General features: G+C 41.7%; 1 protein-coding gene across 2 annotated transcripts; it reads right to left on the bottom strand.

The window, feature by feature from the left end:
* Positions 1-1,591: 1,591 nt before the first annotated feature.
* Positions 1,592-93,822, bottom strand: ATXN7 (ataxin 7). 2 transcript variants are annotated; one of them, XM_087431283.1, is made up of 13 exons: positions 93,760-93,822; positions 93,074-93,373; positions 92,780-92,848; positions 51,985-52,089; positions 23,762-24,014; positions 21,409-21,668; positions 20,866-20,948; positions 16,369-16,634; positions 14,689-14,887; positions 14,210-14,331; positions 8,560-9,532; positions 7,678-7,744; positions 1,592-5,929 (listed from the first exon to the last, which is right to left on the bottom strand). In XM_087431283.1, exons 2-13 carry the CDS (start codon positions 93,360-93,362, stop codon positions 5,820-5,822), a joined length of 2,796 nt encoding a protein of 931 aa, XP_087287409.1. In that variant the 5' UTR covers positions 93,363-93,373; positions 93,760-93,822; the 3' UTR covers positions 1,592-5,819. The 2 variants fall into 2 exon arrangements, with proteins under 2 accessions (XP_087287409.1, XP_087287408.1); XM_087431282.1 differs by lacking the exon at positions 7,678-7,744 and having other exon boundaries at positions 93,760-93,819.
* Positions 93,823-121,896: the final 28,074 nt, after the last annotated feature.

Here is a 121,896-nt window from a genome sequence, read left to right as displayed (position 1 = left end):
CTGTCCCTTCTGTCCTCCATAGTTACTGGAGGGCCCTATGTGATGGGGATTTAAAAAAAAAAAAAGTATTAAACTATAAGTGTTTGATTTTCCTCTCCCCCTGACAACTCTTTCTTTTGCTGACAGTCTCACCCTCCCCTGGAAGAGATACTCTGCTAGTGCCAGCTTTGGTCCATGGGCTTTGGTGAAAAATGAGGATAACAGGTACCAAGAATCACAGCCTTACAAGGTGAAAGACTAGTTTAACTCGCGTTAGCAACAGAAGCCTGAGTGTCTTACTAGAAAGAGGGTACTGCAAGAGCAGGAAGGGGTAAGAAGAGGGAGGACCTTAGGCTTGATTTAGGGGCGAGTTTTTTGATTAGAATTTGAGAGATGGGTAAAGACAGAGCTTTGAAGCAAAAGAGAGTGAAGATGCAAGAAAAAGGGAAAGAGATTTAAGTGCTTCTTTGATTTTCCAGCCTCCAGTGAAGATGTGAACGCCTTTTACTTGTAATAGCTGCACAGTGCCACGACTGGGCCATGAACATCTCTGGGCTCTGACAGTTACATCTGCTTAAACTGTATGTTCCTGAGGATGAAGGCCCCACCACATTTAAGGTCCTTGACAGTCTGGCACCAACTTCTCCAACCCTATCAGCCCCTTCCTTCCAGCAAGTTTCACCCACAACTATTCTGTTCCGCATTTCTTCATACCTGTGCTTGCCCCTCTGCCTAGAATGACCTTACCCTGCCTTTCTGTTGGTGAATTTCCATTCGCCAAGATCCTAAACTGCCAACCCTGCCCCTTCCTTGAATTGGGATAGTCTCCTCCTGTATCCACGGCCAGGTTACCTGCAAGGGAATGGAAGTAAAAATGGTAAGAGATTGAGCAGTTGAGCCCTTTCCCAGGAAGTCTAAGGAGGACACCAAAGGTGACAGGAGTTATCCTCAGGGAGCTTCTCAGGAATGGATTTGAGTAGTTGGAGGATCTAAGGAGGGAATGGTCATGGGGCAGTGAGGGTTGAAGCCAGCCTGATTCCTTCATGTCATGTATGGACATCTTCTCCAATACACAAATCAGTTGCTTCCCTTATTATTTTAAGCAACAAAAATAATTTGTAACTTATTAGAATAATTCATTTGCAAATGGTAAAAATGGCCAGATTTCTAGAGATAAAAGCTTATGTTGTGCTCTGAATAATATTCAAATGCACTTTGTACTGCCAGTGAGGGAGGTAGGTAAAAGTAAAGAAGAGATTAGACCAGCTCTGGATAAAAAACTCACCTCTAACAAAAAACGACCTCATGCCATCAAATTTACACATAGGCAAGTATAAATAGACCGTGTTTCTTAATCTGTCAACTCCCCCTTGTTGACAAACCTGCACGGCAAGAATGCAGTAATGTTCACTGTTTGCAGTTACTAATTTATCCAAGGCAAAGCTTTGTGCCCAAGAATGGAAACATCCTGAGTCCTCAGAAGAGCTGAGGTTGTACAGAAGGGAAGCTAAAGGAAGGTGCTTCACAAGGGGTCTGATGCCAAAAAAGAATAGTCAGACTGGACTGAAAGGGGTTAGTATCACAACGAGGCGGAAACGTGTGAAACAGTTCATGCAGCCACCTTATTTATTGAGAAGTCCTCATTTTATTGCCCGTTTAGTAACATGTTTGTTCCACAAACTGATTTCTCATAAAGCAAAGCACAACTTTTTCTTATAAATAGTATAAATTATTTTATTTACAGAAACTTGTTACAAAACAAATAGACTATATATTTCTTCTCTTTTAAATATCCAAAGTAATTTTCTATCCCTTGACATTTGTTCATGTTCTATACAGCAGCCAACACAAAGTCCAGCTGAGATGCTCTTGATTATGTGTACAAATTATCAAACTATTCACACATCTTAACACAGGAGATTGCTTTTATAACCAAGCTCAAAAAAAAAAAAAAAAAACAGCAAAATGCTTTCAAGGCCCTACATTCACACTGACAGTATGTAGTGCTCATTTAAATGATCTGAAAATGTAAAATGTTTTGCACAAAATGTAAAAATGATTATTTTCTGCTAAACAATGAAACTTTTAACAATCATTTTCCAAAGTCCAACTTCGACCCCCCCAGGACAGAATGAGAGATATTAAGAAATTCCTTGGCAACAGAACTCTTGCAGGAAGACAGCTGCCTTGATAAGTTACATTTTTCAAATTATACATTTTTTTTCAGTGTCCTCAGAGGTACTTTGTATTATATTTTTGGAATACAAAATATTTTAAATATTCTATTTTAAACTCTGTTTTTCATGAGTGAGTAACAAAACAGACACATCATGTAAGTTGCTGGCTGACAAAAAGATTTGTAACCCTTGGTGCCACCCGGCAATCCATCACTAGTTGAATTACTGGGAACCAAAAGGTCTTAATTTAAAATACCTTATAAAATTACCAGCATTGGTGGTTTTCAACTCCTCCCCTAAAATTTTAGAAACAATATTTAGGTGGAAAAAGCAAACTCCAAAAGTTCAACTGAACATTCAAGTCTTTTTAAAGAGAATCCGTCTAAGCTTAAAACTAGGTTCAGGCACTTTCAGTTTGTTTCCATTAGTTTTAAACCACATCACATACGAACACACATGTGCTCAGAGGGTACACATACACACACACAGGCACACACACACACACACACACAAAACACTAACAAAAGAAAAGCAGTGTGTCACTTAGTTACATGTAGTCTATCAGGAAATCAGGCAACCAGGGAGAAGCAATGCCCACTTCATCTGTCTGAATCCACTCCCGAGACATTACAGGGACAAGAAGACTTTCACAGAACAGAGGCATCCCTTCAACTGTGAAGGAGGCAGGTTCTAGAACTATCGGCTTGGCAGTGAACCACTTCAAATTATAAAAAGGTATTTACTTTTATTAATTAATAAATAAATACTAGATGATCTCAATTGTACCAAAACAGGATATCAGAAAAAAAGACCTGTGCAAAAATACATATTTAAATATGTACAATTCATTTTTAACAAAATATGTCTTCTGAAATAGGGATACTTCCATATTTATAATAGAACAAGAAATTCCAAAATAAAGATACAAAAGTAGGTTTTGTATAATTCTTTGTTCATTGCAGCACTTTTTTTTTTTTTTGTAAGTTAAGAAAACTGCAGGAGTTGTCATGAAATTCTATTGGAAAGAATATAAAAATTATCTTGATTTTAAGTTGATACCAAAGTCTGTCTAGAAACAACCCAACCACTGCAAATTTGGTTTTTGCGAGTTAATTTAATTCAAAAAAATACTTGTACTCCCGTGTTCTAAATGGTCTTAATTGCTCATCATAATAAAAAGTAGTTGTAGGAGAAAATAAAATATTTGAACAACAGTCTAAAATTTAATAGCACTGTTTAGAATAGGTCTGTTTGTGGCAGGCAGAATCCAAAATGGCTAATTTCCTAATCCCGATGCTCTGTGTACTACTGGGAGACACAATGAAATTCAATTAAAACCTCAGTCTAAGAAATCAAATGATCAATACTCGCTAATCTAAATATCTACATTATTCTGAATCAACTTGTTATTGTGGATCCTATTCACATCTTTCGGAACAACATGATCTGTCTATAAATTCCATCGCTAAAAGCAAGTTTATTTATAACCATCAAGTCCCCTTGGCTCTGAAAATAAATTCTACCCAGACCCCATTGCACTTGTCATCAAGGAATCAAACTAAGTACGTTCTGATTCCCTCTTACCTCCTCCCTCTTCCTTCACTGGGATGGAGCAACCAGACTGATTTTTCCTAACTCCATCGAACTGGCCCATCCATGCTCTCCTTCGTAAGCTCTCCTACAGCATCATTTAAAAAACATTTACTGATTGATTGCATAATAAGTGAACAAGATACTGCTCTCCCCTTCCTTAAAAAAAAAAAAAAATCAATATTTTACATCAATTTATAGCTAAAGTATCTGCATAATGTTTTTTTCTTACATAATAAGAATAATTCTGTAGTAATTCACATTATTAGGCTGGTAACCAAGTATTTATTCATTCTACCTGTTGTTGACTTGAAATTCCCTGAAACTGAAGTTTGTAACCCAAGAATTTTAGGGAAAAAAGGATGCACTAGACTGGCTCTGTGCAGGTCCTACCCAGGGTGATGATCAGAGCCTTGGGAATTGACCCTGTGTGCAGCAACTTTGTGTGTTGTTCTAAACAAAAGAGCCCAGTTCTTGTTCCAGGAGCTGTGGTGGTGGGATTACCTATTAAAAAGCCCCAGCTCATCCTCCATATTTAATGACACCTTCTCAAGCAATGATGTTTTAACATATTAAGTTCTTTCTTTTGGGGTGGGGCACTAGAGAAAATATCCCAGAGCATCTCTAAAACTCTCTTAGGAAGACAGCTGGCGTTAATCCCCAGAAAAGAGGGTGTGTTGGGGAAATACTATACACCTATCACATCATCTCTGTATGCGTACACATGGGCCACCTCCCCTCCCTGGGGGCCTGCTCCCCACCCCAATGGCACCCACATAAACACTTGTGGTGGCAGGAAGGGGAGCGCAGACACACACACATGGGGAGCGCTCAGAGCAGAAATTTACACTGAGTCCCAGGACAGTGTCCAAAGAGGAGAGATCAAGGGTAATGCAGAGTGCCTGGAAACATAGAAGTATATTAATGACTTTGTGAATGAAAGTTTCTGCTGCATCCTAATAACCTCACTTTACAAAGGCAATTTTTTGAAAATAGGAGACTAGGGCCGGCCCTATGGCTTGGTGGTTAAGTGCGCGCACTGCGATGCTGGTGGCCCGGGTTCGGATCCCGGGTGCGCATCGAGGCACCACTTCTCCGTTCATCCTGAGGCCGAGTCCCACATACAGCAACTAGAAGGATGTGCAGCTACGACACACAACTATCCACTGGGGCTTTGGGGGGAAAAATAAAATAAATAAAAAAAATCTTTGAAAATAGGAGACTGGGCAGGACAATCAACCCAATCTGCCATACTGTTTAACATGAAAACTTAAAGGATAAAAAAATTCCATTTCTTTGGAAATCTTGGAAAAATGTTTCCCCCTGTAGTGATTTCATCCACCCCCTCCCACCAAAATTTGGCTTTCCATTAACAAAACTAGTTTTCATTTGCATTTTCTTTTTAAAAAAGTCACACAGAATTGCTTTTATACCATGAAAAGTAAGCCTCTAATATGGTATATACTTGCTCTCTGGGCATCAATGGCTTTAAACCAGTTTTTAAGTTAGAAACTTCTGACAGCTTCTTATCCCAAATTACTTGCAAAAAGGCTGGGCAAAATTACAGGCTATTTTGTCATGGTGCCTTGCGCTAACATCCACATTCCACTCCTGGAACGTTGATAAAAACCAAACGACAGATCCCCTTCTCCAGAGGGTTGCTCAGGCCGCAGCTCTGCTCTCCTCTGGAAGGTGTCTCCATTTAAGGTGCCTAACTGCTGGAGAGGGACCTACAGAAGACAGTGGAAAAAGGGAACTGAGGTGGGGAAAGGAGGGAGGGAGAAAAGTCTACAGTAACGCTCTTGCTGAAACATTCTTTCGCCCAGCCAATCTCCTGGAAGAGTGGCTCCGTGATATACTGCAAGTTACAAGACAAAACACAACTTCTCACAGATTGGTAGCAAGGAGTCCAGACCACTGTAACACTGAGAAAAGAAACTCGGTGGCTGAACTTGATCCAGTGTCCTTTATGAGTACTCACTGCTACAGACATAGCTTCAGGGAAATCCTCGTTAAAACAACAGCCCGGCAGATTTCTACCCTTGAGGCCCACAGGAGGTTGGGAAAACAGACTCAAAGGCATCGTGGAGTCCAGAGTGCTGAGTGGAGGTGTAACTTGTCGTCAAAAGTGTCCAGATTATTCCTCCCAGGACTATTTTCAGCTGTCAGGGACGTGCCTTTGGCTTTCAAAAAAGAGGGGTGGGGAGACAATGAAAAGGTAAGTCAGCGGTTGTACACTGCGCTGCGCTGATGCTAACTAAGCAAGAATATTCCAAAGGCCACACACCACTGACGTCTCCACTGACCGGGTAATCCCAGGAGCAGTCAGCTACAGAATTTGCCCTTAGCTTTCCAAAAGCCTTCACTGCCCTTGAGCACAACCATTCTAAAAGCCTGACTTTTAGAAAATTGTCTAGAAGAGATGCAAGGCCAGGTTTCTAGCTTAGAGAAAAGGCTTACGTGTTTGCCTTTTGGTTTTATTTACTGATTTTGTTTCCTTGAAGGCATTCCAGGTTGTCAACTGAGAAGTGAACAAGGTCAAATGGGCTGGCACACACAGGTGTGAGAGCTCACATCCGAGGCAGTGCTCTGCGGGGAGAGGGAGCCTTGGCCCTCACTGTCCCACAGGGAGCTATTTTTAAGTCCTTGGTGGCAGAGGCTACGAACAGACTGGCGGGGGGAAGGGGGGAGGATGTGGCTGCCCAGCCCCATCTCCTAGGCTTCCCAGCATGTCCCACTGCATTCTCTTGTTTAGGGAGCTTCAACCAGCTCAGTTATCTGTTTTAAAATCAGCTCCAGAAGGAACAGCACAGCGAGTTGAGGTCCCTACTTTTCTAAGAGCAGCATTCTTTAAAGCATTTTGGAGTCCTGGGTCCCTTTGAGATTCTGATGAAAGCTATAGGATTCCTCTTCCAGATAAACGAGCACAGACACAAAACTATGCTACGCTTTTTTTGGGGGTTTGCCGATCCTCTGATCTCTAGCCAGGGGTCCCCCCTAGGATTTGTGAAGCATAATAAAAAGTATTCCACTGCACAGAGGAAATCTTTCTCAAATACAAACAAGTTGAAATTAATTTTAAGGAACAGAACCCAAACTTAGGCTGTCGGTCCTAGTGGGATATAGTCCCCCGCAGATGGTGGAAATCAGAGGTGGCAAACTGGTAGCTCATGAGCCCAACTTAGCCAATAGATGTGTGGGCTATACCAGATTAAAATACACAACAAAAAACTACACAGCTTAAAAAAATGGCCGCATTTCTCATGCAAGTCCAGATTTGCAGTTTCCCTTTGAAAGTGGTAACAAGTTTCTGGGAACAGCTGCTCCATGTAGACGGGGCTCCCACTCCCCAATTTTCCACAGACACTGTTCCTCTCAGCTGCGCCCACCCAGCCTCTTCCTCTCCTGTTACTGTGGGCGGTAAGGTCTGCAGCCGCGTCTACACGAAGACAGAGTGCGCTCAGTAATACAAATGTGGGCATCAGAACGCAGTGGAACACCCCTCCTGCGGAGTTCCCGGAGAATCACGAAACTCCATTCAGAAGGGAGTTTTTAAGGGATGGGTCTACCATTTCTTGTGCTGTTTGCATTGCATTTTTATGCTCATCATAAACTATCATGAGTAACTACAAACCAGGAAATAAAAGCACATTTTCACTTGTCCAGGAACCCCCTGCTCAAAGAGCCAAACAGAAAACAGCCCATACGGATGTGAGGCTGCAACAGAAGAATTTGAGCGCTTGCTATTTAAATTCATGGATAATTATTTTCCCCATATCTTTGGCATTGGGTATTAATTCACACAGATATTGGAGGGAAATTATATCACAGTAAGAAACCTCTTGGTATTTTCTGAAAAAGTCCTAACCTGGCATTTGAGTTAAGTTCTGAAGATGAGGAAGGAAAAGAAACAAACAAAAATGGGCTTCACATTTTAAATCAGGGCTCTGGGGTGATGCTGCTGAAATTCCTGCTTGTAAGCAAGGGGAGAAGATATCCTGATGAATGAGATAACAAGATGAGAGAGGAGCTGGAAGTTAGAGCAAAGGAAGCTGGAAGAGACGGCCACAGGAGAGAGGGCTGGGAGAAGACAGGAACCGTGGAACATGGGGGAAAGATAGAGATTCATAGTGAGAGAGAGCCCCACACCTAGTGAGTCACTTCTCTACAAATGGGCTCGCGTTCAGACTTCTCTTTAATCTATTAACCTCAATGAGATTTTAGTCTTCTGCGATGCCTATCCTTAATGCTGTTTTCAGGCTTTCCTGGAAAACTTGGAGAAGAAAATAGTTATAGGGAGAGAGTTAACCAGAAAATCTGAAATTCCTTGATGGGAAAAATATTAAAAGCTCTTGCTTTTTAAAATTTAAATCATCTTTCTCTACATCAGTTTGATTTTAGCCCATCTTTCTTCAGAGGAACATACTAGAAAACTGCTCTCCAGGAAACACAGCCTGCTTCCCTCCTGCACAGCATCACAGGACACACACTGTCCCCCAGGGACTATGCTCGTTGGCTACAGAGAGGGATTGTGCTGTCACGCAGGGTGGTTTCCGCAGCCCTGTCTGCTCAAGTGCACCTCTGTGGTTTCCTCACCCAGGAGCATCTTCCAAGTCATCAGCAATTCGGGCAGAGAGGAGCCTTTGTTACCTTCATATGGCCATGAACTCTTCCTCTTTTTAAAGGACACCATGAGGCTGGACATTTGTTACAGGCAAACCAATCAACCCCAACCACACAGATCTCCCGGCTGGCGACAGACCTTGAGGAGAGGAAATGCGCATCCCCACAGGGCTCACAGTCCATTTCCTACCTGATGAAGGAGGGAACTGTTGGTCAGTCCTTGTGTCCCTGGGCTGGTGCCTGTGTGTTTCACGTGGACATTGTTCATGGCTGGCAATTTGGCAACCTTTGTGGGTTTGCTGCTGTTGTTGTTGACGCTGCTCGAGCCGGGCGAGCACTTTCTTTTCTTTCCTATGAGTTTGTCAAGAGGAGTGTGCGAGTGTGAATAACTGCCGTGGGAGTTGACAGGCAGTTCGCTGGACTGGTGAATGAACGGGCCAAGAGAAAGCGTGGAATCACTGCTGTTCACCATCACACTCATTCTCTTGATGGATTCAGCGGGGCTCCCGCCGGGGGGGCCCCTCCCTGACTGGTCGTGCCGGACACTCACCAAGTTCGCTTTATTTGCCACACAGTTGAGGCCGATGCCATGCGAAGCTGTTACCGTTGAGGGGTAGGGAGGCCCAGAGTGAGCGACACAGTTTTTCCTAAAAGACTCCATGGAATGAGAAGAAGAGGAGGAGAAGGAGGAGGAAGAGTGAACTAACAGTGGGGAACTGTTTTTGCGTTTCTTTCCTGAGCCACCGCTGGTACTGCTACTGGCGTTGTGACAGTTAGTGCTGTTACCAGAAGACTCCTTGGGTCTTAAAGACTTGCTGGATTTCAACTTCTGAGGTTTCCTGGACATGGGGGAGGAGGGCACTGAGGAAAGGCCTGAGGGCGTGGAAGGGGATGAGGATGAAGAGGACACTTGTCTGGATTGCATACTGCACACAGGATCCATTGCCCCGGAAGCGGCAGGCTGTGCATTTAATGTGGTTCCATGAGCTGGTACCGATTTGTTATTTGGGGAGATGTAGGTGGACGAGAGCAGGACTGGGGATGTAGACATGGTGGCTGCTGCCAGATAACTGACCCCACATTGTGATGTCGGCACAGAGTTTGTCCGGTGAGGAACACGTGTGGAGACAGGTGATGTGGTACTGGGCACTGGCGGGATTTTCCTGCAAAAAAGGAGAGGGCAGTGGGTAATATTTACCATAGCCACTCATGGAAACTTTCATATGGACACCCCTTCGCCTCTGCCACTGAGAAGCACACCCGTCAGAGGGATCACTCTGAAATGCAGAGCCAGTTCTGTCTCCTTCAAATTCTTTAATGACTTCCTGGGGCTCGCAGGATATACAGAATAATGGTCTGGCAAGTCCTGTGCACCTCGCCTGCTGCTACTGCTCCAGCTTCATATCGCCCCTCCCATCCACCATTCCCACTTCCCTGATTCCAGCCGCTGCTCTATATCTTAAGTTCGGAGAACAGGCCATGACACAGACTCTGTATATCTTCTGCCTAGAACACTCTTACCCCAGCTTCTCTTCATCCCTTAGTCTTAGCTCATCATCACTTACGTAATCTGTCCTGACCATCCCGACCTGCTCAGTCCCCCACGGACTTGCACTGCCTCCTGTTTCTAGACCTCGGAGGACTCAGGGTGGTTTCCCTCTGTGATTGCTGATCACTGTCTAATTTCTTTGTAGATGGAACAATCCATAGCTTATTTACCATCATGACCCCAGTCCCCAGCACAGAGCCTGGAATATAGAAGGAAGGCACTCAATAAACATTGAAAGAATTCATGAACAAATGAGGAAAAAGGAAGGGCACAGCTAGTTAATAACAATTGCTAGGTCCTAACCACTGGCTTGAATGACTGTGCAAGGGAACGAAGCCCCCAGATCTCAGGGGATTTCCGGTCACAGTGCTGGAACAATGTATTCTGTTTATAATGTCCGGGCAGGGTATCCATCTGGGGTAAGGGAGCCATTCAAATAGTCAAACCAGGAAGGCCCCCCTTTTATTTTGGCTCTGATTTTAAAATGTGACAGCATCAACATTTCAAAAACCCCTACGGCAGGGCCGGCCCCGTGGCTTGGTGGTTAAGTGAGCGCGCTCCACTGCTGGCGACCCGGGTTCGGATCCCGGGCACGCACCGACGCGCTGCTTCTCCGGCCATGCTGAGGCCACGTCCCACATACAGCAACTAGAAGGATGTGCAGCTATGACACACAACTATCTACTGGGGCTTTGGGGAAAAATAAATAAATAAAATCTTTAAACAAAAACCCCTATGGCAGAATTCACACTGAGGTGGCGAAACAGAAAATGGCCTGACTGGAAGGCAGGTGCCAAGACTGCCCTGCTCCTGACTTCCTGGGGAGGCTCTGGCTGATCCGGTCACCACTCCAGCTGGGGCTCCAGTTCCTCATCTTTCACGTGAGAGAGCCCAGACAGCAGGCAAAGTGCTTTCAGAAGCTTTTAAAGAAGAACTACAGGTATTAATAAAAGGAATTAATTACTGCACTTGTTTGCACCAGCTTTAAAACTCCCATTCAAGAGTATAGCTCGGGCCCCAAGTCAGCGCTTCCCAACTGTGGCTGCCCAACTTTGGCTCCACATTAGAATCACCTGTGGAGTTGAGGCCCCACCCAGAGCGACTATACTAGAATCCCTGGGGGGTGGGGCCCAGACAATAGTAATTTCTAAATCTCTCCAGGAGATTCCAACACGAAGCCAAGACTGAGAACCCAGGCTCTAACCCCGTGGTACTCATGGAGGACGAGCAGTGATATTACCGGAGAGGCTTATTAGAAACGCCGAGTCCCTGGGCCCCACCACAGACCTACTTCATCAGAATCTGTATTTCAAGCGAGTCCTGGGCACTGGCACCTTGGAGAAGCCCTGCTCTAAACCAAGTACAGGTGCTCCTGCTCACTGGGTGCAGTGGCTTCTTGTGGCCACCAGGTGGCTTAGGAAGACAGAGCCTAAAGACCAGGCTGCTGGAACCAAATCCTGGGAAAAGGAAAAGGCTTCCATAGGGGAAGGCATGTGATCTCTCTAGACTGTTACTGGTTCCTCTTAAAAACGCTCTTTTAAGTCATTCATCACCTTTTGCATAAAGAGACAAAGAAACAATATGTAGTCATACATTGACCGGTGTTTGCATAAATAAACTCTGTAAAGATATATAAGCAACTTACAAAAATGCTTCCATCTGTGGGGGTTGGGTGGGAAACAGGAGGGTGGGGGACAGAGGGACTAAAACTTTTCACTGTATACCTCTTTATATTCTTTTTTTTTTTTTTGCCAAGTGAATTTATTATCAATCTAAAAAATTACAGAAACACCCCAAAACCAAAAAACCCTTTGATAACCATCCCAGCCCCTCCTTAGAGGATGTGGAATAGTGATCCCAAATCAACAGTGGGCAAGCAGTTGACAGAAATCACAGGAGCTTAGAAACGGCCTTTTGGGTCATGGCCATGCTCCAGAGGAAGGCTGGTCTAATTTCACCACTGTCCGGAGACTCTACACCCTGAAGATGACACATTTCACTGTCATACTCAAATCTCACCTCCACTTACCCCAAGATTAACCACAATAAGCAACAAAAGGGTAAGGGGCCTGGAACAGTGCTGCCGAAACTGGGGCTCTTCCTGGGAGGGAGGACTCTTGGCTGAGCCAGTAGGATGGAACCCGGACCACTTGCAGGGTTTTCTTGGGTGCCTCAAAGATGCTACCTGAGAACAGTTCTCCTCTGGCTGAGAAGTGCTGAGCCACTCCTAGCAAATCTCAGGGGCTACCTGAGTCGGCCTACCTCACTCCTGTGTCAGGGAGCATTTCCTCGAGCACCAGGCCCGGCACCTGTCTCCAAGCTCCTGCCTGCCCCAGGCCTGTGTGCCAGCTCATCACTGAACAACACATCTGTCTCTGCTGTATTGACTTTTTTAAAACCAAAGGTCATGTTAACAGAAAGGAATGGTGTCCTCCTCGCCGGGAGCAGGTGACTGATGAGGCAGTCAGCCTCTGAGAGAATAGAGAGAGACAGTGCCGTCAATCTCACGACCCTGCTTCTTCAAAGTGCACAGCACAGAGAGGAAAACCTCTCCACACAAGCCACTAGGAACCAAAATCATCTTCACCCAAACTGCTGGTCATAAGCCACGTATCAATATAATGGGATAAAATATTCTGAGGACCCTTCTGAACTCTTAGGAGTACACTACACCAATGGTTTAGTGAGCTCTCCAAGTCCCGCCGGGTAGTCTGAAGAAATAAGAAGCTGAGATTTCACGTATCTTAGGGTGTTCTGATGTGGAGAGACCCCGTGAGGCCCAACAAACCACTGCCCTGAGTCTGTCTTTGGAAAGGGACAAAGTTCCTTCATTAAGAAGGAACAGGGGCCTCTTTATCTAGCAAGAACCAGAAAGAAATGTGAAACAGAAAAGCAGAATAACACTGCCCTGGGTCTGGTTTTCCTAGTGAACAAATCCAAGTCCTACTAATGATCATGGAGATGGTTCTTTGGATTGTGGACTATCCAAGGCCTCTGACGTTATTAGGAAACCAAGGCAGGGAGGCAAATGGATGTACTGGCAGAGTCCATTCAAGGAGGCACTAGTAAATGATGCCTAAAACAGAGGATCTGGAATGATCTGTGGATTACTGGCTAGGCCCCTTTAGCAAAGCTCAATGTTTCCCAAAGGAGGTTCCACCAAAAACTAGTTTCCCAAGATGCTCCCCTAAAAAAGGTTCCCAGGTCAAAAGAGCTTGGGAGACATTCTACATTATACATGATACTCCCTGCTTTGAGAGCTACACTGGACAGTGCCCATTAAAGGCTCTGAGAAGTCCTGCAGTAATAAAAACTATTTTACTTCAGAAGAGGCTGAGCTAAACCTTCCTGGCCACGGAACTCGTTTCACTTAAAATCCTGTTTGGGAAACACTAGCATACATAATGCCACACAAGATGATCATCTTATCTTAAACTGTCTATCAGAGTACACGGCTCCTCTACCTAAAACCCTCAACACCTCCCCACTGTACTCAGCACCCATTCCAGTGTCACCTGGCCTCTGCTGTGCTCTCGGATCTCATCTTGTACCATGCTTGCTTTCCTGCTGTTTCTCAAACAAGTCACATTCTTTTCTGACTCAAGACCTTTATAAATGTGGTTCCTTCGGCCTGGAACCCACTCCTCCCCATTACCTGTGTGGCTGCTCTTTCTCATCCATCCATCTCAGTCCAAGGGCAGCCTCTTCAGAGAGGCTTTCCCTGAATCCCTCTGTCCTGTTATTTTCCCATCTCAGCTCTTTGTCTGGAACCAAACCGCTTCTGGGTCCAAATCCTGGCCCTACCACTACCTTGCTGTGCAGTCTTGTTTCTCAGTTTCATTATCTCGAAAATAGGGATAATCCAGGTCACCTGACACAGCGAATTGTGAAAATTAAATACATTTAATAAGCTGCCTGGCATTAAGTAAGCTCTCAGTGTTAGTGATTATCACTGCATCCATTATCTCCCTTATGACAAGCTATAATCTCTATTTTCTATTTATTGGTTTTTGTGTTTCTCCCCCCAACTAGAATGTGAGCTCCCCACATGTGGGAGTTCCTCTGCCTGAACCCCAGCACCCAGAAGAAGACACATTTAATGGCATTTAATGAAAGAGTGAATGAATGAATGAATGATGAAAGGCCTTCTTCTCAGGATGAGTCCAAGGCCATGGTTTCATTTTAGATAAGCTTATCTTCATTCAATCACTCTCATAAGAAATACAGAGGATGCAGCACTGAGGAGTCAGTCCCCTCTGCCCACCCCAGAGGTGGTGGCACAGGCACTCACCTCCACAGCTGCGCGTTCAGATGCTTCTCCACCATGAGGTTGAGGGCGCAGCGAAGCCGGTTCCACCTGGAATCAAACACGTAATAGCCTCTTCCAATCTGCCGGCTCCCGAATGTGCAAAACTGCAAAAGAGAGCACAATCGCATGTGCTTGCTGACTTTGACACGACACACCCGGCGAGGGCTCTCTCCTTCAGGAACGGAGCTAACCGTCAAAGACAGAGCTTACTCTGAGTAACATAGGCTGTGAAGCATGAGCATGACAATGCCTAGACCTGAGTGTCATGAGAAGAAAGGGAAAAGCATGAGACGTCCCCGGACAGGGTGCATGCCGCCTCTGGAACGCCCTGTTCTGAGCTGCTCTCATACCTCGACCACGTCCCACATGTACGGGCATGCCAAGCTCCCTGGCGCGCCCCCCTGCAGTGCCCTGTCCCTGCTGTGTGGGGAGGGTCAACGCGGGGTGGATGTGGAACTTACAGATGCTGGCTGAGGATGATGACCTGAATAATGACAGTCCAGTTTTTCAACAGACTCTTCTTTGTCATCGCCTTCTCCCTCCTCACTGGATAACCGAGAAGCTGGCTCAGTGGCAGGCAGGGGAGGGTGTGGAGATTCATGGACTGGAGGAGGGTCAATGGGGGCACTCCCACCTTGCTGAGCAGGGCAGCCTGGAGGCCTTGGTGAGTAGAAAGTGCAGCACCGATCAGATCACACGTCTGGGAATCAGCCGCCTTAACTCAGATACAACAACGGATCCAAAACCACTTAGGGAGGTCTGAGGTCCACCACCAGCACTGGGCAAACATGCTGCTCCAGGTGGCCCGGGAATGAAGTAACCTCACTCCTGAACTGCACGATGTCAAATGGAGCTGTCTGCCCATTTAACCAAAGGTAGCTCAGACCTAGTTCTCTTTTCTACAGCCACTTGGGTGGCTCAGGTCCTCCTTCTAATCTCCTCCAAGAAAAGGGAAATATATGTGGAACTTAAGAGAATTCTTTCTTTGATTCCTCTTCAAATTGCACTTGGATTTGGGTTACTAAGATAATAATGAGATAACTGGCAAAGTGCTCTAAAATAGCCTAAGAGGGACAGGAGGTGATGCAAGACCACGGCAGCATTACCACTCTGCGTGGATAATCTAGAGCCTGTTACTGAAGGACGGTAATGTGTTTTTCCTACATATACAGAACTAAGCTTACTTTTTTCACAGATGGAAAAACTTCAATGAAAAGACTGCCAAAGAAAAGACTTGCTAAGGAATCGATGGCCGGGCCTGGCCACATTCTGGGGAGCCTCCTCCGAGCACTCCTTCAGCGTGTTGCTCAGAAATCAGAGGGCTTACATTGGGATAGGCTCAAGCACATACTTGAGTTTCCCCCGCTCAGGCGAGCATTTCAAGGATCAGACACGTGAGGGTGGAAGGTTAAAAAGCAGCAACAAAGGGTTGGCACATTCCTGAGCAGAAGCCCTTGATGCCAAAGGCCTTTATTCTCTATGCCTTTCTCTTTCCTTTCCCTCTGGAAATTGGGTACAAAGTCCTTTACTTCAACTTGGTTAAATATACAAGCACAAACATACATATATTCAGTCCACCATCACTGTCTGTGAGGTATGTGTATGCTAAGTTCTTGGTAAAACCCTTTGATCCACTGCTTACTAAATGGCTAAAATGCCTAATCCATGCTTAGGGCAAAGTCCCAAATGAATGAATGAAAAAACATGTTGATAAATGAATGCTGTAAAAACTCAGGCTGAAAGCCTGTCCCCAGCAAGGATTCCCACTGCTGTATTTTGCAAGAAGCAAGAAAAATGAATGGGAAATTGCTGCCAAAGCCAGGTGAAATGTTCCAATCACTAACCTGCAGGCATGACCCAAGTTTTGGCCCTATTCAATGGGTAAGCGACACCTTACGTTGAGCAGGGGTGGGGCAGATAATTCTAGCATTGTTCTGCTGCTTGCATTTGGCCAAGACGAGCCTTGGTTGAAACTTAGTGATGAACTCAACAATTTTTTTCTTATAGTAAGACCCAATTGGAAAATATCTCCATAGTGAGCCTGACGTTCATTCCTCGACATCATGACTGCACTGGGCTTGTACAATGATTGCAAGTCTGTTCTGTGAAGGAGGGAGAAAGAATCGGAGGACTTGGCTTACCTTGGAAGACTGGGGGTGTGAGGTTTAGGTTTACTAGCTACGAAAGGCTTTGATTCGGAAGGAATCACTCCATGCGAGTTTTGGTGTGGCTCCTGTGAAGTTCTAGGAGGGGTGGGATGCGGGTCCCTGAGAGGCTGCGTTGGTTGCTGAGAGTCCGGATGGCGAATCGATTCCTTTTCCCTGGTTTTGTTTTTGTGCTCGGCTAATAACAGATCAAATCGTTTTCTCCTACCCTGGACAGCTCTCCGCTGGGTTAAAGGATGTGTCTACGGATCAAAAAAATACAGAAACTGAGGAATCGTAATATTCTTTTCTCTGTTATATATCCAAAAACACCATTACCAATAAAAAAAGCAGTCATTAGCATAGTCAAAGGCTGCTCAGCATTTGATAAGCTAAAAATCATGAGGAAGATCTCTTTTCTTTAGCTAGAAGCACATATTCCAGGCTCCAAATGTATGAGAACTCGGTGATGTTATTTCCACCAGGAGAAAGAAGGAATGTTAGCTGTGCCACTTGGTTTGTAACGGAGCGGCAAACAGTAGAAACAAACAGGTGACAGGTACTCATGCTCTGAGTCTTCTTTGGGCCATTTGGAGGTTTGAATGTTAAAAGGGAAGAAACACTTATTCCATAAAATATGTATCAGAAAGTCTTTTGTCAGCAACTGCCAGAGAGTAAAAATTAAACACAACTGTTGCTCTCTATTCCAGTGAGGATGCCACGTAACAAGAGAAAGTGGCTCACAGCATCCTGGAGACGGGGACTGCACGGGCGAGGAAGACCTGAGAGAAGGAAAGAACATAAGGTCGAGGGAAGGAGGGCTGTGAACTGGGAGAGACATGAAGCAGAGTGAATTCCTATAAACAGACCCTCGCTCTGGAAATGAAGAAAACGGGACAGACAGAACTCTTGGATCTTAAGACAAGGTCTAATTTCAGAATTTGGAAATGGACACACTGAGAAAAAGAAAGGTCAAATTAGAGCAGTGCTTTCCTTAAAAGGGCAACTAATAGAAACCCGTGGCTGAAGCACATCTTATAAGAAAATGTCCATACTCCCAACGCATTTGATAATTGCTGGTTTGGTGTTTTTAAAGGCTCACTTGGGGCTAATACTATTCCTGGAAGAAGATAAAGTCAAGTTAACCTGACAGGTCCATACTGCTGGGGTCTCAGTCTATACAAAACACAAGGAGACACTAACTACAGTGGCCACCTATCATATCCCAAATACAAGTGAATTCATCTACACAGTTCCTTCTCTCTTTTATGTTACAAAATACTGCAAACAATACTTTCTGTGTGTTCATGCTCCTACACATTATACAAATGTATTGCTCTTCAAGTTTACATGTTTGCTACAATTTAAGGGGTTTAAGAGTAGGCTTCTAATGTCCTTTTGAAATTCAATAACATCACCTATCTCCTTACTAGACATATTGCAAACTATGCTCACCTAAACTCTAACCTGGTGCAGACAGGTAGATAAATGTGCTTAGCTTCTTTTAAAATTTTTACTTAATTTTATTTAATATGTAACATACCCATGAGAAAGTCACCTAAATGAAGACAAAATACTGTTTTGTTCAGTACTGTACCAGCATGCAATAAATGCTTCAAACTGGAAGTATATAAAAAGAATGGCTCTCCAATATGTGTTGAATGATCAAATGAACATATAATGTCACCAGTCCACCTGCCTCTCTTTCCAGATAAATACAGAAGCCTCTCCTCATCTTTGAATGTCTCCTGGTGCTTAGCCCACAAATCCAAGCGAAGAAAGTAGGCAGACTCTCAGTACTTCCCCAGCTCAGTCTGCAGGGTAAACAAGATTTCCACTGAGCTCTGAAGAACGTTCCAAACACAAATCTGACGCCCCCTGCCCCATCAGAACTCTTCAGGGGCTGCCCAAGGCTCACAGGAGAAGGGCTGACTGTGTAACTAGGCTTCTAGCCCAGCACACTCTAACTCCTGTGCTCCCTGCTCCTTTGGTACCAAGTGCCTCCTCCTCCTTCTGTTCTGCCTCCTGGCTGCCTCTCAGCGCCTAAGGTACTTGTTCTGCCCCATCACAGAGCCTTCACACGTTTCCTCTGCCTCCCTCACCCCTCTTTGCCTGGATAAATCATAACGGATTTCAGCCCAGTATTCCTATGGCAAAGGAGGCTTCCCTGGCCCAACGCCCCTGCTGAAGGCTCTCCTAACACAGGCCTCCCTCCTTTTTGTTACTCATCAGTGGTAACTTTATGCTTATTTGAATGATTATCAGATTAATCGCCATCTCTTTCATTAAACTGTAAGCCCCACAAGGGTAGAGATCATGCCTTGACTTTGTAAAGCCTGTGTCCTCTGGGACCTGGAATGAGGCCTGTGCTCACAGATGTATGCAATAATAATTTCTACAATGACTGAATGGACAAGGCTACTGGAGTTCAAAGCCATTTGCATGGCAGGCACAGAGGACATCAAACAGAACACTAGACAGATGAGGCAGTGAGGAGGGGACTGTGAGGGTGGCAGGCAGACAACAAGGAAGGAGTGATAGGAATGGGCAGCAGCAGATCCCCAGAAAGTGAAGAGAACGGATAACGTTCTAAGTCTAAGACAGGAGAGACCTGGGCAGCAACCTGGGGGACATTCGGCAGGGGCACTTGAGGGTATTTAGCCCTCTACAGCTTAAGAGATTCAGGCCACAGCAGAGGCAGGAAAAGGGAGAAGCACAACAACACAGGAGAACAGAAGCACATTTTGTGAGAGGGTAGTCCTGCTGAGATCTGCATTTTCTGCCAGTTCTATGCTGAACTCATGACGCCAGGCCTGAAGATATGTATTAATGGGACGACAGGCTTAACACTGTGCCACAATCATGACACCCTTAATAGAACACATGGAGAGCACACACGATTTGAAAAGGAAGATGGGAGAAAAATGCAGGATCCACGTAAAGTCAGTTCACCCATCAATAAAGGTTCAGGAAGAAGGCTGGTCAAACCACTCCTTGCAGATTCTGGGTTGATAAAAGCTTTTGGTTCACCAGCATGCCTCATACATGATTTAACAAGAGCATCTCGGATAAAGCAAGCATGCTTCATTGACCATAGGTACCGCAATACTGAGAAACCCATGTTACTGAGAGTCAGGTAGGCAGGAAGAGAGCAGAGAGAGGATGGCAAGTTCTGAGCATGCTGTGGAGCACGCCTGAGGCATGCTTTCACAAGTTCCCTTAGGGGCAGCTGACAGGGACACAATTCTACAGAGCTCCAATGGCTATCTTCAAACAATGACACACCACTATATGTGTTCAATTAATACCGTATAAAACAAAACCAACTTTTGTTCTGGGAGAGGAATTTTTAACATAAGAGATTCAAGAGTGGGACTGAGGTGGGAATGTCCATCAACCCGTGAGATAAAATGCAAAATTCAGAATACATATGTGCATATAATATGTTTTTTCCTCTGGGAAGAGGATTATGATTTTTTAAAAAAATTAGATATTTAAAGGTGGTCTTGACCAAACCCTTTCCCCGAAAGATTCAGAACAACTGTTGAAGAAAATCTACACACTAAAACTAAATTAGAAATTTAAATTAAAATAAGATTTCCCATTTCTGAAGATGATAACATGCCTCCACTGCATAGGGGCTAGAGTGCAGCCTGAAGTCCTTTATTCAAACATAATCTTTGGTAAAATTTAAAATAATACACCAACAATTTTATTAATTTTTAGAAGATAACACTAGTTTTTATAATTTTTACCCCCTCCTCCCAAACAAGGGTTTTTAAATTGCATACTTCAAAGCAATGACTCTTAGTAATTCTTGAACCCTTCTGAAGGATAGTGGGGGTCACTGTCCAGAGAAATGCACATAAACATATATGCTCATCTATGTAAAAGGTCCACTGATGCCACCCTGACATCAACAACCTCTATTTTACAGCAAGCATCCCACCTTCTTATTAGCATACTGGCATTTTAAAGGAAATCTCAGGACAGAAAGGAGCATATTACATTTTCTTAGCTTATATATAAATTAGATTGCATATTATCTAGTATTTTTTTCAAACCTAGAAAAATAAGGCTTCAAAGTCAGGCTTAAAATTTCTAAGTCAGCTTTTTTAAAGTGGCTCTTTAAAATTTAAGAACCACAGATTACATAAATATTTTAAGAATATTCATATATATGCAAGGGAAATTTCTGAACTTGTTCTAAGTCAGCACAATTTAAACCACAGTAAAGGGTAGCTTCTCATATTAAATTTCTATGAAATTTTAAAAGTCTTTTGAAAACAACAGATTGATTAGGAAAGAACACTATTTCCTGGATACAACACTGCTCACTGGAAACAAAACCTCTCAAGATTGCAGGTCATAATAACAGACTTCACATTTTCTGAACTTGAGGCTTTCTTCATCAAAACCAAGTTATTCCCTCATTTACAATCCCAGTTCCCTGTGCTTACCAGAACATTCAGCTCTGTCCAGGAGGACACCTACCTTGCATGTCAAAGACCGGGTGCAGGGCTTCTTGGTGTCAAGATCAATGACCCCACAGTGTATGTCAGGATCAAACTCTCTTTCTGTCAAGAGCACAGAGAGATGACAATAGGCTCACCAAACACTCTTTCATTTATTTTGTAAATAAGAAAATGGAAGAAATCTCAAAACAGACTACTTGTAACTTGAATAAAATCTACCACATTATCAATAAATGTGAGCACTGCAGAGAAGCGGTGACATCACAAAGAGAGTGTGGGACTACTGCCATCAGATGACAGGAAACAGACTGTTTTCGTCAGCATTACTGCATTACTCCATTCAGACATACACCACTAGAAAGCTATTTTTACATTACTTACACACACACATGCACTTTAAAATCAAGAGTGAAGAGGTCAAGCATACCACTTAAGGAACTTCCTCCTAAAGCTGGAGTTGATCAGTTTTAAAAGGAGGACTTGTAGACAGCGGTTCATTTGCTCCCCTGTGAATCCCCAATTAATACACAGAGAAACATTAAGAGAGAAAATGTGAAGTTACCTGATAATCTCTTATTTAAAAATTTCCTGTTATTGGAATTATCTTCAGACTTCTTTTCCAGAGTGGGTGGTGCAGGAAGCCCTTTACCATTCAGGATCTGTCCAGGCGAAGGCAAGGTTGGCTTTGGTATTGAGGGGCAGTTAAGGCCAGGCTTGACTGAGGAACTGACAGTAGCAGGACAGGTTGGCCCCACCGCAGATTTCAGTAGTGTGCCATCCATCTTCGGATGAATCTTCTCCACTTTGACAGAGGGTGTCATGCTGTTGTAGGGGAAGAGAGAATATCAGCACCTGAGTGCCAGAGCGGCCCCAGGTGAATGCTGAACCAGACGGATGAAGGCAGAGCCTGGGTCTACCCGTGCACTGCACAGAGGTAGGCTCCCAAAGGCACCTTCTGAATATTTGTTAGGATCATCTGGAAAACTCAGTAAGGTTCACATTTATTCAGTCTATAAGCCCTTCTGGTGAGGCAAAAAGCTCCAGTGAACCATCAAATTTACCTGGTCTTTCATTCCAGAACAATCTTACACATGAGCCTATGGGAGATTTAGACCTGATACCCAATGCAATTCCTGTAAGAAGCAAAATATGAAAAGGTCTAAAAGAACCAAAGACAAGCTGCAGGACCTTTAGAAAATATCTTCTGAGAACTGTTTAAGAAAGGATCCATCAAAACAAAGCAAACTGAGCAGAAAAAAGAACAATTGGAATTAGAGAATACTTCCAAGAAATGTCACTAAGGACCTGTAACAACTCAAACGAGCCTAAGGATACATCGCCTAACAATACAAGAAGAGGCTCTCTACTTCTGTCAGTGAGGAAGACCAATGTTTAATTAGTGTGTGATATGTCAGTGAAGTGATAATTCCAGGCCCTGAAAAAGGTTTCTATGATAGGAGCTCAGAATATTAAGTGCCTAGCACACAGCTGGTGAGCACTGAATACCTGTGCCACTAACAAAGAACTGATTTCTCTTGGAATCCTACTGACACTATCATTTGGGTGGCAAATGTTGGTGTGAAGCTAACACTTGGCCTGGTCCCCCTCTAAAGCCCAGCTCCAAATAAAGAAGACTTGAACTGATGAGGTTTTATAAACTTTATTCAGTGGAGTCAGTGCTCTAACAGCTGTTAAGCTGGCGAGTGACTTACACACTGCACTGGCATTTTCTTTGGCTTTCAGACAGCTCCGGGAATGAAAGCCAAGTTTGCTGTACTTGCACTTCTGACTGATGAGCAGAAGCTGGGGGCTTAGCAACCAGGACAAACAGCCCCAAACAGCTGTACCTGGAACCTGGGACAGCCTGACAGCAGCAGAGATACTGCAAGACGCTATGGCCTCTCCCAGCTGGCAAGTCCTTGAGCAGTAGCAGGTGCCAAACGCTGCCCTGAGATTAACCAGGTTATCAGACTTTGGGACTGAGATGTGTAGCATAACCTCCAAAAGGGAGGCAGGCCAGGGAAAAGTCACCCGCCACCAAGGCTGAGGAATGCCATGACCAGGCAAGATATGTTTCTATGGGAGTGCACGGCTGCTCCCTCACGTGACCACAAGAAGCCTGCCAACTTACAGATCCCCCGTGGAACCTTGCCAAAGCCTTGCCTGGTGGGTGTGAACTTTTTCCAGTCTACCTTCATCACTGCTGTGATGGGAACCCAAGACTGGGGGGAGGAAGAATTGCTTTCCTATTTGCTTTGCAGGTCCCAGAAAATCCTAGAACAGTGTCTGGGAATCTCTTCACCTTTTTTATTCTTACTATTATCAACAGCAGCAGCAGAAGCACCAGCATCCGTTCATTTACTGTCTCCTGTGGGCCACACATTTTGCTAGGTGCTTGACTCAAATACATTAACTCTCCTCCTCCAATAACCCTGCACAGTGACTGCTATTCTTAGCCTCCAAGAGAAATGGTGCCTTGTCCAAGGCCCTGCAGCTAGGAAGTGACAGAGGTGGAATCTGAACCCAGGCCTGTTTGACTTGAGGGACCTTTGGCTAAAGCTTCTCAACCTCATTACGCTTCCTTCTCCTTATCTGGAAAACAGGGATAACAACAATACCTATTTCATAGGGTTGTTGCAATAATTTATTAAATGACAATATGCTCTATATAGAGAGCTATCAGTAGCTGGCATACAATAAAGGATCAGTAAGTATTATTAATATTATTATTGCTATTATTACTCTGTAAAGTCGCCCAAGATATGACAGAGAAACAAAACGAAACAACAACATATATTTGAGTTTTCCCCAAAGTGGGCTCCCTTTCACATTATTCAGATACTCTCCGATGCTACTGGTGTACACAGTTGCACTGCCAGCAGGTAAGCTTTAAGAACCCTCTTGGCCATACTCACATTCTACCAGGGGGGACTCTACTTTGTTGAATGGGATGCATTGGCCTGGTGTTCCCCCTGAGCTGCAGTTTCTCTTTGGGTGATTTCAACAACTTGGAACTTAATGAGGATGCGCTTAGAACACCTCCACTGGAAGAACGGCTGCTTCCACTTCCACTGCCTCCTTTGCTTTTGGACAGAGAAGGGAAGAAGGAAAATACTGAAGTGGGAGGAACGGCCAACGAAGGCTTGCTGGATGAGCTGTGTCTTCTTTCTGAAAAGGAAAACAAAGGCAAAAAAAAGAGAGACACTGTGTTTCAGGCAAGTCTCCAACGGAACCCTGGAGGAGTCCCCTGAAATCAATACGTTTAGGTTCAAATATGCATCACTAAGTGAAAAGACATTAAACTCAGCAGCTTCCAGAAGTGGCTTATCTGGGCTTCACAGACTTATTTGGGATTCCAGGAACTGCTCCTTCTGCTTAGCAAACATCTCAGCATAAAGAAGTTTATCATACATATAGCCATTAAGAAATTTAACAACTATTCTAACCCTGAGAAGACTGGGTTTTACAGGCTAGAAATGAACCTCACTGGCTCCAACTTGCAGTCAGAGAGAAGAAAATTATTCATTCATCTGCAGAGCTTTGCTAACTGACATCACCTGGAATTCTGTCTTCCTTTCTAGCATAGTACCTCTCCAATTTTCAAAATAGCAAAATGTTAAGAAACAAGTTGTACTTTGATTTTTTTTTCGGTCACTACCCACAAGCATATGACACTAAATAAGAATGTTTCTAGGGTTATCTTATCGTTCCTTAAGAATCTGCGCTGAAATTTTCCAGTGAATCATTTCACTCCCTTTTTTTAATAATCTCACTTGACTACAGATGGCATAGCTCCGGTTCACACCACTAAGATGCCAAAGGCGCAAGACAAAAATACCACAAATAGCTATGCCTGTTTTTTAAAGGAAGTAAATTCGTGGTTAAGTACAGACTACACAGGTTTAACTGAAAATAGGTCTAACTCTGCTGGAGAATCAGGTTTTCTCAGAGTGAGGCAATACATACTAAATAAATCGAGAGCTGTTGAAGAATGTTACCATTAGAAACAAGTAAATTATTTAGTAACTTTGTCTACTTAAGTATCTTGTGATGATAGCTCACTGGCTGCCTTTAATTAAACCTGTAATTTAAAATGACACATTTGCTTAACTCTAAGTTTTAAAATGTATGTGATCCAACATTTACTTATCACAATATGGAAGCTATGAGAGTATTTAAAAAATTAAGCATATTAGAATCACCGACTACAAGCATCGCCTAAATGGTTGATTTCTAAAGGTCTTTTTATACCAGTCCCGAGCCTCTCCGTGAAGCTGTGACGACTTATTCCCAGGACATTAGTTCAATGACGCTTTATGAGGTACTTAAGAACCCGCTCTATACCAGGACAAAATTATCATGCTATCTACAGACAAAATTCAAATTCTCTAACTAGATCACATAAAAGCCACAACCAAGTTAGGAAGGCTAAAATGATAGTGATTTATAAGTGCCTGTTGCTTTTTTTCTTGTCCTTGACAGTGTGTAATAAAGGGAAAACTAAAATAAGTTGTTTTTTTTTAAAGATTTTATTTATTTATTTGTTTTCCTCCCAAAGCCCCAGTAGATAGTTGCATGTCATAGTTGCACATCCTTCTAGTTGCTGTACGTGGGACGCGGCCTCAGCATGGCCAGAGAAGCGGTGCGTCTGTGCGTGCCCGGGATCCAAACCCGGGCCGCCAGCAGCGGAGCGTGCGCACTTAACCGCTAAGCCACGGGGCCAGCCCAAAACTAAAATAAGTTTAATAATTTTCCTAATTTGGCATCTGAGGGTTTTTTTTTTTTTTTTAATTTCGTTTCTCTCTCCTCTGTGATACCCAAACATTCTGAATATACTTCCGAGCATCAGCACTTGTCAGCCAGGACTGTAAAAATCTGTTTCCAGTTCTGCTACCTGCCTTGGATGGCGGAGCTTCCCTGAGTCATGTCTCGGTCACCTGCCCCTGTAAGGCCTGGCACAGAGTAGGCCTTCAATTAACATTTGACAATCAGTACAGCTTTCTTGGAAGAGGAGTGATTTTCAAATGGCCCTAGACCAGCGGTTCTCAACGTTGGCTACACACTGGCATAACCTGATGAACTTAAAAAATACCGATGCCCTCAGAGAGTCTGATTTAACTGGTTTGGGATGTGGCCTGGGCATCCAGACTTTTACAAGCTCCCTTGTGTGATTCTCCTGTGCAGCCAAGGTTGCGAGTCTGTCTTAGACTAGGCTAATGCCTCAAGAACCATTAACCATGGCTGAATAAGTTAACATCTGTGCAACACTGAGAACATGGCCTGGCACATGGCACTATATATCAGGGTTTGGTAAATGAAGCTCACTGCTACTACTTGTCCTCAACTAGCATTTCCCAAACTTCCATCACCTGTGCACTATTTTCACTGTTCTTACCAAAGCCACATGATATACTATTTTTACTCTACATTTTAATTTAAATTATCAACTCTACTGTTCCCTCTTCCTCTTTAATCTAATACTAACCAGTCTCTCATGGGGACATTATTGGTATTTTGGACAGGACAGTCCGTTTTTTTTTTTTTTTATGAGGAAGATTGACCCTGAGCTAACATCTGTTGCCAATCTTCCTCCATTTCCTATTTTTTTCTTCCCAAAGCCCCGGTAGATAGTTGTATGTCATAGTTGTACATCCTTCCAGTTGCTCTATGCGGGACGCCGCCTCAGCACGGCTTGATGAGTGGTGTGTAGGTCTGCGCCCAGGATCTGAACCGGTGACCCCTGGGCCACCAAAGTGGAGTGCACGAACTTAACCACTACGCCACCTGGCCGGCCCCTGGACAGGACAATTCTTATACAGGATTTCAGGATAGTTAGAATTTTTGGTACCCACTCCTTAATCACCACTGGTGCCCCTCTGCCAGGGGCAACCTGAAACTACCCCCAATCCAGTTTCAGATGGCCCAGTGTGAAGCAGGGCACCACCCTCAGTTGAGAGCTACTTTTCCAAGACAACAGTATCCCTGAAACAATAGGTTTGTTATATATATATATATATATATATGTATAAAACAATATAACAATATATAGACAAGCTTATATATATATTTGGATATACAGTAAAATAATTAATATTAACATTAAAATAATCATTCGTGTTCATCCACAAAAATCATCTTGTGTACCCCTGGTGGCAGTATGCTAAAGGAATAATACCATGTCTGTGGTATAAAGAGGGGGAAAAACCCCAACTAGAACTTTGCCTTCTAAGAAATACCCAGAGAGTAGGAAAAGGAGTGTATCAGAATTCTCAAGCAGTGTCTCACAGTAAATGTGATGTATTTCTCTTGATATCAAAAGATATAAATAAAATTCTCAATCTAATTAAATGCAGTCAGTTCTACTACAATGCTTGTTTTGAGAACATATATTTACTTCAAAGTCATTGATATATTAAGGAACACTGGGCATAATGAAATTTTGCATTTGCTTTTTGCAAGATTTCATCTGCAAGAAGCACTAGGTGAATGCAGAAAACTACACCCAGCTGAACTGAGGCCCATGGGAACACCCCCCCCACCCCCCACCCCCCGCAAACACCCACCATTCACCTCAGGTCACCATGTATGTTAGGAGCCACACCATCCACATCTGGTGCTACAACACTCCCTCTACTTCAGATAACCTTCCTTCCACCACATCACGACACCTCACGAGCTGCAACCTTTCCAACATCTACTTTCAGAAGCAAATGTCAGGTTGTTTTCAAGGTAAACTGTTATATTTATTCTAGTATTTATGTATTAACTCTTTAATCCACGTAAAACTGTGTTACCACTTTTGTTAGGTTCCTATCTTTTTGTACGTGTCACTGATGAAGCTCTGAGTGTTGTGTCCATAACCCCATTTTCCCAATGAGTCTCACGTGGTTTTTATTGCGTAATTTTGCAAAGTGCAGTAATATTTTAGGAATGCGTGTTCTGTTATAGCAGAACTGACTGTAACTTCAAGCTTGTCCTTTCAATTTTCTATTCCCATCACAGTCCATTCTCCCCGTTTTCTTCAGTTAATGCTTCTTTTCTTATCTATTAACTCTTGATATGGGATTTCGCACTAGAAAATCAAGATTCAAAGCTTTCTAAGATTAAAAGTTAGCTGATGTATCAATAACATTTCAAAAAAATTGTGTTTTCTACTGCAATATTAAAAGCTATTTAAAAACTAAGAATGGCAATCTATCATGTGAATTTCTCTCATTCACTAAAACTTGAAACAGACTGTGTATGTATGTAACTGAGATTTTGGCTGAAAAGTGCCAGCTCAAATCCTTGTCATGCTGCTGAATTAAGTTGTTCCTTCATATTATGGTCTGGTAACTTATTCTCTGGAAAGGGTGGCATCTGGCTTTCCCTTCATGAGAAAGCAAAGAGGAAAAACCCAATTTAATTATAGTTGAGTTGGACTTTCCTCATCCTTTCACTGTGGGCCCTTATGTTTCATAAGATTTTAAACTGGGCTCCCAGCTTAAAAAAAGTGTTTGTTCTTAGATCAAAAGAGAAATGGGCAAGTTATGGGTAGGGTTAGGGACCTTATATTAAGTGGACAAACTCGTGGCCAGATGCTAAGCATAACTGCAATGTGGTGTGGTGAGGAGTCCAAGTTGAGTTTTCAAAGCACTCCTCTCTCCAGGGTCTGGCACCAGCCCAGAGAAAGCACACTCTGTCCCTAAATGAGGAGGGCACTTTGAATGGCTCCAGCAAGAAAGAGAGATAGGCAGACCAACACACAGACAAATACAGACACAGGGGGAAAACAAAGCAGAGACAGAGAAAGACAGACATGGCTGTGTGTGTGTGTGTGTGTGTGTGTGTGTGTGTAGGGGAGCTGGGCAGACAGATGTGGAGATAAGAGGCAGAGAGAGAGAGAGAGCCAGAGATGGATGCACCAGGCTTTCCTCCCCCTTGTGGCTTGAACATGCAACAGTGAAGGCAAGGGCAGGATACCGGGGAGGGTAGGGGACAGGACAACTTTCTTCAAGTGTTCCAAAATGGAAAGCAACCAAGAATACTGAGCTTGTAATTTGGGATTCACGCTGAGATTTTAAAAAATATGTAAGTATTCACACCCAGGTACAAACCAAAAAGGAGTTCAAAGCAAATAATTAGATCTTTTTAAGTCATAAATAAATATTGCTTTGAAAATAACTAAAAATAATTTATAATGCACAAGTGTCAACGTTAAGGCACAAACCCAAAAAGCAGTTAAAGCAAACTGTAACCTCAGATCCTCAAATCACTCATGCTTGAAAAAAATCTGGAAGAACATATGTCAAAAAAATTTTTAAGTGGTTATCCCTGGGATTATAAGTCTATTTTTGAAAAACTTTTGCATATTGTTTTTCTATAATGAATATGGTTTATGTGGTTATCAAATACAAACTTTAAAAAAAGAGAAATTTCATTTGGTGTTCTGGCTTCAATTTCACACATGCCAAAATAAAGCAAAACATATTTTCATTTATGAGCATAGTATCAATTTGTCCCATTCTCAATAGGCATCATGCAAGAGTAGGTAAGAGTGACTAACAGCTACTAAAAAAACCCCCAAAGAACTGTTTTTACTCATGGCTCTTGTCTTGTATTTTATTAACCCTTTTTCTAATCTTTTATAATCCAAACAACTGACTGATGAGAAGTCTCACCTTCAACAACAACAACAGCTAATACTGTTTATTCGGCAGAAACCCACGTCAGGCACCGCGCTATAGAACTTGCAGGGATTATCCCATACAGTCTTGACCATCATCCTACAAAGCAGATACTGTTACGATCCACACTTTCCAGATGAGGAAGCTAAGGCTTTAAAGGACATAAGCTGGTTGCCCAACATCACACAGCTAGTTAAGAGGCAGAGTAGGGATGTCATCCCAGGCAGGCTGATTCCAGCATCCAGGCTAGACCACAGTACAATCCACCTGCCGTTAAGTGGCGTTATTAGCAAGCCATAATACATGGTCCAAAGGCAGGCAGAAGGGAGGGGTGAAGGTGAGGGTTGCGGCACATATCAGTAAGAAGCCCATCTTCCCAAGAGCTCAGCAAAAGCATGCTAACTATTAGCGCAAAAGGCTGCAGAGGCTGAACATACAACAAGGTTGAGACAGAATTTTGGTAACTTTGGGGTAGGGATCCAGAATCTGCTTAAGGGAAACCAGGTTGTTGTGGATTTCATCTTTCCGTTTTGGGAGTTGCTATCCTAAAGATCAGCTATGGGTGTCAGACAGTGTAGAATTTTTTTTCTTGTTCAGGGGGGTCTTAAAACATCAAAGATGGTTTAAAGAGTAAATTTTGGTAGAAAGTGCCAGTCAGGGCTATCTTTCTGGCTTGGCTAAAAAGAATCACCTTACAAAGTTCCCAGATGAATATGTTCTACAAAGAACCATTGGGAGGAGCAGCAAATACCTGTTCTATAGGATTAGGCTGGCCCCCAGTGACCAACACGATTACGTATGCTTCTCGTCACGCTCTGGTCGGTCATGGTTGCCTTCCCAGCAGAGGCTCAGGGCTGTCAGGCACAGTCTTGATGTGGGCTAACTGAGTAACCAACCAGCCTGAACAGAATCCAAAGTAAAATAAAAATACTTTCATAGATCACCTGAAAGGGAAAGAACTTTGGAGTCAGAGACAGATAGATGGGTTCAAATCCTTGCTCTGCCAAGTGACCTTGGGCAAAGACCTGACAACATCCACTCTGGCTGCCTCTCCATCTGTCAAGCCTACCTTGCAAGGCTACTGGGGATTAAATGACAGAGAGCTGTAGAGCCTGCAGCCCAGGGCCGACTCTAGACCCGGTACTGGGAACTTAACAGGGAGTAAGACAGAGTTAGTTCAGCTGACTGCAGTTACAGACTTATGTGAGAAAGACCTGCTGATTATCAAAGCCGGCAGAAATCACTTAAGAACAAACCAAACCCACTTTAAGTTATCTTCTCCAGTGTGGTAAAGATTTAGTTTACATATTTAGTTTATATGTCAGTCCAGGAAGACACTAAGCTCTTCTCAGATAAGAGCTCAGAGAAATAACTTTTAGAATTCATTTAAAAATGAATAAATTCACACCAACCAAAAAGGATGCTGATCCAAGCTAAAATTATTTTATAAATAAAAAGTTGGCTCATTTTCCTGATAGAATTGAGTCACTCAGAAAGAACTGGAGGTAAAACGGAATAAAGTGAAGGTAAACTCTCAAATTCAGTTTATGGATCCAAGGGTGGAAATTTTGGGCAAATTATCAAAGTAATGATTTCTAAAACTCACAAATTTTTCTCTTAATGAAACTCACACTTTTGAATGGATTCAGTCAGCTAAGGTTAAAGTGAGCATGTACTCTGCACAGAAAGGCCTTATGAGAAATACTAATCTACACTTCAAGGAATGTATGATTTCATGGGATCTCTGACAGCCCCATTCCACTAATACTCTACAACTGCTCCCATTTAAAGCAAGGATTTCCAATAATCAAGCTTATACACGGCTATACAATATAAAACTCAGGTAAACATGTACAGATCCTTCGGCCAGGCATAGCAACTAATAATTACATACAGCAAAAAGCTCAGTTTAGAAACTCTCAGTCAGTCATTAAGTAGTCCCTTCACAGAATTAATTGTTTATTTTGATATCCAGGTTGAAAAATAACTGCAATGTGCTATTATAGAGCTCCCAATTAACCCAAACTGTCAAATACTTCACTTTCAGGCCACCAAACACAACTGGTGAGGTGTCAATTGGCATCACTAGTCTTTCATAAGGATTATGACATCCTAAGAAGCATCAGGACCTGAGGCAGACTATAAATCAAGACTGCATATTTTTGTTAAATCTCAGAACTTCTCCTTACACATTTACTTTGCTCCACATCAATGTTTTTCTTTTTTCGTTTGTGAGGGAGATCAGCCCTGAGCTAACATCCACGCTAATCCTCCTCTTTTTGCTGAGAAAGACCGGCTCTGAGCCAACATCCATCGCCAATCCTCCTCTTTTTCCCCAAAGCCCCCCAGTAGATAGTTGTACGCCATAGTTGCACATCCTTCTAGTTGCTGTATGTGGGACGCGGCCTCAGCATGGCCGGAGAAGCGGTGCGTCGGTGCGCGCCCGGGATCCAAACCCGGGCCGCCAGTAGCGGAGCGCGCGCACTTAACCGATAAGCCACCGGGCCGGCCCCACGTCAATGTTTTCCCTAAACTTCTGACATTCAAAACTGAATCACATTCTGGATCTTTTGTCGTCTCTGCACGTTATCTAGGCTATTGTTTACTTAATATATTTTTCAAAATTCAGTCAGCTTAGTGGCTGGCCAGGCATAGCTAACGTAGCATTATCCTAAGCAATATCTGTGAAACCATGACCTTGGATTTGACATAGTAGTTACCTATTTTTTTCCTAATAACTATTAAAATAACACTTGGCATACCATTTAAAGTCACACCATGGACTATGTGTGGACATAAAGCATTTAACGATGTCTTCTCACAACTTCTTTAGGGTCCCCAGGCACTTGATTAGACTACTACAGAGAGAGATGGGTGTGGTCTAATGCTAAAAAGGAAGCAAATCAATGGGAGAGTCCCTGGAACATTGAAATCTCAAGTTGGGGAATCCAGAGCTGACCTCTGACACACAGTACCTCAAAGCCCAATTAGCCAGGACTGGAGCTCGGAGGCAGCCTCAGAGCATGCTTAGGTGGGTTACAAATGGCACTGGAAAACAGTGAGGAAGAAAAAGTCTTTATCACAAAGCACTCGGCATCATTTACACCAGAGAGATTTAACTGAAAAGGAAGATTTCAACACTGGCTGCCCTAACAAATTAGTCTCCAACTGCGACTTCTGCCAAATGCATTTCTCCTCCCCCTAATGCGGAGGTGCTTTTAAATTAAAACATAAGGGGAAAGTGCAGAAAAGAGAGTCATTTACAGCACTTGGGCCACTTGAAACAACTTTTCACCAAAGGTCTATAATCAAATTATCAGGCTCTTCAAGTCAGTGCTTTATGACAGAAATAAAAGCCCCACTAAAGTATTCCGGGTCTCTTGGCATTTCCACGTCTCTGGGCAGGGCGCACACTGCAGCATCCCCATTCACACTGGCTGCATGAAAGAGAACAGATCACAAAGGGCAGATTACAAGGGAGAAGGACTTCGACTCCGGTGGGGGAAGGGACAGTCGTGAATTGATTGTAAATAATGCTGCTAAGAAAGCAGCAGAAATATGGCAACCTCAAATAATCCTCTTGCCAGGAATTCTTTCCATGAGGACTGTTCTTTCTGGACTTTGCTTTCAAGTATGTGAGAAATATGAAAAACTTATTGAACACGTGGGGGTATCCCTCCCCTGCTATCTTAACTTGTAGCTCTTTGCAAACATTTTTAAAGTGGCTTAAAAAAAATCCAAATATGACATTAAAGGAGATGGAATAATAGAGAAAAAGAGGGGGTACTGAATGGTATAACAGTTGATTATTTCAGTTGTGAGTATACCATTATTTCTTTGTAATCACTGTCATAAGACGGCTTGTTTTAAGGAAAACTGAATGGTCTGAGTGACCAATTTATTTCCTTGACAGGTCCCTTCCTAAGCTCCTGGAACTGTTTTCAAGGTGCAGACTTTGAACTGAGGGTTATCATCACGATTTCAGACACACACAGATGTTTTTAGTGAAAGCACCTTTGGGGAAAAGGCTGCCATCGCCTTGAACAAAAGACAGTCAACCAACTCCGCCACCTCTGAGATCCTGCTGCCACCATTTCTGACTACGAGATATCATGCAATGAATGACATGCTGGCTGACACTTCTACTTACTAACAGTCATAAGGAACTCTCTCTGCTGTCCTCAGGAAGGACAGTGTTACCCAAAGGATACTGACAGAGTGCAGCAAGCAATCATCTTGCCTGAAACAAACATGATCTCACTATCTTGAGTGATGCACAGCATTTCTCCAAAATTCGCTTCCCCGTCTCCTTCCCATCTCATCACTGATTTAAAATATTTGTATTCCTCAGGTATCAACATGTGAGAAGAAAAAAACAGCCAAAACCTAAAATCGATCGGTCTCCAGCTACTTCTGATTTAATTCTGTATCTGTTAGGGGAAAAAGCATCCTATAAGTTCAGTGATTTACCATTATAAGTTTAGCCTTCAAATTTGCTATACCATGTGCAGTTCAAGCATTACCATACTCAGTCCTTACACAAGCATCTCTGCAGTCACATTTTGGGTCTGGGTCACAGTTTTTCCCAAATGAAAGATACAAGGTTATACAAGGTTATCATCAAAATTCGGAAAGGGAATTAAAAAAAGAAAAAAAAAAACAAAAAAACAAAAACTATGGGGGACCGCCCGGTGGTGCAGTGGTTAAGTTCACATGCTCCAGTTTGTCGGCCTGGGGTTCGCGGGTTCGGATCCTGGGCGCAAGTGATGCACCGCTTGTCAAGCCATGCTGTTGGTGCATCCCATATAAAGCAGAGGAAGATGGGCACGGATGTTAGCCCAGGGCCAATCTTCCTCAGCAAAAGAGGAGGACTGACATCGGATGTTAGCTCAGGGCTAATTAATCTTCCTCACCAAAAAAAAAAAAAAAAAAACAAACCCAAAAACACAACAACTACGCCTTTACCACTCCAATCCAATTTTTACACACACACAAGGGTAGAGGGAGAGAGAATTAAAGGAACCTGGCAACTCAAATTAGAGGAGTCCTCTTTTTGTTTGCTTTTGCTTTGTTTATTATTATTATTTTTTTAATGAAAACTTTTGTGCAGGAAACCCCACAGGGAGCACTGTCTTCCCAGGCCAAAAAGGAACAGCAAGTCCTGGGTGCAATGGAGTGACAGCACGAAGTGCTGTGCCGAGTTTGTAAGTCACAGCCTTACTGCTATTTTCCACCAGTTTTGTATCCTTTTTATTTCTCTTTATTCTGGAGGGGGGAGGGGAGAAGACCATGAACATGGGAATGACACCAAGAACCTCAAACTCAGAACACAGCCCCAAACCTTCCTTCATTAAGCACTATTAATAAGGAATGGGTGATTCACTACCTAACAATGCCAATGTTTTCAATGGGTTTGCAGCACAAGTTTATTTTTTCTGAAGAGAGAAACAGTATCTGCCCCACCTGTAGGCTGGGGCTGTAAACTAATAAACAGCAGAAGTAATATTCAAAAATGAAACCAGAACCAGTAAGACTAAAACCGACACCGAGTTTTTAGAAAAATCAATTTTAGGGAATTAACAGCAATTTGAATAAAGGTTTAAGATTTGTTTATATTTAAAGTCCTTCAAAATGGTAGCTAAATTTTAACCTCAATTAAAACCATCCGGTCAGGCTCATTGTTACAGAAAGCATGAAATGAGAACTCAACTGTCACCTCACTTCCTGCTTGTAGACAAGGCATGAGACAGTTAAGGTAACTTTGAAAACAGCCTCCCAATCCACCCAAGAAAATTCAGCTTCGCTGTACTGGGTACCTTAATAACACAATCGAAAAAAATCGTTTTTTCTGGCAGTCATTCCATAATTAAATTTTTATACACTCAATTTAAGTTACTGAATGACTTCTCAGGGTTACTGTTTGTATTTTGAAGTTGTTCTTTCTCTTGACACAGTGTGTTCTGTTTGAAACTTTGCTGTGGATTTGAAGTATCTGACAAAACAGCTTTCAAACACATTCTACAGGAAACACTGTGAACTGCCTGTCATGAAACCTCACTTACCACAAGTGAGATAAAAAAACAAACAGTTAAAGCATGTTACAACGTTCCTCCATTTTTAGAGAGCGACGTAACCAACGCTCTCTCTGTTTTGCGATAGGAGAACTGTTTGGTGCAAACCTCAGCATTTTGTTGGAGTTAATAGCAAACTCAACTCCTGTCTGCGTCTGAACTTTGTCCGGATCACTCAAATGACATTTTGGAATGGCTCCTGTGGACAGCTTGCAGTGGCTAATCCCTCTTGTTGTGATTACCCACTCTGATCCACTAGCTCTGCAGAGCTCTCTCCCTCCACCACTTCAGCAACGTACAGCTCCCGGCATGCTGGCAGGGCAGGACAAACGCCAGGAGGAAAGAGGCCTGCACGAACTCTTCCCGCTCCGCTTGGTTCTAATGTAATGTTAGCAAAGACCTAACCCACCTTCCGCAAGCAAGCTCGTCCAGAACTGGGCCCCGAGCCAAGCCCAGCCTCTGAAAACTGCCTCTGAAAACTTACCCAGTGGCGCTTTCAGCCCTCGTGCGGAGGAAGGGCTGTTCTGGAGAGGCTTCTTGTTACCTTCCATTCACACAATTTGGTTGTGCTTCATTGCACACTTGCTACTGCAGGCTTGCATCATGATTTGGGTCTGCCCACCAACTCCAAATATGCTCCATGTTTGGTCTTATGTAACATTTGCTACTACTGTAAAAGCACTTGAATTACAAAGGTCCTGGCAGATCAACAGAAAACAAGGGGTGGAGTCTAATTTCATCTAATATGGTCATACGAGGCGTCCTGGCTGGTGTAAATTAATCCTTCTATTTCAAAGGCAACTTGCCAAAACTGGGGAAGATGCAATTTACAAATTTAACCTGTGAAAATCTGAATTAGTCACACCTTGATTTTTCTGAATACCTTTAAACTAACACTGCTACTACTAGGTATATTATAAAATTTACACGATTCATTATACAGCCTACATCTTAAGCCTTGACAGACCTAGAAGTTTTAAAGTTACACACGTCTATAAATATCAGCAGCTTTTCTCCACATTTTATTTCCCCATGATCTACACTTCAAAAAAATTAAAATTTGTTATATCTAAGCTTACTTTTCCTTCCTAAATCAAGTAACAAAAATCTTAACCAACTTTCTGTGAATATTTGTGAAATATATCTAATTTCAAAAGAATATTTACCAGATTGTCCGGTTTGGTGTTCAATCATTGGATGACTGACTACAGCTTTTATCCAAAAAACTTTATACTTTTAATCCAAAAACTTCTCTAAGTGGCTCTTTGTAAATGGCATCTTCCTGGTCTGGCTGTCTCCCTACGTCAGCCCTGTTACACTCACCCAGATCTACTCCCCCTCCTGTCAATCCCCAAATCTTCCTGTCAGACAGACGTGGAAAATATGGCCAACTGATCTGAGTTTTATAATAATAAAGGCTGCACACATAAATAGACTCAGAAGCCTGACAGTTCAAAATGAACACTTTTAAATGTCAAAAGGAAGGGGGAAATTCCTCTACAGAATCCCATCACCTCATACAGAATATTTGGCAACAGTTATGAATTACATATACAGAAAAGATTTGGCTTGGAAGGGGTGGAAAAGAGTTGTGAGGCTTAGAAATGGCTTCTATTAAACCAGACACAAATTCTAAATTTACTCTAAAACCAAAGAATAGGAGCCACACTGCCTTATTTTCACAGCAAGCCTTCAGATACTAACCATGACAGCAATATTAAGATCTAGAGGGTTTTCTGAAATCTACTTTTTCCCCCAGATTTCTTACAGTCACCTTCAAACAATGCAAAACTATGGTGGTCCTTAAGAGACACCAGAAGAATACAAGGAAAGCGCCATGAGCAGGCCTTAGAAGCAGAGGATAAGCAAATCTTTCAAAAGTCAACTAGCAAAAATTAGAATTTTAGGTTAATTCATTGCAGGTCTTCTTAAGCTACAAGAAAAAACTCCATGGCAGTACTACCTGACTGCAACAGGTCTTAGCACTGTTCAACTGAACAAAGGGCGGCTGAGGAGTCTCCTTGATGCCATCAGTCGCCAAAGAGAACCAGCAGAAGAGGCCCTTTCTCAGACTAAGTCTCAGTTCCACATCACTGCACCTATCCGAACAGACACCCGAGTCCTTGCTGGCCTGCCAGCACAAACGCTTGCCTTTCTAATGTTCCCCTTGTAGAAGGTGATAGGGCAAGTAGGGAAAAAATCATTACAAGAACCAGTCAATCCATGACAGTTATGAGAACCAAATCCTTCCGTAATCCTGACGAAAACCAGGGTCATTTTCAGCAAACTTTTTTTTTTTTTTTGTGAGGAAGATCAGCCCCCAGCTAAGATCCATGCTAATCCTCCTCTTTTTGCTGAGGAAGACTGGCTCTGAGCTAACATCTATTGCCAATCCTCCTCCTTTTTTTTTTCCCCAAAGCCCCAGTAGATAGTTGTATGTCATAGCTGCACATCCTTCTAGTTGCTGTATGTGGGACACGGCCTCAGCATGGCCGGAGAAGCAGTACGTTGGTGTGCTCCCAGGATCCGAACCCGGGCCACCAGTAGCAGAGCGCACGCACTTAACTGCTAAGCCACGGGGCCGGCCCTCAGCAAATATTTTTAAATGCTACAAATATACATCTACATTTACTTTCATATATAAACAAGAGAGAAACAATTTAAATTTATTTTAAGACATCAAAAAAGGGATGAATGATAGTATAAGCCAGGCAAATATAATTTTGCACAATAATATACACAAAAACGGGGCATAAAGCTTAAACTTTCAAACACACACATATGCTTCTCAACGCCCTCAGTGAAATGCTTAAGCAAATACCACTTTGTTCTGCTTGGAAAGCATTATTATTATTTTCTTCACACCATTTCCCAATATCCTATCCAAATAAAGTTTATTTTGATATAAAGTCTCTCAATGATGGCTCATATATAAGTGTGTAGGTCTGGGGACATGGTCACATTTCTTTTTTCTTATGAAAAAATAAACAGACTACAAACTAAAAAAAGACTACAGACTAAAATACCATTTTAATAGAGTTAACATCCATGCCTTACAGACCAAAAATTATAGGTATCGGCCATGGTGTGGATGGTGCGCACTCATCAATTTTACTCTGGTTGCACAAAGGGAGTCCTGAACTGACACAAATTCTTCTGTGAATCAGCCTGCTCACAGCAAACAAGCAAACCAGCAGCAGCTAGGAGGGGCAGCAAAGGCTTGGGTTCAAGGGGCAGCCAGCCCACAGTCGCAGCACTTTCAGTTGGGTAGCCTTTGGCAAGACTCTTTGTCTTCCCCTGAGAAGCGCTAATACTGCCTCCACCTCAGGGCTGCGGTGAGGAGTAAAGGGGGTGACACAGGTAATGCAGTGCCCAGCACATTTTAAATGCTCAATAACTGTTAGCTATTTTGATTAGAAACAAGGAGAAATTAGACGGTGGACATCATTTGAAAGAAAGGAAGAGTAAGAGCAAGACAGCAGTTTCTGTTAGAGAAATCAGAGAAGTCCCCAACAAATCTTGGGATTTCCTAAATAAAATTCCTGAGAAGCCAGCAGAGGTGTCATTTGGTGTTCTGTAGGGCAACAAACAAGCTGCTGGCAGTTAGGAAATACGGTGTTCCTGTCACCAGTGGTAGCCAGTTCTCCAGTTTACAGGAGCACAAGTCTCCACTAACTCCACTTCACTGTCTCAGCAGGCTGGGCGAGTTATAATTGGCCTTAATTGGCACTTACAGGAGCTTTAACATTCCTCACCTGCTGCCAAGGAGCACTTGAAAGGGGGAGAAAGTATTTTCAAACTTGGAAATACCAAGCAATTCATTCAGCTGTGGGCCTGGAAGCCTGCTATCCAGAATCTGATTAGCTTTACCAAGAAATGTTGCTGTGTTATTATCCAGTGCTCATTAGGTACTCATGCTGGATTAGAAGAGGTGGGAGATGAAGTTTAAATGGGGATAATTCACCTTGGGGGCTAATACCATGCAGCAGCCGTCCTCTGGCTGGCATCATCTGATCTTTCAGCGTACGGCTCTTCAGAGCTTGGCCACACTTCACGTGTGTGTCCCTTTTCAGCTGTTCCAATTGTTCAAAGGCAGGCAAATAAAGTATAACCTCATGGCCTGATTTACATGGGCTTTGTGTTAACTATGGTCTGACCTCAGCCCGGTCATTATTTGATACACAAAGTGAACACTGTTAAAAGGTGACCAATCAGACCAAATCCAAGGAGGATAATGAGATCAGAAATAAAACTGACAATAGTTTTTCACTGGCCCTGCAATTAATCTCACCAAAAACTGTCATCCTCCAGGAGGCTACACATTTTGCAGAGAGGAATCCCAGCCTAACAGAACTGGATTTCTTTCCTAAGGTAAATTCCATACAGAATGAATACAAATTTCCCATAGATGCCAGGAAAATTGCCTGTAATTGTTTAAATGAATATTTTAAAAAATCATCACTCATTTTGAAAGATCTCTTTGCCCCATATCATTAACTATTATTCAAAACTCAGAAGATACATGCTACATTGGCAGTAAAAAAGTTTGCACTTGTTTGAGAAATTTACTTCCAAGTCAAATTACAATTAATCACATTTGTGTATGTGTGTGTAAAACACTATAAGAGGCTTTAGAAAAAGAAATGGAAGTTTAATAAAAATAAATAAAACACCTACTGCTGGTGGTGATACTGTTATCCATGGCTAGCAGAAATATAAAGTATTACAGCCTTTTTGGAAAACAATCTAGAAGCAGCTACTGACAATGCAAAATAAATATCCTTTCTGACCCAGGAATCCCTTCCTGTGACTCTATCCCACAGAAACAAAACCACCAGGAGCTAAGGACATATGTAGCAGGGTAGTTACTGCTGCCTTGTTCACAGAGGCAAAAAGCAGGAAACAAAGTGTATGTCCACAGACAGAAGGCCTGGCTGTGGAAGCTACCGCACAGCCACACCTTAGAACAGTAAGCAACCATTAAAAGAAGGGATCCCTGTTATCCTGGGCCATGAATGGATTTCCGTGTGGTACTGTTGAGTAGAAAAGAAGTAGAAGTGTGCATAACAGGATGCACTTTTTGTAAAACTATGACCAAAAGCCCCTACTAATAAAACACGGGATTATATGTGCCTATCTAGAGTTATGAGCATTAGGAAAAAAAAAAAATAGATGTATACTAAGTTATGTACTAAGAATGTACCAAGTTACATAGACGGTTTATAGAGCAGAGGACTGTTAACAGTTGGAGAAGGTGGGAAGGCAGAAGGAGCCAATGAAATAAGAAAAAAGTAGGCTGAACTGAAAATAGCGTGTTTGAGATTATTACATTTGTGTATCTATGTAAAAATATATGATGGGTGTATATATTTAATATATTCCTGTGTCAATCGAAAAATCCATAAAGAAACTGACAAGTTTTTGTTATAAAAAGTGCACTGTGAAGGGAGCTGAAGAAAAATCTAAACAGCATGAAATTCCGGCACTACATCAAAAAAGTGTATCCTGATTATGGCACCCATTTCACTTGTTTGGCTAAACTGACCGAGATTCAAGCAGCACAGCTGAGCACAGTAAGAATCAAACTCTCTGGCCAAACAACATTCTAACTTTCTAAAGCCCAAATCTTCAGTACTAGGAATTCTAACAATCTTTTAAAAATATCAAGCATAAGAGGCAATGAAACAAATTTCATTCCAGAGTTTATTTTTGACCCTAGGAGACTACAAATCAAAACCCTACCATGTGTGATTAGGGACTTACTGCTTGTATTTTAACTTATTTTAAATTGAGATAATTACCTTCCCTGATCTCTCTTTTTAAACTTTCAAACACACAAGAGGAAAAGGTATAAAATTTCTTTAAAGTTCGATTTGAGAACTTGTCTTAAAAACAAAATGTAGAAGTAAATCTAAAGACTGGGATTTTTATACACACCATGTGGAATGAGGAAGGAAACAGCTCAATGTAGCCATTGCCCCCTTGCCCCAAACCAGTCCGTTTACGGGCTTGGACTAGCACATGTAAGGGAGGAATTGTCCCAGCCAGGTAGTAGGTGCTTCAGCATAAAGAAGCTATAAAAACTCCCTCTTCTGGTCATATGTAAGACCACAGCCTAACAGGGTTGAAATAGCAGGTGTGTGTGTATCTTAACTAGGCAATATACAAATTAGTCTTGTGAAATGATTGTTTGGAAAAACATCTTTTAGCAAATATACTAAAATATGGATTTACATCCTGAAATGTCCCCTTTAAAATCTGAAGCACAGCTAATGATTTCTATATGTAGCAGATAAGTCCAGAGTAGCATTGGTGAATACTATTTATTTATTTACTGATGCTGCTAGAAACTCCTATTTTCACTGCCTTATTCTGGTGACAAAATCAGAACTGTTGAAGTAGTTCATTAAATCATTGTAGTACTAACCTGGAGGGCACCTATGACCAGCCTCCATGTGGAGAATCAATACACTGAAATACTGACAGACAGTCCCAAAGAAGAATGGTCTTTAAAGCGCTGCCTGTGATAACACAACACTGAAAAACTAAACGTCCATCAATAGAAAACTGGTTAAATTAACTTAAATACAATAATGAAGTGAAATAATAGGTAGTCTTTAAAAAGAAGGAAGTAGAGTAATATGCAGTAACATGAAAAAATAAGACAGATTAAGTTAAAAAAATAAATTCATAACAAATCTAATTTTTCACATGTGTGAACATGGGAACAAAAAGTAAGCAGCCAAATATTACTTTGTCTAGGGTCTAGAAACCTTCAAGGGTATATGTCAAACTGTAGCCCTGAAAAGTAAGAAGGAGGAGCTTCACCCACTCTGAATGCATACTTACCCTCCTGTTGTTGGTTCATGTTTTTCTTTTACAATGTATATTACTAAGTTAGTAACGAAAAAAATCAAAATACGTGATTTGTTTTTTAATCAGTAAGTTTTTGTTATCCAAATGACAGCAGGAAAGTGTACATATCCTCTCATGTTTCCTGGCTTATAGGACTAGATTACTGTCCCACTAAAAAAACCCAAAAAAACAAAACTGAAAAGAATAAATGATCCCAAAGTTCAGCATCAGTGCAATAACTATCTTCTACCCCTACAAGCTTTAGAAAACGTCTCAAGACTCAATATAGTACATCAAGGCTTTCATTCAAGTCAGTACATCTCATTATAAAAAGTGAAAAAAGCCTATATACAAATTGAAAGAACCACCCTATGATCCATAAACTAGGTAAATTCATCCAGCTGCATGAGCCAAAAACCCATAAGTCATCCCTCATCCCTTCTTTTCCCATATCCCTCACCCCCAGTCTATCAGCAGGCCCTGCTGGCATTCTACTTCCATTGCATCCATACCTCTCAGCCTCTGCTGCTGCAATCTTAATCTAAGCTTTCTCTCCTGATCCAGCTCTCACCCAGACTAGTGCAAAAAAAAGCCCACTCTTGCCCCCTATGCTCCATAGAGCAACCACAAATCAGATCAAGACACTTCCTTGCTCAAAATCCTCCAATGACTTGGCATCGCCTGCACTGCATGCCCAATCCTAATCCTTTCACGGCTTGCAGGGCCCAGCATCACCTGGCTCCAGCCCCCCTTTCTCCAGCCTCAACCCGGACCCCCCACCCCCTTGCACACCGCTCTTCCACCTCTTCACTGGCCTTTCTGCCCAGCTCATTTCCACCTCAGCATCTTTGTACTTGCTATTCCCTCTGTGTTGAACACTGGTCCTCCAGATGTTCAAATGGCTGGCTCTTTCTCATCACTGAGCTTAAATATCAACACCTCAGAGCGGTTTTCTTTGGCCTTATCTAAAGTGTCTTGCCCCAGTCATTCTCTCTCACATTATTCCCAGCATTTATCACTACTTGAAATAATTTTATTTTACTTGATTTTGTCTTTCTTGCTCTACCTTCCCTAACCCGCACGAAAGAGATACCACTTTTCTAGTTCAGTGGAGAACAATGCCTAGAGCAGAAAGTAGGTACTCAATAAATATTTGTTAAATCAATGAATAATGTCATTGCCAGTTTATTTTTTTTTAAGAAACCCCAAAGGCACCGACATTAATAAGGGGACAGATTTCAGGATGAGGAAAAATCAATACATTTAATAATTAGAAATTAAAATGTTGCTTTCACAAATGGCATAAATAACACCATTTTAAAGATATCTGCTTATTACATAAGAAGGGAAAAAAGATAAAATTATATTAGCTGGGGACAGAGTGGTCCTTTATCTGATGCTACTGAAGTTATTTGAAAATTTTAATTAGTACAATTTGGCTTGTGGGAAAGAGTAACTGAATTCACTACATTTATTTTACATCATGCTATTCAGTGACAAGAAGCTTAGGTCAAATGGTCAACTTGAAATTTCTTTCGAGAGTTAAACTAATGTCCACCTTGACGTTGTTCACATTGTGATGTGCCTGCTATGGTTAGCTCCCTCCCCTGGCTCAGCCCTCGACTGCTGGAGAAAGGCATAATGTGTCTCAAAGCAAAAGAGCGAACTATTTTTCGCTCTGCAACAAGTTTCGATCTTTTTACTGACCACAGAAATAAATATGCCAACTAATTCTCTAAAGAAGCTACAAAATGTTATGAGGTTGGAACAAAAAGAGGAGGAGCTTGGCTTTGGACAGCTGCTACGATTTAGGGTTAAATAAAGTAGAACAGGCCAAAGAGAAATCCAATGACTATGCTAAATCAAATATCTACCTACTATCATTACGTCTTCGAATTACTGAATGTTCTTTCTGAGTTAATGGGTTTACAATGCTGACCCAGCTACTCTAAGCAAACTTAAAATTCTACCTGACCTAGAACATCTGTCACTAATGACAGTTTTGTGACATGTGGAATTTGCTATATTTTTTCTAGGTTTAACTCTATACATCCTTATTATACACAAAAGAAATAGATATCAGTAGCCAGAAAACCCAGCCTGGTACATTTTAACTGTATGAATGAAATTTAATTTAGGAGTTTGATCTGTAAACTCGGAATAAGACCATCCATTTGGTGGGTCGCTAAGAACAGGAAATAAGATGATACATGCAAAAATGCTTTGCAAATCATCAAGCACTATTAAAAATTATCATTAGTCTGTGGACTTTTTAAATGAATGCCAGCCCTAAAAAGATTAACTATCACTGAAAGTTTCAAAGTAGAAAAAGGCCCAGATTACAAAAATTTAGTGGCCAAATTTAACAAGCACACTAGAGAGAAAAAAGAAACATTTCTTCTTTATCCAAAGACAAAGTTACTTAATAGCCAAATAAAATAACTCATTCAAAATACCTGCAGCTGTTCTTTCCATGTCCAAGTCAATCAGACGGCAAAAGGGGGAGAGTGTTCTTTATTAAACAGCAAAACCTCTGCTTTGTGATGTAGATTAATTTAATTATATGATGGCAACCACTGGTCCCAACTATGTGAAGTGTTGTCAACATGGGAATCAGCATTTTTGCCAGAACCAGCCCACTGGATCTCATACAGTAAGACTCATATTGCTCTTACACTAATGTTCTTTGAAACCAATTAATTACCTCAAAAAAGTATGAGTAATTTCTGTTTACTCATCCTCTGATGAAAATGACATTTTAGAAAATATAATTTATGCTGGCATCTAAATGAATCCAAACCACCTCAGTGCACTTCAAGGAACATTAAGTCCAAGCAATGTTGAGTGGCTGTTAATTTTACAGGATTCATAATATCTGCAAGTGGAGAAAGCTATAAGATCACAGCAGTGTTTCTGCTAAAGCTACTTTCACAAAGTTATAGAAAAGCCAGATTTATGACATCCCATCTGTGAACAGAGGTCTGAGAGAAGGGCAGATGTTTTACACTGAGCTCAGACTCACATACCACTTAAAGCAACGGGCAGGAGCTCAATATGTAATATCAATTGACAAACAGCAAAGAGTATTCATCTGTGATCCTTTTGCAGATCAACATGAGATTTGAGAATTCTGCTTCCTAGGGATGGTACTTCCTAGGGCAAGGGTTGGCCTCAGTAGATAGTTCCCTAAATATCAGAGGAAACCAAATCCAATAGCTTGAGCTGGTGTTTCCCAAACATGGAGTAGGTATCATTTCCCATCACTAACAACATTAAATTGAAAATGAAAACTTACTCCCTTTCCAAATCTCTTTCAATTCTTCTGATAACATCACGCTACCATGTGGATAACACTTGCCTAAAACGTGCTAGTTTTTAGGCAAACAAAGGAAGCAGACCTCAGGGCTCAGAGCTGGCACTAGCAAGAGCATCAACAAAGAAGTCAATCATCTTTACACTATATTTATTTTTACACTTACCATCTATGCAAACAACACTAGTTTTCCTGTTGATGATTCTAATAAGGTTTTCTTTTTTTTTTTTTTTTTTTGTAAGGAAGATCAGCCCTGAGCTAACATCCATGCCAATCCTCCTCTTTTTGCTGAGGAAGACCAGCCCTAAGCTAACATCTATTGCCAATCCTCCTCCTTTTTTTTTTGTTTTCCCTTTTTCTCCCCAAAGCCCCAGTAGATAGTTGTATGTCATAGCTGCACATCCTTCTAGTTGCTGTATGTGGGACGCCGCCTCAGCGTGGCTGGACCAGCGGTGCGTCGGTGCGTGCCTGGGATCCGAACCCGGGCCGCCAGTAGCGGAGCGCACGCACTTAACCGCTAAGCCATGGGGCTGGCCCCATAAGGTTTTCTTTGTAAAAGATTTATTTAAATAAAAGTGGTTTGATTTAAAGAAAAATATTAAGTGGAATTAAGTAAGCAAATCATAAAGATGGCACCCAATTGATTAAAATTGGGAAAAGGCAGCAGAGGCACATGTGACTACAGAAGCCTTGCTCAGGGACGCAGGGCTAAGCCAAAGACGACCAAGTAGGTCCAGCCTAACTAACCTGAGGCAAACATTCAACAGCTGACATTCAAGCAGGGTTTCAATTAATTATAGAGATTCTAAATTCGGCACCTGTCCGAGCTGAGCTGAATTAACATCACTCATTTATTTCATCCACCTAAGATCACTGTCCCCCCCCATGTCTGCATAAGACAGGTTGAGAGGAATTAAGGTCTTCTTCATAAGCAAACTCAAAGAGAAGCAGCAGAGCACAGAACAGTGCAAGCACACAGTTCATCAGAATCACCTGGGAAGCTCTTTCAACACAGAACCCTAGAGGCACCCCACAAGTCATCAGCTAATCCTACCTGTTCAGATCCATAGTAAATGTCTGTTAATAGGACTACACATTTTACGCTATTCAGTAGCTAGTTTCTGACCAACATATTTATTACTAACTGATCAACTGAGATTCCCAACCTGGTAAACAACCTCAAAAGAAAGGTGCTTCTGGCCCTAGGGAACGTCACCATCTCAGCTCTCCTTCATACTTAAAGTTTTAGAGGCAATTAATATGACATTTCTAGCACATACTACAAAAAGTTAAAAATCAGTTCAAAAAAACAGGGTCCTCCTTTCGTGCCATCCTTGCTAAACTCAACAAATCTCTGAGTGCCGATCTGTCAGTCACTATGCCAGGCACCAGGAATACAAAACAGCAGCCCTGACAGACTGGACGGATCTGCTGAGAGTACAAGGCATCCTGGCCAGGCTGGGGGTCAGAATCAGCCTAGGGAGCTGTTTAGAATGCAGGTTCCTGGGTCCTATCCCTGCAGATTCCCATCCAGCTGCTCTGGAGTGGGCCTTAGAAAGTGGCCCACCTAGAAAGCTCCCCTTTGATTCAGATGCACAGCAGGTTGGGGATTTACTGATTCAAATTATATTTTTAAATCTGAAATTAGCAGTAAGAAACATCTTGCTCTTAAAAATACTGAGTAACTAAAGAGAAATATGAGGCACGCTGAACTATTTCAAAACATTAAAACACCACCAAGAAAGCATGGTATTATTATGCAGATTCCAAGAAAGAAAGCAATCTATACAATGAAAGCAACCAGACTACAAGAAACTAGAAATGCCAAAATGACACCACAATTACTCACCACCACTGCTCAAATGGAAATCCTGGTTAATTGTTAACTCCCAAAAAAGGCAGCTCGGCTAGCAAAAAATTATATGGTCTCTTACTACTCCTGATGGTAAGTATTATCCACTGCTCACCAATTCAGAATAGTAGTACCACCATTAACTGACTGACAAGCCTTGCTGCCATTGTAGCTTCCTTCCCTGTCCTGGCAGCAGTGGTTTTAAAGGAACTGCCTGTTGGATTGTGTAGCATACAAGTCACAGATGAACATCAGCAACAGATGAATTCACAGAAGACTGCCACCACATTTTCACCAATTTCATCAAAAGATAAGAAAGGAGAAGGCCTCCCTTGGCAGGTATTGGTTCTTCCTACCATAGTAATAAACCAACTGTAATGGCCACTTGGAAAGATTTTGAATTTGAAAAACTTTTTTTTGGTGTTAACTCTAGAAAACAAACATGTAAGAATGGGCCTTCTGGAATTACAACAAAAAAAGAATGGGTTCCAAAAATACTCTTTCCTGTTCCAATCTCTGTCCCCAAAGACAGAAGAAACACAGGCAGCACTGGGAATGGTTCTTGGTCCTGGGGACTCTGCCCACCTCTCCTTCCCTCCAGGTGAGCAAGGCATCACTCCCAAACCACTCCAGGGCCATCACATGGTGCCTCCCTCCACTTCATGCATTTGCCCCCACCCCCACATACCTATCCATCTCCAACCCTCGTGCTCATTCCATCAGTCTTCTCCTTGGCTGCTGCATCAAAGAGGGAACTCCTGCCCAGCGAAATCCCTCTCAGAGCACTTGGCCCTCATATCCTTCCGCCAGGACTCTCTTCCCTCTTACACAGCCTTAATATTTCCCTTGCCACTAGAGGGACCAAAGCCCCCTCACCCAGTGGCTTTATCAGTTGCATCTCCTGCCTAGCCACAGAAGACATCTGAGTATGTGAATCTTGCATTCATACCTTCTCATTTACACATTTGAAGTTACCACAATTCCTGTCATTCAAAAAGTATCTTATTAGAAGACACTGTGTACGCTAGGTACTGGTAGAGAAAAAGGATAGGAATATGATTTTAAGACACCCTGCTCCCACCCCCAATACACTGACATTCTATGAGAGAGACAGAGGAAGATAAAGAAAATCACCTCCATAAAATGTCTGAAACAACTGAGTGAAGTGCTTCTGAAAGAGAGGAAAAAGAGGGCCCCTTTCCGCCTGAGGAAAGCTCTGGAAGCTCTGGAAGAGGTGACACCTTTAAGTGGGCCTTGACCCAAACTGCAGCTATTTTCAAACTACTGTTTCCTCTCTCACTCCCTTCCAATCCACTTTGCCCATCAATCCTCTGGAGGACCACTAAGACACATCAGTTTGGTGCTAAAAAACCTGCAGCAGGTCCCCACCCACACATCAAGGCCAGAGGTGTCTGATGAGCACTGAGGTTCTCTGAGCTAGTCCCAGCCTGCCTTTGCACACAGCTCATCCACACGTGGGTACATCGGCTCTAGCCAATAGAGACTCCGTGCAGTATATTCCAGACAGCCTGGAATTTCCTGCTTCTGCACTTGCTCACGTCACCCCTGTTGCCAACCTGGAGCCACCAAATATGGCTGTTCAGTGCACAAACTGTGCAGCTCTATGTGGCAGCCCTGTCTATCTCCATCAAAACACTTCTCATTTTAGGGAATTACAGGTGATTTTTAAAAAGCATCTTCTGCATTTTCCACAATGGACATGTATTATGTATCTAAAAATTGAGGGAAAAAATTTGCACACGGGAAAAAAAATCCATTCTACTCTTCAGAATAGCCTAACATGAAGGCTATTTTCTCTAAGAAGTCTTCTCTGAGTTACTCATCAAGAAGCAATCTGTATTCCTCTTTATTCTTAAGACTTTGGGCTGTTGTATGACTTTAGACACATACCTTCCTGTACCTAGAGCTGTACCTTTATCTTTCTCTCATACCTAGTATGTATCAGGCATTGTATGAGGGGCTTTACTCATGTTGCTTCATAGAATGAACTCATGTTCCTCACTGGGAACCCATGAGGTTGCTATTACTATCCCCACATTATAACATTCCCACATTAGAATGAAGCCGAGGTTGGAAAACTTGCTCAAGGCAAAGAACTAACCTACGGTTCCTCCAAGTTTAGATTTAAATCCAGTATAGTCTGGCTTCAAAATCCTTAACTCCAAAATACTTGGCAATTGACTAACTGCCTTTTCCAATACTAGCCTCTGAGAATCTTAAGCAGGGAGACAATATCTTATTCATCTTTGTACTCACTCTGGTGCCTACCCCAGGGCCTCACCCAGAAGCAGAAACTCAAAGAACCTTTTTATGATTACATAAAAGATTTATTCCTTGGGAAAAAATGGTGGAATGTTGATTATGACAGTGTGACTCTTAAAACAACTGCTGTCCTGACAGCAAGCCCTGTAAGTTCTAGTTTTAAAAATGTATCCCAAAGCTATGCTGTCTCCAGCTCTCCTGCCCTACCTTAGCCTTAGTCTACTATCTCTTGCCTCTGAACTATTTGCTCTGCTTCTACTCTTCTCCCACAATCTACTCTCAGTAAATCAACCAGTGAGGTGGGCCTGTGTGGTTGCTGTTAGTGTTGTCGAATGGATTCTGACTCCTAGCGACCCTGTGTACAGCAGAGTGGAACCCTGCTTGGTCTTTTTGCACCATCCTCTCACATTCCAGCACTATATCAGACAACACTGCTATTCATAGGGTTTTCACGGCCAGTTTTTTCTTAAGTGGGTAGCCAGGTCCTTCTTCCTAGTCTGTCTTAGTTTGGAAGCTCCACTGAAACCTGTCCACCATGGATGATCCTGCTGGTATTTGAAATATCAGTGGCATAGCTTCCAGCATCACAGCAACACGCAGTCGCCACAGTATGACAATGGACAGACAGGTGGTGTGGTTCCCTGACCGGGAAACGAACTTGAGCTGGGGCGGTGAGAGCGCCAAATCTTAACCACTGACCACCAGGGCTGGCTGGGCCTGTGTTACTCCCTTACATAAACCCTTCAATGCCTCCAAACTTCTTACTCTAGCCTACAAGGCTGTGCATGATCAGGGTCCCTGCCTACAAGGCCAGACTTCTCTAGTTTCTACTTCCCTTCACTACCTACCTCCAGCCACACTGGCCTTCTGCAGGCCTGGGTACCAGCTCTTCCCTCTGTTTCAAATGCTCTTATTCTAATTGTCGCTTGGGTGGCTCTCATCACTTAGGGCTCAGGTCACCAGGGTCCCCTTTTCATAGGCTTTGCTTAAACATTCTATCTCAAGTTTGCATTTGTAGTAGTGAAGACAATGAGGAAATAACTTAAAATATGTGTCTAGTTAGTTTTGCCTGTCTCTCCAGCTAGATTTTAAACTCCATGGAGGTAGGAATCACACCGTATCTCCAGTGCCTGAAACAAGGTAGGCACTAAAATACATCTGAGTTGTTACTAAACTGGATATAAAACTAAGTTTTGGGGCCGGCCTGGTGGCGCAGTGGTTAAGTGTGCGTGCTCCGCTTTGGTGGCCCAGTGTTCACAGGTTTAGATTCCAGGTGCGCACCAACGCACCGCCTGTCAAGCCATGCTGTGGTGGCGTCCCATATAAAGTAGAGGAAGATGGGCACGGATGTTAGGCCAGGGCCAATCTTTCTCAGCAAAAAAGAGGAGGATTGGCAACAGATGTTAGCTCAGGGCTGATCTTCCTCACACACAAAAAAACCCCTAAGTTTTATGATGAGAATTTTATTTTAAACACTTTAGGTAGCATTATGACAATGAAAACCAACCTTATTTGGATTATTCCATGATTAAACACCCAGATAACAAGCTTGGAGCCTAGAAGCCCAGGGATGGCTCAGGGGCTGAGGAAACCCCTGAAGTCACAATACCTCCTTCTAAAGTACATGTACATTTTGATGGGGAAGATGTCAGAGCTTCACCATATTCTCAAATTAGAACATACATCAAGACAGACTTAGAACTACTGAACCTGGAAATTTCAAAATCACATTTCCTTTAAAAAAGCCATGTCTCCATACTTTGTATGTATGTGTAATTCTGCCATCCACTAAATTCACAGCCATGGGATATAGATGGAAACAAATCTTTTACTATACTATGCAATATTTCAAAAGTGATTTTATAAAATACATTTTTCTCTAATTTCAATAAAAATCAGAAAATGCACATCACTTTCAATAAAACTCAAGAAAAAAATCCAACATCAGACAGGCATTAACCCATTCAATGAATTAGAAAGCCTGCTTCTTGACAGGGGGAAGGATATTATAACCTGCCTATCCTGTCACTGGCCTTCAGTTTAATCCTGCTTTACCTTTTACCCTCTAAGAATGATTTTTAAATGGTTAAGCACTTACCATAATGTGATTGAAAGGCCTGCGGTTTGACAACCTGATTACAGTCGTTACATACCACCAAGTAGAAATCATCGTGGGCTGGACAGAGACCAAATATTGGCATGTCTGCAACAGAGAAAGAAGGCATCACTCGCTCATCCGGTTCTGATGAACATGAAACCATTTGGGGTGGCGATACTTTCTAGAGGAGCTGCCTTATGATGAAGTGCACCAGGACAAATGTTACACCAGTTTAAAAGTAACTGATGTGGCACATAATGACTATTAAGAGAGAAATCAAATCAGGCTTACAGAAACACCCCTTCAAAATAAAACACACCAAAAATCATTAGTATGAAGTGAAACACAGAAATCTATTAAAATGCAAACAATGAATATAGTCACACAATAAAGCAACTTTAGATGAACTCTACCAAGGGTGATGGGGAAGAATCTGCAACCACATACAATGCTTACCAATTTACAAAGCTGAACTATCTAATGGTTTCATTTGTTTAACTATGCATTCTATTCCAGCCATCTGGTCTCTGAGTTCCATGGAACAGTTAAGAAAGGAAGCAGAGGTTTCACTGAAGAGTAAAATTGCTGGTTTCCATCAGCATTTAATACAAAGAAAATTATTTTTATACTCTTTTTTCAGGTCACAACAACTTCTAGTCCTTTTGCTTACATACTGATGCCAGTGGACAGACGGAACTTCAGTACAAACACAGCAGTTCGTACATTAATCTCAGTCTGGTTACTAGAATAGCGTAAGATACAAGTTGGATTTTTTATAGTAAGAAGTTAACTTAAAACACAAATGTGAAACTAAACTATCTGCATAGACATGAAAACTGAAAGTAACTTGTACTTGGTAATATATGGTTAACTAAAAAGTCCTAACCATGAACAATTAATTATCAACAACAATCTAGGGAACAGAGCTAACAGTTAACATCCAGAATCTAAATCTTTTAAATGTTTCAAAATAGGTGATTTTAAGCAAGTATTTTACACTATATGCGCTACATAGAATATGTGCAATGAACAGATAATTAGCACATTTCAATTAGGCAAATATTTTGGTAGACCAAATACCAAGTTTAAAGGGGGAAAAAGATCCAAAAAGCTAATTAGCCTCTGCTTTCTTTTCTGTAAAATTTAATTTCACACTTTCTCTAGCTTGGGTGATCCTAGTGGTTTTAAAAGAAAAAGAAAATGCCCTGAGGAGATGTAAACTGATGATAATCTCTAAAATATCAAATTATTGATCTAATATCTACACATGGCTATAGCTCAGATGTTCTTAAACAGTTTCTACTACACTGAATTGCACAGATAGCTAGCTATAAATCTGAACTATACCAGGGACCAACCTGATTCGGGGATGCAGCAGCAGCACTGAGCAGTTTCTATGCGCTATTATCTCATTCTATCCTCACAACTACTGAGGCAGATACCAGTATAACCCTATTCGAAAGAGGAGGAAACTGATTCACAGAGAGTTGAAGTACTTTGTCTAAGCTGGGTTTCAGTTCTGACTCATAATGATGGCTTGGATTTGGTCCTTGAAGACCAGAGGAATATGATTTCTAGAAATTCCTTCCAGATTCCAACTCCAATAAGTTAGAATGTCAGGGCTGAACACCTTTGATTGCATAAACTGATTAGATAACATAAGAATCTTCTAGTAGACTGCTGACTTCTGTGACTAAGCTTAATAATTTAATGAAAAATAAGAGCCAAACAATGTGTTATTTTCCTTGAAAGCATGCCCACAGTGAGTTAAAAATAGCATATATGGGAGAAGGGGAAATATTATATCCATATAATGATCAACATGTAATAAGCCATTTTCTATGGCTACAGTCTCTTCACATTTCCTTTCCTTTTTTTTTTTTTTTTTTTGGTGAGGAAGATTAGCCTTGAGCTAACATCTGTTGCCAATCCTCTTTTTGCTGAAGAAGATTGGCTCTGGGCTAACATCCATGCCCATTGTCCTCCACTTTATATGTGGGACACCTGCCACAGTGTGGCTTGATGAGCAGTGTGTACGTCCACGCCTGGATCCGAACCTGCAAAACTCGGGCTGCCGAAGCAGAGTGTGTGAAGTTAACCACTATGCCACCGGGCCGGCCCTGACATTTCATTTTGAAAATAAAAATTTAAAGTAGTTTACCTTAAGTTCCACATACCTCTGTGCTAAATAACTCCGATACAGGACAATTAAAAGGAAAATGTGAATTACAGAAATGGGAAAACACTCATAATTTACAGCTGAAAAGCATGAAATGCCTATAAATATCAAATCAACAGTTTGATTAATGAATCGACTCAGTTTTATTAATTAAATTGTAGTTAAAATAGCATTAAACTAAGCAGTCTCAGTTTAGATTTAGGCCTCTGCAATGTACTGGTTTGTATGGTTTCCCACAGCACTCAATGTCAAGCAATACTGTTTAAAATATATCACTTTGCCAGATATGAGATACTTTTGGGGACTAGCCCCCCAAGCCTTTTATAAATAGGGCCATTTTAAAGATTTTATTTATTCATTTTTTTCCCCCCAAAGCCCCAGTAGATAGCTGTATGTCATAGGTTCACATCCTTCTAGTTGCTGCACGTGGGACTCGGCCTCGCGTTGGACGGAGAAGCGGTGCCCTGGGGCGCGCCCGGGATCCGAACCCGGGCCGCCAGCATCAGAGCGCGAGGGCCATTTTAAAAAAATTAAAAACTGTACCAATTCTTTCAAGTATTAAGAATTCAACTGGCAACAATGACATTTATGTAGAAAATCGTTCTTTTTTGCCCTGATTCCTTTGATCCTTTTGTGAGACTTAGAAAACTAATAAAACTAAGAGAGTTAGGGTCATTCTGTAAGGGATCAGCAATCTATACTTGTGTAAAATTTCAATTTCCTCAAAACTTAAGGTCATCTGCAATTAATAACGACAGTAATGATGCTAACCATAATGATAAACAGCTGGCATTTACTGAGAGCCTACTATGTGCCAGGACCTGTGCTAAGCATTTTTTATATGGTTTATCCTAAAATATAACCCTCATTTTACTGATGGAGATGTGAACTTATCTAATATCACCCAGCAAGAAAGCACAACCAGGACTCAAATTCAGTTTTGCACTATCTGTGAACTCAGTCTTAATCTCTCACTAGCATATCACATCTCCCTAAAAAGCCTGCATGTGTGTGCACGTGTGTGCATGCACACACAGAATCCCTGTGGAAAGAAAGATGGTATACTTAAATCCAGTTGATGCTACCTTATGATACTGAGTTCCTGTTAGGAAAATATATAGCAACTTTAATTTTAGCTTTCTAAATTCTTCATTTTCAAATATCCATATTTGGAAGTAACCTAGAGGATACAAAATAATTTAAATAAAATGTCTTCTTCAGCAAAAAGAAAAAAAGGCGTTCTATATCCTTTTTCTGCACTGGGACATTCCAGAGGCCTTAGCAACAGGAACAGAGTGTGGAATGTTGTGGCAACAGAGAAAATGAAATAATTTTTGTGAAAGACAGTATGTATGTTTCTGAATATTTTTAAAGCGTAAGTTCACAACCAGCCCATCTACAAATTAACATATGGAACTTGCCCAAATGCCAAGCTTGCTTTACAACAGAAAATAAAATAGAGTTGATAAAAACAAGTTCCTACTGAGTTAAAAAAAAGTTTACAAGATACACTTTAAATACACAACTTAAACCACTATATACTTCAAAATAATGAAAAGTTTTAAAATTGTACTTGACCTCACGGACTCTGAACTAATTTGAAAGAATGAATTCTATTGCTTGTAAGCCCTAAATCTTTCTCAGGATTCAGGTCGCCCCGATCTTCCAATTAGTGAGTAGTCCAGCACCCATATCTAGGCCATCCTATACTCTGGAGACCCCAGGCCAGCATAGTAGGAAGGAACGGATGTAAGTACATGGACACATGAGCACATGTGTGCAGAGACTCCATAGTCACACACGGAATGAAGGCCCTCTCTCCGAAACCAGACCCTGAACAGGAGTGAAGGTATTCAGATACTTTGGTGCTGCTATCCCCATTCCGAGGTCTGTACCTAGTAACAAAACTTGAGTGTTATAGCAAAGCATTTCACCCTTGCAGTACCCTGGGTGTCTCCCTTCTCCCACACTCCCAAACTTCTACATGCCAATGACTCCCACATTTCTATCTCTAGCCCAGATGGCTCCTGAGCTCTGTCTAGACTCACATATCTGACTGTCAACTAGACACTGCCATCTGGATGGCTATATACATCTCAAACGGAACAAGCATGTCCAAGAGAACTTAACTTTCCACTCTGCCCTGTTCCCCACCCCCAAAAACTTTCCCCCTTTTGGATAAATGACACCATTCATCCCCTCAATTGTTCAAACTAAAAACCCAGATGTCATCTCTGACTCTTCTTTCCTTCATCACTTCCAGGCTACCAGCAGGTCCAGTCAGCTCTACTCTAAAATTTCTGTCTTCCTCTCTTCATTATCTAGGCCACTGCTGTAAGAGCTTGACACCAGCACCTTTCCAATGGACTATGGAAGAAGTCTCCTAGGTGGTCTACAATCCCTTCCACACAGCTGCCAGAGTGATTCTTTCAAGTCCTCCAACAGATCACGTCATTACCATAAAAATTCTCCAGTGGCTTCCCACTCCTCTCGGAATAAAATCCCAGCCCTTACCATAGCCCCCAAGGCCCTGCCAGATGTTCGTCCATCTCCCTCACCTCCCTCTCACTCTGTTCCTTTATTCCTTGCTCCTCTCTCCTTGGCTCACTCTGCTCCAGGCACAATGACCTCCATTCTCTCCTTAGACCCAGAAAGTTCTTTCTCAGCCAGGCTCTGCCCTTGCTCTTCAAAGATGCCTGGTGCATTCTCACACTAGGTCTTGGCTCAGCTGTCATCTTTCCAAAGGGCTGCCCCCTCCCCCTCCTCAATTAGCTACTCTATCACAGGTATTTAAGCAGAGCGGCTAACAGTGTGGGTCACTCCCTATCACTCTGACTCCAACATGACCTTGGACAAGTGCTATAACCTATTTGAACTTCAGTCTCCATTTGTCAAATGGTGATGATCACAGTACCTAATTTACCCGGTACTTCACAGGGTAGAAAGATTAAGAGAATTAATACATGCAAAGCCTTAGAAGGCCCTAGGAAGTACTCACTCAATGTCGCCCTACAGCCTGTGAGATAGGAGTTATATACCTCCATTGTATTGCTCAGGAAACTAAGGCACACAGATACTGAGACCTCACAAGCAAGTAAGTGGCAGAGTCAAAATTTGACCCAAGCCTGTTGGGCTCAAAAGTCCAGGCAATTCCCAACATTCTCCCAGAAACACTGCCAGAATCTTCCTCCTCCATGCCACTCCCACGGCCAGTGCCCAGAGCTCAGGGCCTGGTGGCCTCCACACACCAGGACAGATCTCCTAACAGGTCCAGAGTTTCTGCCTTCCTTAGCCTCCTCCACTCTACTGCCAAAGCCATGGACCTACAAAACAATAATCCCATTCCTCTCCTTGAAGACTTATGCTGGCTCCAAAGTGGGGCTTGGACCCCTGACCTACATCTCTGCAAGCAAGGCCCTAGAACTCTGGCTCCTCCAATCTCTCCAGTCTGAGTCAACCTGCTCCAGGCTCAAGACTGTCTCGGCTTTCTCAGAACCTGCAGTGTTCTCCCACAATCCTACCTCTTGGCCAGAACAGTACCTGTAGCATGGAAAGCTTTTCTCTTTTCTTTCTGGAGTTCCCACCATTCAATAAGAACCAGCTCCAATGCCGTTTCTGCTGTGCTCTTACTCATACCTTCCTACCTCTGTTACAGTCCTTCACTCACTCATTTATGATTTATGAATGGTAATTTATAAGTGGACACCTCTGTAGCCCTGTCTGATGGCGGACCCCTTGTCTTACCTAGCACAGATCCTGAGACATGAGCTCTTGCTGTGTTTGTGAAGTAATGGCTGCCATTTGGAAGTCTTCCATAGCTTCCAGTTACTCTTAGGTTAAAAACTAAGATCCCTGACCTGGCCCACAAGGCCTTGAACAACTTGGACCTGCCTCTCTCCCCACTGGATCTCTGCATCTGGCCCTTCTGGCCTTCGTTTTGTTCCTGGAGCATACCATGCTCTCTTCTATCACAGTACCCTGGCACTTGCTGTTCCCTCTGCCTGGAAATCACTTCCTCCAGATCTTTACCTGGCTTGTTGGCTTGCTGCTTTACTTCATTTTGTCTCAGCCTCAATGTCACTTCCTTGGAGATCTGGGTAGGCAGGACCCTGTTACATGCTCTCAGAGCACTGGCTTAGCCTTGCTACACAGCACCATCTCCTGTTTGTAAGTATCCACCTAGCTGTGTGAGCCTTGATCTCCTCCCGCTAGACTAAGTTCCACATTTGTCTTGTTTTCTGCTCTAGTGACAGTGCCTAACAACATCTAACTTGACAGAAAGGAAGCAGCAAATGAAAGTGTTAAATATTATTTGATGGATAATAACTGAAGTATTAGATTAAGTCTCTGTGGTGCCATCATAAGTCAAGGTTATAACTGTGCCTTTATGTCATTTAACGACACAGTCATCCACTAGAATTGGGTATGCCCAGTGAGACTCAAGTTCAAGGGTAAGAAGGCTTCCCTTGAACACACAATCCTATTCCTAGAGGCAGTTTCTGGTAAAATTTCATGTTTCAGGGTCTGATTGTCTAATATGCATATTAGCAAATTCTCTTTTGCTAGTGTGTGCAGTGCAGTAACTAAGAGCAGTTCTGGAGTCAGACTACTTGGATTCAAGTCTTCTATTCTCTCTCTTACTAGCTATGTCAACATAGTTAAATTATTTAACCTCTCTGAACTGCAGCTTCCTCATCTATAAAATACAGTTAACAGGACCCATATTTCACACTGTTATTGTGAAGATGAAATGAACTAATCCATGGAGAGCACTCAGTGCTGAGCACATAGTAAACACTCAATAAATGTTAGCAAAAGAAACAAAAACACAAAATATAACACTACAAATGTCTGCTGCAACAGTCCCAGCTCTCACTAATTAAAATCACAGGAGATTGATATATACACCCAAGAGCAACTATTTTACAATGTGAGCTTAACTCTCAAGTGGTCTTGTGCTCCTACTGCTGACCACACAGTCCTCCCTCAAGCAATGACAGGCAAGGGAGCGGCAGAGGAGACTCGCTGGCGCTCTCTCTGCAGAGGATCAAGGCCCATGCTTCACAGTTTAAGCTCTACCATGCAAGCCAGGGAGAACCCAAGATCTTAAGCAAGGAAGCCACGTGATACAAAAGGTCAGTCTGGCATGAGTGTAAATCGACTTATCTAAAGTGGGAGGGTGGTCCTCAAGGGCTGATGCAAAAGTCCGAGTGAGACAGGAAGTGCCTGTGTGATGAAGATGGGGGAAAGCAGACTGAAGACATGCTCTCAAAGACCCTGCAAAGAGCTCAGGAGACCACAGATGGGGGGTGAGGCAGAGGGAGGAAGCCAAACATGGGTCTACAGTTTCTTCCTTCCTCACTGCAGCTAATGTGGATGCGTGAATGGTGGGAGACACAGATGGAAGAACTGAGTTTGATAAGGCAATAGTGCCTAGCAGTTAAAGGCACAAACCTCTGAGCCAGACTGGCTACATTCAAATCCCAGCCCTGCCACTTAACTAGCCTTTTTACCTTGGTTTCCTCATTTATACATGGGTAAAGTAATAGTACTTACCTCATAGGTTACTGTGGGTACTAATGAATATATATAAAATGCTCAGAACAGTGCAAACTACTAATGTGAGCTATCTTTTGTCATCTTCCCCATCACTGTCCTCTGGCCTTTGATCTAAACAGTACCTGTGCTCCCTTCTGTGTATTCCATCTCCCCCCACACACACAGTAACCAATCATTTTTTTTTTAATTATTTTATTTTATTTTTTTTCCCCCAAAGCCCCAGTAGATAGTTGTATGTCATAGTTGCACATCCTTCTAGTTGCTGTATGTGGGACGCGGCCTCAGCATGGCCGGAGAAGCGGTGCATCGGTGCGCGCCCGGGATCTGAACCCGGGCCGCCAGCAGCAGAGCGAGCGCACTTAACTGCTAAGCCACGGGGCCGGCCCACCAATGATTTTTTTAAATCGCAAATGTTACCTGGTCTGATTAAACCCCTTAGTGGTTCTCCAACGTAGACAGAATGAAAACCAACGCTCAGAAGGCCCTGCCTGACCTCTGCAACCTCGAGACATGGCACTCTCCTCCTACTTTCCACTCCAGAATTCTAATCTCCTTGACAATTACGCCAACCACTTTCCCACCTGATGGCCTTTGCTAATCCTGTTCCCTCTGTGCGGAATGCTTTTCCTGGCTGGCTCCAGGTCTCAGCTTACATTCCATCACCTGATTTAAAGCAGGACCTTATCTTTTCAGACAATTCTCTCTTTTCACTCATTAGTTACTTGTGTTTTGGCTATCTCCCTTACTAAGATGTAAGTTCCATGAGGGAGGGGGCCATGTCTGCACAACAGAGTGCCTGGCATACAGTAGGTTCTCAACAAAAGAATTTGAGAAAACCCTTTGGGGGCTGGCCCCGTGGCATAGCAGTTAAGTGCACATGCTCCGCTGCTGGCGGCCCGGGTTTGGATCCCGGTTGCACACCAATGCACCGCTTGTCAGGCCATGCTGTGGCAGCGTCCCACATAAAGTGGAGGAAGATTGGCACGGATGTTAGCTCAGGGCCAGTCTTCCTCAGCAAAAAGAGGAGGATTGGCATGGATGTTAGCTCATGGCTGATCTTCCTCACAAAAAAAAAAAAAAGAAAAAAAAAAAAGGAAGGCCTCTGGATCAGACTTCCTGAGTTCAAATCCCAACACCATCACTAACTAGGAGTGTGACACTGGGCAAGTTCCTCTGCTTCAATATCCTCATCTGTAAAATGGGGATGATAATAGTAGTTACCTTAATGGGTAGTTATGAGGACGAAGTGAGTTAGTATACACAAAGCTCTTACAACTGTGACTGGCACAGACAATGTCTAGATCTGTCTTACCTGTTACGATTATAATTATTTCTATTTTTATTGTCAGTGGGTTACACTCGCCACTGCTTCTAATCTCTGCTGGTCTACAACCACCATCTCTTATAACACTATGTATTAAGTACTTACTATGTGTCAGGTACCATGGCAATTACTCTCTATACATCATTCATTCATTCATGTATTGAATGTCTACTGTGCCTAGATACTATTCCAGGTACTGGGTGTCTATCAGTGAACAAAAATGACACCACCACCAAAAAGCCCTGAGAAGCATTAATACATATAACAAAAATAATAAAAGTTTGCAATTAGTGGGTACTTCCTATGTTCCAGGTACAATGCTAAGTATTAACTCACTAGATCTTCACAATACCATCTACCTCTCACGGTTGCTATCCCCACTTGAAAGATAAGGCAAGCGGGGCACAAGGAGATTACCTGCCTTAAGGCACAGAGCCAGTACGCGGAGGAGCTAGGATTGAAGGTAGGCTACTCCAAGGTACATGCTCTTCACCACCTCACTACATGAGCCTCTCCTCTGCTCAGTGCCTTCTCTGCCTCTCCCAGGGAATCTCTGCTCTTCTGCCTTCTTTAATCAAAGCCAACTAAGGCATCCCATTGGACAGCAGACTTCTGAGGCTACCTCTGGACTGTCTGCTCTCATTGCTACTCAAAAGTTTCTTTAGATATCCGGACTCTCAGCCCCTTTGGTGTATGAAACACTTCTAAGCAACCTGACAGACCTGGAAGGCTGGTCTGCACATAACTGAGCTTTTACTATAGCCAGTCCCAAATGTATTTCAAATGGTAACTCTCAATTCTGGATAATCAAAAGTAAGATCAATGATATAAAAAACATTTTTAATTGCTGTTAAATGAGCTTTAATATCTCAACTGGGAAAGGATAAAATAAAATTTGATTTCCACCCTCCACACACACTTCTCCCTAATTCATATCCTCAGTTCCAATAATTAAAGGGAACTGGAATTTCCTTTGACCATAAGATATTAAACGATGGAACCAACCAGGAACAAAAAAGGCCAATTAACAAGCTGCCAAAATGTATATGATTTGGCCCCCTGTCTGAATTAAAGCAGTCAATAAAAATCAGATTAAAAAAAGAGAAAAATGAGATGTTTCAAGTAAAAAAGCAACCAGGGACCAAAGAGATAGAAAAAAATAGTCCTAATATTTATTAATCACTAATTACAAATGGTCAACCTTATAGTGACCCTCCATAGGTAAAAGCCACCAAGCTATTGTTGTCACTGCTTGTACTAAAATTAAGATATAGCATCTGGGTTAGAACAGGAGGCAAATACCAAAATGCTAGGGAACCTGGGTTAGGGAAGGCAGGTAGGGCTATAGAGGTGACCAACATGGCAGTACACATGATAGGCTGTCTCCTGTGTACCTTAAGCTACTCAAAATACTGTCAGCAAATTCTGACCTTTCAGGGCCAGGCCGGTGGCGCAAGCGGTTAAGTGCGTGCACTCTGCTGTGGCAGCCCGGGGTTCGCCGGTTCGGATCCCTGGCGCTCACCGATGCACTGCCTGGCAAGCCATGCTGTGGCGGCGTCCCATATAAAGTGGAGGAAGATGGGCACGGATGTTAGCCCAGGGCCAGTCTTCCTCAGCAAAAAAAAAAAAAAAAAAAAAATAGAGGAGGATTGGCAGATGTTAGCTTAGGGCTGATCTCCTTACAAGAAAAAAAAAAAAATTCTGACCTTTCAAGTCAGAAACTAAGCCTGAAATGCCGTGTGTTCTAAATGTTGAAGTGCCTGCCAAAATCCTTACTGAATATTATCTGCATCACTACCATTCAACTAAGCTTGTAGCCTATGGTAAGATGTGGGCTGTAAGAGAGTTTACCACTTCACGGGTATGGTTACCTCAAGCCAGGTACTTAACCTATAGACATTCAGTTTCTGCACTTGAAAAATGGTGAAAACAATGGCATCTATCTCAGCAGACTGTTGGATTGAATGAGATAATTCATGTAAAACGCCTGGCTCTATGTTTGTCTAAACACAGTAAGCAGAGTGTATATAAGGGTTCAATAAAGAGTAGTGTTAATTTTATTATTATCATTATTGTTATGGTTACGGTTATAACCTCATGACTCAGTTAAGAACACCATGCCTTCTTTTGTTCAAAAGGCAGTCAATACAGCAACACTATATCTGCCAGGTATCTTGTATGCAGAAAACCCATGGCTCTCATACAACTAAGAACAGCAGTAACTATGGAATGGCATTGTCTGTTGACCTATTTTTATGTTTTTAGATGGTCAGCCTTATATAGACCATATCTTGGGCCATAAAAAAAATCTCAACAAATTTAAAAGAATTAAAATCATCCCAAGTATGTTCTCTGACCACAATGGAATCAAATTAGAAATCAGTAACAGAAAGATAACAAGAAAATTTCCAAACACTTGGAAACTAAACAAGATACTTCAAATAAGCCATAACCAAACAATGTAATCCACAATATTAACAGGCTAAAGAAGAAAAATCATCCTACCATAATAATTGACACAGAAAGAGTATTCATGATACAAAACAACACAAAACAAAAACACACCCCAGATAACTAGGAATAGAGTTAACACCATCAAGAACATTTCCAAAAAACCTACCTCATCATACTTAATGGAGAAAGACTGCCTGCTTCCTCGTAAGATCAGAAACAAGGCAAGGACATTCACTCTCATCACTGCTATTCAGCATAGTACTGAAGTTCTAGCCACAGAAATAAGGCAAGAAGAGGAAATAAAAGGCATACAGATTGGAAAGGAAGAAATAAAACTGTCCCTATTTGCAGATGACCTGATGGTTTATGCAGAAAATCACACGGAATCTATAAAAAACCTCCTAGAATTTACCAGTTTAGTAAGATCACAGGATACAAAATTGCCTTAGTCTGTTCAGGTTGCTATAATGAAATACCACAGACTGGGTGGCTTACAAACATTTATTTCTCACAATGCTGGAAGCTGGGAAGTCCAAGATTCAGGTGCCAGCAAATTTGATGCCTGGTGAGAGCCTGCCTCCTGGTTCATAGTGGCCTTTTTACTGTGTCCTCCACATGGAGGAAGGCGCAAGGGAGCTCTCTGGAGCCTCTTATAATTATAAGGGCACTGATCCCCTTCATGGGCTCCACCCTCATGACCTAAACATTTGCCAAAGGCTCTTCTTCCAAAATCATCACATTTGAGGATTAAGTTTCAACTTGAATTTGGTGGTGGTGGGGGGGGGGGGATACAACATTCAGTCTATGAACAAGATCAACAGACAAAAATCAATTGTCTTTCTATATACTAGTAACGAACATGTGTAAACCAAAATTAAATGGCTTGCCTTCAGTTGGCACAGCATGTTAAGTATTTTATTTGCTTTATGGTATAGCTGAGTATTATCCAACAGCCATGTGGCTGTGATGAATGTAGCAAACTAGAGATCTGTATCTTTTATAAGTACCTTAAGAGGATGTTATAAGATGTAATTAGCTCATATTTATTAAGTCTAAACATCTTACCAAAAACATGCCCCAGAAGGTCCAGGACTTTTTAATAGATAATGAAAGTACAATAAGTGTCTTGAGTTTGGTTCAGATTCCTCAAGTCAGAATGAAAATGCTCTTTAGATGCATTTTCTAATAAGACTGTGGCTTAAGAGTCACAATGAAGAAGAAGGTACACCCAACTCTATATTTATCCTAAAAGTAAAGTCTTGCTGCTAGAAGTATGGTCCATGGACCAATAGCCTCTATCACCAAGAACTTGGTTAGAATTACAGAATTTCAGGCCCCAACCCAGACCTACCAAATCAGAATGCACATTTTAACAAGATTCTCAGGTGATTTATATGCATGTTTGAGAAGCACTGAAAATAGAGCATCATACAATCTGGACTGAAACTGGAATAATATTACCAATATTGGAGAAATTATTCACATCATTGTAATCCAGACTTTCTCCAATCCATCTATCAAACGTATATTGAGCATATTTGTTCAAACGTATGTTGCTGAAATGTATATTTAGTATATTGTACATTGTAGAATATAATAAATGTATATTGTATGATGTATATTGAATATATTAGTCTGTAGTTTTTAGTTCTTGTGATGTCTTTACTTTTGGTATCAGGGTACTGGCCTCACACAACGAAATGAGAAGAGTTCCCTCTTTTTCTATTTTTTAGAAAAGTTTGTGTAAGACAGGTGCTAATTCTTTATACATTTAGTAAAATCCACTGGTGAAGCCATCTGGGCCTGAGCTTCCTTCATGGGAAGTTTTAACGTTACTAATTCCAATTCTTGTACTAAGTCTATTCAAATTTTCTAATTCTTCTTGAGTCAGTTTTGGTAGTTTGGCAGTATATAGGAATTTGTCCTTTTCATCTAGGTTATCCAATGTGTTAGCATACAGTTGTTCACAGCATTCTCTTATAATCCTTTCTATTTCTCTAAGGTCAGTAGTGATGTCACCTATTTAATTCCTGATTTTAATAAGAGTAATATGGTGAAATCTAGCTAAAGGTTTGTCAATTTTACCAAAAGCAAAGTACTCTGACCTTGTTCAAGTACCAACTTTTGGTTTCACTGATTTTCTGTATTGTTTTTCTATTCTCTAGTTCATCTATTTCCACTCTAACGTTTCTTGTCTTCTTTCTGCTTGTTTTGTGTTTAGTTTGCTCTTCTTTCTCTCATTTCTTAAGGTGGAAGGTTAGGTTATTAATTTGAGATCTCTCTTACTTTTCAATATAGCTGTTTACAGCTATAAATTTTCCCTTAAGAACTGCTTTAGTTGCAGTGTATAAGTTTTGGTATGTTGTGTTTCATTTTCATTAATTTCAAAGTATTTTATAATTTCTCTTGTGATTTCTTCTTTGACCCACTGCTTATTTGAGTGTGTTGCTTAATTTCCACGTTTGTGTATTTCCCAAATTTCCTTCTACTGTTAATTTTTAATTTTACTTTATTGTGGTTAGAGAACATACTTTGTACCTGTATGATTTCAGTCTTTTTGCATTTATTGAGGTTTATTTTATTATGGCCTAACATATGATTTTGGAGAATATTCCATGTGTGCTTGAGAAAAATGTGTATTCTGCTGTTGTTGGTTAGGTCTAGTTGGTTTATATTTTTCAAGTCTTCTACATCCTTGTTGATCTTCTGCCTAGCTGTTGTATCCATTCTTGCAGTTACTGAAGTCTCCAACTATTACTGCTGAATTGTCCATTTCTCCTTTCAGTGTCAGCTTTTTGCTTCATATATTTTGAAGCTCTCAGGTGCATGTATGCTTATAACTGTTATTTCTTCCTGATGGATTGACATACTCATGACTATAAAATGTCTTCCTTCATCTCTAATGGCAATTTTTTAAAGAAAAGTCTGTTTTGTCTGATATTTGTATAGTCAGTCTAACTCTTTTGACTACTGTTTGCATGGTCTATCTTTCCATTAACTTTCAACATATTTCTGACTTTGAATCTAAAGTATGTCTCTTGCTGACAGCATATTGTTAGATCATGATTTTTTTTAATCCACTGTGTCCACTTGTGCCTACCAATTAGTGTTTAGTCCATTAACATTTAATGTAATTACTGATAAGGTAGGATTTATGTCTGTGATTTTGCTATTTATTTTCTATTATGTATTGTCTTTTTTTGTTCTTCTATTCTATTACTGCATCCTTTTGTGTTAAATTGAATATACAAGTATACCTTTTTAATACCCCTTTTTTCTTTTACTTTTCTTCCCCCTTAAGTTATTTTCTTAATGGTTGTCCTGGGGATTACAATTAACAGCTTAACTTCAAACAATGTAGAGTTTGAATAAAAGTAACTTAATTTCAACAGTATATAAAAAGCTTTGCTTTAACATGGTGCCATTTTGTGTTTTTCCCCTGCACAAGGACCATATATTGTTGTTTTTTTTTGCTTGTCTTGTAATTTTTTGTTGAGAATTGGACATTTTAAGTTATATAATGTGGCAACTCTGGAAACTAGATCCACCTGTCCTTTTCGTTTGTTTCAAGTGATTTTCCTGGTCTAATTTGTAAGTCTGTATTCTTTTTATGTGTGGTTAAGTCAAGTCTCTGCTTGGTTTTCTAATTATTGGACAAGGATTTCCTTAAATATCGAGAACCCATAAGTCTCTCAGCCTTTGCTGAGAGGCTCTGTGCGTATGTTGGCACATGCTTTCAATGCTCTAGCAAGCAGTTTACAACTTAGTCTTCACTTTCTGCTTACATAGAGTCTCAAGGTCAGCCAGATGTGAAAGATTAGGGCTTTCCCAGGTCATTCTTGTGGACGTGTACAGCACATATATATATATACACACACACGGTTTTCTAGATTCCCAGGAATATGTTGGAGTTCTTTAAAGCTCCCAAATGACATCTCATTCCCCAGTGTTTCCTATTTGGTTTTTTGGTCAGCCTCTTGTTACCCCCAACTGGTATCACCACCTCAGACAACTGTGATGTTCAATAATTGCCGCTAATTTTTCTTGACAAACACCCTAGGGATAGGGCACAGAGTGAGCTCTGAGCCAGCTCAAATAAAGCCAGGTTCTGAGAACAGAGCTTTTTAGGGAGCTACTAGACAGTTCACACAGTGTCAATTCTCTGGAGATAGGGCTTTAAGGAACTCCAAACTCATTCTGTCCTCTCTGGTGGCTTCTAAGTAGCTGGTTTTCACAGCTACCATAGTTGTCAGACTGCTAGTTTTCAAAGTTAATGTAGAGCTGAGGGGGGAAGGAATACGGTGAGTTAAAACACCACAAAGTTTGCTGTATGTACAGAGATTCAGCCCTTTTTCTTACATAAATGCTCAACAGATCCTGTAAGCCATTAATGTTCAGAATTCCGAAAAAGTTAATTTTGACATTTCTTGCCAGTGTTCTCATTGCTTTTACAGAGGAGAAGATTTTCAGAGGTCCTTACTCTGCCATCTGGAAGTGCTTACTGGAAGTCTTTTAATGGAGGATAAATATTATCAGATTATTATTTTCAACATTGCTCAGACTGCAGTGTGGAGAAGGGAGGTCCGCAGTTCAAAAGTGGAAGTGAGGAGGCCAGTCAGTTGCTGTTTGCAATAGTACAGGTGAGAGATGTGGGGTAGCTTTGACTTGGGAATAGCAGTGAGATGGCACAGAAAAGATTCAGAGATATTCAGAAGGAACTGTTGACATGACTTAGTAATGGCCTGGATACAAGGGTGGTGCAGAGAACGATGCCAAGTTCCTGTCCTGCAGAACAGGATGGATGGCTGGTACTGGTCTCTGAGAAGGAATCCTGGAAGAATGCCAGGTCTGAGAATGAGGAACACAGACTTGGGATGTTTGACATCTTGGTGCCTCTGAGATTTCCAAGAAGCTACCAAGGAAGCCATCATCTTGAAGACTCTCCCCTAATTTTAGAGAAATGTTTTATAATTCAAGTCCTAAAACATTATTTCCTGCATATGAAAAAAAAATAGAGAGACAAAAAAACAGGCAAGGCATATATATATTATACCTTCAATTCACCCAGGAATTAAAAAATGGTTCCAAGAACGATGAGAACCACACATAAATGTCTTCAACTACTCATTGCTTACACTCAAGTTAAAGCTTTCCCCAAAGGCAGCTGTATTTAAAAAGAAGTTACAATAAAAGATAAATCTTCCCTGTGTCTAAAAAGATTCTGTTGCACTCATACATATATGTCAATTTAATATTCTCAATGATGCCTATGAACACAACTGAAATCAATCACATTCGTTCATGCCTCCGCTCATTCCGTAAATACTAGAGTGTCTCCCAGTCGACAGCACACGGTCAGACCTAGGAGACAGCTGGGAATAGGTCAGACTAGGTTCCTGAAGTGCGAACTGTTCTTTTGGTCTTAACGCCAACTTCTCTGAAAATCATACTTTTTTAGTTCTGTAATCATTTCCGTTAGGCCTTGCTTCATGCAGGAAACTCACTTGTTCAGCTGCTTTTTCTAGTTGGGTTTGGGGAGGGACAGATTTGTAAGGGAACACAAAGGGGGAAGAGGAGCGTTGGCTACTGGTTAATCACTTCTACTCCTAATCTCTCTTAATGCCACAAAGGCTTTTTCTGTTTAAACAGATTAGGTGCAGTTTATTACCACTGGGAAATTTTAAAGTATATCAAGTTTGTTTTGACTGTTAGCTCATTTCTGTTTCAATAACTAGAATACCTAATGGGGCAATATTTTCACCAAGCAAGTTTTACACATTCTCTTATCTCAGTTTTACTTCTTCAGACTTCACAGTTTCACTCCTTGTCCTTCCAGGGGAAACTGGTCAACACACCTGAACAAGGTACTCAAAGCTCACTTACCACAACCATATGCAAACAGATGTGGTTGGCAGATAACACCCTGCATGGCCACAGTTCAGAGTGATGCCTCAAGTTAGACACCCAATTCTCCCCAGGTGTTTGTTTGTTTGTTTGAGTGCTTCTGAAGTAAAAGGTCAGGCAAATGTTTAAAATACAATATACAGTCATGAGTCACTTAACGACGGGCATACTTGTGTGAAATGTGTCATTAGCTGATTTTGTGGTTGTGCAAACATCATAGAGTGTACTGAAGGGGAACAAAATTTGCCACCCCAAAATGTGTCTCTTTAACATGAGGATTACCTTAGGCTGATGATTTTTAAGAAACAAAAGACTCAGAAAGTTTTTCTTGTTACCTCTCCTTTAACTGCCTAAAAGAACTCAGATAAAAAAACCTGTCTCAGGAAGCGAGCTATCACCTGAGCACAACATAAACTAGGTGGTAGACAGCGAGGAACCTAGAAAAGCTTGTTTGTTGGGCTCCCTTCTCTGTTCTTCTGTTTTTGTGTGGCCAAACATTTATTTACCAAACATTTGCTCTTTTTTCATCTACCTGTGAATTGCCTTCCTTCCCTTTGAAGTCCCTAACTCTCCCCACCCCCAACATCTTCTTTTGTCTTTAGTTGAAGATGGTATTTAAGGTGAGGTCTTTGGCCACTCTGGCGAGTTACTCTATTTTCCTGGGTTTCTCCCATGTAGACATGTCATTAAACCTCTGTTTTTCACTTGTTAATCTATCTCACATCAATTTAATTCTTAGGTCAGCCAGAAGAAGCTAGAAGGGTAGAGGAAAATTTCTTCCTTCCCTACAGTACTTACACAGATCTAGACAGTGTAGCCTACGACAACCCTAGGCTATATGGTACTAATCTTATGGGAGCACAGTTGTATAATATGTGGTCTGTTGTTGACCAAAACATCGTTATGCAACACATGACTGTAATAATAAGAGCCACTGTGTCAAACATTTATTGAAAACTTACTGGGCCAGACAGTGTGCTAAGTACTTTACATGCTTTATGTTATGTAATCCTCACAACCCTGTGATATAGGTACTATTATTAGCCCAAGTTTACAAATGAGGAAACAGGCGTGGAAAGATTAAGTAACTGGCCCAAGATCACACAGCTGGCAAGAGGTGGGGCTGGGGTTAAAGGTTAAATCTAGTTGACTCCAGATCCTAGTTCTTAACCAGCATGCAATGACATGTCACTGGTCACAGAGCTTCATTCCTTCCCCCAACAAGTATTTACTAAGGAGCCTAGTAGTGTCATCTCTGGGGAGGAGTAAACTAGAAATACAAAGATTCAGCCCTTACAGAATTGACACAGCTTCTTACATTATAAAAATTGTTTACTTTAAGACACTTGTCTGGGCAAAACTATTCACATACATTACTTTATACATAGTGCTACTTAAAATTCACCATTGGCCTAATAAATCCCAATTACCCTAAATTATAATGTATAAAAAATCATATTGGAAATGATTTTAGTGGGAAGGGGTGGGATCCAAATATGTTTAACAGAGGTACAAAACATTCAACTATATTTGTAAAAGACTAACATGACAATTCACACTTTCTCCCCCCATTCAACACATCAGGAGGCACTTAAAACAACAGGGAAAAACAACTTTATGTGCTAATAAATGGAAACTAAGAGAAACTATACTTTTGCCCCACTAAGCCCCTGGTCTATTTTATTTTAGTTAACATATTGCAGTCCTCCCTCATTTCAAAAAAACAACCGACACACTGCCTTATTTACGTCTATGCTTATCAGTAATGACATGGCCATATCTCTACAAACAGTTGGTTAATTAATTTGTACCCCTATCTTCTGGCAGCCTGCCTAGGCAACCGAACAGGAAAAATAATTACACTAGGCCAAAGCAGGAACATTTTCAACTCTCCTTTCTGAAATTTCTTATCCTGGGGCCTGTTGCCTTTTTTAAATGGGTATGAGTTGTAGAACACTTACAAATCAGATTAAGGTCATTAGAAGATGATAATGTTTCCATTCTTTACTACAGCATGAATATTCAATCAGGAAGGAAAGGGGCAGACTACAAAACTGACCAACCAGTCAAAGGCACAAAGTATGGGCTGAGTAGAATCATGAATGAAGAAAAACCCAGCGCTATTCCAGGATAGACCTTCATCTCTTTCATTATCTTAGATCTGAGGTTACTCTATCAACAAATATTTACCTAGAACCTACCATACGCAGTCCCCTACTTTCCTACACAAAACCTTATGTGAGGAAGCCAAACAGGAGATTTCTGGGATCCTGTACTTGGCACCACAAATCACAAAATTTCTAATTAGATATCACCTTTGAAACTCAGTCTCCGGGATGTATTTCTAGCACTTCAAAAGTATACACAACAGTGCCTTGATCAGCTTAAGCCCACCTAACATACAATTGATGTCAGAGTTTTCTGCATGCCTGACGATTTTCATCTGTCTAGATTTTGACAGGGAAGTTCCACTTTAAGAGAGGAATCAGTTGGTTCTAAAGTTTCTAAAGTCAGTTGAAATCATCCTTGAAAATTTCTCAGACACCACACAGAGCCCAACCAGTAAGTCTTACACAGCCAGTTGTGTCACTAATGTTAGAACAGATGGCTGTTTCTACCAGATGAAATAGTTGGCTTGTGTTTAGGGGCTTTATTGTATGAAAAAAATCCATGTAATTAAACACCAGAATCACAGGATAATGTGATGCTTACACTTTGAGACACTCGTGGGAACTGAGACCATATAAAGGAAAAGCAATCAATAGTCCATAATTATTTGTGTGCTTACTATGTTCAAAGCACTCTTGCAGGATGCTACTATCTTTCAGGATAACAGCAGTGAGCAATATCCTCTCCTCATGGAATCAACTTACGTTGATTCACACCTCCCATTCAAGCATATTTCAGGGCAATATGCATTGAAAGACTGGTGAAATTAGCCACACTATTTTTCTCTTTTGTGCCATTGTATGGTATAATTTGCCTAAGTTACAAGTATTTATGATGCAACCCTTTTGTAAAAGTTTGAGACATATGTTTCTTATCACCAGTGTCGGAAAACTAGTTTGTACTGTATACTCATCTTCATAGCAAGCAAAATGCAGTAAAACAGTCAAATAACCACTCAAACACACTGCTGAAAGGGCAAAATAGGGACTACTGAAAAAAACACTGTTGGCACCGACATCAAGTGAGAGACTGCACTGTTCTTCGTCCTGAGCTGTATGACGGTCCAAAACCCTACGAAAGGCCATTTAAGGGCATCATCATAGAACACCGGAAAGTGCAGGCTATTCAAACATTTGAGACTCTGTGCTGAGTACCAGGAATGAATGGCACGGTCAGACAGCCTTTGCCCACACAGAGCTTCCAATCCAGGTGCAAAGCCCAGACATACACAGAAACACCACATTCCTTAATTTCAAAGCTGCCATCAAGTTGTGTCAATATCAGCCTTTGAGGAAAAATCATGTGCTCTTTAACTTATAATCCATTCTGATTTCAGAAATATTGAAGCAAGAGAAAAACAGGCATCCTGGAATCAAGGCTATATAGGAATAGCTACTCTGGCACTTCATGGGTGCTGCTGTGGAATATCAGTAAAACTCAGGGTAGGAAGGGAGTGCTCCTCTTGGTAGCCACCCATAAGAATTTAGTTAATGCAGTGCCACAAGAATCTCAATAAGGGATCTCCTCCATAATGTATTTCTAAGGAAGGAGCTAGAACTCCTTCAAAAGCATAACACCAGCAACATCAATACTCATTCATTCAAACATTTATCAAGCACCTCCTATGCATCAAACACTGAACAACATTCCTATATGCCAAGCACTGAGCAAGGGGCTTTTACATACATTAAAGTGGTGGTTCTCAGTAGGGGGCAGTTTTGCCCTCCAGGGGATACTGGCAATGTTTGGAGACATTTTTAGTTGTCACAACTGGAGTGAGTGGTGCTAGTGGCATTCAGTGGTGGAGTCCAGATATGCTGCTAAACATCCTATAATGCACAGAACAGTCAGTCCCCCACAACAAAGAATTATCTGGCCCCAAATATCAGTAACAATGGGGTTGAGAAAGCCTGCATTAATTAAAGCACCCTCAAAATGGCCCTGTAGGGGAAACACTACTCTAATCCATGCCCACTTGTGAGGAAACTGAGGCTAGGAGATGTTAAATACCTTGCCCAAGGTCAGCGGGGAAGTGATGGAGCAGAGATTGTCACCCAGGAAATGCGATGCTGCTGTGCAACAAGCATTAACACCCTGCAAAACTCTTAGTATGATTACAGGAACCCAAAGAGGAAGTACTTAAAGAACTGAGTCACCAGGACATAATACTCCTCATTTCACCCTCTCTTCCTCCAGTTCCCATCCAAAAGTATTCCCTTTCTAGCTTTCACACAGGCCATCTCTTTCCTAGTGCTCCCCCATCCCATCCTCATCTCTGGAAAGAGGTGTTTAAGTAGGATAACTGTCTGATTTCTGATTTCTCCAGCCACTGTTTAAAGAGTGGTTCCCATAAGGACAAACAAAAACATCCCCTGCCCCCAAGAACCCAGAGAACCAGGCAATTCTTTCTGTGAATTCTCTTCCTGGAAATGGCGAAACTTCAACACACAGTGCGCCAAAAAGCCCAGACTCAATCACAGCCTCTCAGTAGACAGAAATGAAGAGGCTATGGCAGGTGGGAGAGGCTGCCAGCTGACAGGCAAATATGAAAGGACAGGACACACGGGGGTGGTTTTCAGACTTCCCCAGCTCCTAGAGGAATTAGTCCCTGGCCTCTCAGTACAAATGTAGTGTTGGCCATTAGCTGCAAAGGAGTTAGGGCAGTTGATGGTTCTGAAAATAAGGATGAACATCAGCAGCTTTTCAAGTGCAAAATTTGTGAATGAATCGACCACCCAACTTCCAATTATCTTTTTTTTTTGAAAACTGAGGATGCTATCTTAAAATAAATACTATACAAACTAATAAAAAAAAAAATCAACTAGCCACTCCCTCCAATAGACACCTGTGAGGCATCAACTTCATTACCCCTTCAGCAGGAACCACTGCCCCCTCCCCAGAAAGGTTCGCTAACTACTTTGCACAGGTTTATTTAAATACCCAATAAAGAATATCATTTTATCAAGAGGGAGGACAAGGGAGATCACCACAGTCACAGGGAAATTATATTTCCCCCTTTTTTGTGAAAGAAAAGTAGCTGAGACTATGCAGTCACTTAACATTCTGTTCCTTATTCAACCCCAAATCCTGTTATGAAATGTACAGTTCATTCATCATGGACATTCTCGAGGGAGGTAGGAAACAGCTTTTACCTTTGCTTGCGACTGTGGAGGCCAGGGCTGGCAGAGTAGATGAAGAAAGTCAACAATAAGGTGGCAAAAACTGTACCTCAGATTTTGTGTGGATTAAATATCCCAGGTACTTTGTGATTCTCAGATGAAGAACATTATAATAACCAGGAAGCCTAAAATTAATTCTTCCTTTAACAACAACACTTTGAAGGTCAGTCTGCATTTTCAAATCACAGGGCTCTAAGTTTCTACAGACAGAAGACTAGAATTTCAACAGCCCTAAACTTGGGGAGTAGGAAGACAGGGAGAAAAGTTGGATCTGCCAGTTCCTGAAGGAGAGACAGACTCCAGAGAAAGGAACTGTGCCCCCAGCCATCAATATACGTTTCTGTCACCTAAATGGACCTCTGACACTTGAAAAGCTTTTTTGGAGGGCATTTTGGCATTATCTACTTAAATATACCCTCAATTTGTCTGTTTGTTTACAAAACAAACAAGCAGACAAATAAAAATTTCACTAGTGGTAAGAAGCTTGTAAAAGTACTTTAACTGTAACTGTTGGTAAAAGCAGCAAAACTGCCAACAGCCTAACTATCCATCTATACAGGTGGAGTTTAAATAACCACAGTATATTCATAATACAAAATACTATGAGAGGTTTAAAAACAAACACTTAGGCAGAGCTATACTGAAGACATGGGAAGATCTCCTTCCAGCTGAACACAAAAAAGCGTGCTGCAGACATAAAGTCAAACCAGAGGCCCAGCAAGGCTGCCTGAGGAACTAATATTGAAGCTCAAACCTAAGAGATGAGGGTTAATGTTCCTTCCGTTGGGGAAAGGGGTTAGGGGAAAGAAGGCAGCAGGGGAGGGGAAGTGTGTCTGGGGAAAGGATGTGCATAGAGACAGCACATAACCAGGAGGGAAGAGCTAAGGAGCAAAGAGGACGTGGTGGCCACCAGGCAAATAGAACCTTGTCCATCAGCCATATTAAGTAGTTTTCTCTTTACCCTAAGGGCAATGGGAATCAGTGAAGTCAATTAAGCAAGAGCAAGTCATTTAAGCAACAACAAACACTATTAGATGTGAGTTTCACAAAGATCATCCCAGCTGCCACCTCCTGTCCCAAAGTCTGTCCCTCATTTGCCCTTAATTTATAAACAGGGTCAATTACAAATACCACAAGGTACCACTATGACAAAGATGGTTTTCTCAGGCTGGCCCACTTATGGCTCTTAAGCAGCCAGAATACTAAATGTTTTTATAAAAATTATAGAAAACAATACTGCTGTGAAAGCAATAATTAAGAAAAGCAAAAAATTTAGAAACTGAATAGGAAATTAAAAAAAAAACTGTCTTGAACATGGGAACTTGAACAAAAAATATGCTTTAACTACAAGTGAAATAATAATGGAGACTTGCTATGATCTTATAAAAAGACTTCGGGTATTTTCATTCGCGGTGCTGAACACCATTGGGTCATGAAAGCCTTTGAATATCTGCTGAAAAGTATATTCTCTTCCCCTAGAAAACTGCACTTAGGCAAATACAGACAATAATTTGCATATATCTATGAAGGGGTTCAAGGGCCTCCAATTTCTCAAATAAACTTAGTTTGAGAAGCTCTGATTTCAAAGCCCATGCATTAGTTCTTCATGTGTCTACTTCCACTTCCATACTTAAGGCTTTTCTTTCCTTTGACACAAGTTTATATCACAATTTACATTTGTCACCCATGTTATGATATGAGATGGGAGACATTAAAAGAGAACAGGATTTAACGTGAGCTCTTCTCCTAAAGTAAGAGTTAGAAGGGTACAGGGACAATTTAAAGAGGGTGTGGTTATATAAAGGAGACTACCTAAACCAGAAGAAATACAGCCAAGAGCGTTGAAAAGAAAGCAAAAAAAGAGATGGCAATGATGTATCTTCTGTCTGAAGAGAAGGCAAAAGGGCCATAAGGAAAAAGGGACACTAGATCAGTCCCTCAGTGGCCACAGGCCAGAGATTTGGCTTGTTTTCTGCAGCAAGAGAAGTCCATGAGTGCCCTCTCTGGTCTTCAGGGGCTCTTCCTCCCTGACACCCTAGTCAAGGCCAGACACCCTATAAGCAGATTCCACACATGGGTATCCACGGCTACTGCTCACAGAACCTTTATCACAGCTAAGTTACAATTTTGAGTAATTAAGCTTAATGCTCTCCCCTCCACTTTTTCAGGGGGTGCTTACAAGTAAGTAACAGTAAGATCAGCAGTAGAAATAAGAAGTTAGAACTTTCACTATACATTTGATTGATTCCAGCTTTAAGGGCCAACCTCTTCTAGACCCCTCTGTGTTTCATTTTAATTCCTCAGCAGTTCTTGGAAACAGCACTGCTCTACTCTTCCGTGCCCCATACGGCACTCAATAGCCATATTTAACAAAATCAACTCACGAGCTCTTACTATGTCTCCACAGAAGTAGGCACCTGGGCAGCGTCTTAAAACTTGGTACAAAAATCCTCAAGCAATAGGGGTATGTCAGAACTTACCCAAATTTTTCCACTCTGGCTCCTGTCTTCATCTGACAGTGCCCAGATATAGACATAATTACGGCCAAGGCCTTCCAGGGAAAGCTGGGGAGGGGCTGCACACACAGGGGTCTTATTACGAGATATTTTCATCAGGCAAATAAGAATGTGAGTGATGACGCCAAACCAACTGCTTGCAAGACATATTCCCTACTCACTTCCTAATTACCTTTTCATAAAACTGACAACACTTAAAATTTCCTGGGAATTTGGGAATAAAAATAAAAACTTATTTTTTAAAATGGAAGGAAAAGCTGTCTCTGAACAGAGGCTGCTAAATTTTACTGAAAACAAGCATCAAAGTCTGACCTCTCAAAGTAATCAGCACTATTTGAAAACCATTAAAATATTCATTAAGACCTATTTTTCCTGTAAAGCAAACAAATACCGAAATTATGTCCAATTTTAGTCACAGCCATTTCAAAACTCTAGATTCCTGCCAAAGGCTATTGAGCAGGTAATTCCCAGTTCCTGGGGATGGCTGAGGAGTCTCTCCATGATCCCTCCACTGCTTGTCAGTCCCCTCACTGACAACAGACAACGTGAACCTACTGTGTGCAGAGCAAAGACAGGATGCCGGGCAGGGCTCTGCGGCCAGGAAGAGAAAGCTGGCCTGGCCTGCAAGCAAACTCCCATTTGCCTTGTGCCAGTCGTGTCACACGTAGGGAAGACCACAGTAATGCAATACGACCAAAGCAAAGAAAAACATCTGATGGGAAGTTTTGTTGTTGCTGTAACCTATTTCCCTTTTGGGAAGCACCACCAATAAGACAAGCAGAGATGGGAAAAAAAGAATGAGAGGTCAGATCAATCAATTTAACTACTTAATATCAACCAGAAAATGGTTTGGTGAGCCAGACAGTAAAAAATAGTGATTCTAATTTTCACAAGAAAGACTCCTGGAAAATCTGTGAAGTACCAGAATCTCAGTGCATTATTATAACAAGTTATATCAGCTGTACTTATCTTCCTAGCTGAAGACACTGTCCTAAAAGGTTAGTATACATGCCACTTCCCTGTTACGTTCAAAAAATTTCTGCATTATTTTTACCTGTTTCAGCTAAAAACTATTAGGATTTGCTTTCTGAGAGTTACCCATTTCTCCACTATGCATCGTACAAATTACGTTCACTGTGGATTTTAAATGAATCCTTGCATGGCCGAATACACACACACACACACCCCTCTCCCCAAAGTTCTAAGTCCAAAGTTCTCAGATGATACTCCCACTCTCCCCATCAGAACTTCCCTGCTGCTGCTATTCCCTAAAACGCCAGGCAAGCAACTTCCTTGATTTTGCACTGCTCTCTGGAGTGTGCTCTGATACTTTACTTGTTTACTAATAAATTAAAGCCTATTCCAAGTGTCCCCTCATAAACAGCAGATCAAGAAGCAGAAATTAGCCACTGCTAAATTGACAAATCAGGGAACCATCTGGCTTTGGGGGCAGCCAGACCAGAAATCTCAGCTCTGCCACATATAAACTGTGTGATTTGGGGCAAGTTACCCTCCCTAAGCCTCAGTTTTCTCATCTTTAAAATGGGGATAATATAAGTACCTGCTTATTGTGGTAAGAACTAAATGAGGCAATCCCTATCAAGTTCTCAGCACAGTCCCTGACACAGAGGAACTGCTCAAATAATGAGAGCTACTATCACTACTGCTGCTACTCACTACCAGGTATTGGCTAAGATGCTTAATTTTTCAAGTTGTCAAATACTTTTTAAAAGCATTTTCTCACTCTTAAATAAAATGGGCACGCAAACCATATAGTTATCAGGATTTGACATGTTTTCCTAATTCTTAAATGCCATCTACCAAAATCCTATATTTAAGGAGCTGTTTTTATTCCAGAATTACTAAGGATGAAAAAAGAAGATCTTTGTGAAATTTCTACAAAGATTACCCAGCACCTGATGAATACTAGTGCTTACCAACTTTATTAATTTATCTGGATGGTTTGATTTTTAAATTAGAAAAAAATCTATATTTTTTTTTACTATAAATCTATATAATTTGTTACCCCATCATAACTATCTCTTCAATGAGAAGACTATGATTCATGGATAGATCATAAAATCATACAACTCAGATTATTTTCAGCAACAATCACCAGCTTTTAAGAAAACATCTAACAAACACAAGATCTTTTAAAGAAATAGCCACTGCAGGTGCCAGTTAACAATGAAAAGCTCATCAGACACGGGGCTAAGTAAGTTAAGAGGAATAGAAAGTATAGCACATAAAATCTACAGTAAACTCTGAGCCTGTCCCCGGTGCAGTAGTTCACCAGAGTAGACAGAAAAAGGCCTAGAAACAGTAATAAAGGGAAGGGAGAAAATAAATTTCCTATTCAGAGGCCAAAAAAAGCACAGAGTTTATCTTGGGAAAGAAAATCCTGGCGCTATAACAGAGAGATTCAGGCACATTGTCATTTGTTTGTGCATAACCAGTTATTCCAAAACCAAAACCATTTCTCTTCACAGAATACTGTTACTCAACCAAAAAGAGGGTGCTAGAACACTGAGAAAAAAAAAGATGAACAATGGTCTATCAAACTTTATAACCAACAAGGGAATGAAACGTTATTGCAGGAACACTACCAGCCCTGTCCCAACAAGAGGCCAAAGAATATTATTAGTGGGTAGTCCAAACTGTTTTTTCCCTCGAGGCCAATTTCACAAATTTAGCCAAGACCTATATAAAAACGTGTTGTGATAATTCCTTTTACCTGGCATTTATACCCCAAATCTAAAAGTAATGATGCATTTTAGCAAGTGATGGCTTGCTTTATATCGACACAAGATACTAACACACAATTTCTGATAAGGGCTACAGAGTGAGTGATATGGAGGGCTCCTTTAAGAAGGCGACACCTAACCTAAGGAAAGGGTGGGGGCAGAAGGACAAGCAGAAACCCAGGCAGAGGGAACAGCATATGCAAGGGTTCAGAAGTGGGAAAGAGCCCAGTGTGCAAGAACCGGAAGGAGGCCAGCGTGCCTGAGGCACAGAAGGCAAAGGGGAAAAGGGAAGGTGATGAGGTTGGACAGCCTGGGAGACGCTAAACCAAGCAGGGCCTGTGGATCACAGAAAAGGGATCTGGATTTTCAAGGGGCTATAAGTTATGCCCTATGTGATCTTCCTCCCCTGAGAACTCACTCCCAAGCCTTCGGCATCTGACTTCCCCTAGTACACTCCCCCTACTCACACTTCTCAGGCCACTCTGGCCCCCTGCTGTTCTTTGGACATTCCAGGATCCTCTCCCACCAGAGCCTTTGGATTTGCTGTTCCTTCTGCCTGAAGGCTCATCCGTGATACCCACAGGGCTCACACCTTCATATCCTACAAGTCTTGGTTCAGAAAACTCCCTCTTACCCTATTTTAAATTGTAACCCTCCACACTTTATCTTTCTCCAGAACACTCATCACCACCTAACATATATATATATTTCACTTTTTTTTATTGCTGCCTGTCTCCCCTACTAAAATAGAAGCTCTATGGGGGCTGTTCTAAAATGTTTGCTGGTTTTCTGAAAATCAGAACAATACCTAGCACAAAGTAAGTGCTCAATGAACACATGCTGAATAAACAAATGAATCAATGCAGAGAAACAGAAACCATTAATGGGTTTTAGCAGGGAAAAAAATCCATTTTAGATTTTAAAACTGTATTTTAAAACCTCACTTCCTCAGTTTATCATCACCTAGACATTTGAGGATTTCACATTAAGGAGTTAGGCTGCAGACCCCACTGGCCTCCAACTTCTACTTTAGCCACTGCCAACTCAATTTTCCCACTGCTACCATGGTGATCTTTCAAAGCCCACCCTCTGGACACAGGATGCATTGCCTCCTGCTGCATCCAGCTCCATCTCCTGCCCTCCAGTACTCGCCTCCCAGGGCTGCAGCCAAGTTCCAGGCTCCTCCCCTAGAGATGTCCCCACCTCCGAAGTTGCTCCCACATCAGACTGGCTAACTCCTCCTTCAAGGCTTAACAAAAACTCCAACTCACCCCTTCACCTCCTCCAGGAAGCCTTCCTTACCTGACCCCTGCTTCCGCAGCCTGTGCTCTGACTACACTCCACTTCAAGCTGTTGAGATTCCTGATTTTCTGGGCTCACACTCCTACCCTCCAAGGCATCACAGGCCTTGCTAGAAGTCTAGATTTTCTTGTAAGTACACTGGAAGGCCTCTAACAGATGCATAACTGCCCAGTTTAACTTGGCTATTCCCCGCATCCAGATACCTTGAGAAAAAGACAAAATTCTTCTTCCTACCCATTCTCAACAGATGACCTCCTAACTTCACTCTTACTTCACAGAAATGACAAGAACTACCTACCTTATCTTCCCACAATTCCATGTCTCTACCTGCAGCTAAATATACATGCTCTTCCTCTCATTACAACAGAAAAAAGTCTGATCTATCCAAAACTGACCTGTCCTCTTGGGCTCTGATCATCCTCGTGATGATTCATTTTCTCACATGTGATCAATTATCCCTCACTCCTGCATCATTTTCAGTGGCAGACAAACATGTTCTAATATTATTCAAAATAAATAAAATAAAACAAACTTTCCTTTTATTCCCTTTCCCCATGCCCCCATCCTGCTATTGCCTTATTTCTCTTTCAAAGCAAAACCCTTTGAAGACCTGCCCACACTTACCCTCTCCACTTCCTCAGCTCTGGTTCTTACAGCCCCCTCCAACCAGGCATCTACCTCCTCAATTCTCCTGACTAAGGTCATAAACAACCTCCACACCGCCAAAGCCACAGACCCACAGTAAAGGCCTTGCTTTACTATACTTCACAGCAGCATCTGACACAGGCAGTCACTCCTCACTTAAAAGCATCTCCTGGGGGCCCGCCTGGTGGCGCAAGCGGTTAAGTGTGTGCACTGCACTGCGGTGTCCCAGGGTTCACCGGTTCGGATACCGGGCACGCACTGACGCACCACTTGGCAAGCCATGCTGTGGCGGCGTCCCATATAAAGTGGAGGAAGATGGGCATGGATGTTAGCCCAGGGCCAGTCTTCCTCAGCAAAAAGAGGAGGATTGGCAGATGTTAGCTCAGGGCTGATCTTCCTCACACACACACACACAAAAAAGCGTTTCCTTGTCGCAAATTCTATACCACCACACTCACCTGGTTTCCCGTCCCACCTCACTGGAGATTCCTCACCCACCCACCCCTTCAACGAGGGCTCAGCCATTGGCCCTTTCCTATTCTTTATTGACACTCCCATCTTAGAGGAACACAGCCTGTCCCACAGTTTTCCATGCTCTCTGTACACTGATGATGCAGATTCACCTGCATCATCCAGCCCAGGCTGCTGTGTACCCAGCCCAGGCTGCTCCACCAACCTCCAAAGTGTATATTCAATTGCCGACTCCACAGCTGCACATGAATGCTAAGTATATGAAACACAGTGTGGCCAAAAACAGAGCTCTAACCTTGAGTCTCCACATTCTCTATCATTCCTCAGCTCATTAAATGGTACCACTCAGTTGCTCAAGCCTCAGATCCCAATCCTTACCTTTCTTCCTCATCCACATCCAATTCTTCACTAAATCATGTCAACTATACCTCCAAAACATCTCCTTAACAAGGCAACCTCTCTGCACGGCCACTGCCATCACCAGGATCTAAGCCACCATCACCTCTCACTTAAGTTGTCTGGTCCCTACACCCTCCCCCAATCCATTCACCATACAACGGCCAGTGGTCTTGATACACTACGAATTAGATCAGGCCATTCCCCTGCTGAAGCTACCCTGCAGTAGGCTCCCATTACACTTAGGATTAATCCAAATTCCTCATCTTGGCCTCTGTAATCTGACCTTTGTGAGCCTCATTTCCCTCCACTCTTCCCCATTCCCATCTCAGAGGTCATGTACTTGCTTTTTCCTTCTGCTTAGAACACCACCCCCGACAGATGATCCAGTGGCCTCTTTCTCACCATTCAGATCTCAGCTCAAATGTTAAATTCCCAGAAAAGCCTACCTTGGTCATGTTCGCTAGAACCCTCCCCCTCCCCCAACTCATTAGCCTACTTTATTGACTTTACAGCACTCAAGGTCCCCAAAAGATGTTTGTATATTTACTGTATCTCCATTCACTAGAGGGCAGGGGTTCTTTCTGACTCGTGTCACTCTACCCTTAACACCCATCAGAGAACCTGGCACTTAGTGGGTAACTCCGTAAGTATTTGCTGACCAACTGCCCGACTTAGGGGTTAGAGCTGTGCCTTCTTACCTTGTTTACAGATATACCCTTGGACTCTAGCCCAGCAAGAGACACAGACAATGTGCCTGTCAAATGTTTGTGGGATAAAACCTAAATGAACGAAGGCAAAACAGCCAGAGGCTTCTCAAGGCAGGAATCATGCTGGACAAAATATCCTGAGGCCTGCCGAAAGACAGGGTCTGGACCTTGTCAGGAAACGAAATAACCAGGCTGGTAACTTTGAGTCCTACGTGTTGATAAGTGCCCAAAGTAGTTACATGGGTGTCCTTGGTCAAGTATGACTTGCCCTAAGTCCAAATCCTGTAATTAAAGATTCAACATTGCCCAGAGTGCAATTACAGAGAATGCTGGTTTTCATGTTTCATTATTAGTAAAATCTTTACAATGAGTATATATTAACTTCTATAATAATGATGATAATGGGATTTTTTCCATTAAAACATATCTGTCTATACAGTTTCCAAAGAGAACAAGATAACTTAAATGCAGAATTGCTTCAAGTTAAAATGGAAATTTCCAAGAATTGAAAAGGCAATTTTCTAAATTCCCTCATCAGGCAGAAAATCCCCTGTGACTACCACCACACAAACATAAAATCATATAAGCAGTGGCCTCAGTTATCTCCCTGATCCATTTCCCAATTCAGTGAGGATGACTTTATTCTGTTGGCTATAACTTACCTTTCTTGCCCAGAAAAAGAGGTTTGTAAAACATTATAAGAAGCTATCTAAAGAAACAGAAACTACAGAAGAGAACCAAGTGCAACTCTGTATAAGCAGGGGAAAGTAAATACCCACACTGGGCTTCTCTCTGCAAGTCAAAAGAGATGACTAAAGGAGGAAACAAGAAATGTCAACTCCCACTTCTCATTTTTACCAGAGTCCAAAAAAGCTTGAAACTCAGGTTCATTTGCTACACTCTGTTATCCTCATCATGCTGAGGTTTCCTCTCACTGCCTACATATTGCCTGCTAAAGGAAAACTAGCATTTCACTTCCTGATGCTCCCCTGAGGGTTCTGGCTAATTACTTGATTAGACGCATGCTCACAACACTGTATTTTCATTATTGATAAGAATAATAAAATTAGCAACTAACTTTCATTGAGCAGTTACTCTGCCAGACACTGTACAAAGTGCTGAAACTGCATTCTATCATTTAATCCTCCCAACCACTATGAGGTACCGCCACTATTCCCATTTTACAGGTAAGTCAACTGAGGCTTAGCAAAGCTATGTAATTTTCCTCAAGTTACCTACTAGAGCTGAGATTTGAATCCAGGTTTGTTTAACTCCAGAATTGGAGTTCCCAGTATTGTCTCTATTTAAAGTCTTTTGCAAACTTACCACATGGAACTCCTTTTCTGCATAACACCTACTAACAGCACATAGAAGCACGGTTACATGGAAGACACTCTGGGAAGCTGATTTAAAGCAGTGGTTCTTAAACACCAAAATACATACTGGCCTCCAAAAAGTCCACAAAGAAATAAGAAAAATAAGGACAGTGCAGTGACTTTTCCCCAAACCTTAACTTTGTTCAAATTTAAAAGACTGCCCTTTATTCCAAAACAATGCTTCTCATACTTTTATGATAGTAAGAATTACGTATGTATCTAATTATATATATTATAAAATGCAAGAAACCCTACGTTTGGTCCCCAATTTATTTCAGACACTTTCTGTTTTGAAATATAAACGCCTAGGACCATTGGTTAAAAGCATTCTTTTTTTTCCTACTGCATTACTGGAGTTCAGGATTGTGGAAAACATCTGCATAACTTGGGAGGGGACTATTTTCTGTTTTAAGATTGTGAATCTAACTGATAATAAACTATTACTTTTTCCTTGCCATAAGCTTATATATAACAGAAAAGCATTTCATGTTAGCAGGGTCTTTATTACAAAGAGGAACAAGAACATTTAATCTAGTTTTATGCTATGGGTGCCTAAAATGCAAAAGTCATTCTCCTTTTGCTCATTTATAATAATCCCTGCTGTACAAGATGAATACAAATGTAATCCTCTGCCTTTCTCTCAAAAGTACAGTAACTCCAACTGTTAAGTCTACTAACAGGCTTCTTTTTCTCCTTAGAACTTCAATCAAAAAATACTTTAATAATCAGAGGGGCACATTTATTAGAAATACTGCCATAAACTTTGAGTATCAACATGATTAAAAGCAATCTTGCACTGAAATGCTATTTAAATAGTGAAATTTCACTTCTCCTTTTTTTTTAATTTTTTCCCCCAAAGCCCCAGTAGATGGTTGTATGTCATAGCTGCACATCCTTCTAGTTGCTGTATGTGGGACGCGGCCACAGCACGGCTGGAGAAGCGGTGCGTCAGTGCGTCGGTGCGCGCCCGGGATCCGAACCCGGGCTGCCAGCAGCGGAGCGCGTGCACTCAGCCGCTAAGCCACAGGGCCGGCCCTCACTTCTCCTTTTTTAAAGAATTTGTTTTTAATGGCACAAATCCCAGACGATTGTGTTTGCTATCAGCTGCAACCTTAGCTTTCATTTAATCTTTTTTTTTTTTAAAGCTAATTACTTCTAATGCAAACTGCACACACTTCCCCTCCCCCTCAAAGAAAAGATTTTATAAAAGAACTGCTAAATACAACATATAGACTGTTGGAAGGCAGAGCAAGGGAAAGTCTCTGATATCTTTACTTAAAAAACAATTTTTTTTGGTAAAGGTCAGTTTTTCCAGGCAAGGATAAGGATAAGAAAGCTCAGGGCAACCTGCTCAAGTTCATGAAAGTGGGTGCACGTGCTGGAACGGGCCCAGCACAGCAGAGGGTTAAGCATGTGGGCTGTGGAGTTAGGCAGATCTAGGTTACAGGGTCTCTTACACGCATTGTGATCATGGTGAGGTACCTCACTTCTCTGAGCCTCATCTGTAAAATGGAGATAAGGATAATACCTAGGTCACAGGATTACTATGAAGATTATATAAGGTAAAACTTGTGCTGGCACAGAGTAAAAGTTCTCACCAAACTTGAGCTGTCCACATACACATAGGAATATTGTGAGCTGTGGACGTGAGGAAGCAGGATGTCCTCACAAGGAAGAAATGAGACCACGTAACATGTAGGTCAAACTCAATAATGATGCATAAAATCCTTACACCTCCTTCCTCAGATTAAAGTTCACAAGAACCAATCAAAACTCTAAATGGGGTACAGCTTGGGAACCCCATCCTACCACAGGTAACGTGCATGGTTTCTATGAAGTGTGAAACCTTGAGGGTTGAGGAATTCAGCACGGATTGTGCCAGGTGCTGCACTTTTCAGAAAGTACAAAATCGTAAAGATGTGAGACCTAAAGACACTGTGTGCCCTTTCCATCAGTCAAAATGCAAATCTGTTTTCTGGTGAATCCGCCTTATAATTCCCAAGACCTCCAATGAGGCCTCGGTTTCTCTAAGCCAGCTCAGGGGCAGAAACTCTCAAGAATTTCAGTCAGGCACCCTTTTGAAAATCCCATGAAAGTTCTAGATTCTTTCTTCAGAATATTTACATACCATGCAAGGGCTTAATAGAAGCCAAGCACCATCCTCATAGTCCAAGGCTCTTAGAAGCTGGGACAGTAACAGCTCTGTTGATGCTCTGTATTTGAATAGCCCTGAAACAGGTATACGCCCTAGAAAAGTGGCAGTTAATGACAAACCAGAACAAGGATAGGAACCTTCTTACAGAAAACCGTTTTTCTCTCCATGTATTTCTTTCTAGCCCAACATATTTCTTCAATATTGAATAAACTTTTGGTTTAAGAATAGTTGATTTTACTATTTTGAACACTCACCTCCTCAAAACAGAAAGTTCAGAGTACTAGAATCACATCCTGCAGAATGAGTTTCCCTTCATTAACCAAGGAACACATTAGAACAAGGAAGGCAAACTTTCTGTAAAGAGCCAGACAGTAAATTTTGGGCTTGGTAGACTGTATAATCTGTCATACCTACTCAATTCTGCTGTCCGTTGTATGGAGATAGCAGCCATAGACAATAAGTGAATGAATGGCCGTGGCTATGTTCCAATGAAACTTTACTTATGAACACTGACATCAGAGTCTCACATATTTTTCACGTGTCATGAAATAATTGTCTTCTTTTTTTAGTTTTTATTTCAACCATTCAACAATATAAAAACCATTCTTAGCTAGCTAGGCTGCAAGGCAGGATTTGGCCCCCAGGCTGTAGTTTGCATTAAAATAGCTAAGGTGCCACAATCAGGGGAAAGAATCCCGCTGGAGGAGTCTCTCAAGGTCTCAGGGCTTTTTTTTTTTTTTTTTTTTGGAAGTTAGCCCTGAGCTAACATCCGTGCCCATCTTCCTCTACTTTATATGGGACATGGCCACCCATGGCTTGATAAGCGGTGCGTCCATGCGCGCCCGTCCGTGCACGCCCGGGGTCAGAACCTGTGAACCCTGGGCCACTGCAGCGGAGTGCAGGAACTTAACCGCTATGCCACTGAGCCAGTCGGGGCCTCTTTTACTCCTGGGTTTACAAGTGGAGAGTTACACACAGGAACTGTCAGTAAGGACGCTGCCACCATCACTGCAGCCCTACAGCTCATCCAGGGAGCGTCAAGTGCAGGAAATCTGCAACCGAGTCACCTGACTACTCCTTAAATGTGTATTAATGTTATTCTGATGCAGTGAACTCGGATCTCACTGATTCCAGTCTGAGGCTTAGTTTCAATCTCTGCTTGAGATGAGGCGACCACAGGCACTGTCACCTGCAGAACCCTTACACACCACGGAGGAGATCAGAAACGGCAGCCTGGCTTGCCTCAAAAGAAGGTACAGCACACATAAAGCCTCCTCTTTGCAGAAGATAAGTTGAAGTCCATGTAACATAAGAAAGAAAACCCAAAGAAATGATATGATGTCTGGGACATTCTTCAAAATAATTCAGTGTGGGGAGAAGGGTAGAGATGAAACAACATTGGGCCATGACTCATTATTTGTTTAAGCTGTATGATAGATACAAGGAGGCTCATTAAAATATTTTCTCTACCTTTGTACATTCCAAACTATCCTTAAGAAAAAGCTGGAGAGAAAAGACATAAGAGAAAAACAGAAAGAAACCCCAAAGAAAATGTCACTTTTCCAATTCCATGGTTAACTCCCACAATGACACCACATATATTTTTTATATATATCTAGAGAAAAAGGGAAATGCTCTTTATTTCAGGGAGAGGGTTTTTTGGCTATAATGCAGTTACTTTAACAGTACTTCACACACTTACTGTTTTCATTTAACTAACTACGAACAATTTTTTTCTCCCTAGGAAAGAAAAAGGTGATATTCTTACGTTGACTTGGTCTCTGTTGATTGAGGCTACTCACCTCCCTAGTCCGTCTTTTTTTTTAAATCTAGCTGCCTGTAGGTGCCAACCAACCTCTTTTCCATCTTGCCCTGGGCTCAATTGTGTCCCTGTTATTATGACAGGGAAATCACCTGTCATCAAGTGTGGCTATCACCCTGGGTTGCCATCCTACTCCCTTGCCTAAATATCAGAGATAAGAGAGGTGGTGTCCTGTCTGCACCCTTTCTGGAAAGTGTAAATGGAGTGCTAAACTCAGGAGAGAGCAACAGGAAGTGCTGAAAGACAGCCTCTGGCCTCCCCTGGGGCCATATAAAGCACACCTCCCCACAGACTAGATACCTGTTTTGTTTTTTTTTTTTTAAGAGTCACAACACAATGGAAAATTGGTCATTTAAACCTTTCATCCTTGAGTGACTTGGTTCAATCTTCTTGTTAGCTCAATTAATTCATATTTTGGGCAAATGTCTACTGAGCACAATCAGTGTGCAGGAGATGACTGTATCTCGATGGACAATGCTCCTGTCCCCCAGGAACCTATACTCTAACAAAAGAGCCATCACATAATACTTACTTTCAAATGGTGATAGATTGAGTATTTGGAGGAAGGAAAAATACAGGATACTTGGATACTGTACAACAGGTGGGCTTAAGAGAAGTTAGGGACGGCATCCCAAAGAAAATCACTTTTCCAATTCCACAGTTAACTCCCACAATGACACCATATATATTTTTTTAATTTGATGTGAAATTGAGGCATTTAATGTTTTCATTTTTTTAAGCCTCCCTATACTAATACGGAAACCTTAATCAGTTACTCATACCAATTAATTTCACCTAAACATAATTTTGTTAAATCTAGAATTTCACAAATCGCCTTTGGAAAAAAAAGTAATTTGTCTTCTAAGTTCGGTCATCTGAAAGAAGTCAAAGGTCTTATCAATCTTTTTCCACCAAAATCAACTGTACTATCAATTAATATTATAAATTACAGAACAAAACAAACAAGGCAATAAAAATATGAGAATGCAGACAAAAAATAGGCTGACCTCTAAAAGATAATTGAAATTTTATCCTAACGTTTGCCTACTTGTGCTAACAGGAAGAAGGGGGATGATAAATTAGTTAAACCACAAATAATCTCACTTCCATCCAAATCAATAATTCCAAACTCTTTCACAACATTACCCCTTGGCAGTGTTGCCACAGGGGAATTGGCCAAAATAAGCTACAAGAGCAAAAATAGAGACAAGAAAAAAAGAGATCCTTGCGTAGCAGTTTTGAATTTTGGGGGTAGAAATATGTGAAGGATCCTTGAGTATCCAAGAGGAGCTGTGGACACTTGCCCTAGAAAGTGGACATACATACTATTTTGCACACAATTTCAAGGGAACTATGACCCCTGAAACCCATTCAAGTCCCAGGTTAAAAACCCCTGACCTAGACAAACATCAAATTAGGAAATCAGGTCTCCCATTATCAGCAGTTGAAAGGGCTGAAAGGAATTAGTATGTATTGAGTCATTTTGCACATGTTATCTAGTTTCCACCTCTACAACAACCTTCGGAAGTAGGTATTATCACCTCCCTTTACAAAGAGGGAAGGCTAGATTCTGAGAGGTGAAATAAGTAATGCAAGGTTAAATGACCTTCTCTCACACCCAGGTTTCTAATGCCAGGTCCTCAATCGTGAATTGGAGGAGAACTCAAGAAGTCTGGTCCATATTCCTAGACATCTTCCAAGACGGGGAGTCTCTGACTTCTAGTGCTTCATTCATATGATCAAGCTACCCACATATTTTTCAATTTAACCTCGTTGACAGGAGGAATTAGTACAGATTTAATTTCAAAACACCTTTTCTTGGTAGGAAATAAACTTAACCAAAGACAAAAGGTAACTGTCTAATAATTCTTGATAATTTAACATGTATTTTCACTTCTGAAGCAGCCCAACATGAGCTGTTTGTTAGAAAAATAAAGGCCCACTGCATGAGTGCTGAACATCTTCATGCTTAGATTTTTAAACTGTCCCAGAAAATCCACAAAGTCACAAATGAATCAAGAACTGACTAAATTAAAAACTTCAGTTTCTACTCCAAACAGGCAAGCAGAGTTTCAGATGACCTGGCCACTTTGGCATCCTCTGAACGGTTAGGGCAGCTTAAAAAATAAAAAGGCACCTCTGACAGTCACTAACAATTTGCTTTGTCAGAAGCACACACATCCAAATCTATGACCCCTTTGTACCTCAAGAAAGTGGCTAAGAGATCTTAGATCATCATGCTAAAACCTGCTGATGAATATATCCCAGCAGAAAATAATAAATACAGCAAAAACGGGGTCCAGGTCATTAAATTTGGTTGGGTCTCAGTCCAGACCAAGTTGCCCAGTGAAACACTAACATACTTACTAATTCTCTATAGGGGAATTACCAATAATCAGCACCCTGTTTTCACACAGATTTAGAAACCCTTTATGGGAAATGTATCCACACCCAGAGAATGAAAACTAAGAACAAGAGCGGGTCAGGTCCTCTAAAGCTCTACTCCAACCGCTTCCTATGAGAGTTGCCACCTAGTGATTTTAATTTTTTAAGCCCAGGCGAGCTGCCAATTCAACACTAAAACCGGACTAACAACTGATTTTTCCTATTGCAACATTGCCAGCAAGCCCTGTGCTTTCCCTCTCTTTCCTTTGCTCTCAAACAGCAATTCTCATTTTCAAAATCAACTAATTTGCTCTATAATCTGTTCCAATTGGAAGCTCTCAGAGAGCTGCCACTGGTATTACTCTTCCTCTTAGTGCCAAGAGGCCAACAAGTGGCCAATTCAAAAAACAAATACAGCAAACGAGAAGAAAAGACAGGCACTAAAAACAAGAAGTAAATGTGGAGACAGAGTAACAACAGGCCAACTCTGGACTTTAAAATGTTCCACTTGCCAAACTTCTACCTATTCTTGGGCCCTGGATAATAACTATGCCAAAATAAATGGCTACACGTTGAGACATAAAACTGCACTGGGGAATAGGAACTCAATATTTTGGATACCAAACCTCACTCAAGGCCTTGTCCTTACTACCACTGAAAGAATAACTTGAACTAGACCTAAAGTTGACTGGTCTTCAGAAGTCCTTTCTGTGCCCAGGCCTGGCACAGGCATTAGACAGCAAAGGTGACCACTCAAAGAAAAAGAAAATCGGAAGAGAGAGTCTGTGAGTTTCTAGATACCCCACCTGACTTTCATTTGGAGGCACACTTTTAGCTACAGATATTTCCCTAGAGTATCCTTCTATCAAACGGTTTTATTAAAAACTGACCAATAATTAGACTCTGATTTCACTAGCTAAGGGCACCATATAAAATTCTGGCCATTTTTTCCCCCTGATCTCGGCAGCTCACAAAAATATCTGACCAACTTCTCCTCAGTTATGATGAATCTTTGTAACCTAAATCTCGTAGAAATAAGGCTGCACAGGTAAAGTATCACCTTTTTTAAAGTTCAAAATTCATTTTGATTGCCAACAGAAAATTTCAGGTGGAAAGGTTCCCTTTCCAGGACCCCTTAAAACATTCGTGGACATGCTTTCGGAAGCTGAGAATTTCTTCCTCCACTCATGTTTCTCCGTAAGGGGGTCAGACTGAACGGATCTGGGTTAAACTCACTGCTGGTCTCCCAGCGCTCATCACTGAACAACGCTGCTCACGCTGCACCAGGCCAGGCTGGTGAAGGGTTCCGGGACGCTCCCCATGACAGGAAGCCCCGGAAACCAGATTTTCCAAACGCTCCGTCCTCCCCCTTCTTCCTCCTCAGGCAGCATCCCCGCGTTGGGGGGAGGAGGGGGTAAGGTGGGCTAAAAGTTCCCCGCCCTGGTGAAGCCAGCAAGGAAACACCCCCGGGACTTGCTCAAACTCCTTCAGGGGGCTGAACTCACCTTCGCGACAGAGCCCCATGACTTCGCGGTTTTTCCCAAACTCCTTGAAACTTTCGTCCAATTCGGTCCCTAGGAAATACACACACACAGGAGGAGGGGAGAGGCAGGTCAGTGGCCGGGAGCGTGACGCACGCTCACGCACGCACGGAGTAGGTGCGGGCACCTCCGCGTTCCCCAACCAAGCGATAGCATCTCTGACCCCCGAGGGGGCGGGTCACAGGACGGGGGAGGGGAGAAGGGTAAGAGGATGGGGGAAGCGGGGGGCGTGGGGAGGCGGGGGGCGTGGACACTCACCGTCCTTCCCAGGAAGTTTGGAAGCCTCGACCCACAGATTCCACGACTGTCCCAGCATCGCTTCGGGACTGGGCAGGGGCCTGCGCTCCCCGACGGTCGCCATTGCGGCGGCGGCCGAGGTGGAGGCGGCGGCGGGGCCACCGTCCTCCGGCCGTAGGCGCCGCGGCGGCTGCTGCCGCTGGGGCTGCGGAGGCTGCTGCTGCTGCTGCCGGGCGGCCGCTGCTCCGCCCGCCGCCGCCGCCGCTCGGCGCGGCTCCCCCCTGACGTCATCCGCGGCCCGCTCCGACATTCTTTCCGCTCCTACAATGTAACAAAAAAGGGGGAAAAGGGGCCGCTTTTAAGGAGGCGCCGGGGAGTTCCGGCGGCGTGCGCGGCCCGCGGGCCGGGTGGGGCGCGATGACAGCGCCCCCCGGCCGCCCAGGCCCCCCCCGCCCGCCTCCTCCCGGCCACCCCCCGCCCCGGGCGCAAAGTCCGCAGCACGGGCTCGCTTTCGCTTTCGACTCCGGCAGCCCCTCCGCCGGCGGCCCGCCACCGCGGCGCAGGGTTCCCTGCTTCCCTCCGCGGCGGAGACCAGGCACGGAGGCCGGCGCCCGGGGCTGCCCCCGCCCCAGGCCCACCCCGCGCCCCACCACGGCTGCCTGTGGCGGGGAGGCCCGAGACGCACCCCCGGCCCTCGGGCTGCCCACCCTGAGGCCGCTCGCATCCCCGGGCCAGGCCCGGCGGCCTCGCTCCTTCCTTCCGTCCGCGCGTCCGTCCAAGCGGCGGCGCCCGGCCGGCTCCCTTAAGCGGAGGCGCCTCCCGCCGCCTCCTCCCCCTCGCCGGTCCCTCCCTCTCAGCTCGCTCCGGCGAAGTTTGCACGTCAAGCCCCCGGAGTGGAGCCAGGGCGAAGTCGGAAACGCAGCCACCTATGGAGGAGCCGGCCGGCTGGCCCCAGAACACCATCTAGTGTCGTCGCCGTCGGGCCCTCCCGCCCGGAGTCCAGACCCGGGGCGCAGGGGCTGGTTCAGGGAGCACTTCGCTCTCCGCTCGCGGGCGGCCGCGCAGCTGTCAAAAGCATGAATGGGAAGCCGCCGCCGAGCGGACGCCTAGCGTGTAGGAAACCACGGGCAGGCGAGGAAATGCGGCCCAGGTGCCGGCCCAGGTGTCAGCCCAAAGCCCGGTTTTCGCCCGATGCCCACCACTGGAGGTCACAGCGTGCTCCCAGGGGACTTGAACTTCTCGTCCAGCAAAGACGAGACCATGAACTCGGTGTAAAATGCAGTGGAGAGAGACGGATGCGAATCCGTTTAGATGTTTTGGAGACACTACCCCAAATTTCTCGATTTCCCCTTCCACTGCTCCTGGAAGTGATTCATTCACCCCGAAAATAAACTTGTCATTTTAAAACCTGATTCACTTTTAATTCCAATTGTTAGTCTCTCCGTCTTTCTGCTTGTCTTTGGTTGGGTAGGGCGGGAACACGGGATTTAGGGGAATGTACAGCATTCCTAGAAAATGTGTTTAGAAGTGTTTTCTGTCAGATTTTGTTCACTAAATTAAGCATTGGCCCATAAAATCTAGCACCCCACCCCCCCACCCCCACACACACAGCGTGCAAAGCTTTTGCTTAAGTGATAGGTAAAGACGGTAAAGTAAAAGGCTACTTCACGAACTACAGCATGCCAAGTACTTGAAACAGTATCAGACCACACCAAGCACTTTCAATAAGTGTTGGTATTATTGGTTATTTCAAACTGACGTGAAAATCTGAAGCCTGAGACAGAAACAATTTCAGTCATGTTTCACATGGCAGTAATATCAGCACTCCTGTGGCACGTGTGTCATAGCTGCTTGCTTACATAGGGTGCTTTCTCTAGGTAGGGAGGAAGCGGGTTTATTCATGTTTTTTTATCTAGAACATCTGGTGTGATAGAGGTGGCCAACTTCTCTGCTAAAGAAACAAAGTCCAATTTGCAGAAACATAAAAATGTTTAAATAAGAGTAAAAATAAATAAGGAAATGTTACTACAACCCAAACTTAATGCAGGGCTCTTGTAGAAAGGATTTGTTTTAGGTTCAAAATTTAAAAGCTTTGGAAAAAACTATATATATATATGCTACATTAATTTCTTAATTTAAAAAGATTTAGAAATAAGCATGTAAGTTCACATTGAACAAAAAGTGAAACTACAGATGCTTCCTGTCCTTATCTAACAAGTAATAAAAGCAAAATAACCAAAAAAGTAGAAATGATTGGAAGGATAAAAAACAAATCTTTCTAAAGCTTTAACTTCCTACATAAGAGTATCAATGAGTAAAACATATAATTCCCTTGGTAACAGTAGGGTTCTTCTTAACATAGGCCCTCAATCTTGGATGTTCCTAAAGCAGACTTTCAATTTTTCATTCATTCATTCCAAATCACTGAAAAATCTGTAGAATTACATAAAAACATCCAACTTCTGTTTTCCTTGATTAAAGTACACAATTTACTAATTACTTTGAATTCTGTAATTCTACATTTAAGATAAATTTGGATTTTAATGGCATCTGGAGCTGTCATTAAAAAGAAAAGCTTAAGGCCACCCAGCTATTTAGACACCAAAGGGAGCTTGCCTATCGAGCACAGATCTTCTGATCCCTGAGAGTACAGGGTGAGAACGAAAATAAGGGGAAGAATGGCAAATGTGAAGTACAAGCCCACTTCCTCAAGACATTGCTTGATTTCCCCCTTTTTACATGTGAAAATACTTCAAGATTCACTAATTACTTCCAGCCAATGGGGGTCAACATGGCAATTTATAATGCTTGAACTTCTGTCCTTATTCCTGCTTGATACCTTTTTTTTTCCTTCTAAATTTTTGATTGGTTTAATAAAGAAAACAACAGGGCTTAAAATGAAAAAGACTAAGTATCCTCTTGGCATTATGATAGTTACTAAGAGAAATTATTCCTGATAGCAGCTGTCAATTATTGAGCACCTACTAGGTGCCAAGCATTGTTGGAGGTACCTTACTGCATTATCTCAATTAATATTCACAGTTGTGTAAGACAGAAGTTGATTACTTACAACTTACAGCTAAGGAAAATGAGGGAGAGCTCTGGAGCCAGTCCCTATGAATTCTTTCTGGGTTCATATACTGGCTCTTCCACTTACAAGCTGTGTAAACTGAGCAAGTTACTTAACTTATCTGCACCTGAGTTTCCTAGTCTGTGAAACGGAAATGACGCCAGGCTTCTTCTGAGGATTAAATGAAAAGATCCATGGAAAGCACTCGAATCAAATCTTAACACAAAATAAACATTATACATGAGTATCTTATATCAAGCTGAGCAATTCAGATCAAATCTTATCTGGGAGATGTATCACCAAGTTGAAGAAGATATGAGAACCAAGAGAATGACAGGCAATACCTGGCATCTCCCCACCAATTCTCTTCTGCTGCAGCCAATGCATTTTACCACACTCTCTTCAGCCATAAGGAAGTCCCAACCCCTTGCAGAACAGGCAGTTTCTGATACCCATACTTGGTTTGGGTTTCCCAATAGTTTGAATGAGTCATCAACAAAAGTCAAAACTGCTAGCTGAGAAAGTACAGTGTTCTGATACTCAAATTTGGGCAACATTTTACAAGTGTTCCTTATATAAAGGAACTCTATAAGCAGAAACTCAAATACTTGGTTTTACCTACCAGGTCATAATAAAGAGCCTGATAACTTCTTACCTAAATACTCCTCCTTTACACCCAAAAAATATAAAAAGAAAATAACCAATACAATTTATATTCATTTAATATAATTATTTTAATATAGCAGTGTGTCTTGTATGCTATCAATCAGTTCTCCTTGCCAGTGTACTTTTGATGATGTCTTGTAGCTGAGGATCTTCAGTATCTGTCTGCACAGATAAATGTTTTATAAGGTCTCAGTAATGAGGATTCAATGTACCAAACAGTTCCTGATTGCCCACCACATATCAGGCACTCTGCTAGACACCAGGGTGAACACAAAACAGTAGTTTCGCTGAGGACATGAGAAGAGTAGGAAGTAGGGGAAAATTTAATTCATCAAAATGCTCTTATGGAAAAAGCTGTCACCACCAATTAGATTGTATGTGGCTTAAGAACTAGGCCGTCAGAAGTGAAACGCTGCCAAATTCTGAGCATTGCATCCCTTCCAGGGATGTATTTAAAATATGGCCTTACTTCACCATCCAAATTTAGGGATGTTCCTGATAGGTGCCAAGGGTAACAAGGTCTCTCTTTACAAAAAGGATTCTTTGCCCAGCAGATTCACTTGTAAAATGCTTTGTTCAAAGGCCAAAGGCATCACTAAGTACAAACAAAAAAAAAAAAAAAGAAAAAGAAAAAGGTTGTTCTTTCCAGTCTGTAAATCCAATTTAATGTAAAATGGTTGAAACTGTTCAAAACTTTTCTAAGATGCAAGACCCCACACAACCAGCATTTTTACTTGGAAAAAACCACTGGTCCCAATACAGTTTAATAAACTTGAAAACCAGCAACTACAGTATATTTATCTGTGCAAATTACAGGGTTGGTAACAGAGATTCTCCATGTATCAACCCCAAAGGACGGCAGTCATCTGAATAACAAGAAACTCAGCTCCACTGATCTGTGGATGTGTTGGCTTTGCTTTCTTTATTTCCTCCTAAATCGGCTGAGCCTTTGTTCATATCCTCTCTCCCTCCTCTGACTACCCCTCTCTTTCCTTCTTTCTTCTCCAGACAGAACCAGGGCTCTCTTCCGCACATGGGGTAGGGCAGGCAAGGCCCCTTATCAACTGTGCTCCCTCTAGTGAAGTACCTTATAGTCTGTCTTGAATACATCAGTTTTCCAGTAGGGGGAGAACAGTGGAAGGAGGAAATTGAATTCATCAGCTTAGTGGCTGGAACTGCTGACAAGCAAGTGCAAAATTAGGAATAATAAGGATATTTGCAAAAGTAGAGACTTAATTAATTATCTTTTTAAAGACAACCTGTGCATGTATTCATTCTACAAACTGTGTCATTTGCTAAGAAGTTCAAAGCTTTGAATTTTTGGTTTGTTTTCTTAAACATATGTGTGTAGCTGTGTACAAAATATTCACTAGTAATAACTGTTTGAAAAGAGATAAAAATTTAAAAATACATACACAAAAGGTAATAAATTATAAATTTAAACTGAATAATGCCCAAATGTCTCTAGGGATTTAATATTGGCCTGTAATTTTAAACTACTGACAAAGTTGATTTAAAAATCTTCACTTAAAGCTTTTAGGTTAAGTAGTTTTTATTTATTTATTTATTTATTTTTGTGAGGAAGATCAGCCCTGAGCTAACATCCATGCTAATCCTCCTCTTTTTTGCTGAGGAAGACCGGCCCTGAGCTAACATCTATCGCCAATCCTCCTCCTTTTCTTCCTTTTTTCTCCCCAAAGCCCCAGTAGATAGTTACATGTCATAGTTGCACATCCTTCTAGTTGCTGTATGTGGGACACTGCCTCAGCATGGCCGGACAAGCGGTGCGTAGGTGCGCACCCGGGATCCGCACCCGGGCCACCAGTAGCGGAGCGCGTGCACTTAACCGCTAACCTCAGGGGCCTTAAGTAGTTTTTAAAAAAATAGAGAAAAAGGATTAAGTTATAGAAAAGGAATGGAAAAGTTGGACCGACATTTAGCTATAAAAAGAGGCTGACTGTAGAGTTAAGTTCTAGTGCACTGCCTCAGATGAAATAAAATGCAAAGATTAAACACACTGTTAAAAATAATTCCGTGTCACCTTTGTACGGATACAGCTTTCACTGAAGTGACTGTAAATGTCACCATCTTATGCGCCCAGCAGTTAAGAGCACGGGTTCCAGAGCCAATCTGCCTAGGCTGAATCCCAGTTCTACCACTTAACAGCTGTATAACTCTGGGGAAATCATTTAACCTGTGTGTGCAGATTTTCTCACCTATAAAATGAGTAAAACAGGAGTATCTACTTTACAAGGAACACTAAGAAAGTTAACAGTACAAAGCCACCCTATAAGTGTTAGCTATTATTATTAGCACGAAGCCTGTCACATAGTAAGCCCCAATTCTAATCCATCCACGCTATACTATCAGATCAGTCTTGTAGAATGAAGCATGGCTTTAGTTATGTCAGTCCTTGCTCCAACACTTTTAGGGGCTCCTCACTGACCACTGAATTCAATACAAACTTCTCTTCTAGCACTGAAGGCCCTCTAGAGTTGGCCCCAGCCCCAGGACAGTGTTCCCTCCAGCAGGTACTCCACAGTCCAGCCAAAATGACCAATTCATAGATACAAACATGCTCCCCCCTCCAGAGCTCAGCTCCCAAGCCTTTGTTCATACAGGTCACTCCATCTATAATACTTATCCTCCCTTGGCTGAAATCCTACATTCAGTCAAGTCCCTCCTCAAGTCTCTCATTTCTTTAACAAAAGCTTTCCTGATCCCTCCCACTAAACACATGGGAACTCATCCCCAACTCTAAATCACAGGACTTCATGGATTGTGGTTAAGAGTATATACTCTGAAATCAAGGTGGCAATGAGATATATGCTTAGACTCCCAGGGATCAACAGTTTGCATTCCCAACATAAGGGTGTCATTTGGAACCTGGAACCCACCTCCCTGCAAACCCTAAGATGTGTGGTGGCCAGGTCCCCAAGCTGGTCAGCAAAATGCCTTAGGGCTGAACTCGAAGACTAACAGTGCAGGTGTGTTAGTACAAAACAGAAGGAATAAGACAGACCTTTCTTCCCCCTTTCCTCAGCAAAGTTCTAGCTCTAAGCAAAGTCACAGATCCAGCAAACACGCCCTCCCCCACCTGGACTTTTCCACATCCTTTGTGTGCACCCTGATCCAGCAGCCCATCTGGGTTCATACTGCTTCCCAAAAGACAGACTGCTCCACAAAGGCTTGCATCCTCTTTCCACCTCCAAAACAAAACCTTCCTTTTCTTGGTAGAGATAAATGGCATGCAGATTTAACTATTTTTCACTAAACTGTGAATGAATGACTATGAATGAATACAGTTCCCTGTCTTTAACCCCCAACCCAAACACATATTTTCTCATATAAAAGGGGATACCTTAACCCAAATGACTTTCTAAACCTTTCTTCCAAGAAACACATAATTACTACACTCCTGTGGCCATCCTGATTTTAAATGGCACCATCCATGACTCAAGTTACAGTTTGTCACATTTTAACCTATTTAATCTTTTTTTTTTTTTTTTTTTTTGTGAGAGAGATTTGCCCTTAGCTAACATCTGTGCCAATCTTCTTCTATTTTGTATGTGGGATACTGCCACAGCGATGTGCAGGTCCCCGCCCAGGATCCAAACCTGCAAACCCCGGGCTACCGAAGTGGAGCCTGCGAATTTAACCACTATGCCACTGGGCCCACCCCTTTAACCTCTCTTTTGATCAATTAAAATCTGTAGCACCCAGAGACCTTGATCCTCATCTCCACTTTCTATGGCATCCTCCTCCCCACCAAACTGCTCTAAGGGAAGGAACTTCAGGAGCAGGAAAGGTGAACAGAAACAAAGTTGCTACTGCTGAGAAATCTACCTTTGCTGCTTTCCAGAGCTTCTTGCCTCTCTCCACTTCAGAAAACAGATATTTTCACAAAGCATTAGGATTTTTCCAAATGGTTTCTGGGGACAGTGGCAGCAGAGCAGCAATCACAAGTAGGTGGTTAGTAGGCTGGAACCCAACTTGCCAGGTATTTCTTATAAAACAGAGCCAAATAGATAAATAGGACTTCATCAAAATTATTCAACTTTTGTGCTTCAAAGGACACAAAAAAGTGAAAAGACAATCCCAGTATGGAGAAAATTTTTGCAAATCATATATCTGATAAGGGACTTGTATCTGGAATGTATAAAGAACTCTTACAACTCAAAAGAAAAAAAACCCCAAATAATCCAATTTTCAAATGGGCAAAGGATCTCAACAGCTATTTCCCCAAACAAGGTAATACAAATGACCAACAAGCAAATGAAAAGATGCTCTATATCATTTGTCATTAGAGACACACAAATCAAAACCATACCAGTGCACACCCACAGAATGGCTATTAAGTAAATAAAAACAAACAAACAAAACCAGAAAATGACAAGCGTTGCTAAGGATGTGGGGGAACTGAAATCCTTGTACAGTGCTGGTGGGAATGTAAAATAGTGCAGCCCCTGTGGAAAACAGTTTGGCAATCACTCAGAAGGTTAAACACAGAATTACAATATGATCCAGCAATTCCACTTCTAGGGACATAACGCAAAAGAATCGAAAGCAAGGACTCAAAGAGATACTTGTACACCAATGTTCATAACAACATTATTCACAATAGCTAAAAGGTGGAAGCAACTCAAGTGTCCATCAACTGATGAATGGTTAAATAAAATGTGGTATATCCACACAATAGAATATTATTCAGCCATTAAAAGGAATGAAGTACTGCTCCATGCTACAACATGGATGAACCTCAAAAACAAGCTAAGTAAAAGAAGCCAGACACAAAAGGCTATATATTATATGATTTCATTTATGTAACTATCCAGAATAGGCAAATCCAGAGACAGAAAGCAGATGAGTGGCTTCCAGGGCCTGGGGAGGGGAGGAGGGGGAGTGACTGCTCAATGGAAATTGGGGTGTCCAAACAAGGGTGATGAAAATGTTTTAGACCTAGATAGAGGTGATGGTTGGGCAACATCGTGAATATCCTAAAAACTATTAAATGGGTAAATTTGTGGTATTTGAAATATATCTCAATAAAGCTATTATAAAAAAAAATAGCTAACATTACAACTTAGAAAATTTCACACAAAATTCCAGATCAATTTCTCAAAAAATCTCTATCATCTCATACCATTAGCCATAAGGTCCCTCATGACAACCATCAGTTGGAACTGAAGCTGGTCCTGGAGCTCATCTCTGCCACTGCCTAACTTGGGACGTTAATAGGATATGTTTGTCTTTGTCTCAGTTAGCTTCTCTGGAAAAGGAGGATCATAACAGTATCAGTCTCATCAGGTTATTACAAGGAGTTAATGAATTAATATACTGAGAACACTGCCTGGCACACAATAAGTGCTCATTAAGAGTTAGCTACTTTTATAGTTTATGATACCTCATCCTCTTTGCAATAGAGGTAAATGGCATTTGCTTTTCAATTTTTTTTGTTTTTACAAATGAAAGCAAAGAATATAATGTAGCAGTCTAAAAGAAAGAAGTGGAAAGACAGCCAAGACACACATTTTTAAAGGGCAATATGCGGGCCGGCCCGGTGGCGCAAGTGGTTAAGTGCGCACGCTTCGCTGCGGTGGCCTGGGGTTCGCCAGTTCGGATCCCGGGCACACACTGACGCACTGCTTGTCGAGCCATGCTGTGGCAGTGTCCCATATATAGTGGAGGAAGATGGGCACGGATGTTAGCCCAGGGCCAGTCTTCCTTAGCAAAAAAAGAGGAGGATTGGCAGATGTTAGCACAGGGCTGATCTCCTCACAAAAATAAATAAATAAATAAAATAAAGGGCAATATGCAAAATACTATGCATAATATGTGCCTATCTTTGTAAAAAGTAATGATGATGATGGTAAGTCTATGCATAGAAAACAGATAACTCTGGACTTATGGAGAGCAGGGAGTGAAAGAATGTAATTAAAGGGGGTTTTTCTTAACATACATATTTATATAATGTTTAAATTTTTCCAGCTTTATTGAAATATAAATGACTTTTAACATTGTGTTAAGTTTAAGGTGTACAATGTGATGATTTGATATGTATATACACATATATAATTGTGAAATAATTACCACAATAAGGTTAGTTGACACATCCATCACCTTACAGTTACCTAAATTTTTTTAACAACTAACTTTAATAACCAGGAACTATAATAAGGATTTTGTGTGTGTGTGTAAGAAAGATTAGCCCTGAGTTAACATCTGTTGCCAATCTTCCTATTTTCACTGAGGAAGACTGGCCCTGGGCTAACATCAGTGCCCATCTTCCTCTATTTTATATGTGGGATGCCACCATAGCATGGCTTGATAAGCAGTGCATAGGTCCACACCTGGGATCCAAACCTGCTAACCTGGGCCGTTAAAGCAGAGCATGTGAACTTAACCACTACACCACCGGGCCAGCCCCAAGGATATTTTTTAAAAGAAGAAACTCTAAATTAATTTTGTTCAAGACTTTTGTGAGATTGTCATAAAATTCCATCAGGTGAGTAGGAATATCGCAGATTGATAAAACCAGAGGCAATTTCTTTTGCTTTGAAACCCAGAGGCTGGGATTTCCAAAGTACCAAAATCTCTTCAGTTTTCTTCTTCCTTATGGTGTATACACTGCTATACTTTACAGCTGCCAATAGAAGAGATTCTAAACTCCCTGGCCTGGCAGTCAACACCTTCACCATCTGGCCCAACATCCTTCTAGGCTTTATCACTCATTACTCCCCCTTACAAAGACTCCACCCCAGCTAAACAAGACATAAAATACATCTCTCTCAAATGTTTTTCCACATGCCATTCTTTTTTATACATTTTTTTTTTTTGAGGAAGATTGGCCCTGTGCTAACATCTGTTGCCAATCTTCCTCATTTTTCTTTTTTTTCTCCCCAAAGCCCCAGGACAGAGCTGCGTATCATAGTTGTGGAGCTGTAGCTCTTCTAAATGGGACGCCGCCTCAGCATGGCTTTTTTCCTTTTTAATTGCGGCAAAATTCACATACCATAAAATTCACCATTTTAACCATTTTAAAGTGTACAACTTAGTGACATTTAGTACATTCACAATGTGGTGCAACCGTCATCACTGTACAGTTCCAGAACATTTTCATCACCCCAAAAGGAAACCCTGTACCCATTAGGCAGTCACTCCCCATCTCCCATCCCTCCCCAAGCCCCTAGAAACCACATTTGTTTTCTGTCTCAATAGATTTGCCTATTTTGGATATTTCACATAATTGAAACCATACAGTATGTGGCCTTTTGTGTCTGGCTTCTTTCAGTCAGCATAACGTTTTTGAAGTCATCCATGTTGGAGCATGTATCTGTAACTTATTCCTCTTTATGGCTGAATAATATTCCATTGTCTGGATATAACACAGTTTGTTTATCCATTCATCAGTCGATGGACGTTTGGGTTGTTTCCACCTTTTAGCTATTGTGAATAGTTGCAAGCCATCATCTTTCCCTTCTTTCAGCTTCATGTGCTAAGCAAAGTCAAACTTTCTTGTGAGTTTCAAATCACCTCTTACCTCCCACCATCGTAGCCTGGCCCAAAGTCCTCACCTTCCTCTAAATTCTTTTACCACTTCTATAACCGAGGTAGCAAACTGCCAGCAATGGCAGAACCCCACACACTTATTTAGGTTGACTCCAACTGTTTTCTTGTCTTAAATTAGCTGCTAACATTGAAAAACTCGAGAAAAATCATTAAAGCCAAGATTTCAGTTTCCTTAAAAATTTGGAAGGTCTGGCAACATCTTCATTTTTTGCCTGGGTTAGTACAACAACCATAGTTTAACTGGTCTCATTGCTTTACCCTCGCCCCCTACAGCTTATTTCAATATAGTGGCCACAGTGGTATTATTAAAACAGAAGTCAGATCAAGTCACTCCTCTACTCAGAACCTTCCAGCGGCCTCTCACTTCTCCCAGAGTAAAAGCCAAGGCCCGCTGGATGGCCTATGAGGCTGTACACGCTGGCCTTGTACCTGTCTGACTTTATTTCCTACCACTCTCCTGCCTGCTCACTCAGCTCTGGCCTTCCTTCTCTTGCTTGGACAGCCCAGGCAGGCTCCTGCTTGAGGCCTTTGCACTGGATGTTCACTCTCTCCCCAGACAGCTCAGTAGTTCTCTCCTTCACTCTTAATGCTCAGATCTCACCTTCTCAAAAAGTCCTAGTCTGTTCACCCTTATTTAAAACAGTGAGTCCAATCCCTCATCAGCACTCTCCTTATCCTGACCTGCTTTTTCTAACCAATTACTATCATCTAATATAATGTGTAATGTATTTATTTATTACATTTGCTATCTATTATCTGTTTCTATTAAAAGGTAAATGCCACAATGGCAGGACTTTTGTCCCTTTGATTTACTAATTAATCCCTAGTGCCCAGAAGAGAGCACAGCACATAGGTGGGCGCTCAATAAATATTTACTAAATGGCTACTGGGCCTACAATCAGCTGGTGGTGAAAAGGGGCTGCCCTTTTAGATTGGTCATGAATTTGACAGTTTCTCACGTTCCACCTGGCCCATTTCATTCCTCTACCTGTCTGGTCCCTGCAGAGTTGAGTTTGTGATACTTCTTTCTCTGCCCCTTGTCACTGACTTCCTGGTATCATATTAATCTTTTCATCAGAATAGTACTCAAAAAAAGATGTCATGGGGCTGGCCCGGTGGTGTAGCAGTTCAGTTCAGGCCCTCCGCTTCAGCAGCCTGGGGTTCACAGGTTCAGATCACGGACGCAGACCAACGCACCGCTTGTCAAGCCACGCTATGGTGGCGTCCCATGTAGAGTAGAGGAAGATGGGCACGGATATCAGCCCAGGGCCAATCTTCCTCAGCAAAAAGAGGAGGATTGGCAATAGATGTTAGCTCAAGGCTAACCTTCCTCACAAAAAAAAAAAAAAAAGATGTCATAATTGTAGTCTGTAGAAATCACCTCCTATTCTTCTCTTTTCCTTCTCAAGGACAACCCCTCTGCACATAGTAGAAACTCAATAGACAGTTATGGGCTAAAGAGCTCCTTTGGCATTTCTGTCAAATGTGTTTCCTCTCTATCTTTCCCCCCAAACTCCCCCACTGCCAGTTGCTGATCACCATCTAGGAAAGCCCTGCTTCTCTCTTCTCTGGCACTTTCCAGATGTTCCACAATGAACGCCATCCTTTGTAGTAACTTCGATGATCACTGAAGAATACCTCTGCGTTGCTGGCCTTTCGGCTTTAGGTCAGAAAATTTTACAGGCCTATTTTGAAGGTGGAGACTTCAGAACTGCCCAGTCCCATGTTCTTCTAATCATCTAAACAGAACTGCCATATCCTTCCTGAAGCTCCTATTTCTGTTTGGTAATGGTCAAAATGTTATCTCTGCAGATGAATGTTCACATTGTCCAAAATGTTTCCATCTTCGCTATAGTTGCCTAAAACCTGATTGAGGCATTGCATTTGTTGCCTAAATACGTAAACTGCTCAATTTCAGAGGCTGAAACTCCTTGGGTCTTTCCTGTTTGGATTCTGTTCAATTTATCCTTCAATGATGCATCTTACACTGCATCTTAACTTGTTAACCCTCTCATTTCTAAATAAAAACTCCTCCAGGAATTTTCCCTCTTTTTCACATTATGTGAAACTTACCACCCTCCTCCCCAAATAGTAAATGCACAATTGCAAACGTGTAGCGAGAAACTCAATTAATGGTGGCTGCTATTTTTGTAATGATATGGGACTGCTCATGAGCACAGAGCTGTCTGGCAGGCTGGGCAAAGGCACTTGCCCCAGAAAGTGTGCCTGAAGAACTCCTGCCTATTTTCCAATTTGCTTAGGATCTTCCCTACCCTCATCAGCTGGGTCTACATTACCTGTGGAGAGAAGAAAGCAGGAGCTGGGGAAAGTGGAGCTGGACAGAAGCACAAGAACATATCTGTGGACAACTTCCTAGGAAAAGGTGGATGTGGACCAGGGAGGGGGGGTGTTCCTATCTCCAAAGTCTTCCTGTAATTTTAAGGAGGGGGGGGCGGATTATTTAGCAGTTTTTATTTTGACAAACACCTAATAATACTGTACTCTTAAATTCACTGTCATTCCATATTAGTAAGAAAATACTCAGGGTTACGCTTAAAATTTGAGATACCTTAAATTTAAAAAACTATCATCCTTTGGTAAATTCAAACTCCATTATAATGGGAAGCATTGCATTTATTCAGCCGTGCTACGTTGGAACAACCAGTTACCTTTTCTTTAGAGGGCAGGCCAAAAATCCTGATGGATTTACCAGTGGATCTTCATCTGCTGTGATTGTGGAAGCTCTTTCTTCCTAATTCTATTCAGATCTACAAAAAGAGAAAAGGGGCAAAGGGATGAAACAATGGATAAAGCTAATCAGAAATCTACAATCTCATTAGTTGCCAGATGTTCCAAAATTATTAGATGTGCTTTGAAATATCAAAGTGTTAAAATTCGAGGCACTTTACCAATTTTACAACAAATGCAATTCAGTTTTTTTTTTTCAATGAACTTAATTGGCTATATTTACAATCAACTAAGAACAAATGACTATTCAGTATGTACACAGAATCAGCCTCCTGGGGCTTAAAATCATTGTTGTGTAATTTGCCTTAATGAGTTTTCACTTAATTTTTAAAACGGCTATTCAGATAGTCTGCTCCTATGAAACCCGTCAGAATCACAGATTTTAAAACACACGCACACTGAACGAGTTTATTATTTGGAGAGTTCATTCTGTCTTTTATCATTCAGCAGTTTATAAAAGCAATTCATAACATTACAAACAGGAAAAAAAATTAATTAAACTATCTTCCTACAAAAAGCACAAGGAAATTACGCGTTCCATTATCTACGTATTTTTGTGCATATGGGTACATACATATCTCAAGTAGAATGTGGCTACTATTCAAATTAATTTGGGAAGGAGCACTGAGTTAAGGAGTCAAGGGATTGGAGATTAACAAACCAGAGGTAGAAATTAAGCTGGTTTTCAAGTTTGACGTGCAGAAGAGAAAGAACAACAAATATGGGTAATGACACAGCTATGGAGCAGATGCTGTAAAAGTATATAGCACAGGCAGGCTGATTTCATATGAAAACATCACTAGTAATACACTTCTCTTCCTATAATCCTCGCTGGCTCTACACCAAGGCTGGGTGGCAGGAATATTGCTTTACTCAATTTTTATTTATTTTCATATACTCTGAGATGGTAAGCCAAATATTTCTATGGCTTGAGATACTAATAAAGCACCCCTGAAAGTCAGTGGCTAAAATTCTATGCCATGTTTTGAACATTTATTCATCATTATCTTTATTGGCTTTTAAGTTATTCTTGGATCATATCCTTCCCCTCTCTCTTTTTAAAAACAGTTTTATTCACCCACAAAATGTTATTCAGTAATGCAATCATTCAGTAAAGAATCATGCCTACAATCTTTATAAGCCCGATGTTTCTCTTCCCCAGATTTCTAATTCCTTCCCAGTCTCCTATCTCTCAAAATTTTTCTCTGATTTCCATTTTAGTGCTCCTTTTCTGCCTTATTTCCAATAAAAGCCACTATCTTGCTTAACATGTCAGTTCTGAGCCAAAATTCATTTCTTTGCATCCTAAACATTTTACAGCTAGACAAAATCACTCAAAGGAAGCTACAAATTACCAGAATAGAAACAGCTAATCAAGACGTTATGTTAGAGATAACCATTCACCGCGCTGCCGGTGAATCCAGAGTAGACTGGCGGTGGAGGTGGAACAACACTGGCATCAGGTCAGACTCTGCTTGATCTGCCTTCACTAGGTCAAGCTATTTTTCAGCTTTCCATCTGGAGACTCCAGCTATGTCTCTAAAGTATCCAAAAAAGTCATCAGATTTTGGGTGCTATGAGATTGCCCCCAAGATAGTATTTGCCTTTAAAAGAATTCACCATCTACTAGCCTGCATATCTTAAAAATGCTTTAAGGAAAACCCTATTCTTAGAGAAAAATGGTAGTGGCAATTACTAAAAATAGTAACTTCTTTACTTAGAATAGGGGGTCAGAAATCTTTCTTTAGTAGGAAAAAACTATCATATGTTTTTAGATATTCTCTCATTTTATCTTCACAATAACACTGTGCTCAAAAGAGCTGTTGTTATGATCTCCATTTTACTAGTGAGGAAATAGACTGAGAGAGGTCATAATTTGCTCAAGATTACCTAGCAAATAAATGGTTTGAAATTGGAACTAGAATGGAGGCCTTTGGTGCTATTTAGTTCCCTTTCCAGTACTCCAAATTACCTAAACAGCAACTTAATTTTGTTTTGCAAAGAGAAATAGTTTAAATGGTAGACTGGAAAACATTTCTAGGAACAGAAACATAAAACTTGATAGCTTTTATTCATTCACCACCTATTATGTAAGAAACATTCAATAAATATAATTTTTAAAAATATTTTTTTTAATGACAGCCAGTTAGAGGTGGGAGAGAAGGAAACAAGAAGAAAAAACATAACTTGAATGTTCTCCAAAGTCCTGAGAAGTATAAATTTAATTTATTCACTCTTCTTTTTGGTTAGGGGGGAGACAAGATTGTGGAAGACAGCTTTTTTTCTAGAGGAGCTGCCTAGCCCATGGTGAACCTTTTTTCTAGGCACTATGTAATTCTCAACCCCATGTCAAGTCTTATTTGTACTACAGGACTCCAAATTCCCTCCGTTTTGCCACAGCTGTCATGACCCAAATTGAGACATTTAATTTGTTCTCCTTGGAACTAGAAATTGGGATGAAGAGGGTCTACTCTGGTCTAGACTGCAAGCTGCCCCAAGTGCTCTCAGTCTACAGGAAAAAGCCAAGAACAAAAAGAGAAGAATAAACACGCTGCTCAGAGTGAATCAGAGCCAAGGGGCCATGTAGCCCCAGAGGAAAGAAAGGGAATGAGTTTCTGCCCAGGGGTTCTAGGGCTTTCCTGTCCCAGGTACAGTCCCCCAAGAGGCCCAAAGCACTTTCTTCCCTAGGGTTTTAAGAATCCCCTGGACCTGAAGGGTAAAAGGCTCTCCTCTTCCAAGCTTAAATTTTTTTGAATTGACTTCTGATAACTGCAACAAAAATAATCTTGCTCAAGAGAGTAAAAACTTTTGTATTAAAAAATAAAAGGGCATGCAGCATTATTCACTATAGCCAAGACATGGAAGCAACCCAAGTGTCCCTCTACTGATTTGAGTGGATCAAGAAGATGTGGTATATATATATACAATGGAATACTACTCAGCCATAAAAAGAAGACAAAATCATCCCATTTGCTGTAACAACATAGATGGACCTGGAGGGTATTATGTTAAGTGAAATAAGCCAGAAACAGAAAGACAAACACATGATTTCACTCATAAGTGGAAGAGAAACCAATATACGGACAGAGAAAAGTGTCTGGTGGTTACCAGGGGCAAGGTGGGCACCAGGGGTGAAAGGATGCATTTATACGGTGACTGACAAACAATGACGTACAATAAAAATTTCACAATAAAGAAAAAAAATAAGAAAAAAAAAAAAAGCAGGGGCCCGCCCGGTGGCGCAAGCAGTTAAGTGCGCGTGCTCCGCTGTGGCGGCCTGGGGTTCGCTGGTTTGGATCCTGGGCGCTCACTGACGCACCACTTGTTAAGCTATGCTGTGGCGGCGTCCCATATAAAGTAGAGGAAGATGGGCACGGATGTTAGCCCAGGGCCAATCTTCCTCAGCAAAAAAGAGGAGGATTGGCATGGGATGTTAGCTCAGGGCTGGTCTTCCTCACAAAAAAATAAAATAAAAGGGCAGATATACCAGTATTTGTTTTAAACGAAGATCCTGCAGAATGTCCAAGGATGCAGAAAAATTCCCATTAACTTTAGAGAAAAGCCCACAGTGTTACATAGGCAGTGTTATGTCAACTTTTACAGAGAAAATGACTTATCCTCTAGGAGTAACATTTCTATGGACTTTTAAGACTCTGAGAACCTTGCTGCAATTTAAGGCATAATCTGGATCACTTCTTGTTATATAATCAAGTCTGTCAAAATTAAGCAAAAACCTATCAACCATGACAGAGAAAAGAACAGACAGGCTATACTGAGTCTGTCTTGTTTGAAGCATAACAGTATCACCTTTCTTTTTATTTCTTAAAACTTCTTAAATTCTAGGCAAACCATAGAGCTTTAATGTGAGACTGGCACCCTAGGTGCTCAGAGAAGGCATGAAAGGGAAGAGAAAGAGCCAGAGCGGTGGGCCCAACAAGGGGGGCAACACCAGTTCTCACTTGATTCTAAGTTAGAGCTGAAGGAAGGCCAACTCCAGTCTCTCCATTCTATACATGAGAAGACCTAAATCCAAGAGAAGTTAACTCCAGCCAGTTTATTCATTCAATACAAACGTGATGAGTATGTGCTCCACGCCAGGTACTGTGCCTGGCACCAGAATCAGCAGCGTATCCCGCTGAGCCGCCTAAGTCCAGGGTTATGCATTTTTCTCTCCACTCTTTGACCCTCACTGCAAACAGCAAGTCCACAGGCCTAAAACAGTTCACTTTTTGTCTGTTTGTTTCTTTGGTGATCTCAGGGAAAAAAAGGAATTTATTGTTAATATTTAAAAGGTGAGAAGATTTACCTAAAGTTCCATATTCCCATTTTCTTGTGGATAGTCCAAAAATCTGACCACCAAGGCCAGCTCTCCTGCCTGGGGATAACTGGCTGATGCTGTGTGGTGAGCTGCCTCTTGTCATGGGCCAGTACTTTCCAAAGCACCCACCTGGCTGCATCACACTTATTTTCCTTCCAGGCCTGTCCTGTGGGCAGCCATGCTTGTGACCCTGAGCCTACGTTGTTTTCCTAAGTCTCTTCTCCCAAATGAAAAATCACAAACCAAAAATTTTAAAAGCAGATTACATCTCAGTTATAGGCATATTCTCCAGAAATACGAATTAATGTGGTCCCTGGTTTACTCCCTCTCCTACCCAAGTTCCACCTTGCTTTCACCCTGACAGGCTTCCTCCCCGGCAAAGCAAATTTAACAATGAAACTGTAGGGCCGGCCCGGTGGCTTAGCGGTTAAGCTCGCGCGCTGCGCTGCTGGCGGCCCGCGTTCAGATCCTGGGCGCACACCGACGTACCGCTTCTCCGGCCATGCTGAGGCCGCATCCCACATACAACAACTAGAAGGATGTGCAGCTATGACATACAACTATCTACTGGGGCTTTGGGGGAAAAAATAAATAAATAAAATTATTAAAAAAAAAATGAAACTGTATACTCCACACAACCTGTCTTTTCAATCGTACTGCTGAACATCCCCCTCTTCAAAGGTCAGCTGGAGTTCCTGCACCTACTGAGCTACAGGGACTGCTCTCGGTTCAGGGTCACTCCATCGAACAAATGAGAGTTTTAAAACATAACCAGCAAAGAGGGAGATGAGATCACTTAGAAGGAAGGGCTCCAACACTTCTGGCTGAGGTTGTAGCAATACATTTTAGCCCCTGCAGTCAGTGCTAGGGCTTTCCCGACCCTCCCTGGAACTCCTCACAAAAAGTCTTAACATTTTTAAAGGAGCCTCTTTTTCTGACAGCTTCTACATATCCACACACATTCAGCCCCTCTCCCCTCTCCAAAGGGTTCAATATAGCTATCCCTCACTCCCTTCGCCATTTCAGGTTGCAGGGCTCTCCCATCTCAAGCCCCGCCTCTCCCAGGCTTCACTGAAGTTAACCCCGGCTCCCTCTCCTTTTAGCTAAGGGGTCAGCAAGCCATCTTTCCACCAGTTGTGACTACGGTATACTATTTCACCATTAGCCTAAGAGAGAACCAAATTATAGTAAAATCCCAGGAGTTCTCCAATTTGTCTCTGTAAAATCCTTGGTCAATTTAGTAGATTTGCAAGTCAATTTACAAAAGCACAAGTCAATAAGAATAGCAGTAGTAGTTGGTATTTACTTAGCACTTACCACGTGCCAAGTATTAACATTTAGTAAACCCTTTACATGCATCATCCTACTTAATCCTCCCAGGTCTGTGATGTAGGAACTTTTACTATACTGTACTCCTTTAACAGAGAGAAAACTGAGACTTGTGAGACAAGGCCAATAAGGAGTAGAACTGAGGCAGCTGCATACTAGAGCTGAGCTTAAAACCATTCCCTCCACTGCTACCCACAATCGTAATTCCTACCTCTGTTCCTCGGCACCTGCTGTTCCCGCCGCCTTGGACTCCTTTCTTCCTATCTTCCAAGTAACTCATATCCAGCCTTGAAAACTATCTCATGAAATCTCTTCACATCACCACACCTAACTCCCTAAGTGGCTTCTTAGAGGCAGGGTCTGCAACATTTTATCCTTGTATCCCCAGGACCTGACACTGTGTTAATAAACGCCTGCTAAACAGAATTGGATTAAATGGAACCACAGGCTCTGAGAGCTACCCCATCCACTCAGGTTAATATGTGCCTGGGGTGGGACGTTTTTGCCTTGCTAAGGACTTGCAATTAGGCCTAAGCAATAAGTAACTGTTCTGGCATTTACCCTCACTCTTCCCAGCCAAACTCACCTATAGACCTCAACACTGAGAAGGGGAAAGAAGGATGAGAGGTAAATTAAAGTCCAGTACTCTTGTTGTCCTATTAACAGGGGAATAAAGTCTGTGGAATTGATTATGGGGAGAGGAGCCTGGGGGAACAGAGAGGGTTTCTCCCCTAATATTGTGCCAGGGGAACATTAATCCCCTATTACTGGCCTGAGGTTATAGAATTCTAAAATTCATATAAATATCCTCAGTCAAGTAATTCTTTGCTAATCTAACATGGTCCTTTACGAAAGATGTCAAATAAATGACGAGCTAGCAAGCATTTAGCTCTGGGGCCATACTTATTATACCAGTAATAATAACAACTTTTACTGAGTTTTTATTCTGGGCTGGACCCTGTGCTAAGTACTGTACATGCACTGTCTTACTTAATCTTCACCACAGCCCTATGAAGAATATTTGTAAGTGAGGAAATGGAGGCCTACAGTAGTTAAATGACTTGCCTGAGGTCACTACCAAATGGCTTACAGTAAAGGCAGTGGCTAGTGGGATAAATGTGTAATTCTGATTAAGAATGATTGCTGTAGGTTTTTATTCTTCTGCCCTTCTTCGTTAAATAAACTTAAAGGCAGGCTAGGTAACCTATTACAAATTTCACTTCGCTAAAAGATCCAGGGAAGATCCCTCCTCTTCTATTAAGGCTTTCTAAATATTATTTGCGATAGAGATTGGCAATGTTAACCTCTATCCACGTTCTTATCTTCCTGAGCACACAATTAGACTAAATTTCCCAATATTTATTGCAGTAAGGGATAGCTATGTGACCAAGTCCTAAAATGTGAAAAGAAATGTTGAGTGTCACTTCTAGGCTTGGCCCACACAAACCTCCTTGTCTTGATCCTCAGTCTCTCATATGCTCCGCTGGTCAAATGGAGAGGGCTCCAAGGAACTAGAGGTGGGCAGAGCCACAAAATTTCACTCCTGAATGACTGGGGGAAGAAAGAGCATCCTTGCCACCCCATACCGAGCTGTGACTTGAGGGAGAACACAACATGTATTGTGTTAAGCTACTGAGGTTTTGGGTAGCTACAGCAGTCAGTCTACCCTAATACAGTATTATTGTGTTCACTATTATTATCATAATTTTCATTATCAACAGCACAGCTACAATTTATTGAAGGTGTACTAAGTAATGGGCAATATACTAAGTCTTTTATATACATTATTTTCTCACTATTAGGTAGGTATTATCTGCATTTTACAGGTGACAAAATCAACAGTCAAAGATCAATAATCTTATCCTCCTCTGAATATTTTTTTTCCCTTTATTCTCCCCAAAGCCCCAGTAGATAGTTGTATGTCATAGTTGCACATCCTTCTAGTTGCTGTATGTGGGACGCCACCTCAGCATGGCCAGACAAGTGGTGCGTGGGTGTACTCCCGGGATCAGAACCCGGGTCGCCAGTGGCGGAGCGCATGCACTTAATCGCTAAGCCACGGGGCTGGCCCCCTCCTCTGAACATTTATAGCAGTTACAATTGGAAGATTTATTTGGTAATTAATTATGGATTGCCTTATTACACATGTTGCATTGATAGGTTAAGCAGTTCTCACTCCTGTAGCTAGTTGGTTTTTCTTGTACTTATAACTTGTTTTCCTCATCTGGATAGAAAGCTGCTAAGAGGAGGGTAGGTCTTACATCTCTATATTCCATATCACTTCACACGTGGCCTCACGAATACACTAATTAATTAATATATTCTTTAAATTATCTACTTATATATACAAATTAGTGCATATATATCTCTTAAAATAAATATATAAAAAATATACATTGTTTTGGGCAACAGACCTCTTAAGTAAATCTGACCAAGAAAACTGGCTTATTTGCTATGAAGAGTTACTTAGCACATTGCTTATTTCAGATCCAGTACTTAAGGAGTATCATTAATGCAATTTTTCAATACCATAATTACATATGTGAATGTACATAAACACTTAGTATAGTGTCTGTCAAACGTTCAATGATCAATAAATGATCATTTCCCTTCTCTTCCATCCCAATAGCTATTTCAAGTACAATCACATCCTGCTTGAAGAAAACAAAGATGACCAGAAGAAAAATGTTAAACCTGTAAGCAGAGGTTTATTTTAATCACAAAGAATATTTTCCTATTTGGGAGGAAGATCGTCTAAAATGTTAGGAGCCAGAGCCAAATGAAGATCAATAGCCAGTTACAAGATTACACCATTTATAAAAATCTGTCTTGACACAACCTTCAGGAACATGAATTCTGTGCAAGTTGAGGAGCCAGTGCTCACACCCTCACCTTCACTGCTAGTGAGCTGTAACGGTGCCTAGGGACTCCCCTTCTATTTCCTCAGTTCCATAGGTCTGGCCACATAGGATTCCCTAGAGCCATGGCATCATTATTTGTAGCCAAACACTAAGGTGCCCTTCTACAGCTCCTAGAATATTTTTTATATTTTGTTAGAAAACAACACACCGGCATCTGAGGAAGATTTGTTCCCTCTGAGGCTGTTCCCAGGTCTCGTATACCCACAGAACTCCATTTCCCACTGAAGACATTCAAAGAATCTTATTTACACGATGCAGACACTGGCTTTCTTATAGTGACATTTCATATTAACCACATATAGCAATTCTGTGATATGATCTTTACATTAGCTAATTAATGTAAATATTTCAACTGCCATTCATTTAAATATCATGTTCCAAAAAGTTTTTCTTTTTTGAAGAGTTCTTTCCAGATGAAATGGAACATGAATGTGGGTCAGTTACTTTATTTGGTATAATTAAAGTATACATTTGGACTTCTTACTCCTGCTCAGTAATCAATTGTAATATTTACTTTGTTGATGGGGTGGACTTTTCCTGGCATAATTTTCTCTTTAACTTCACAGTACTGTCCTTAACAGTAGGCAATAAGGTTAATGCTATAATCAGCTATTACGTCGGTACATACAAGACTTTAGCTGCTGTTCAAATATAGCAACACAGAGTATAGAACACCCAAGCTGGAAAAATACAGGTTAGAAAATTAGTCAATCAAACTCTGGATAACAACTTCTTTTAAAAATAAATATTCTTTAGGGCCGGCTCCGTGGCTTAGCGGTTAAGTGCGCGCGCTCTGATGCTGGCGGCCCGGGTTTGGATCCCAGGCGCACCCCGAGGCACCACTTCTCCGTCCAGCACGAGGCCGAGTCCCACGTACAGCAACTAGAAGGATGTGAACCTATGACATACAACTATCTGCTGGGGCTTTGGGGGGAAAAAAATGAATAAATAAAATCTTTAAAAATGGTGAACATAAATATTGTTTTTAAAATAAAATGCTTTTTAAAATGCTGAGTGAAAAAAGCCAATCTCAAAAGATCACATTTATGTAACATTCTCAAAATGACAAAATTATAGAGTTGGAGAACAGATTAGCGGTTGCCAAGTTAGAGACTGTGAAGGTAAAAGGAATGACTATGACTATAAAGAGGTAGCACAAGGGAGATTTTCACAGCAATGGAATGGTTCCATTATCTTGATTATGGTAGTGGTTACACGAATCTACACGTGAGGTAAAATGACATAGAACTACAACACACTTCATACCAATGTCAATTTCCTGGTTTTGATATTGTACTATAGTTAGATAAGACATAATCAATGGGAGAAACTGGGTGAAGAGCAATCAGGACCTCTCTGTACTATCTTCGCAACTTCCTGTGAATCTTTAATTATTTCAAAATAAAAAGTTAAAAAATAGCTAAAAGTTTGTTGGATTATAAATATATATCACAGAATAATTTATTCATCCTATAAGATTAAATCTTATAAGATTTAATCCTATAAGATTAAATAGTACCCAAGCCCCAAATATATTTTATTATCTGACTTTCCATTTTGTATACAATGAACTACCAATTATTCTGATAGAAGCAAGGAGAGCGGAAATGGAGTAGGCTTTAGAATTGGTCTTGCTGTCAGGATGCTTCCTGTTCATGACAATATCAGTAACATGACTGATGTTTGGCAGCCAATATCTAACTTTGGCAGCCAATATCTGGATGTCTTACAAAGCACAGGTAATACACAATATGTAAACAGTAAAAATGTATTTAACGACTTTAACTTAAAATCTGTAAGATTTTGCCATTAAAAAAATAGCCATGGGGGCCAGCCCGGTGGCACAAGCGGTTAAGTGTATGCGCTCCGCTGCGGCGGCCCGGGGTTCGCCGGTTTGGATCCCGGGCGCGCACCGACGCACTGCTTGTTAAGCCATGCTGTGGCGGTGTCCCATATAAAGTGGAGGAAGATGGGCACGGATGTTAGCCCAGGGCCAGTGTTCCTCAGCAAAAAAAAAGGGGGATTGGCAGATGTTAGCACAGGGCTGATCTCCTCACACACACACACACACACAAAACAGCCATGGAACAGCATAGCTTTAAACATAACTTAAAAATAAGACATATTTTGTGATTTCTGTATGCTAATCAAGATCCCATTGAGCGTATGATAGATGTAATTTGCAAAATACATTATTAAACTTACGTGATTACCAAATGAGATTTTTTTTATGTACACGTGGCAACAGTTTCTACAATTCAAACATCTCTTAGGCTAAATTAATATAAATTGCTGCAATTTGCCAATAATAAATAAGAGACAAAAAGTATTCCAGAAGCTGGGAGATGCAAATTAAACAAAGCCAGTGTAAGTTACTTTCACTAGGGCTTTAGACAGAGATTTTTTTTTATCACTAATTAAAATGTAACATTCCGAGACTACATCAAAAACATGACTCCCTGATTCCCTGTATCTCACACCTAAGCTGGTTCAACACTGGTTCTTCATGACTAGGAATCTAAAGAGAGGCTGGCAGCACTTCATAAATACCTTCCTGTTCGCTCCTTTCTACAATGATGCAATTTGACCTACATTTCCAGTGCCCATTGAAACTTCGTAGGGGGGGAAGAGGAGAGTTTTTCATTTCTCCTACCCTCTGATTAACTAGGACAGCAAATGCCACTCAAGGGACTGCTACTGGGCAGAAGCAAAGGGGAAAAAAGTCATGCCAGTAGGAAATTCCACAGGAGAACATTTAGAAATACTGCATTCTCTGATTCTGCAAACAAACTGTCATGGCTTTACAATACGACAGCAAGGAAGAGTTGCCCCACTTTACACTATAATCAGCCCAGAACACCAAGGGCTGTTTCATTTACTTCAGGCTCCCAGCATGATGAAAATTAAACTTGAACTATAGACTCTTGTCCTTGCCACAGTCTTTTTTCTTTTTTAACAAACTTTCAATTTTAGAATGGTTTTAAATTTACAGAGAAGTTGCAAAGATTATACAGAGTTCCTATATACTGTACATCCCTATCGTTCACCTCTTACATTAAGTATGCTACATTTGTCACAACTAATGAACTAATATTAAATCATTATTATTAACTGAAGTCCATACTTTATTCCGATTTCCTTAGTTTTTGCCTAATGTCCTTTTTCTGTTCCAGGATCCCATCCAGGGGATTACATTACATTTAGTTGTCATGTCTCCTTACTCCTCTAGACCTAACCTTGACAACAGTTTTGAGGAGTACTGGTTAGGTATTTTGTAGAAAGTCTGTAACTGTTTGTCCAATATTATCCTCATGATTATAATGGGATTATGGGATTTGGGGAGGAAGACCGCAGAGATAAGTGCTATTCTCATTACATCATATCAAGTGTACATTTATTACTGTTCATGTTAACTTGATCATCTGGCTGAGGGAGTGTTTGTCAAGTTTCTCCACTGTAAAGGTTTTTTTTTTCCCCCTTCCCATACTGTATGTAGTCTTTGGAAGGAAGCCACTTGCACAGCCCACATTTAAGGGATGGGCAGTTGTGTTTCACCTCCTTTCAGGGGCTTATCGACATAAATCATTTGGAATTCTTGTACATGGAAGATTTATCTGTTCTCTCCCATTTGCTTACTTATTCAATCATTTTTATCAGTATGGAGTCATGGATATTTGTTTTATATTATTATTTTATTATATTTATATTACACATTTATAATATTTATATTAGTATTTATTATATATGTACATTGTATATTTTATTTACATTTATTTGATATCTTGGGTTAAAATTTAGAACGATATTATTTAGTTGCTTAAATTGTCCCGGCTTTGACCAGTGGAAACTCTTTCAGGTTCCTGTGTCCCTTTGAGATACCCCATCATTACGTGTTGTGTGTCTGTGTGTTTTGTTTTGTTTTAGCACTTTCTTGCTTTCTGGCATTAGAAGATGCTCCAGGCTCATCTTGTTTATTCCCTGCCCCAGTCATGGAATTAAGTCATGTCTGGTTCCTTTCACTAGAGAATGGTATTAGAAACCAAGATCTGGACACTGGGTCTTACCATAGTCTTTTAATGTTTGACACTTTAAAATTTCTACATGAACTACTATAGTAAATCAACACACTTAACTCTTTAAGTATCTTTTTGTGGCATAATGTGATCACACGAAGAGGATGCTTAGTAATGAAACTACCATCTGACAGGCCACCTTTCAGGTTTGAAATAGCCAACAAATGCCTTACTATGATGAAGTTCCTCCCAAAAAAACAGAATGAATTTTTTTTTTCTGTTCCTAGGGGTAGGGAGAAGAAATTTAGAATTAAATGCAGCATGCTAGTCTATGCAAGGTCTCCTCCTTTCTCCCCCCATTACCATTAATTAAATGGTACTTCCTTTATGTCAACTCTTAATTACCTGAGCTAAAGGAAAACTCAAGTTATCAGTCAGATCTCGCTTTCAAATACATTAGTGATGATTTATAGCAGCAGCTACATCTTTCTATTTATGGTTTGTATATTTCAATGTTACACCTAGTTTTTCTTCACTGAGACTAAATTAACCAGCCCAACACAAGGACAGAGCCAGGAGCTTCTTGGGCAGTGGGGGCACCTAGTGGAAAGCAAACAGATTTCTGTAGATAACTAAACTGCACAGACCGGAGTGAATCCCATGCAACAAACACAGCAAAATGCTGCACCTCAGACTCCAACCGTTAGTCTGTGTAAACAGGTTATGCTAACAAAATCTTTGGTGACCTCAGACTTTTTTTTTTAATAGAAAATAAGCTGGGGCCAGCACCTAATACTGTTTTTCCTGTCATCTTTTTCTCACTCAATCTGATTAAGATTTATATTCAATAAACATTTCTTGAACCTCTACTACGCACTAGGCAGCATATTATGCCTGATGCTTCCAATTAATCCAATAGATTAGGAAAAAATTAAGAGCCCTGTTCCCATTTTTCCCTCCCAGCAGAGCTGCTGAAGTTGTTAGAAGATAAGTCAGGCCTTTACAATGCTGAAGGCACAAAATGGTCCAGAGAGCACATGGCTTAATGTCTACTTCCACAGTTGTCTGATAACATCTTAGAAAGAGATGATCATAATCTCCTTATCTGTAAAATAAATATAATCAAACCTACTTCTCAAGGGGAATGCATGGAAAGCACAGCCCTGGCACACACAATGGGTTTTATAAGTATTAGCTCATGTTCACATTTTGCATTTCACCATAAACACATCTAGGAAACAGCAGGACCGCCCCCACAAAGGTGCTTCATTGTCTTTTTTTCATTACCAATTTTACTATCTTTGTAAACCCTAAAATCATGATCTTTAAAAAAATGTCAGTTCCTATGTCCCAGTCAATCTGTCTTCGATAAATAAACAAGACACATTCATTCAAGAAGCATGGGCCAGAATGGACAGGAAACATTAACAACAATTAACAGCTAACATTGCCTGAAAGCTTATTTTGTGCTAGGCACTGTGTGCAGGTCGTACAACAAGCCTATGAGGTAGATATTTTAATTATCCCTGATTTCCAAATGAGAAACTGAGGCTAGAAAGCTGAAGTAACTTGTGCAAGGTTGCCACCCCTCTGGGCTAGGCAATCTCCTCTTACAGAAAATCAATAACAAACAACAACAGAATTGTACCAAACAACTGAACATAAACCTAATTCCTAATCCCACACTGCTGATTCCTTTTCCAACACTGTTGCACTGGATGCTACACTGGAACCAAAGAATCAGCTAAAATACGTACTTTACTACATAGTAGGTGCAAACTGGGAGAAGGGCTTTGGACACTTTGGCCCCCAAAAGGGACTCCAAATAGAGACTTCCTGCTTCCAAAATATTTTCAGTAAATAACACCCATCAAGGTCTCCCTACAGCCTTGTATAGAAAGTAGTAACTTCCTGGCTCAGCCTGCAAGGCTCTTCACTCTCCAGCCCCAGTTATTGCCTCAGGGCATTTGCACTACTGGCTGCTTCTGGACCCAGCTAACTTCTTCAGGACTCAGTTTAGAAATCACTTACCTCTTCTTCTAAGGGGAGTTAATCCTACACTCTGATTCCCTAAAACTGGTTTAAGAGATCTCCAGCCGGCTTCTTCATTAATGTCCACATTCTCAGCAGGGGCATCTATACTACCCTGTGTCAAGCGCCTTCTTCCCTACAGGTTTTACCTCCAGGACAATCACATAAAAGCACGGAGA

The sequence above is a fragment of the Ceratotherium simum genome, chromosome 5 (genome assembly GCF_057802395.1).
Source record: "Ceratotherium simum simum isolate JZ-2026a chromosome 5, ASM5780239v1, whole genome shotgun sequence".
Taxonomy (NCBI): domain Eukaryota; kingdom Metazoa; phylum Chordata; class Mammalia; order Perissodactyla; family Rhinocerotidae; genus Ceratotherium; species Ceratotherium simum.
Note: the sequence above shows the minus strand (reverse complement) of the source record. Positions and strands in the feature narration are given on the sequence as shown.

Bases quoted from the DNA above. Each gene is read 5' to 3' on its own strand.
- ATXN7 (XM_087431283.1), bottom strand. From the start codon at position 93,362: ATGTCGGAGCGGGCCGCGGATGACGTCAGGGGGGAGCCGCGCCGAGCG. The intron at 92,849-93,073 runs GTGAGTGTCCAC...TGTATTTCCTAG, and splicing joins CAAACTTCCTGGGAAGGACG to GGACCGAATTGGACGAAAGT. The intron at 14,888-16,368 runs GTAAGCCAAGTC...CTACTCACCAAG, and splicing joins CACACCCCCAGTCTTCCAAG to GCCTCCAGGCTGCCCTGCTC.